This window comes from Ammospiza caudacuta, chromosome 4, assembly GCF_027887145.1.
Source record: "Ammospiza caudacuta isolate bAmmCau1 chromosome 4, bAmmCau1.pri, whole genome shotgun sequence".
NCBI lineage: Eukaryota > Metazoa > Chordata > Aves > Passeriformes > Passerellidae > Ammospiza > Ammospiza caudacuta.
The window spans coordinates 33,297,489-33,441,667 of NC_080596.1; positions in this window are offsets into that span (position 1 = coordinate 33,297,489).

The window sequence follows — 144,179 nt, forward strand, 5'->3', positions numbered from 1 at the left end:
AAGTAGTAATCTTCTAGAGAAATCTCTTAGTTTGCATTCTTAGTTAAAGAAAATTAAACACCAATATTTAAGGGTTAGACTTGAATTAAAGTTTCATTTCTTCATGTCTTTAAAAATGATAATAAATGGCTAATGACTAACAATTCTCATAAGTACAGTACTAACTAATGATGCAACTATAAGCATAAAAATTTTAGGTGAGTCTTATAAGTAAATTCAGCATCTATCATTTCCCCTTTTTAACTGAGTTCTTTAAAAGAAAATGTTGCATATTTGAAATATTGAAATTGAAATTTTTCATACAGTGAAAAATTTTATCAGTTGCATTTTAAAATAATGAAAAACATTTTTTACTGGAATAGGAACATCAGGCATGGTTTAGAAAGCAGTGAGATTTGTATTAAGGGATAGGCTAGAGTTCAGTTATGTTTTCGGACTTTGTAAATAATAGCTACAATTCTTTATGTTGGTTGTTTAAGTGTTCACATTGATTTCTATATTTCACATATTTTAAAAAAAACTTTTTTAATCCTTTTTTTTTTTTCCTTTTCATTATTTCCTTAGTGAGATACTGAAATACTTCTTGAAGAGTTGAAAATCACTTTTGTTTTTCTGGTTATATCTTCCTCTAGAAAAGATAGTAATTTAAATCCAAGTATGAAGAATTCTGCTATAAATTTTAGGGACTTTTTTTCTCCTTACTCTGTTAGACTGTTTGCTACAGAATAGGACTTCATTCTTCCTAAATAAGTCTCTCATGTCTAGATCCACTTGGATCTAAGGGAGATATAGCTGAATGGTTGAGTATAGATTTCAGGGACCAGCTCCAGGTCTTTGGACTTCATCTGCCCTGGTTTAGTTACCCAAAAATTTCATGAGCCCACCTGTTTCTGTACCTCTTGTTTGGGAAAGAGAAATATCAGCGTTTCCATGGATGAGGTATGAAACTGCTATCAAACTCTTTTAGATATAATTCAGCTCCTGAGAATGCCATGTTAAGTTTTCCTTAATGTTATTTCAATACACATATAGCTTATATTAATTTTGATTCTTCTTTTCCTAACTGAATATAAGAAAATCATTCTAACAATATTGTACAGTTTCAGCTCTCAAAAGGGTGAAACAATCCACTTGCATTAGGAAAATATGTTCAGCAGTGAAATAGATGACAAGATGTAAAACCTTCAAAGAAAAAAAAAATCCATATAATGCCTTAAAATAAGCTTTAATGCAAGGTTCCTTTTTTCCTAGTTCCCAAAAAAGGAGAAAATTGCAATAGAATTCTTCAACACACTTTTCACCTTAATGGATCGAGTTGAATAGGTCTCTTTTTACCTGGATTATCACTGCATGGGTGTTGAAAAAATGTTCCTTGTGAGCTGAAATTTCATCCTCAGTAATAAAGGGCTTTTTAGAAGTTAGCAGCGTTATTATGAAGCCTCTCCTTATCTTAACATTAAACTATTAGAGCCAGTTATGCCATGTCATTGTTTTTGAAAATTAATGCTTCAAACAGAAATGTTAAAATAATTGTAAGTCAAGAATATGGTAGCTATTAATTTGTAGTTTATCACTCCTTTTAGTCATACCCTAAAATAGAATCCATAAGGACATAATGAGGTGCTTATTTGGTATTACTTTTATTGTATCAAAAAAGTTCCTGCCCCTACTCCATAAAATGGAGCAGCTTTTTATAAATTCCAAATGTCTAGTTCCAGCTATTGCCAGCTCCTGTGTCACCAGACTGGAGCTTCCTACAAATACTAAGTAAGAGTGGCCAAAAATGTGCAGGAGTCACAGATGTATGCACATAGCTCTAAATTACAAGGAAACAATTCCCACACTGAATAGGAGTGGAAAAGGCCATGACAAAAATTAGCAAAAGGCCATGTCCAAAAGTTGAAAACTAACAGGGGAAATTGAAGTTGAGTTTCTTGACTGATTCAGATGACTTTACCATAGGTACTGTTGGTGTACTGGGCAAAGGAACATTTGTGAGCTGTATCCTTTATTGTAACATCATCAGCTATAACAATGAAACAGTTGTTATTATTAAATGTGTTTTCTGTTTAGATTTGTATTAGACCAATGTTGTGTATCCTCTAAAATTTCCAGTTTATTTTCTATTTCCTGATTCCAATGCTTTATTCATTTGATGCTAGATCAGGCTTGTAAGATAGGAGGATGAGGAAGGAGAAAATTCAGTCAAAGCCAAACACCTGAGGTATTAAGGCATGTACAGAATTTTGCACATGGAAAATATGATTTTTTCAGCAAGTGGGAGAATACCAGGAGGAAATAGGACATGCCAGGCTGCTCCTGGGGACACAGCACGTTCCTTTTTCAGTATTTGATCTGTAAGTTTTCACAGTTCAAATTGCAGTGATAAGCATGAAATGAAAATGAGAAGTGACAGAATATGGCTGCAGCCTTTGAGAAGGTTTGCTCATTTGCGAGCATTTGGTGAACACGAGGTCAGCGCAGTGTCCCAGAAAATGGCATTATATCCCATAAAATACAGTCACACATTGCTTAACTACCTGGAAAGTTCTCTGACAGAATCAAAGATTAAAGATCAAACTTGCTTAATCTGCATGTGGCAGCTAGTAGAGCTAAAGTGCTAAACACATGAGTCCATCTCTTCATCAGTGAGGCTACACACAGGTTCTACAGAACTGATTGAAAATCTTCAGCTAGGATCACGGAAAATATGAAGTGGGACATTGATTAAATAGTTGTATTTTAAGTAAGTTACTCGAATATCCTCATTTTTTCGCTCTCCAGCCTTCTTTCCAGTGAAGTTCAGCACTTTTGCCTTCTGACTATTGAAACTCTTCAGAGAAAGCCACCCTTCTTTGGCAGTAATCAGAGCCCTGAACTGCATGGGATTGTTTCCCTGGTTTGGTAGGTTCTCAGATTAAAAGGTACTTGATTTTTTTTTTTTTTTTTTCTGGCTTGTCTTCAATTAAAATATGTCTGAAACATAGTTTAGAATAAAGTCTTCAAACAGAGGTCCAGGCTGCAGTCAGCAAAATTATTTGAAGGGTAACAATGTGACTTGAAGGACAGGCACATACAGAGGAGATTTCAAAAGACTGAAAAAGGTCACAGTAAGGGAGAAGGGGCTTATAGGTAAAAAAGACAGAATAGAAGGATGAACTGAGGAGGTGAAAAGGACAATAGGTCTGCAGAATATAATACATAGTGAAAATTGAATCCATAAAAGATGGAAAGCAACACAGGAATAATAAAGATATACTACCTGTGCGCTACAAAGTCTGATGAAAAATTAAAGGGGAGATTCTTTCAAACAAGGCTATTTTGAAGACAAAGTGAGGCTATAGAAAAAAATTTTTGCAGCTCATGATCAGAAAGCTTAGAAAATACGGGAGGAAAAATAAAAGGGAAGTCTCTGAAATAATATAATTGACAAGGTTGACAGCCTCTTAGCCAAACTGATGAAGATAATGAGCATGTGGAGTTACATATTTTTAAATCTGTTGAAAAAATATAATACTTGAGAATGCAAAATGCATTAATGAGCTTATTTGCAATGCCACTGACCATAGCGAATTTCAGAAAGGATACTAAGCTTTTCTGAGGAACATTGCAGGAAAACTAAACCAAAAGATTTTTGTTTTGTAAGAGCATAACTCTTACAAAGAAATTAGGTGGCTGATTTTTTCAATATATCAATGTTGATTAAGTAGATTAAAATGCTACATGAAACACAGATATTGAAAAACAGCCATTCCAAGTACTTGCCTTGAATTTCTGCATGCAAATGTGGAATTAGGCACATAGCAATATATACACTAAAAAAAATATAGTGACGATTATAAGTTACATTTTATAGTAAAGCCTTTTTAATCATCACTTTTTTTAAGCTGAAAAACATTACCAGTAAAAATTTTGTTGGTTTTTTTTTTTCTGTACTTTGCCTCTGGTCTTGAGAAATATAAAGGTTGAGATGTTAGTTGTTGAAGACAGTAGACATCAGTGCATGTCATGTCACAGAAAATTATGCAAGGCATTTCCTCTTTTGTTATGAATCTGAAGCTGCTTAAAAAGCTAACTTTGATGTGCCTGATAAGGGTGTGGAGCCAGGCTCTTTTTAGTGGGACTCAGTGGCAGGCAATGGGGACAAGCTGAAACTCAGCTTGTGAGGAGTCTGTGTTATCCCCTCCCAGGTACTGGGGTGTGTAATTACTGTGTGCATATTTTTCTTTCTAGCATTATCTTATCAAAATGGATCAGCAAAGACTTTTGTTCTTAGGACAGTTAACCTTTGAAACTGTCTCCAATGGATGGAGATGGAATTGAATATTCGGAACGTGGTTTTGAATACCAACAGCAGGTGGTTAATCTTAAATGATCTTGAATGTGTTTGGTATTAAATGAAATTGATATATAATTGTTATGATGACACCAATTTTCAGCACTTTTAATTTGACCTGTGGCCTTTTTTTTTCCTCATAACCTTTGAAATCACATTGGAATCTAAGTATTTGTGTAAGGGTTTTTCAAACAAAGGTCAGTTTTCTTGATAGTAAAGGACTGTCACTTGTGACTCTTTTACTTGATTTTTTTTCTTCTTTACAAGGTGCCTAAGCCTTTAGCTACTCTTAAAAATTGCTTGCTACATTCACCTTCTTATAAGTAGTATCAGGTCACAAAGTGAAATTATTCTCTCAGTCTTCCTAATCATCATTTTTTATTTCCTTTCCCTGCTTAGTTCTTTTTTTTTTTTCTATATCCCTAGAGTACCTAATTTTGATAGAAAATGTTCTTAATTTCTACACTCTGAATTCCATGAATTCAATCATATTGCTCTTGATAGTTCAGCTTTCTTAGTGATTATAAATATTTAACAGTAGGTGTAATTAGTGGTAAATGCTCCAATCATTTCACATGTGGACTCTTACAAAATTTTCCTGTGTAATAATTGACATATTAAATCTGTTAAAAAAAGAAACTAAACACTAAAAATCTATTCTACAAAAAACTTCTAATGTACCATCTCTCAGCTGGGCCATCCACCAGTACAACCTCAAGATTTGAAAGATGCATCTTCACATGTAGAATCCAGCTTTTTCTTTTCCTTTTTTTTTTTTTCCAGTAGACAGCTGAAAGCATAAATGTTAAAGCACAGAAATATGCAAGGTGGGAGATGAGGAATCTGACTCCATGTTCTCAGAAGGCTGATATGTATTATATTATATTACATTACATTGTATTATATTATATTATATTATATTATATTATATTATATTATATTATGCTATATTATGCTATATTATGCTATATTACATTACATTACATTACATTATATTACATTATATTACATTACATTACATTATGACTGCTATACAAAAACTATACTGAAAAATAGAGAAAGGATACAGACAGAAGGCTTAATAAGAATAATAACGAAAAACTCGTGACGCCTCAGAGTCCAACACAGCTGGCTGTGATTGGTCATTAAGTAAAAACAATTCACATGAAAGCAATCAAACGTGCACCTGTTGGTAAACAATTTCCAGACCACATTCCAAAGCAGCAAAACACAGGAGAAGCAAATGAGATAATTACTGTTTTTATTATTTTCTGAGGTTTCTCAGCTTCCCAGGAGAAGAAATCCTGGCAAAGGGATTTTTCAGAAAATATGACAGTGATAATGGTAGAATGAAGCAGCTGTTGGCATGAAAATTTTGACACAAAACTAGCACAGTTACCTGTAAGTAGAAAGATCTAATGCCACATAGACTTACTTTGAGAAGGTTTTCTCTGTGCCTATGTATTTTCCATGTGTTTCACAGTGTTTCCACTTGTGGGAGCTAGTGGGAATTTGTCTCTAACTAGTGAGATTAGTGTGCAGGCATCATGGCAGGATGGTTATCTCCTCTTCCCCACCACCCATCAGGATCTTGTCTGAAAACATTTGCTTTATTTAAACTACTGAGTGCTTTTATTTTTTCATGGAAATAAGATGAGCTTGTTCTAGATCTGCCTTTTGTGCTGTATGCAGTACCTGCCTGACACTCAAAAATGCCAATCAGAAAGAAGTCAGCTGTTCGTTCCTCCATGCTTGCTTTTCAAAATCACTGCTGACCTTTTCTCACTGAATTCAAGTGGTTCTTTGCATAGCCAGGTTTTCTGAGCCTCAGCCCCTTGCCTCTGTTTGGTGAGGTAAAGCAAGCAAACACAATTTTCCCTGTTGGGAGTTGGTGAAAGCCAGCTGGAGCTCTCAGAGGAACCATGTGGAAGGGGTGGGAGATCTGCAGAGTCTGTGGGCAGAAGTGATGGTAATGTATCACATCATGTGCATTTTGGAAGGATCCAGGGTACCTCTTGAATTTCATGATTGTTTGAAGCAGAAGTTTTCCTGCTGGTTTAGCTGAGATTTCAGTCTTTTAAGAATCCCTGTGCTGCTTAAGATCACAAATTTTTGATCACTTTCTTATCTTCATTCCCTAATAATGCACTTTGCTAAGACAAAAAGACCTTATGAAATCAGTGCTGCAAATATCATTTCAGTGTGGCTTTTTCAGCTGGAAATTTCAGTTATCTATAAATATTTGTGAGATAGTGATTAATACAAAGTTACATGTTTCAGTTACCCTAAAACTTTTTGTCAAATGGATGAAGACCTCGTGTTCAAGACAGAGTGACCATTTAGGGAGGGACTGATATTAGATTGAATTTCCACATAAAATAGGGACAGCTGTAGACGTTCCTTGGTCATTTCAATCTTACCTTATTTCAATATGTTCAATGAAATAAAAAGGAAATTAACAATACCCTGCTAAAACCCTTTTCAAACTAGCAAGCTTATTTCAGGCTTCTTTATGAATGTAAATTTGACAACAACAAAAAACTGAGAAAAATTAAACCTTGGGAATAAGTATTTTAAAAGGAATTTAGAAATTCCACCCTTTCTTTTTCCTGTGGACTTCTTCATGAAGCCGTTCCATCGATAATTCAAAAGCATTCTGTGTCTGTTTTGCTTGTGTAACTCTGAACCCCATAACTGTTCAGCAAGTAGTATCAGAGTGCTTGAGTGATAATATAGAAAAAATATACATAAACACACACAAAAAAAAAAAAAAAGAAAAAAGAAGAGTGAATATACCACCAAGTAAATAAAAGTGAATTCCAAGTTGTCTTTTATTACCAGGACTGATGAGGCTTGAAAAAGAAAGAACCCATTGGGAGATACAGATCTCATGCTTTAGTTTCCAGCGCTGACAAAATAAAAACCTTTTACAGATAGCAAACAAAAGCATATAAGGGGGGTGCTTTGAAGCACTTAACACACTGAATAAGTTTCTAATCACCCTCAACTCTAAAATAATGAAGTAAGTTTAATACCTGTTTTGTATCATTTTAATCAAGTGTTTTACAAAATACACCAACATCAAAATTGTCACAAGATCACATAAGAGAAAACCAGAAAAGTTCTATAGATATGGTAAAGATTTTTTTTAAAATTCTGCTTCTACAATATCAGTAGAATTTACACATTTCAATATCAATAAGTATCATTAATTGCCTTTTGAATGGATTTTATATTATATTTATTTACCACATTAATTCATGAATGTTTCCTTTAATTTAGATCTTTTACTCAGTGTGTAGGAAAACAAAATATAAGTACCATACAAAAAAAGTATATTTTTTCTAACATGGAAGATACATTTTCATACTGTTTAACATAGGCTGCTTTAACACATAGAATTAAAAACAGTCAATACAAGTTTTGAAGTAAAAATCTCTAAATTTTAAAACTTTAAAAAAAATAGTAAATTTAATTAGGCTAATTTTAATAAAAATTAGTCACACTGTATAAGCTAGAAAAATAAGTTTATATTACACCAGGAAAAAAAAACCAACTTTTTTCACTCTAAGTTAGAATGATTCCTTTTTTCCATATGGCTTTCACCAGGTTTTTATCTACAGAAACAAAACTAGGAGTATTGAAGGTTTTATGATGTTTAAATCTGGAATTAATGCTACAACATGTATATTTTATTGTGAAAAATAATGCTAGTGATGAGAGGCTCAAGAATCCTCAAAAACTTTAGGGGAAACAAAAAAAAAAGAAAATTTAAGTAGAATGTCCTATTACAACACAGGCAATTTGTAAATACTTTTTATCAGGTGATTCTCTAAGATACATTTTTTCAATCTATAATAAATATAGGAGTTAAGAAAATGTTCTGTTTGTATTTTTAATGCATTCTAAATATGTTGGGATATTTTGTCTTTATGCCACTTCCAGTTTCCATGCTCACTGGGATTTAATGTCTGAGAAATCACACCAGTGAACGAAAGGAATTGACTTGTGGTATCTTTTTCTTTCTATTTATAGATTGGATCCTTGAATAATGATAGAAATTCTATGCCAGAAAGGCAAGTAATAATCAAATACTCAGGATAAAACTCTTAAAGCATCCATTTTCTTGTGTGAGAAAAAAATAAAAAGAGTATGGGAGTAGGGTTTGTGTATTTTTAAACTGTCACTATCAGCCAGGGGAGCAAAAATGGAGCTTTGGATTCCATTTACCATCTGGCTGCCCCAGATTGGTCAGACTGACATGTGGTTGGTGTTCTGTGTGGGAAATAGTAAAGGTAAGAAGAAGAAGCCTCAAAAAATATATTATAGTAGAGTAACACATTAAGGTAGTTAATGAGCGACCGAATTAAGAGAGTTTCTTTGTAGTTGTAACAAGTGGGGGAATTGTGGGAAATAGCAAAGGTAAGAAGACTTTCAGAAAGCTGGGGAAGTTGGCTTTAGAAACAGAAAGAGCAGAGAATTAGAACTAGCTGCAGCTGCAAACTCTGGAAGCAGAAAAAGTTGCAATAGTGCAGCAAGCAAGGACACGAAACTATAGCTTGAGTTTTTGGCTTGGCTGCTTAAGACTGCACTAGAGAGTGCTCTCATATCAGCTCCAGCTTTGCGACTTCCAGATGTAGGTAAGCCATTCTTTCTATTTTTCCCTGCAATATGGAATATAGTAGAAGATTTTAAGTTTAATAATGAAGCGTTGTGTATTGTTAATAGAAGGCATGCAAGCCAGCACTGTGTGAAGCAGGTGTACATGTACTTTTAGTGATTGGCTAGAACAATAGTTGGTAAACTTTAGCAATATGCTATTGGCTAGAAGGTTTTTAAAATGCTCTGTAACACAGAAATCTTTGGCTGCCGCTGGCTGTACGTGAGCTTTGTCATCTTTCAATTGTCTCAACCATGTAATGAGGCTGATGCCACAAAAAAGCTCAAGGAATGTATCCCAGCAGTCCAGTCATGTTTGTGAAAATCCACCAAGGCATTCTGCATCAGCTGGGCTCCAAATTCCTGCCCAGCCACAGCTGGGGTTTTCACACAGATTTAGAACTCAGCCTCACCCATGAAAATAAAATTATTTTTACATATCTAATTCTCACATTTACTTATAGAAGGGTTTGAAAGTCAAGGTGTGTGACCATGTTCACAGGGGTCTTAGGTTGAGGGAAGACAGGAGGATCTGACTCCATGTTTCACAAGGCTTGATTTATTATTTTATGATAAATCTTACAATAAAACTATACTAAAAGAATAGAAGAAAGGATTTCCTCAGCAGGCTGGCTAAGAATAGAATAACAAAGAATGATAACAAAGGTTTGTGGCTCGGCTCTCTGTCCAAGCCAGCTGGGCTGTGATTGGCCATTAATTACAAACATCCAACATGGGCCAATCACAGATGCACCTGTTGCATTCCACAGCAGCAGATAATCAATGTTTGCATTTTGTTCCTGAGGCCTCCCAGCTTCTCAGGAGGAAAAATCCTAAGGAAAGGATTTTTCATAAAAGATGTCTACGACAAAGGCGTATCTTTAAATTTCCATTTGGATTCAACTAGGGGCGAATTGCAGAAGCAGCTTTCTGAGGGGTGTCTCCCAAACTGCTGGTTGGGGTGGCGCAGCATCAACCACAGAGCCCTTGCAGGCACCATCCCTGCCCGACCCAATCCTTTGCATCAGCCACAATTAAATTAATTGTGTTTTCTCTAGAAAAGCAAGGGCTTTAAACACAGAACACTTAACAAGTTCCAGCATCGATATGACAAGGGAGCTGGGATGAGCCCCTGTGTGTTCCAGTGTGTACTAAAATTATTGTCTGGATGGCAATAATTGATGTGCTGTCGCGGCTGTCAGCTATCTCTCAGCCAAGCATACGGCTCCTGACTGAGCTCAGAGCCCAGCAATGTGTCACTGTCAGTGCCAGGGTGTGTCTGCCCCCAGTGCAGGGGGTACCTGATGGGACACCCACAGCACATCATCCTAGGCCTGGGAGCTGCTTCTCCTCATGATTAATGACACTAATTGAAGTTAGAGTCTGTGCACACTTCAAGGGTGGAACGGAACTTTCCCAAATTGTCTCTTTTTAAACAGCTGAAACCCTCTCTTCATGGAGAAGTTCCAGCCAGTGTAGGCTTATAAATGTGGGAATCCACAAAATCAGATGGTTTTAGGAAAGCTGCAAAAGGCAGGCCTCAGGGACAGCAGAACTGTGATCAGAGATAAGCAGCAGCCATGAGATTGGTCAGCAGAAAAATTATTTCAAAAGCAGAAAAGCAAGGACAAATAGAACAATGGTCTGTGTATTAATGCTTGTCTAGAATAATTCTCTAAGCTACAGAAAAGTTTATCTAGTGAGATATTAGGAAGGGTAAAGCTTAAAAATGGAGCTCTGGAGCTCTGTGCATTGTGTTTTAAGGCTTACAAGCAGGTATTGTATTCGAAATAAGCAAGCATTGTTTTAATCAAACATGCTTATAGTGGTTGGATGGAACTACTGTCATTGTGGTTTTGTTTTGTGTGATTGGTCAAAAAACTTATAAAATGAGTTGTAAGATTAAGTTCTTTGTCTGCTGTCTGGGATGTGAGCTGGTGACATCTTCCCATTGTCATAACCATGTAATGAGAGTGATGCTGGAAAATGAAACAGCTCAAGGCAGTTCCACAGCAGCCCAGTCCCATTTGTGATTTGTACACAGACCCCGACCGGCGTCACCTTGGGCTTGTAGCTCTCTGTTTTTGCCTTTAAAACAGATGGAAATCTGCACCCTGCATTTTCCACAGAGATGAGATGTTTATGTGGCCATGGGAGTAAGGAGTGTCTCAGTGCCACCGCTTCCTAGTGGGAAGCAGAAGGCAGTGGATAGGTTGCAGGGGGACTGTATCCATCAAATTCCTTCTTTGGCATCAGCACATACCCAGACAGGCCACGTGTTGCTGCTTTTAATTACTGCTCTACGCAGAGGTTATATTCCCCTATGCATATATTATTATACAAAGAGGTTGGTTTCTATGGTAGCTATAAATCAGTTTTTTCACATTGTAAGCTGGTAAGGATTGTCTGCTCCAGGAAGTTATGCTGTGATAGAGCACAGGGTGAAATAATTGTACTGGTTGTTCCGATCCTGTTATTAAAATTGTTAGAGAGATGACTCTAACAGACTTAAGCTCCAAATGAGACCATATGCCTAAGTTAATAGTATGGATTTTATTTAATGGTAAAAGGAAGAGAGAGAGAAATAGAAAGAGGAAAAAAAAAAAAAAGGGGGAAGAAAAAAGAGTGAGAAAGATTAAGTAGAAAATATAGAAAATATCATCACTACGTAGACCCTGACTGTGATGGTGTTCACAGCGGTTCTTGGATGAGGGAAGAGACAAGGATCTGACTCCATGTTTCACAAGGTTTGATTTATTATTTTATGATATATATTACATTGAAACTGTACTAAAAGAATAGAAGAAAGGATTTCAGAAGGCTGGCTAAGAATAGAATAGCAAAGAATGATAACAAAGGTTTGTGGCTCGGCTCTCTGTCTGAGCCAGCTGACTGTGATTGGCCATTAATTACAAACATCCAACATGGGCCAATCACAGATGCACCTGTTGCATTCCACAGCAGCAGATAATCAATGTTTGCATTTTGTTCCTGAGGCCTCCCAGCTTCTCAGGAGGAAAAGTCCTAAGGAAAGGATTTTTCATCAAAGATGTCTCTGTCACCTGACAAAATGCCAATGATCTGCTTCTTCTGATCTTCATGGTGGTGAGGGTCCCATGAAATAAAGAGTTCAGTGTAATGCCCTGGGGGATAAGTTTGGCCCAGTGTCTGGCAGCAGCCTCTGGATGTGTTGCATCCCTTTGCATCAGGAGCAGAGCTCTGTGCAAGCCTCATCAACGAGTCTGGGCAGGCTCTGGGGGTGTTGGATGGATCATGGCACCTCCTCAGCTGCCATCACGGGAATGTCAATGACTCTCCCTAACTGCTGAGAGCATGGGCTACCTGTTACATCGATTCCTTATTGTATTTGTTTCCCCCCCATCACAATGTTCAATAGAGTTATCATAATAAAAACCTCTGAGTTAGCTAGAGATTTGAGATCTCCCCAACGTAACAGGCGGATCCTCGGCTGGACTGGACCAAAGGACTTTGTCTCTACATTTGGCAGCTATATCCCTCTCTCTCTATCTTTTTCTCTCCCCTAATCCCTCTATTGCATTTTGCTGTGGTCATTCAATAAAGGTGCATTTGTTTTGATTATTACTGCATATTCCCTGTGCCGTGTCGCATTTTTGCATCCTGAGATCAAATCCACGAACCATCACGAACCCCGTTTGTAAGGATGGATCATGACACAAGGTTCCAGTCAGGAGTGGACGGGCTTATGTGGTCACAGCTTCTTTATACACTATTGCCATAATTCCCAGAAAATTCATCAAAACTCTGTTTAAGCCATTAACTATAAGATTTCATTATCTTAGACTGGTCAATTAAAAACACAGCACAAGACCACAGAGCTGCAGGTTTCCCTGTGAATACTGACTGGTTTCCCCATCTGCACTGACAGCTACAGAAGGTTTTCAGGCTTAAGGTCTGCAGGCTCTTCAAGTCTGCCACACCAATGCCACCTCTCTCTGGATTCACAGTTCCAGAGATGAGCCAATACTTGGTACACTGAAAAAAAAATCTATGCAAATCGTGGGCACATGGTTTCTAAGCCTGGATGCTCCTATATTCAGGAATAAATGTACTCAGAAGGACTCTACTAACCAGTTTTGTGTCCTGTTCTGGTCCTTTTGTGTGAACTATCAGTGAGAAATAGTGTACTATGAATTGAAATCCGGTTTACCAAACATTAACTTTTCCCACGCAAAGCAGAATTTTGTTAGTTTTGGTTGCTTCTTTTCTAACTGGCTTTTATATCCTCTTCAGCATCCCTGTGTGGATGAGGCAGATGCTAGAAAGTCAAAACCCCTTATAGTTAAGTGACAATATTTAGAGAATTAGGGAGCAAAGTGTTCCACATATCTTGTCTCAAAAAAATCTAGTGAGAAGTACAACAGAAAAACATAGAAACTAAGAGTTCAAATTGAAAAAGGTAACAGAAAAATAAGTGAAAACTTGAGGAGTAATCAGCTAATATAAAAAAAACAGCCAACCAGCCAACTTTGATAAGTATATCCAAACAAGGAAGCCTTTTGTTTCTGTTGCAGAGTAATGGAAGTAATTATAGATGATGAAAACATTACAGAAATGTTTTATTTTTTTTACTCAATTGAAAACAAGTATCCTCCTTCTTTTCAAGAGCAGCAACAACAACAACAACAACAAAAGGCAGTGAAGAACTACTTATAACCAAACACAGAGCTTTTATTTTTTTATTTTCTTCACTCTAGGCTCTGAAGGAATGCAGAGGTAAAACAGCTTTTGGTGCCTGGATCATCTAGATCACAGTGACATGCTACCAAAAATGAAGTTACCATCGTGACATTCACAGAGGTCTGGTATTAAATTTGCACAATAGGAACAAACAGCAATAAAGGAGAAATACAGAAAGAGGCTTCAACTCTTGAAAGTGTATAAAATGACAGATGGAAAATGTCTTCTTCAAGATGCAGACGCTAAAAACTCAGTGTACTTAAGAAGAGGAGGGAAAATAGGTTTAATGTGAGGGCAAAAGCAATTCCTGTCAGTTAAATATGAGGGATAATCTCCCAGAGGAAAATGATGTTGCTCCTATCATTTAACACTTTTGTAACTGGGTTGTGTAAAATGTTCCAAAACATACAATATTAAAGGGAACAATTCTGTACTGTCAGGCCATTAATTTTTTACTCTTAATAAACCTCTTCTGTATTACGGTTCTAAAATGTAAAATGTGCAGATACATTTCCTTCTTGACAGCTTGAGCACTTCTGTTGTGTATGGCACATGTATGCAGAGATCTGCATCCATGATTTATTTATCCATGTAGAAAAATGAGGCACAAATGTTCTCAGTCAGAAAATTAATCATTAATTCTCTAAATATCAGTCTCCAAATCACTGTGAAAAGGACTTTAAAGCTGTCCAGGACTTCATCAGCTTGATTCCTTCAAAGATACTATCTGAAGAACAGACTCACCTAGATAATTTACTGCATATAATTTGAATTTGCCTAAATGGTCTTGACACCAGCGATCAGGTAAAGATGTACTTACCTTGTTCCAGATGGTTTTAGTATATCATTGATTATATATTTCTTTTGCAGCTCAAAATCTAGTCTGAATTTATTGTTTTATGCCAAACATGATAATGCCAAATTCACAATCCCAAAGACCAAAGATTTCCAAAAAACTCTCATGTTCTATTTTTGTCGAATTAACCTCATTTAATCTTTTTTCACCTGTCTAGCACAGAAGAATAAGATTCCAGGACTGACTGCTATCAGACAAATCCTTTGCTTTCTCAAAAAATAGGAGTTTCTTTTTTATACTAGTTTGAGTAAGAACTCAAAGACATAAGGAAGGTGCCAGCCCCCTGCAGTTTTAATGAGGGTGAGAGGGGTGGGATAGGGAAAGTAAGCAAGTGTGAAGAGCTGAGAACTAGACAAAGATTTCAGAACATTTTTTGGGTTTTAGAGCTAACTGAATGGACTTTTAAAAAACATTTAAAAATATTTTTATACATTTAATTTTTATACATTTAATATTTTAAATGCACTTTAAAAATATATTTTAAAAAATTTACACCTATAGCATCCTGATCTAGTACTTGAACTCACCAGCTGACTCACTGTTAGATACAGAAAGGTGCATAGCTTTGATTTTTGCTATCTGGGGCTGTTCCATTTATTTTAGTTTGGATTTTTTAAAAGCTTGTTCTTAATTTTATGAGTATCTTTTTTAGAATTAGTAACTGAAGTTGTACTAACTTTTCATCTTCTTCCTCTTTCCTAAGAAAAAGCCTCCTGTACAAAAGGAATGCAAACTCTTTTTTTTTTTTTGCGGATGCTTTTTCTCATGAGCAAAAATAAATAGTAACTTATTATACCAACAGGCAGGAAAGAGGAGGAGAATGGGGAAGGAAGATCCAGAGATTTTTAACATTGGCTTCTTTCTAGTCATTATTATATTGTCAGTTATTGTGTTGTTTATTAAGCATATTAAGCAGTAGAAGCCTAAAAATAACATTGCAGAAAGGAAGAACCTCCCTGTCTTGTCCCAGTAGGATATATGTAGAAAAGGATCTTGAAATCATCTCTGTTCTTACTGTATTTCAATGCACAGATGAAGGATTACTCAAATTGCTTATTGATCATGACTAAAGGCTTTCACAGCTAATGACATAATATATTAAATGCATGTATTTCTGCTTAATTAGTCATGTACCAGCAAGATGAGATGTTTGTGTACATTATATTGATAGAATACATAACAAAATAGGAATCTAGCTTCCATCAAAGCACAGACTTTAATAATAATCTAGACAGTAATTAAGTCATTCATGTAGAAAGCAAGCCAATTTGATCTCTTTGTCAATGGCAAATGTAAAATATACCTCCCATCTATTAAAAAAGAAATCACAGAGAATAATTTCATGAAATGAAAAATTTAAAGGACTCTCTTACTTCACCAGTGATTACATTATTCCTTCTATTATTATACTGATGATTATATTATTCCTCTGCTCACCTTTGTCTTTGCTTGATTAAAATGTATTTTCTGAAGACCCACACAGAATACCTTAGAACCCTGTGTAAGGATCTGTGATACTACATTTTATAATAGTGTAACTGCTCTGCTTTGGAGGGAAGGGAGGGTGGGACAGAAAGACAGATGACTTCCCTTCTATCCAGGGGAACAGCACGGGTTTGTGAAGGATAAAATAGATTTTTTTGCAGTGTTGATTTTTATGCAGTGTGGAGATTTTCCTACAGGAGGCTGCCAGATTGTCTGGAGCAGGCAATGTAAGGAAGCTTGACATTTAGGATTGCTTCTTTAAGGCAAAAAAGGGTTTAAATGGTAGCAATGGAAAAGCCTGCTGTGCCTATGTACGGCAAAAGGAGAGAGTGTTTAACACTTGGTACATGGAGCAGGATGAGTAAGGAGCATTTTTCCAGGCATCTAAACAACTGTAATCTTAAAGGAAAATACCATATATTCATGTCTGAGAATACCCATGCAATTTGCTCATTTGTTTTTTCTTTTTTTCCTAGTCTCACGTCTGATTTTGATCAAAACTTGCTTTCAAGCAAAGGTGTTTTGCCTAGCAAAGGACAAAAATGGGGCTGGGTTGGAATGCTATAGTCTCTTCTACTCTCTCATGTAAATCAGAGACCATCAAAAAATTTCATCAAGTCACAAGTGTCCACTCTCTCATTTATGGCCTCAAAAGAGGCCATAAATGACAGCATGAAACAGCATCCCCAGCCTGCTGACCCAAGCCCAGTTACTATTACACTACATGTTGAGAGCTCTGAAGGGTATTTCCTGATGGCTTGTGAACACTTAGGTGTCTGTAAAATTGCACCTGAGAATAGCTTCAAAATCTGAAGCTACGATCTGAAGCTATCTGAAGCTGTGATCTAGTTTGGAGTGACTCAATATGGCTTAAACTCTGGCCTTTTAAATAAGCAAGTTCCATTTTTAAAATGCTATTGATATTTGAAGGCTAAAAATTTTTCTTGAATTTGAGTGAGATGAAATTTAGCAATGAAACCCCTCAGCCAGTTCCATTTTGCTGCCAAACACTTTTACTTTTTTGGAAGACATGTCCATGCCAATAAGTCATAGATTTGGTTCTTCAGCCACAGAAAATTATAAACAATTCAGGAGAGAAAAGAGATAGTTGCAATGTTTATCACATAACGTAATGACAGGGAAAAAAAACTGATTCTAGAAGACTCACTACAAACAATCACCTTTTTCTTAGGACTGATGCATTAATTATGATGGTTAATTGTGAAATATGACAATGTAAGTTACACAAGGACTCAGTTTTACTTGTAGTGGTCTAATTCTCTAAGTTCTTTAACTTTAGGAACTTTAACTTAGGAACTTTAAGAACTTTAAATGGAATCTATCCTGTATCTCTTCAGATATTTAGAAAAACTATAGGGCAGGATGCTTCCTACTATGTCACAGACATGTTCTATGAAAAATCCTTTCCTTAGGATTTTTCCTCCTGACAAGCTGAGAGGCCTCAGGAACAAAATGCAAACATTGATTATCTGCTGCTGTGGAATGCAACAGGTGCATCTGTGATTGGCCCATGTTTGTTGTTTCTAATTAATGGTCAATCACAGTCCAGCTGTCTCAGACTCTTGGTCAGACACAAGATTTTGTTATCATTCTTCTTCTTTCTTGCTAGCCTTCTGATGAAATCCTTTCTTCTATTCTTTTAGTATAGTTTTAATATAAAATATATATAATAAAATAATAAATCAAGCCTTGTGAAACATGGAGCCAGAGTCTCATCTCTTCCCTCATCCTGGGACCCCTTTGAACACCGTCACACTACTACACTGAGAAAATGCAGAACAGATTTCTGTATTGATAGTCTGTGCCTTCAGCTAAATAGATTTCAGGCCAGGACTCACTAGGGTCTAGAAGAGGATCAGAAAATCATCAGGAAGAGTGACAGCTGCCATGGTTTAAACTCAGCCAGCACCTCAGCCCTACACAGACAAGTGCTTGCTCCATCTCAGTGAGATGGGGGAGAGAATCAGAGCGCAGAAGTGAGAAAACTCACAGGCTGAGATCAAAGTTAACAGGTAAAGCCAATGTCTGCAGGCAAAATAAAGCAAGGGATTCATCCAGTGCTTCCCATGGACGGACAGATGTTCGGCCATCTCCAGAAAAGCAGACTCACAGCTGGGATCGATTGTCCAAGATGTGTCTCCTCACAGCTTCTTGTGCAGCCCAGCCCATTTGTTGTGAGGATTGTGTGACAACCAGAAAAGGCCTCAGCTGTGTGTGAGCTCTGCTCAGCAGTAAGGAAAACATCCTTGTGTTACCAACACTGCTTCCAGCTCAAAGGCAAAAATATAAAACACAGCCCCACACCAGCCACTGTGAAAATTCATTCTGCCCTACCCCAAATCAGTAATAATGAAAAATTTGTAGTCTGAGCCCTTTTACAGAGGTAAAATAGGGTTGGGGTTTTTTTTTTTTGCTATGTGGAGGAGCTACCTTCTCCTTTGAAAGCACAGTAGATGTTGTTTGTCTGCTAAAAATTCCAGTTGGATTATGGATCTGAGGGAGAGCAGCCCCTCTGTGCCTCCTTGGGGAGAGCTTGGTTTGCAAGCTAAATGCCTGAAAATGGGATTCCTGTAAGTATGTCAAGAAGTGGTTTCTAACAGCCTTGACAGTTTGCTATTAAAAACACTGGGGAGGCTTAAAGGCTGTGATTTAGTTTTTCATATCAATTTTGTAATCAATAATAATTTTAAGAACTTCGTCTTTTAGGTTTGAAATGTATAGGTCCTCGTGATCTATGGATCTGGATCCTATCAGTTTTTTGAAATATCAAGTTAATCTCCTCTGTGTCAGTGATCTGAATATAATGTGTTAAAAAATACCCAAAAAAACCCATAGATGTTTCTTAAGAAAAATCTAGACAATAGAAACATTGGCATGGTCATTTGGCATTGAATATAGTCACATAAACTGAAGTGGGATTTGTTGAGGTCATACCGTAAAGTAGATAATAATCAAATATTTCATGCTTCTTTTTCTACTCTGCATTTTTCAGATACTTTGTTTCAATCATACTGTTTAAAAATAGAAATTAAATTTTATATTTTATGTCTGAAAATGGTCAGGACCAACAGAGCAAGCAGGAATTCCAGTGTGTTGGACATAATAAAGGAAAAGGGTGACAATGAAAGGCAAATAACACCAAGCAGTTTTAATACAATTGTCTGGAATATAAATCTGTTTCTCCTAATTGAAAACAAACAAACAACATAAACTTAGTTTTCTAATGAATACAGCATTATTTTAGGTTATCACTGTCCTTTTAATAAGGCAGATCTTGGTGCTCTTGGGTATCATTTAAATTGACCTTGTTGAGACTAAAGTTAATGAGAGCATTTATCAGTGTGATCTAAGAGGAGAGTGTTGTGCTCAGAACTGCTTTCTAGTTTGCTACAATAACTTTAATAAACCCTTTTCCCCCCCATTTGGGTGGAAATTTCTGAATGGAAATGCAATATATATCGTGCATTGTGTGCTTATGAAAATTTTGAATGTCTTTAATTATCAAAATTAGATCAAAGCATGTATCTGTGGCAAAGTACTTTTTCTTTGGCTTACATTCACGCTGACTCAAAGAGGGTTTCATAGTGTGTAATTTAAGGCGGCACTTGGGCTCATTTAATTTACACTTGGATATGTATTATTTTTACCCTCTGTTCACATTTTCATCAGTGGTCTGAATAAGTTATACCTTCTTCATTCCTACAGAGTGTATGAAGTTATATTTGAACTCATGTTTAAAATGCAAACTAAGTGCTCTTTTATACCCTTGAGGAAGAGCAGTACTGCTATCAGGACTAATTAGGTTTTAATTGTCATTGACAAGTTGCTATTTATGTGACTTCCTCAGACCTTGTTTACTTATTCTTCATGCTTTCTTTCTTTTGTGTATTCAACATCCCAGATACTTCCTTCTGAATATGTCAATTTTGATTTCTTGGATAAATTAAATGAAAAAAATCCCTTACTACTTACTAGCAAACCCCCTTAACCTTTTCTGAGTCCTCCAGTATATTTGAGTTGCACAGTGTTTTAATTCTATTAACCAGAGTAAAGAACACAGAGGGTCAACAGATGCCATATAGAAATTCTGTAAGAGTGTTAAAGACTTTATCCCTTGGCATTGCTAACAAATCAGTACCTGGCCAGATTATACATTCTTTTGGGGGGAATACAGTGATGAAAAAAAGCTTATTCCTTCTATAAGTAATTATTTGCTTAAAAGATTCTTTCGCCCTTCTAAGCCCGATTGCTTTTTCAGCGTCATGCACGATGCACACTTGTCTTTTTGTCTGATCAATACGTATTAGATGTTCATCCAAATCTACTAGCTGTGTCAGCTTTTAGGTCCCTGTCCTTGGCTGAAATATTCCACTGTTTTACCATTTGGGGTGGACTCTTCTGAATGCTCTGGAGCTTTCCTTTTGATTTGATGCAACCGCAAGAAGATGTTTGCTCCTTGGTGTAAGAAAAAACTTTGCGAAGTCCAAGAGCCTTCCATCATGCCACTCTCCTTCAGTGTGCCGAGATCCTTAGCTGTAAATCCCAACAAGCTTTGTGGCCCATGAGCTAAATTCTGTATACAGCCCCTTTTTTTTCTCCTTGCTTCAGTTCCCAGCACCAGAAAGGAGAGACCAAAAAGATTTAAGGAATAGCTGAGGGATCAGAGCTTCATGCAGCTTTTCACAAGGCAGCAGTGTTGACCTGGTGGCTCATAAAAGAGAAATATCTACAGACAGAGCCCTGTAAGGACGCCTCCACTTTGTCATTCTTTTCTGATACCTTCTGTAATTCTGAGCTACCCTGAGGGAATGTTTCAGAGCTCATTTCTGTTAGATCATTTGTAAAAGGTGAAAAAACCAGAGGTGTAAGTTACAGTAGATGGGCAATGGGAATCCAAAGTGATCACTGGCTGACCATAACCCTTGATTAATGTCTCTATGTCTGTGCGTGCTCTTGGGTTTCTACATATGTTCCCTTGTGAAATCTCTGCTTTTATTAAAATACTTCCTTTCTTAATCAGAGAAAAAAGTTAATGCAAGTAAAGTCATTCTAGAGGACATCCTCAGAAACACAAGGATAAAACAGGGGGTAAATGCCAGAGAAGAAGAATGTATTTTGCTGCATTTACTCAGTTCCATTTTAAAATGCCACTGGTGTTTGGCATTTAGCCATTTGTTAGAGAAAACAGATTCTGAGTCTCAGAGTCCTAATGATGTACTAGAGATTAGAAGGGAAAATTATAATTAATTTTGTGTAAAGTCCAAAGGCAAAATGCACTTGAGTTAGGAAAAAAAAAAAAATTGTCCTGTTTCAAGTGCTGGCATTCTTCAGAGTGATGATGGGGACATATACAGGAAGAGGAGCTAATGAGCTGCTGTTTTCTAATCAAAACAAAAAAAAAAAATCTAGTAATAAATGACAATCTTCCCATTTCCATGTCATTTAGAAAATGACAAAAATAGCCCACTGATTACTCAATGAAGAAAGAATGACAAAGTTTAGTGGATATGAATAATTTTGTTCTCACTTTTCATAGTAGATCAAATATATTGCTTAGTTTGGTGATTTTTATTACAAAAAAAAAAAAAAAAAGACACACCTATCGTATTTCTTACAGTTCCTTGATTAGTCAAAGAAGGTGGGTTTTGATAGATGCTGGTTTGGATTTTTTCACACACCTTTCCAGTTGAGAACTGCTTCCAGTTCCACATATATATATGTCCATCTCTGCCTATCTGTCTTGATTAATAATAGATACGTGACATAATTAAGAGGAAATAATTTTGTGCAGCACTCAAGATGACAGTTTCTTGGAGAAATTGAAGAGAAAATAATGGGAAATATTTATTTGCTCCCTCATAGAGAAATGGTCCACCAAGATGACACATTTGAAAGCTACCAACACCACTTTCAAAAATTTGAGTGGTAAGAAAGAAAAATGGACATGAATGACATTAAAACAGAAAATCCCAGAAGGAAAGGCCTGTTCACCTAGAAAGATATTGTTATACAGAGGAGCTATGAAAATAAGAAATATATTGAAGAGTTTTGAAAAATTACAAAGTAGCCTTAAGTCCCTAGATGTACCTCAGGTTTAAGTAATTCTCCTAAATCCTCTGAATTTCTTTTTTTTAATGTCATTTGCTTTTTTTTTTTTTTTTTTTTTAATGAGCTGAGTATTTAGGTAAGAGTGATGCGTAAATCAAATAGGAAATCTTGGGAAAAAGCATTTCTTAAGGATTCTTGAATATTTAATCAGATGGAATTCCCTTCACTTATAAATATTTTATAAGTAAAATATTAACTTTGTGTTCTAATTTTTCTGAGCCTTTTACCAAACTCAGTGATAGTGATAATGCTCACCATAAGTCATGCTGTGGTAACATTCTCAAACAAAGGCTCATCCCTTGAAGTCTTGGCATCAGACTTGTGTATTTTTCAAAGAAGAGTAGCCAAAGCTAGCTTTTCAACATGAAATACTCTTAAAAATTATTTGGGGTATATTCTTCACCTATACAAAAATAGCATGTTCTCTGTCTCCCATGAGTCAGGTTTCATGAAACACCCTCTCCCCTTAACGTCTTCCTAATGTCAAGGGAATAATATATCATATAATTTTTTTTTTTTTTTTTTTTTTGTGAGGGGTTTGGTTTTATGGTGGAGTTTGCCAGACCCAGCCTAATTGAGAGAGGGGCCAGAACAACTTTGGTATTTATTTTTAGGTTGGAAGAAAAAGAGGAAGTTTTTTGGGTTTTTTTGTTTTGGTTTTTAATGTGTTTTTCACAGAGGTGCATATAGTTTTTATAATGGTTAAAAGTTTTGTATTATTTTTTAAAATGTTTTTAATGCAAAACTATGACATTCTACTTCTTGCCTCTGCAAAATACACATGCCAAAATTATTATTAAAATTATATTCTATATATAGCTTTTATGTAGAAGAATAAAACTATTAAATTAAATAGAAGGGGGGCAAAAATGTTATGTTATATCATGGTATATACACAGCATGTGAAAGTATCATTACTCACTTTTTACTTCTGTGCGTGCTGACTGCAGCAATAGCCATTTCCCTCTGTGAATGAGGCAAAAAAGCTGCTCAGAACACCTGGTGTGATGTCCATAAACCAAAGCACAAGCAGTTCCACTTCAGCATGAAGTGTGAGAATGCTGAGGATGTCAGAGCACTGGAACAGGCTGCCTTGGAATACCTGGAAGGTGTGTATTCTCCCTCTCTGGAGATATTCCAAACACACCTGGGTGTTCTCCTGTGTCACCTGCTCCAGATGACCCTGCCTGGACAGGGAGTGTGTGACAGTGTTCACAGGGGTCCCAGGATGAGGGAAGAGATGAGGATCTAACTCCATGTTTCAGAAAGCTTGATTTATTATTTTATTATATATATTACATTAAAACTGTACTTAAAAAATAGAAGAAAGGATTTCATCAGAAGGCTGGCTAAGAATAGAATAGCAAAGAATGATAACAAAAGTTTGTGGCTCGGCTCTCTGTCCGAGCCAGCTGACTGTGATTGGCCATTAATTACAAACATCCAACATGGGCCAATCACAGATGCACCTGTTGCATTCCACAGCAGCAGATAATCAATGTTTGCATTTTGTTCCTGAGGCCTCCCATCTTCTCAAGAGGAAAAACCCTAAGGAAAGGATTTTCCATAAAAGATGTCTGCCACAGGCAGTGTTCTGGTTTGAAAGGAAAACCAGTGAGAGACTCCAAGTCAGAAATACAATTTATTAGGAAAAAGGAAAGGAAAACCAAAATACATGCAATAATACAAAAGAAAAACCACTGACAGTCAGAATACAACCTGACACCCTGTAGGTCAGGGTGTTGGTAGCAGCCCAGTTGAATTAGTGGCTGCACTCCTCCTGGAGTGGCAGATGTGGTTCACTACAGTAGCAGTGATCCTGTAGAAAGGGTGCAGCCTTCCTCTGAAGATCCAGTGGAAAAGACGGCCATTTCCTCTGGGAATCCAGTGGAAAGACTGAATGTTCTGTCCCAAACCCAAGGTTATATCCGGGTGGGGATGCTTAGCTCCTCCCCCTGGGCGGAGCCTCTCACAATGGGCTGCTATCATTCTGTGAGTCATGGGGTGGGTCCATTAAACAGAAATGGCTCCCTGGAGTGAGTTATCTCTGAGTCATATGGAAAAGCATTGGTCATCTCCCATTAACAGGAGGAGATAAGGAAGAAACAATGTCCCTCCTGGTTTCAGCAGGGCTTGAGGATGGGAATAGAATATATTTTAAGATTGTAAACTAGGATGGACGGGGGAATGGACTGGATTATCTCCAAAGGTCCCTTACAACTGTGACAGTTCTGTCATTCTGTGAAGATGAAGCATCTTCTCACAGATTTGATTGGTTCAACTAAAGTCTTAGGATTTATCAATGAATTAAATTAGATGAAGAATGAGATATAACTTACAGGAGATTTCACAGTTTTGTTTATAACCCTTGTTCATGCCCCAGCTTCTGCAGATGAAACATCCAGGAAAAAAATGTAAGTTTGTGATATATTGCCATGTATTTCAAGCCTAATTTTTCTTTCTTCTCAATTTTGTTTTCTGAAATGAACCTTCATTTTGCTGCCTGATTTTTTTTGTGATGTCTCTGCTAAACTAAATGGAAATATTTTAGTTTTACTGCTATGTTGTAATATTTTTCTCCAATGTTCAGCTGCCTAAGCAGGCACTTCAAGTCTAGTCAATTTTTAGTCTCAGAAAAAATAAGTGTCTGTATAATTTTTGGAATTACAATTTAGCTTCAAAGAATACAAAAGGCACTGGGTGGGATGAAAACATCTGTCTGCACTGTATTGACATTTATTGTGAATTTAGTGTTTTCTTTGTTGGGTAGCAGAATTCATATCTCCTATTTGGAAAACATTATTCTTTCTTTCAAAGGTACATTTACTTTTTGCTCATATAAAAATGTCTCAATTAAAGTATTGAGTAGAAGTATAAATGTGCATAGGCTGAAGAACATGTACACGGTATGGCTCCTTTTTTTTCGACAGAATTAAATGGCTTTTTACTCTTATATTTGCCTGGACAGCTTTATTAAAGAGATCAGAGAGTTCTTTCAAAAATGTTCTCATGTCTGTATAGTTTCATGTTTAAGAAACAAGAAAAATTGAATCAGGGAATGTTTAGCTGTATCAGTGTGAAGTGTGTATACTTGCACAAGCACCTATGGTTAAAATGTAAGCATAAAAACCAGGACATGAAAAATCCAATATTTCCTTGTCAGTCTCTACAAACACTGCTTCTGACTGAAATATGTGCTCTCAGTGATACATGACTTAAAACTGAGAGAGCATATGATTATAAGTGTCATCTATAGGGAACAAGCGCGTCTGCAAATCTGCCAAAGGGACTTAGAAGTGTTGGGAAGAAAAATAGGAGGAGGATGAGTAGGACCAAGAGTTACCTGCATAGAGGCACAAATCACTCACAGGAAATACCCAAACTGAACAAGTCTGTCATAGCCATAGGCATGTTGGAGGTGCTGGAGCTCGACCAGAGAAGGGTAACAAGGCTGGTGAAGGGTCTGGAATATGAGTTTGGAGCTGGGGGTGTGTATTCTGGAGAAAAGGAGGTCAAGGGAGACCTTATAACTCTACAGCTCCCTGAAATTATGTTGTAGCCATCTGGCTTCTTCTCCCATCAACCAGAGACAGAACAAGAGGAAACAGCCTCAAGGTGTTCCTAGGGAGGTTTAATTGCATGTTGAGAAAAATTTCTTCACTGAAAGGGTTGTTGAGCATTGGAACAGGCTGCCTGGGGAAGTGGGGTAATCACCATCCTGGAAGTGTTCAGAGGATGTTTAGATGTGGCACTTGTGGACGTGACAGGGTAATGATTGACCCTGATGATCTTAAGAGTTTCTTTTGCCAACCTAATGCCTTTTCCAAACCACAATTTCCCATTCTTCCAGTTACAACCCAAATGCTGGTGTTGAGGAAGCTGCTCTGGAAGGAACTGGTGACTTTTTGGGGCCAGATTACTTCTTGCTTGATGATCCCAGGAGGTTCATAATGCACAGAAACAGACACTCATGAGGGTATAGCACTATTAATAAGTGTGTGCCTTTATTTTATTTTATTTTTTTTTTTCATCAGAGACATATCAAATGGCCTTTTCAGACCTCAGGCTGATATTCAGAGGATTCACACTGAGGGGTGTTGCAATGTGCAGCACTGACAGCCATGCAATACCTGTTGTGTGGCACAGGATTTATGTGCCCTGGGTATGGATCTAATTCATACACACACATGAATATATGAGGTGAAAGAGACCAGTTATTTGTAACACTAAAATAAAGTTTCCATGTAAAGTTCCACCTTTATTTTTTATTGCTCTTGTAGATTTTGTGGCAGCCAGATATAGTGAACTGTAAAAACTGAAATAAAGTTAAAAAGTTGACCAGATTCTCTCAGCTGACATCTGAAAAGAATGACAGCTACAGAGCAAAAAAGCTAAAGCATAGATATTTACAGAGTGTGATATAATAAATCATTTCTTCATGGTTTTTTTTTTGCTTTTCCTGTAGAAAAAAAAAATTATATAAAATGAAGATATCAATTAAAATTGGTAATACTGAGCCAGCTGCTACAACTGTTCTTCCTACCAAAAGGCAGCAGGTGCAGCAATACAGAAATCCAGTCTAGGACACTGCAAACTGGTCGTAAATTAGAATGGCACATACTCTAATGGTAAATTCAGGATGACAATATTAATTAGGAAAACTTATTTAAAATACATTTTCCTGTCAATCAGTTCCTTGCTGCCAGTGTGCATTTTCAGATTTACTGGATTAGGGGAAAAAAAATAAAAAGTTAAATAGTTTTGTTTAAAAGTCAAATTAGGAAAGAAATAGACTTCTCAGGGTATGTGTAATCCTGCCCACAAAAGCACATGCTAATCTATTTTATACCAATAATACTTAATGTATATTAACCTGTCTTTAGCCATGCAGATCCCTGAGATGTGTCTAGATCTGCCTTGTGTGTAGTTACTTGATTTCTGCTGTGGGCTGAACAAATGCCACCCTAAATTCCCACATGTCTTGGTAATTTGACCTCAAATTCATCTCAGGCACTGAGTGGGGACTCTGGAGTAATATCCTTCCAGCTTTGTGTAAACAAAGGGAGAAAACTGTCCTTCACAAAATATCAGGGCTGAGAAATAGGGTTTTCAACAGCTCAGATTGACATGAAAGTTTGGATAAACCCTATTAAAACTGAACAAATATTACCTGGATAAGTATGAGTGGCTTTACAGTTAACTGAGAAAGTCATGTAATTACAGGCAATAGCTGTAAAATTGGAACCCTGTGAAATCATTTGTTTTGTCACCGTGCTTGAGGAGCTGCACAAGTGATTGAAGGGAAATATTGGATAAGACTTGGCAAAGATCTCACTTTTTTTTGTCAAAAAAATGGAGGAGCTACATCCATCTCTTTCACAAAATATAGGACAAATATGCCAAATCCACTTTATATGGCTGCTGTTACATTTTTCATTGAAATGGTCAATATCAAGCATGTCTAAAACAAATAGAGATTTCTCCATGTCTCACTTTCTATAAAACAGACAGGTCTAAATTTAGATTCCCTTATACAATTTTTTGGTGCTCAGGTGTATCAAAGTACCAAAAACTGTATTGGCCTTTAACCTTTACTCTATGTCTATTTACTCAGAAATAAATATACCCTCACTTACACTAGTAAACTTTTCAAGCTGAGTGCAGCATTTGTTTTCTTTCCTATCTATTTAAAATTCTGCTACTTTGGCCTTTTTTTTTTTTTAATAAGTGTAATTTTTCATTCAGTTTCAACAAGGAAACAGGAAAATATACAGGAAAATATGTATAAAAAACCAGTTCCTGCTTATTTGGGTTGTCCTTGAAAAATTCAATCTTGATGTTCCAAATAGTAGTAACTAAAAGAAAGCTTTCAAGGTTTGAAACAGATAAAATTTTAGAATAAAATTAAGTTGCATTTATTTCATTTATATTATATCTGCTTTATAGAAATTAGGTGTAGTTTTTTCAACTTGTTAGTTTAGTATTTTACAAAAACTTCAAATGTCTGTGTTACACTTAAGGGAAGGTGTAAGTATAATGATATACTACAAAAAAAGTAGCAATCCTTTTCCTGAATTGAAAAGTTTTCATGTTTTTTTGGGTGTATCTTCAGCCCATTTTTCCTGTGCAATTTATTCTCCATAATAATCTCACAAAGGGACCTATAGATGCAACCAAGATTCTTTGCTTTACCTAAATATATTGATCTCCATTTGCCTCCCCTGCTAAGACTCTTTTCCAGCCCTATATTCATCTGTGGCTTTCTCCTGAGCTTGCCCTGGTGCAGCATCATCTTTCTGAATCAGAGCTGAAAGGATTTGGACACAGATTTCTGGGAGGACTTTCAGAAAAGGACTCGCATTTTTTCCCTCCAACCTCAGTCTTGTAGCATGCTGCTTTTATTTTTTGGTTCTTTTTGGTTTTTTTGTTTTTTTTTTTGAAGCTCATAAGCTTGTAATTACGTGCCTCATCCTGTTTGTTTGTTTATATGCATGTTATCAACACATTAGTTTTCTATCAGTTGCCTAGTTCTTCCTCAGCATTGCAAGACTTAATGGAAAAGAACATTAGTGGTTGAAAGTGGTTCCTGGAGAACCCTCAGATGAAAGTTTTCTAGACTTACAGACATGAAATGGCTCAACTGTGTGATTAATCCATCTTGCAAAATGAAAAGTAGTTTGTCATCACCTAAAATTCATTTCTTTGTCAAAATGCAGAACAAATTTGTTGTCTAATAATGGCTGTCAGTACCCAGTTATCTGCTTGGTATCTATTTGTGGACAGCTTTTTGGTTTTGGTGGTGTTTGCTGCTGTCCCATGCCATACAAATATTTTTTTACTGTTCTGTTTTGCAATCTCCTTTGCTTGCAGAGATGACCACATACTAACTAATTTATATTCCAAGCTTTGATTACTAAAAAGGAGCAATTAAGTACTCTAAGTCTTGAAACCTCAGCAGTGAGTTTCTTATTTCAATGTGTTTTTTCAAGGCATGGTTACCAAGTGCTTTCTTTCATGGCATTTCACATCATGTCTTTCAAATGGACAGTCAGGAGTCAGAGTCTGCTGTTTATGATGAGAAGCACAGTCACAAAGCCAAATGACCAAAAAAAAAGAATTTTCCCTCTTTTACGACTGAGCCAAGGCTGGTATCAGCCATCCAAAAGCGAGGTGGTGCACGGAGATCTGACTTGACAAAACAGCAATGTCAGTCAAAACTGAGTATCATGCAGAATTTGAATGAATTCAGCAATATATGATGGCTATATGAGGATCACATAAAATTCCTGAATTTTTTTAAGTTTGAGAAATCATAGCATCTGAAATTTTATCTGAACTTCATGGTTTATCACCTTCTGGAGTGGGTTATATCCCTACCCTGGTTCAAAACATACTCAGATTAATGGCTGAGCTAAATTTGTTTCTCTGTCTTAATGCAATTTATATTTATGCAGGGAGTTTTATATAGAGAGAGGAAAGAGTAAAGATTTCTCCATTTATGAAAATATTCTCTGTATGCTAACAGACGTGAACATTTCAGAAGCAGTGGAGTAGAAACAACTCCAATATTTCTCTGATTGACTTCAGTATCAGGCTAGATTTACTAGCTATAAAGTTTATAACAAGTTTTTAAACTGTTTGGTTGCTTTTGGCTGGTTTTTGTTTTGGTAGAGATTCAGGGCTGTAATTTCCCATTTTAAAAAAGTTTGATTTCAGTTCTTGTAATGTATCAGGAGGATTTTCTTTTGTGGTTTATGCTTCTGTTGTAAAGCAATGGACCAAAAGGATTGGCTTAATTTAATTTTAATGAAATTTGAATTAATTTTGGCCAGATTTTTAAATTTAATCAAACATTTTAAAATTCCTCATGTCAATCCTACCTTTAGGCTCTTGACTAGCCTTTACAATGCTGGCCTAGAAGCTTAAGTAATTTAAACAAAAATAACAGTTTTATTATAAACAACTTGATAAATTGTATTGGTTACTGACAGCCGTGTCTGCTAGCAGCTCACCTTGAGCTCTTTCAAGTTTCCAGTTTACATGATGCCAGTAACCAGTAAAAAGAGGCAACAATGTGGAATTCCTCTCAGCATTTTCTCATAGAGCCATACAGCTCTATTGAACCATGAGTTCAATGGCCTTGCACACGTAGGCAAGGCAAGAAACCCTCTGGATGACACACCAGAATGGGAGATTATGTGACTGCAAATAAGATAATGTTTTGTTATAATAATCAGATCATTAGGATTTCAATAATTCATCCTTGTAGCCAGCTTTCAGGTGACTGACTAAGAAGGGCAACAATGATGTTACTTTTCGTGTCTTGTGCTCTCAATTAGTTGGTACTGCACAGAAGCATAAAAATATATGCAATATGTGCTTGTTTTCATTTGAATGGAGACCTGCACCATAACAATTTGTTAAGGGTTTGTTTTATGGAGAGTGGTCTTTACTAGCAGCTACCGTGTAATGGTGATGTTCCAGAAAAGAGCGTGTCTTTAAATCAGGTTCCTACCAATTTTAAATATCTTTTTTTTCAGTAGAATAATACATGAGTGAAGATAAATCATGTGCATTGTACATGAAATGAGTATAGTATTTAATTTGATCAATGAAGTAATTCATAACTGAATAGCATCCTATTCATTGTGGGCACTGCACAATGAATAGCAAAAAAGAATATGGCACTTTTTAGCCATATTTGGCCATATTCTTTTTAGTACTGCAAAAAAAGAATATGGCCAAAACACCAAGGAGCAGAAGCTTAACACCCCTCTGACATATTAGTTTAATGAAGAATAATGCTAAACACCTTTTCAGAACTGAGTTGTGGAAGTGTAAATCATAGAATGGCGCCAAAAACTTGCAGAATACTGCAAAACCCCCAACATTTCTATTATTTGAAGGGAAAGATTTAAATAATTCCTTTCTGTTTCTTCATTTTGACTTTGCAGAATGTTCTATAGTATCTCTCTGACTGCTATACCTTGTCAGAGCCCTGCCTGATAAGATAATGTGCCCATTGACACACTCTTCCTTAGTAGATTTAATCTACTTTTGTTTCTTTTATTTCTTTCTTCTACTCTAGAGAATCTGGAAAAAAAATTGGATTAGGTTCTATTCCTTCACCCATGCTTGTTCTGGGGGGCAGGTGAACAGATTTTTACAATTTTCAGTATAAACTGCAGCTACAAAAAAAGTCAGGACAGCTAACTGCCTGCAAGAATGGAAAGCAGCGGAGCTGCAACTGCAAATTTGAGACAGAATATTTAATTTCCACCTTTATACAGAAGCTCTGGTAGCAGTTACATCTCTAAAGTCTGTGAAAGGTGATGATGTATAATGTAGGTGAACTGTAGGTGAACTTCAAACAGAGCACAGATTGCACAGGTGTCGCTAAGTGTTCAGTCTGACCATGCAATCTGGTTTTCCTCTAGTAAGAGGAGATGTTTGTTTACTCATACATGTTATAACTCAGAAAAATTTGCCCATGAATATTGAGTTTTTCTGCTTTAGTGTATTTCAAAGTATTTGGTGCTTTTTAAAAAAAATTTTTAAAGTATTTTTTATTGTTTCCTCTTTTGTCATTCCTTTCTGTTCCTCGTCTGAATGGTTAACTGAGTAGAAAAAAATGTTGATGTGCAAATGCTGCCTTTGTAACCATTCATAAGATGTAATGGTGTTTTCCATGTACATCCATTTGGGTTCACATGAACAAATTTGGCAATTTGTTGGTTTGTGCATTCAGTTTTGCTACACAGAAACTCAGATTTTCCCTAGAGTGAATATTGCTTTATAAAATGCATTTGGAAATCAAAGTCTCTTTTTCTTTCTCTCAATTTAAGAAAGATGAGATTGATTTCCTGAGCTATTCTTTCTGTCCATCTCTATCTACCCACACATACATGTATATATTCATATGTGTTTATGTGTATGTACATCTCTGTAAATAACACAACTGCCCTTGAGTTTTTTATACAATTTGAGTAAACCCTTTCTAAAACTATCCCTGTTGCATTTTTTTTTTAAGATTTCACAAATGGGCTGCAGGGATTTGTCCTCTACCTGACTGAGTCACCATGTGAAGTGAGTTTCTCCTTCCTACACTTGACTTGCAGCTATACCTTTCCTGGTCTGAGATAGCTAATAGTTTCTTATTTGCCTTGTACATAGTGGTTTCATTTCCTTTTATCATAATCCCTTCCTGAATCCCTATGAATATTTATTCAATATTCCATTATCTTGTATATAATCAAAGTGACAGTGCATTTGGACGCTGAACACCGAGGCGCGTAAAGATGCAGTCCCTGTGTAAACAGTGAGAAACCTAATTTCCTCTGAAATGTTTATTCCAAATGCTTTCCGAAAGAGGAGAAGAGAATAAAAGTATTTTAATTCCATGGTGATACAGCACACATAGCTGAGAGTGGTTACAAAAGGTCAGAAGCTGCTTCTTTTTCACTGTATCACAGATGAGTCTCCAGCCCCACTGGGGTTTTCTGCTTCTGTCACTGTGCAAAGAAGCCCTACTGCTGTTTAAACAGGGAGTCTTTTGGGTTTGTTTTTCCTTTTTCAAAAACCCTTTTGCTGTGAGCTTGTCCCCAGTAAGAATATAAGAATATAAATTGGTGCTATATTTTTTTTTAGAAAAGTGGTCGTTGTTATGGATTGTTTAATAATCAATGCTAAGTTGAAAACAAATAAAAGTAATAGAGAATTTGATTTGTGTCACGCATGACATGGAAGCATTAGTCTAATAATTGTGTGAATTCATTGAAAATTTCATAAATTATCCTTTACTACTTCACATAAGCATGAAATCTACACATGGATAAAAAGACAACATTGGCTTGCAGTGTTCCAAACTGCAAGGTGTTAATAGTTCATCTTCCTTTATGAGGAAAAATTGGAATAATTAAATAGTTAAGTGGATTTACTCAAATTCTGATTGAAGAGATGTATTTGAGTTTCAAATTAGGTCCCAAGGTACACAGCAATCCAAACCATAAAGTATGAAAAACAGGTTTTTGATCAAAAGCAAGCCCTTGTTCCCTTCCCCCCCCTTTGCCCCCCTTAAAATATGACATTGCACCATATAATTGCACAGGAAATTAAAACTCTTTTCACAGGTTTAATAATAGATGAGATATAGGCCTTGAAATAATAGTTTTTATTGAGCTCTGCCATTCTCCAGCACAGCATGCAATCTGTGGCTTACAACTTGCACCTCTGTCAGGTCAGAGACGGATTAGCAAAAACAGCACAGGGTTCCATTTGGAGACCACAGGAAGCAAACAGGTGCCAAAAGCACGAGTCACTCTCTTTGACTCGTTCCCCTTTTATATTCTTTTTTTTTCTTTCTGGTTTTGATTCACTAAAAATCATCAAGGAAAAAGTTCCTTGTGGAGTTCTACTTCATGGTCAGCGAGCTCTTTAGGAAGCTGCTCCTGCAGGTCAGTATTGTCTGGATGCTCCTGCCTGTTTTCATACCACTTTCATCAGACCGACAAACACTACTCAACCCAACACAGACACTGTAACCCAAGCTCATGGCTGAACCTGGGGGTTTTGTCACCTCTGCAGTGTTAGGGTGTGCTTTTGCCTCAGTGTGGATGAAGAATTCTTCTGAGCAGTGAGCCTTCCTGTCTGCGTTAATTGATAGGAAAACAGAAAATCTGCCTGTGGAGAGCAGTGTTCAATAGGCAGCAGTGGTTTCAGTTGCTTATCCAGGCCAATTCCCCATCAAGAAATATCTTAGGAAAGGCTAGCAGGCAGAGGAAAGAGAAAAGTTAAACTTTTAGGCCTGTGCATTCAAGTACATTGTTTTGGAAGTGGGAAAGTAGAAACAATTTGAAATTGTCAGTTTGGAACCTGTCATGTGGTCACAGCAATTACAAATCACACTGTGAGCAACAAGCAGTAAAAAGCCTCAGTAGTTTAACCCATTTCTGGGATCAGAGTTACTCTCCTTGCAGAACTAACTGCTGGGGACTGTTGGCACCTAGTAATACATAAACACATACATGTATATGTGTGTATATATATATATGTGTGTGTGTGTGTGTGTGTGTGTATACATGTATGTATATATATATGTATATATATACACATACATATATATATATATACATATATATGTATATATATATATGTTTTATATTCTCAGATAAAACAGGTCAATTATTAGAGAACTTAGGCAGCAGATCTGGCAATTTTTTAAGCATTTGGAACTTTTCAAGTGTGAAATAAATCTTCAAGAAAAGCTACTGAAAAACCATGGGTTTTTTTTTTAGTATTTTAAACTGCTTTTCTTTCAATACTGTTGGCCACTTTAAGAAAGCTGTTGCTTTTCTAATCATTGTTTCCAGAAGGATAGAAAGTTGTAACTCTTCATTTATGCTCAGTATTAGTACTGTAATCCTGCACACTAGAGGCAAGTAGGCAAAAGAGAATTTTGTGAATCTCATGTAAGGTTATTACTGCATGCATATCTGGAACTATTTGAGAAAATCTACAGGGAGCCTTGCTTATTTCAACATTTCAATTCAGTGCGGCAGACCCTGAGTTAAATCATCTACACTAATGTAAAATGCTGATTTTTAGTGCTTGATATTACCATGCTTTAGCTGGCCAACAGTTATTTCCTATTGAAAGATAACATGTCTCAAAAACCCTATTTTTTTTTTTAATCTTACTAAAGTGGGACATGGTATAATTTTATTTTAGTGAGGTCTTATCTGCATTCTGACAGAGCTGCGAGAATTTCTTCATGCTGTGTTAGGGTGTTTCAATTCATTTAATAACATCTTAATAAATGTACACCCCAGAATGACTTTTCAAGAACCATAACATTAGGAATTTGCAAGCCTAAATCAGAAAAAAGGGGTATGTGAAGTAGGGTGTGTTTGATTTCTCAGCAGACCTCTGAAAGCATGCTGGTTTCTGGAGTCACCAGGACACTAGGGCCAACAAGCACAGGAATTTCTTTACTTCCACAGAGTCACAAAACAACTGATGGGGTTTCCTGAGCTGCTCACTCTTGAGTGTGTTGTAGGGATGTGTGTGCAGTCAGGACTGACCCAGCTGAATGAGTACTGAGCATCAGATCAGCAACGTGCCTGAGCCTTGGGAGGTGCAGATGTCTGTCGCAGACATCTTTTATGAAAAATGCTTTCCTTAGGATTTTTCCTACTGAGAATCTGGGAGGCCTCAGGAACAAAATGCAAACATTGATTATCTGCTGCTGTGGAATGCAACAGGTGCATCTGTGATTGGCCCATGTTGGATGTTTGTAATTAATGGCCAATCACAGCCCAGCTGGCTCAGACTCTGTCCAAGACAGAGGCCTTTGTTATCATTCTTTGCTATTCTATTCTTATCTTAGCTAGCCTTCTGATGAAACCTTTTCTTTTATTATTTTAGTATAGTTTTAATGTAATATATATAATAAAATAATAAATCAAGCCTTCTGAAACATGGAGTCAGATCCTTCATCTCTTCCCTCATCCAAGAACCCCTGTGAATACTGTCACAGATGTCAGCCCAGATGTTGGTAGTTTGTGAGGAGGTTGAGGTCAGGTGCAATTATTTGTGTCCAGGACAGCTGATGCCAGGGGCAGCTACTTCCTTGGCAGGTTTCTGCTGTGAAAATTTAAGGCCCGGTCTTGCATCTTTTTTCCACACTTCTTACTGGATGTCTTTTGGAGAGTGCTGTTTATTCCCAGCTCTGTGAACTATCCATGGCTTAAGGAGTTATGACTGAAATTTGTGGGAATCAGTAAATGAATTAACTTTCATGTATAAATGGCCCTCTCCTTCACTGTGAAACCAGTTCAGGGATCACAGCACTAAATTAGTGTTTGGACATGGTCTCTTGTTTCTTAAGCAAATAGATTTAATGATGTAGACTCTTGTTCTGCATCTGTAACTCTGGGGTAACACCCGTCGCAGACATCTTTTATGGAAAATCCTTTCCTTAGGGTTTTTCCTCCTGAGAAGCTGGGAGGCCTCAGGAACAAAATGCAAACATTGATTATCTGCTGCTGTGCAATGCAACAGGTGCATCTGGGATTGGCCCATGTTGGATGTTTGTAATTAATGGCCAATCGCAGTCAGCTGGCTCGGACAGAGAGCCGAGACACAAACCTTTGTTATCATTCTTTGCTATTCTATTCTTAGCCAGCCTGCTGATGAAATCCTTTCTTCTATTCTTTTAGTATAGTTTTAATGTAATATATATCATAAAATAATAAATCAAGCCTTCGGAAACATGGAGTCAGATCCTCATCTCTTCCCTCATCCTGAGACCCCTGTGAACACTGTCACAAACACCCTTGGTTGAAAAGCTGCATTTCTGTAGCTTTGCCATTTTTAACTGTAAGGAGAATTTTCTCAGCAGATGCAGAGGAACATTATAATTTTTCTCTCTCTTTCTTTTTTCAAAATAAATAAAATTGGGCAAATTTAAATAAAAACTCCTAACAACGTAGACTGACATGAAATATGTATAAGTGCAGCTTTAAAGCATGGGTTGAACAAGGAATTTAGTAAAAGATGCATATAAGAGAAAGATAGTTTATTTCATTAGCTGGAAACAACAAATTCCAGTTTGGATAAATTCAGATTGTAAATAAAGTTGAGATTTTCTCACAGCAAAAGGTATTAAAATTTGACCCAAACTCTTTGGCATGTTTTAGGGCTCCTTTTTGGCTGATGGGTTTAAATGTCTTAAAGGCTAGAGTTTATTCTTACCAGTGGTGCTGGAAGTAATTTAAAACTGTGGTTTTAATGTAAGAATCAGTTGACAAATCTGTAGTGTTTGTTCACAGAAAGAGAAATCTGTGTGTGTGTGTGTGTGTGTTAGTGTTTTCTTGGGGTGGGATGTTATGTGCTGATGAAATCAGTTTTGTAGGCAACATTCTGCTTACAGAGGAAATAGATTTTCTCACGGAAGGCATTCAGTTTTGGGTTTGGCATGCTGCCACAGACATTTTGATCCACCAGGTACCCAAAATGACACCTCCTGGGAGGTTTTTGTCCAAAGTTCATCAGGCTGAGTAGCTGTAGGAAAGAGTATTTTATAGCATTTTACAACAAGCTGTTCTTTTTCCAACCAAAGATTTGAAAATTTGGCTTTATTATAGGCTTTATATACACTTATTACCAGCATATTTATACAAAGAAGAGTTATTTATGTATCAATATTTATTTTAAAATGAAAATCAGAAAGAACATCTTGACTCTTGATCCATACCTTTGACTTAAGTTGATTAGTTGTTGCCTCAGTTTAGAGTTAGCTGGATATCCAGAGGAGGCTATGTCTGCTTCTTTTCTGTGCCTTATTAGCAAAGCTGTGTCTTAAGCACTGGGAAGGTGACTTACCCTGTGCTGATTTTGTTTTATGGCCATATACCCCTTTCCCTTTTTCTTTTGTTTTGGGAGATGATGCTTTGATAGTGAGAAAATTACTCTTCTAAGACCATAAGATATTGGCATGGCATTGTTGGCAGCTGCCCAATGCTGGTTTCAATTCTATTTTCAAAAGTGTAGGTGGATGGAGGCAAAGGGCAAACTGCCTGTTTCATGCTTAGGCAGGTGCTGTGATTAGGATATGAGAAAATACCCCAGGTATTTTAATGCAGCTCTACAAGGAATGAAGTTGGTCCTGATTTTATTTAGTTGCAGTTTCCCTGGAGACAATCTTTGTGAGCTGGTTAAATTCTCAAGAAGAAATGCTAGTAAATAAATAAATAATTTCATAATTAATGGGGCTGACTGACATTGGCCTGGCTGCCACATGCACCCTTCCTCTGAAATGATGATTTACATTTCTTGCAGATGGCAAGTATTTGTTTTGGGGGCTCTTCAAGCAACACTATATACTGTAAATGATTTATGATGCTCTGGCTGAGACTATTTACTGAGTATCCTAATGCACTGAGTAGAGATTACAAAATGGTTGGTATTACACAGACAAAAATAAATTTTAAAATCGGGGATTGTTTTTAGAATAAATATCACAAAGTTTGTTATTCATAAGTGCCTGTAGCTGATGCTACTACAGGATCATTAGAATTACTGTGTTGGAATAAAAATAGCAGAATGGTTTATAATCTAGTTCTCTTGTAGTCCATAGCATGTGCTGATTTATACTGAAAAATGCCAGGAGATGATATGGCTCTGATTCTTTTTCCATCTGTACTTTGTAAATCAGGGATCCACAGAGGAGAGCACAGCTGTTAGTCCTTGCTTGTTTCCATCTTTTGCATTAAATAATTTGGGGACTAAATAAACAGAAGAGTATTTCAACCTGTATCTTAGGCAATCTGCCACTTTCCTTCTCTGTCCTTTAGGATTGAACACCCTCAGCCTCCACTGCCAGGGTTTAGACTGAAAGCATCTCCGCGCTGAGGAAGCCTGTGCCTTTACATGCGGTACTAACACACAGAAAATATTATCATGAGAGGTTTCTGTTTCTACTAGGGAATAACTATGCACACATTGCACGTGGCTCAGCTCCATGTGGAGGATTTGCAGTGAGTGGTATTTTCAGTGATTAAGGCCCAGCTTTAGTCACATCAGCCTAATACCCCTGGGTGTGTTTGGAATCAGCTGCAGGGGGGCAGAGAGGGCACCACAGCCGTTCAAGTCTGAACTGAAACCTCAAGCATTTTAAATCACTATTAGGAAAAAAGAATCTTTTGTCACTGACTCTGAAGAGTAAAAAGGGGATGCCATCTTCATCAGTAACACTCCCATGTGCCACTGTTCTGCGTTTGCAGGGTGAAGGTACTGAATCCATGTCACAAATTAAATGAAAACACACTTAATGACTGTTCTGTGTTTTGCTTGGATTAAATGAATGAACAACAAGTGATATCCATCATATAAATTTAAACTATAGAGTGATGAAAGCAAGGAAGACTTGTTTTTTTGATGATTTTGTTTGTGCTGAAGAGTGTGCCCTAGGACACTGTCACAGATTTCCATTCCACTCTGGTTTTATGAATTCAACAAAGCAAAGCAGAAACAAAACAAACAGAAAGCCTTGATAGAATGATAAAGCAAATGCGTGGAGCTGTAAATCACTGAGGACAGGATTGAAACTCTTTAAATTTGCTGCGCACAATCCATTATATTTATATTTAAGTGATTTCTTTAGCTCTCCACTTCTTTTCTATAATGCACATTTAGCACAGCGTAGAAGAAAAAACAATCAAGCTTTTATTTTTTAGTGTGGGTTAGAAACATATTAATTTATACTGAAAGTAGAGATTCTATTCCATCTAGGATGGGTGCTTGGTTAAATTTAGTTAAATACTATGACTAAAAATATATGAGAGAATAGTAGGGTTCTACAAGTCCCTAGAAACCTGTGAGAAGGGTGTGATGGGACATTGTTTGTGTAGGTAAGCACACAATGTTGCTAAAATCTATTTCTACTATCAAAAACTAATTTGCAATGTTCAACCTCAAATAGCCTTTAAAAGTTATTCCACACATTTTCAAAGAACTAAGGGGAAAGGCGATGAGTTTGAGGAAAGCTGGAGAGAGACTTTTACAAGGACATATAGTGATGGGAAAAGGGGGAATGGATTTGAATCTAAAGAGGGCAGATTTAGATTAGATATTAGGAAGAAATATTCTTCCCTGTGAGGGTGGTGAGACACTGGCACAGGGTGCCCAGAGAAGCTGTGGATGCTCCATCCCTGGAAGTGTTCAGGGCCAGGCTGGATGGAGCTTTGGCCAACCCGGCCTGGTGGAAGGTGTCTCTGCCCTTAGAGCTGGATGATCTTTAGGGCCTCTTCCCATCCAAAGCGTTCTGTAACTATGATTTCATGTAAATATGTGTTATAAGAAAAAAAAAAAAAAAGTGGTAGAAAATGATCAGTTATAAAGACAGGGAGTGGTGACTGCTAGAAAACACATTGACATGGCCTGAGAGCTGAGCTGCACAATGCATGTGGAGAGGGAGTTGCCAGCAAAGACGCAGATAAAGCTCTGCAGATTCTAAACACAATTGAGATTCCAAACACAAGATGTTGTTTTGTTGAGAAGAGTCCCGTTACTGAGAGATGGGGCGGCAAAATAGCAGATGAAATTCAAAACTGATAAACGCAAAACAATATTCTGGTGAAAAAGTAGTTTTAGGTTTATAAAGAGTGGTGAGCTCTAAATTATCTATTCCTGTCAAAGAGGAGTGGCAGTATGTTTGACAGCTCTGTGAAACCAGCATCTCAGAAGCAAAAAGAACTTTAAGAACCTTATCTGCTTCTGAGGAAGAGATAGAGAAACAAAACCATCAGTTCCCCTGTATTTGCACATAAAATAATACTCCTTGAATACTGGGCATCTCTCTGGAGCCTACCTTTTGGAAAGGGAAAGCTAAAAGCCTACAGAAAGAATTATAAGTGTTATCAAAGTGTGGAGTTGCTTCCCCACAAGGGGAGTTTACTTACACTCACACTCTTCAGCATGGCAAAAAGAAAGTCAGTCATGGTAGGGAAAGCTGCATGTTTCTAAAACATGAGTGTTAAAAAAAGAGTGACAGTAAGGTGCTCACAATGCATGTACAAAGCACATCAAATGAAGCAATAGATTTAAAGCAAACAACCTGCTTATCAAACAGAAAACCCCCAAAAAATTAGCTTACAGCAAATTATATACTTCTTCACACCAGAGTGGCATTAAATTGCATATGCTTTGAATGCCAAAACTTTACATGGGTTCAAAAATCCCCTGAAAAAAAGCACAAAAGATAGCATTACCACCATCTGTGACATGCAAAAAAATAACCACAGATTTTTGAAAGTTGGGCAGATTTTCTGAAATAAATATCATTGTTTTTCTTTTTGCTTTGCACCTTGTGTAGACATCAATTTTAGCCAGTCAGAGGTAGGACAGACACAAGGCCACATGGACCTTTGCTATAACACTGTTTTATTGCTTGCACCTCATGAAATGCAAATAAATATTTTTTGCCATTGTACTTTGAAAGCCTCTCTCAAAAAGTAAAGATAAATGGTGATTCTGGACATCAAGTATGAGTAATGGCTAAGAAAATACTTGGAGCTATTTGGCAATTTCCTGATAAATGCAGGATGTGAATCCTAATGTTTCTCAGTTTTTTAACTTTTTCAAAGTGCTTCTCAGTGTTCTGTCCCCCTCCCTTTTTTTTTGATATAAAGTATTTTATAGCATGTTTCTGAATATTTTGCTATTATTGCTGTCTGAAGCAGAACATGTTTCAAAGGAATATATAATATATAGATAATCAGAACAGAGAACACTGTGACCCTTGATGTGTCTGATTTAGCATGTGTATTTTGTTCCATCTTTCCAGCACAATTGTTCATAATACGATTTCAGAAGGGACACAAGCCTGAAATCCATTTGCTGCTGATAGATATGAGCAATGTTGCTTTCAGGATGGGAAATCAGCTAACTGGAAAACAGATCTGAAATAGTTTCATTGACCATTACTTATCCAATATTGGCAGATGACTGATTTTTTTTTCTTTTTCTATTTCATTTTCTGAAATAGACTTTTATTTTTTTTCTTAAAGTTTACTGACTTCTGTCTCAATACTCCATTATGCTGTTGTCTCAGGAGTCAAAGAAGTCAATGACTGCAAGAGGTATCCAGAGCTGCTTAAGAGTCACTAAAAAATGGCAGGATTAAATCTGCAGGGAGAAATAAAAATAATTTTTGCCATAAGATATTTTCTGAGCTTTCCCTACTTCAGTACGTAATTCATTTGATTATCTCACATGCTGAGATTTGTGAACTATGAATTTTTGAATCTTGCATGACAAAATAAGTTCTTGTTCACAACTCAAATCTTGCTCAGGCACGTTTCTTTGAACTGAGTGTCTGAATTAGAGCTTGAACATCTTTTTCATTAGGTGAAAATGTCACTTCAATAGGAAGCACATTTGGTAGCAAATGTTAATAGGCATGAAGTAGGTATTGGATTTTGTAGTTACACTGCATTTCTTCATATCAAAAGGTTATGGAGCATACACAGATATAAACTGCCTGCCAAAACTCCTGGAGTTAGAATTCTTCATTTGTACTCTACTTTGATTGACATATGTTGGCAACTCTATACATAAATAATTGAGGTTCTTTGCAAGGTTCATTTGCTGTTAAGACCAATCTATGCCTTATCAGAGTGTTTGAGTGGGAGGCTGCTCTCCTTTTGAGTTACTCTGAGCTATTTAAATGTCTTGATAAGGACTTTCTCTGCACTGCTGTCCTCAAGCACAGCACTTCTGATCAGCAACTCAAAGAACAAAAAACGGTAGAAAAGGTGGTTTTTGTGCAAAACTACTCTTGGATTATTTATATAGGCTATTCTTTCTAAATCAAAATATTGAAGCATTTAGTGGTGCACTTCAAAATCTATATCAACTGTTACCTTTGCTTATTGTTTTTAGCTTAAGACTGTTATGAACACAGAGATTGCTGATGAGGCAGATTTTGAGGTATTTATTCTGTGAGATGCATTAGTTGCTTAAAAACCGTGTTTTTGATTGTGCTGTTAAGGGTCATCCTTAGAAAGCTGTAAATGTGATTGCCACAAAAATGAGCAGTCGTGTTAACTCACTCATTTCAAACTTGTTCTGCAAATGACAGTTTTCAGCAGGAAGATGAAACAGGAAAATTGTAAACCATGAGGTTAGTTGCCATCAGCTTCTTAACCCTTTCAGCTTAATCCCTCATGGAAGTGTGCTCTCAGTTTTAATGAATTTTGTTAGCCAGGTTTTCCAGTAGGAGGAATTAATAAAGAAGATCAATCTTTTTGGTTGGAAGAGCTGGAACCTGTTCCTTTGTCTCCCATGATTACTGGTTTGTGTGTCCCCTTTGCCATTGGGTATCTGTCACAAATTTTTTTACACTGTAGAAGCCTTCATACCATTTACTAGAACTACAGAGCCAGGAGGAATACATAAATACTCATATAAAAATACATATTTATATATGTATGTATATAAAGTGTATTTTTTTTAGTTTTGATTTCATTATTTTATCTTTACTCTTTTGAGGACACAGTAAGCTGTGCCATACAGGCACAAGCTACACGTATAAAACAATTCCCATTTTCTCTTAAAATTTTTGATGGAAGTCACATATTTTACATTTGTTCTTAAAATAATTGTCATTGGTATACCATTGAAGTAAAAGCTGAAGTAAGTTTGGGATTAAGGATTTACTCTTTTAGGGTTATCCAGGATAGATATTTGATTAGGTACTTAAATAAGCCTTTTATTTCCTGCCTTGTACAACTTCTTCATAGGTACAATTCTTACTGTCTTCTTTTTTTATTGTAAAATTTGCACTTTAATTAAGACTGCTATGAGAAATGCCACACTATCTTGTGGATGAAAAAAGGGTTATTCATAGAAAAAAATTCATTTCTTAGCTCCTAAAGCTGAATAGACCCTGTGTGTTCTGTCACTGTTTAAATATTACTCCTTTCTGATTAATTCCTTGATTGCAAGTGATTTAGAATGTGCCAAAGTTGTTAAAAGACATTTTCACTTGAGAATGAGCCTTCCAGGAATAATCGCTTCTTCAGAAAGAAAACATGAGAAATGGAATCTACAAAAGAGTGAAAAATGATAGTGAATCTATCTGTCATTTCTTCATTTATGCCTTCACTTAGGTTCATTTTATGGTGGAAAAGGATTTGTTGTCACCTAATCTTGTCATTATAACCTTAGCTGAGCAGACATCCAAACAGAGCAGGAAACAGGGTGATCCTTAGGCAGCCCCATTCCAGCATGTTCCATGTAGGTGTTCCTGCTGCTGGATCACACTCACAACCAGAAAAGTGCTCTGTGAGTTTGTGCGCTCCTCCAGCTTTTTGTTCTTCTGGGGATTCTGATGTCTTTTATATCTACCAGTCATTTACTCTTTTTTTTTTTTTTCCTGTTTCTGTTCTACTTCTTAGAAAACTTTGATTTTTTTCACTTACATTTATTCATACTCATTTCTTACTGGTGGAAAGAGATTGGTTGAATCTATAATGGGAGTCAGCTCATTCCAGTGTTCTTCTCTGAATTGTCTCAAACCAAGCCACTGCTCCTCTATACATGCACACTGCTGTCCTGTCGCTTCATGTGTTGAGTAAGTGTTTTCTTATATATCAAGAGTTCTATGCAAAGGTTCCATATCTCCAGAGTTTCGTACCTCCTTCACGTTTCTTATAGGGATCTCCTCTAGGCACTGACTGTTCCTGGTCCTTGCAGTAGTCACCTGACTCCAGATCCCACCAACCCACTCTTTTATACCACTGCTCTTATTGGCTACAGGGGTGGCCTGTTAACATCAGGCCTGCTCCTGATCTTTAGTAATTGGTTCAGCCCCAACTCTTTAGGAGATAAGGTTACATTCTATACCACCTTCATTTAGCCATACTCTAACCCCCTACAATTCCCCCTTCTTCTTTTAATTACAGAGTTGCAGCATTTCTAGAAGGACATATTCAAATAAATTAACATTATGACACATTTGTACATTTAATTTAGAACTAAGAGTTATACAAATTTTCTAACAGCATAACATAGTACAGATATATATATTTCTAAGTGTTAATTCAGTTTTATAGCTTTTCTTAGTTTACAAAGTACTTATCTTCAAAGTCTTTTATACTCATATTTTAGCAAACACTAATAGCTGTAATTGATATACTTTGCCAATAGTTTAGCATTCAAATCCTGTTTGCCCGAATCCATGGGGTTATATGGTCAAATCCTGTTTCCCCAAATCCACAGGTCAATATAGTTTAGCCCAGCATCATGTCGGGATCACCACTTGTTATTTTATATGTCAGGAGTTCTATGCAAAGGTTCCATATCACCAGAGTTTCATACCTCCTTGATGTTTCTCATAGGCATCTCCGCCAAGCACTGACTATTCCTGGTCCTTGCAGCAGCCCACTGACTTCAGTTCCCACCAATCCACTCTTTTATGCCACTGTTCTTATTGGCTACAGGTGTGGCCTGTTAACATCAGGCCTGCTCCTGATCTTTAGTAATTGCTCCAGCTGCAACTCATTGGGCGATAAGATTACATCCTATACCACCTTCATTTACCTATACTGTATCCCCCTAGAAGTGAGTTTATCACTAAACTCTGAACCATCGTTGTTAGCATTCTCCATGAATAAAAGAGCAGCATTGATGAGTCTCTTTGTGCTCCTCTGAATTTGCACACTGACTTTCTTCAAACTGAAAATTCATTTTACTAGGCTGTGTGTTCCTGATAAACAGAGCAAAGTCTAACAATGTGATATTTCATGAGCAAATATTCTGGAAGCAAGCAAATCATCAAGCAAAACTCATTTAAGCAACTTTCCACACTACCTCCCCTCCTTCACCTAAAGGCTTCCTACAGCAGGATCAAATACTTGGAAAATGGTGAATAAATAAGCCCTTCAACTTTTTCCCCAGAAGTAAGAAATAACTACAAAATGATAGGTCTGTATGTTTAGTGGTGGTCTAAAGATTATTTTATTTTTGTATTAATACCAAGGTTAGTGTAAAAGGGAGATTTTTGTTTTACTATTAGCATTATTACTTCGGTGTACTGCTGTGGAGGTGACTGTTCCTGCAGACACATCTAAACACGGCGGAGTAAAGAGCACCATGTGCTCACCAGGAAAGGACAGTGAAACACAGGATTCCCTTTCATCCTTCATACACTCAGCCTGATGACCTGGGAAGTCTCTAATTAATAACACAAGCGACTCTTCCTTCCCCTCAGAGCAGATATATTGTCTCATGGGACTTCCTATTTTCTGTAATTCTGTACTGCTCTCTCTTTGAGTCTAAATCTTACATTCAGCATCAAGAATCCCTTAAATTTTGGCATAAATTTTGGCTCATTAGTGACATAAACAAGAAATCATATAATTTAGTACCTACTCTATCACTTTATTATCTGCTCAAAGTATGGAGTTACATTTGCTGCTGTTGTTAGAGCTTAGCGTGATAAAGCAAGACAAAAAGAATAAAACGTGGGCTAGTGTGTGCTCTAGTAAATAAATAAACTGGATGTTGATATTTTGGAAATACTAGAACACTTTAAGTAATTGCTCTCCTTCCATTAGAAAATACATCAATTTAGATTTATATTGCATAAGGTCTTCAATATAAAGAAGAAAAGAACACAAATCTACTTAACATTTTTTGGTGGGTTTTTTTTTCCTACTATAGATGTGACTAATTATGAAAACAAAGTAATTTATAAAAGCCTATTTATTATAAGGTTTATAAAAAGCTCTGAACTAAAGCACTCTACAGCTGTTTTGATCAATATATTTAGGTGGGCTGTTACGAAATGAAAGTGAATGAATATTCAGTTTGATTTATCCCTGTGCATTCAAGAAATACTGTAACCAAAACATGTTCATTGTAAGAAGAAAGGACAAAAAGCTAATTTATGTCTTTCAGATTTGATCTACAGGGGAAAAACCCCCATGTTGAACATACAGTAGATTATAATTTTTTTATACCAAAAAAATTTAGTGCAGAAGGCTATAAATAAGTCAATAAATACACTATTTTGTCACTGATTTAAAGTGAAAAATGTCAGGGACACCTGTAAACATTATTCCGTGTAAGTCACTCCAATGGAACACAGTCAAATTGTTTCATATGCATACTTCCTATGAAAATCAGAGCAGAAATTAATAAAAAAAAAAAGATTTTATGACACGGTATGAAAGTTTTCCTTGTTCCACAATCCTGAGCAGAGGAGAAAACTTCCTTAAAAAGCCCAGAAAAGTTCTAATGCATTAGAAATGTTAATTTCTCAGTTCAGTTTTTCTGATAATTTAATGCCTTTGGAAATCACATGGAATTTTTGACTGATGATGTGGCATTAAACTGCATTTTAAGTATCAAGAGAAGATGCAGCAACATCATTACCTTGAACTAAAGAGCAAGAAGAGCATCCTACAGGGAACATTATGGTACCTATAGGAAGGAAATAATTCATGAGTGCTCTTCATCAAATTAGCTTTTTACCTCAGTTCTGGAATAAATGATAAAATTGTCTACAGAATCTCTCTTAAATCAGTAGAAAGCTGCACCTCCTAAATCTCAATAACTGTCTGGGGTAATTTTCAAGAGCTTGGTGCTGTTAGAGTTTTTACTAATGGTTATAATGCAAAATCCTCTAACCCAGAGCTTATTGCTACTTATCTAGCATGTGCTTGAAATGAGGTGACACAGTAATGAGTTGATACAAATTACCTTTATAACTTTCAAACTGCTTCTGCAATCTAAGGAAAGCTATTGTCTGCTTTTTTCTGAGATAGTCTGGATGTGTTCCATTTGATTGAATAGGGCTGTTTGTTAAAATATTAGAAAATATATCAGTGATTTCTATTCTCTACCTCTCCTCACCTGCTCTGGTTACACATCATTACTCACTTGGCTTTACCAAAATAATGACTTTTATTTTTTGCTGATAACAACAAACCAGATTTTTGGATGTTATATGAGCACTTGCTATTATAACGCAGCCTAAGCATTAGAATAATTAGCTGTTCTGTGTGTTAGCTAATGCCAATAGGAGTGACTTTGCTTATGGCACATCAAAATTCATAATTAAAGAGCATGCCTGCAGACACTTGATACTTCCTAACACAGCAAAGCACTCTCATAAGCACAGGGATGTTGTGTGCCTGGTGTCTCCCTCATTTAAATCATTTGGAAAGAAGGTTGGAACGGTGGAGAGAGCATTATCTGCAAGCAGATGCTGTACATGACAAGCACTTTAGACTGTCATTTTTGCAGAAAGAATTTGACAGACAAGCAGGTTTTACATATGTAAAGAGTCAATGAGAAAAATAACTCAGTTTTATGGACTTGAAAAATTCACTGTTTGTGCTAGGCTTTAGTGAATAATTTTCACAGGATTACTTATTTAATGTATTCACTTCCTCTTCTAATACAACAGACTAATTTGCCACTAAATTGTTATTATTTAATATTTCTTTTACCCTGATTTTTTTTTAACCTGTATGAGTTGATCTTAAGATAAGATTCTTCTGCTATGTGGTACTTTTCAGACTGTGTGAAGTAATGGATCAGAAAAATATGAGAAGAGACTTTTGAAGATGGGACTGATGGCAATGCAAGAACTTCCAGTGGGAATTTTCTGACATCAGGTAATAATTTCACATCTGTGAAGAAGAATCATTCTCGTGTAGATGATCATTCTCATGATCATGCAATGTGGCTTTCATGCAGGGCCATAGAGGATCCTGTGAGCAGTAGCAACACTCTATGCAAAAATGTAACACTGATAGGTAATTAGAACCTTAAATGCTTGAACACTTCTAAAAAATGATCCAGGAGCAATTTTTTTGTTAAGCTGGAAGAGGCAATACACATGTAAAAGCAGGTGCAGTTTGTAATTACGTTTGATCAATGTTCAAAGAATTAGTTCCGTCAAGTTTTATCCAGACGCTATTTGGCCTTTCATTTGACTCTGAATAATACTGGATCACTTTAGTGATTGTTCACTTCTGTTTAATTTCCCAGTTCCATGTGATTTTATCTGGCATTTAATCAGCTAGCTTCAGGATAAGCATGTACAGGACAGCAGGGTGTTGGGCCCCTCTGCAGAGCACGTGGGGTAACACAGAGGCACCTGCAGCCCTCCTCCTGTCACTCTTTCCGGACACATTATCAAAGTGAATGGGCAGTTTCTAAGCATACCTGAAGCTGGAAAATGTGTTTGGAAGACAGAACTTTATGGCATGGTTGGACAGCAGGTTTGACAGTAAGCTCTGCCAAGATGAAGAAAAGTTAACAATGAAAATACGACCCTGAGTGCCTGAGATAAATTTACTCAGTAGTTTCAGAGTTGTGGATCAACACATGCAAATTCCAAATCCTTATTACCAAGGATTAACATACTGCAGCCTTGAATTCATTTCTCAGCATTTCTGGGTATTCATTCAACAGTGCTGTCTTAGCACATTTATTAAACCATGTGGTTTAATAGATCTAAGTCAACCCTGGGCAGTCTGTTCTAATGCTTGATAACCCTTACAGTGAAGATATCTTTCCTAATATCCAATCTGAACTTCCCCTGGGATAATTTGAGGTAATTTCTTACTGACCTATCACTTATTACCTGGGAGAAGGGTCTGACCACCACCTGGCTACACCCTCTTTTCATGGAGCTGTAGAGAGGGACAAGGTTCTCCCTGGGCCTCCTTTTGTCCAGGCTAAACACCCCCAGTGTGGGAATCCACAGAATCAGAGGGTTTTGGGAAAGCTGCAAAAGGCAGGCCCCAGAGGCAGCAGAACTGTGATCAGAGCTAAGCAGCAGCCATGAGATTGGTCAGCAGAAAAAGTATTTAAAAAGTAGAAAAGCAAGGACAAATAGAACAATGGTCTGTGTATTAATGCTTGTCTAGAATAACTCTCTAAGCTGCAGAAAAGTTTATCTAGCAAGATATTAGGAAGTTTGAAGCTTAATAATGGAGCTCTGTGCATTGTGTTTAAGGCTCACAAGCAGGTATTGTATTTGAAATAAGCAAGCATTGTTTTAACCACAGGTACCTGTGCTTATAGTGGTTGGATAGAACTACTGTCAATGTGCTTTTGCTTTGTGTGATTGGTCAAAAAACTTGTAAAGTGAGTTGTGGCATTGAGTTCTTGGTCTGCTGCCTGGGATGTGAGCTGGTGGCATCTTCCCATTGTCATAACCATGTAATGAGAGTGATGCTGAAAAATGAAACAGCTCAAGGCAGGTCCACAGCAGCCCCATCCTGTTTGTGATTTGTACACAGACCCCTGCTGGTGTCACCCCAGCTCCCTCAGCTGCTCCTCACAGGACTTGTGCTCCAGACCCTTCCCCAGCTCTTGTTTGGAAGGGTGAATCCTGCCCAGATGCACCCACACATAGACAGAGCCTTGCCCCCCTCTGTGTGACTTTGGGTTGCTAAATAATGCAGTAGGATCTAGAAAAGCAAAGGAGTCACAGGTAAATTAATTTATAATTGCCTGTAGCCCTCTCTGAGCTGCTGGTTTGCAGGAGTGCCTTGTTCCCTGTGAGTGGTGCCATGGCCTTGATAGGTGAGTGTCAAGTGTCCAGGCGTCCTAGAACAGGTCTGGGAGGAGATGCTGCCTTCCACACATTGTACCCACCCAGCTTCAGAAAGTGACCTCTGAGTTTTAAACAATTGATGAGAGCAGGAAAAGCCTGTATCTAGACAGCTTTACACTAACTTATGCCAGCTTTACATTTACAGCTCATCTGAAGAACTAATAAGTGACACTGGGTTTACAGTGACTCTTTCCTTTGATGGTACAAAAGAATGCAACTTAATAATAATAGCTTGAAATACCATAGCCAATTTTAGTTCAAAGACTTTCGTTTTTGTGTTTTTTAAATGTGGTAGTTGATAGTCTTTTTCCTCTTCAAAGCAGGAGAAAATAAGCAACACTTTCTGTGAGAATAAAATAATGAAACAAGAACATGGCTTACAGGAAGAATTTTTAAGGCACTTTTATCTGAACCGATACTGACTCTCAAAAATCTTTTGGCAAAATTGCCTTTCAGAAAACAAAGCAAAAATAAACCTCAAACAAAATAAAAAAGAAATCTCAAAACATTTTTCACTCTGTATGCCTTTAATAGTTTGCAGGGAGATACAAAAGTATTTTCCTTGGTTCTTTTTTTTTTTTCTCTCTAAGTGGCATATGTGCCTTTTAGCTCTTTAATTTTCTTCCACAGAATCTTTTTCCATCTCTGCAATTTAATGACTCCCAATTTCCTTTGTCATTCCATCTGGTTCACTCCAAGTCTGTGAAACATTATTCCTTTCAGACACATGGTAAGCAACAACACTACATCTAACTTTTTTATGTGTAGGTAGCATTTTACAAAATCAATTGTTCAACAGTTTTTTCAGTGGAAAATAGGGTGAGTCTCCCTCAAAAAGGACAGTATTTAATGAATTAGAGAAAAAGTGTAACTCAGCTATTGAAATATTTTCCAAAGCTTGGTCCTTTGTGTGTTTTGTGTTAATAGCAAAACATTTAGGCTCAGGTATAACTGAAGCAATTCTTATAGATTTTTTTGTGTAAAATACTTTCCAGATCTTAAATTCCTGACTTGGAGAATATTTCTTGGTTTTGACCTCCTTTGGCCATCATTCAGCTAAGAAATGAGAACTTTCTTTTAAAGTTTTTGTGGAGAAATGCTGCTATACCTGTTCAGACAGCTTAGTGCTTGTTAACTATGTTTCATATTTCCGTTTTGTCCTCTAAAATAATTTAATACTTCCATTCAAATGGTATTTAAGCCATTCACATCCTTGGGCCTGGTCAGCTCCCAAAATTGTGGCGTTAGGGGATGGGGAAAGATGATATCTTTTCTCAGAGTTGTTCAATTGTTCTTCCTTCAGCTACATAGTTACATAAAACAGCTTTTAAGGGTTCTTTGCATCTATTCTAAATGACAAGTGACTCTCAACACCCACTGCTGTCAGCAATTCATAACAATTTCCATACCTCTCCATAGCATTACATATTTAATAAGGACTATAAGAAACAAGTTATGCACAAAAGTCAAAGTGCAGTCCTCCACACCTACACTGAGAAAGAAAGAGAAAAAGTAGACTTTTAGAGTAATTAATGCTAAAGAGATAACTAGTAACATTAGGAGTTCAAAAGCAACCAAGAAGACCTGAAATGCAGTCATAATGACTCATAGTAAGAGACTTCTTAATTAAAAATTATGGGTTTTTTTCCCATATTTTCATTACAAGTAAAAATTGCATTTCTTTTAGACCAGTATGTTTCTGCTTCAGTCACCAGGCATTAGACAATGCCAAATTACACTTTCCCAACAGCATATTAATCATGGCTTGGGACCATTTGTTCATGCTCATCATATCATACCTACATTGCTTTTATCCACTCCTGTTTTCTGTTGCTAAATCTGAGAAATAGATTTCGTTCTTTCCAGCCTGCAGACTTACAGAGTTTCAAAATGAGTATGACACTCTCAGAAATGCATTCAGAAGGGGTCTGTTTGTGTCAGCTTGTGCCTGAAATGAGTGCAGTGATACGAATACAGAATCGTGTCCATGGTTATAAAATGCACAGATTTTGAACTGGACTTTCAGCCCAAAGTCAGTTTGTCTCCATGGTGCAAAACAAGAATATTTGGATTTATCAGCCTGCCTTGCTTGCAAAAGTACCTCCTGTGTTTAATCTTAGGTTTCCTTAGCAGTGCCTAAAGATGATTGGTGGAGAAGAGCTGAGGATAATAGAGGTGGCTTCAAATAGGGTGACATTTATTTATAGTCAGTCTAGTCAATATGGTATTCCAGGCCTTCCTTGCCACCTGCAGTGGACACTACTCATTATTTCCATGGCGTGTCTCATCTCTCAACTAATCTGACAAATCATTTTTATTGATTATGCACCAAATGTACCTGAACACGAGTTCATTGCAGCATGTAACTTGTTTAACTCTTGCCTGTGTAATGTATAGGTACTGTGATGGCTGTCTAAGCATAAGTTAATCTTTGAGACTATAAAATATATCCATATAACCTTAAAAGATATGGTGTCCCACTAGTCCTCCTTTCAGTGATTTCAGAATGGGATAATTCATACAGCAGCTGTGCAAGATGAGGGGATGAGAAGATTTCCAGACTCTGGCTTTCACTGAGCAAACCCAATCAGAAAACATTAAAAGTTTCTGGATTTCGTGCCTGACTTACGTGGGGCATAGATAACACTCCTGTAATCAGGGCCCACGTGCACTACTGTTCCTTGGAAATGTCTAGAACATTCACCTGCTGAGTTCACTGTTCACATTCAATATTCTGCAAATATTATTTCTTCTAACTTACCCTAGTTACTGAAAAAATGAAATTTCAATATGCTATATATTTACCAAACCTCCTTAACTTAGTGCTCAGTTAGTAATTATGTGTAGATAGATGCTTATTCCTGAAGTCTGGAGATTTGCATAACAAATAATGTTGCAATTAGTTTATTGAAAATATTGATCACTACTTCTTTTTTTCAATAACCTGTTTTTAAGGGCATTGTAAAAAAAAGAAAAATCACAATTGATCTTCTACTAATGCTTTTTTCTTGGAGGCAACAGACAACATTGCCTTCTATAAGCAGGAGAGAGGGTTTTGCCAAGTGTGAATGCTACAGTTACTCAGCAAGAGAAGAAATAGAGATGTTGATCCCATTTTCAAGCCAGAATCTCAAGGTATGCTTGAAAAATGAAGTTGTGATCAATATTTTCAATAAACCATAATTGCAACATTATTTGTTATGTAAACATCCAGATTCAGGAATAAACATCCATCTACACATAAATACTAACTTAGCACTAAGTTAAGGAGGTTTGGTAAATACATAGCATACTGAAATTTCATTTTTTCAGTAACTAGGGTAAGTTAGAAGAAATAATATTTGCAGAATATTGAATGTGAACAGTGAACTCAGCAGGTGAATGTTCTAGACAATTCCAAGGAACAGTAGGGCACGTGGGCCCTGATTACAGGAATGTTATCTATGCCCCACGTAAGTCAGGCACGAAATCCAGAAACTTTTAATGTTTTCTGATTGGGTTTGCTCAGTGAAAGCCAGAGTCTGGAAATCTTCTCATCCCTTCATCTTGCACAGCTGCTGTATGAATTATCCCATGCCAAAATCGCTGAAAAATATCCTAAAGGAAGACTAGTGGGACACCATATCTTTTAAGGTTTTATGGATATTTTTACTCTTGATCAGCCCTGAATTGATCAGGCTGTTGGATTTGATCGTCGTTGTAAGTCCATTCCAACTTGGATGCTCTACTCTACTCTACTCTACTCTACTCAACTCTACTCTACTCTACTCTACTCTGGTTTCCTCTATTCCAAAGCTGAAATGAAAGAAATTATTAAAATAAATTGTTTATTTAATAGTTTACAAAGAAAGATGCCTAAATAAGTACAAAACTTCTGTCATCAAAACTCATAATTGGAAATTATATTCTTCCTTGCTTGGAATGTATATTTAAGAGGAACATTAAAGGCCATTATCAGGACAGTATCAATTTTAAATTCTTTTTAATATTCCATCAATAAATGCCTTTTTTCAGCTTCCTGATCTTTGAATAAATTTTTAAAGTAAGCTTTATTTTTAAAGTTTTGTTGGACTCTTTTCTAAGAGACCTAAAGAAAGACCTGTTTTGACCTTATTTTACAAGAGCTCAAAGTCTCTTCCTCCAAGGACTTGCTTTTTTGTCATTAGGTACAAAGAGATGATCTAAATCTCCCACAAACTAATGTCACAGCTTTGCTCTCAGTCAGATTTCTACCATCAACAGCATTTGCAGATCCTTAGAGATGTGGGTTAAATTAGCCAGGATGAATGAAAACATGAATCTCTGTGGGGTCATGGATTATTAGATTATCTCTTCAATATTGACAGCTAGACTGACTCCTAGAAGGGTTTTTCCTTAAGCAACTCTCCTAACTCCTGTTACCCTGCAGCCTCTGGGTTTGAGAACCACAGATGAATTGGAGCTGATGAATCCTGGTAATGAAAGGATACCAGGGGCTGGGAGTTTTTGATTAGATAGAAGATTTTTCTTAGCTCAACTGCTTTAGTTTTCTTAGCTCAAAGGCTTTAGGTTGTCCACATTCTAAGTAGGAAAAAGAGAGGAGAAAAAAACATGCATATGTTTTAACTTGGATGGGTAGCTTTAGTCATCGCAAATGCCTGGTGTTTGCAAATGAATAAAAGCAAGGACAGACAAGAATAAAAGAATAAAGGAATAAATGTAAAGATGGAAAAAAAATGAGGCAAAACCAGAAGAAATAAAAAAAGTCAGTTTTCACGATCAAATAAAACTTCTTGCTCCATAATGAGAAGAAGCAGTTTCTGGGGTTTCTGTACAATTGTATTTGTTGAATTTCTTCCTTCTCTTTATCACAGAAAACAACTAACAAGCAAACAAAAAAAAAAAAACATTTTGAAAGGACAAATTTGTCTTCCATGCAAGATAAGAGAGCCAAGATATTTTGCTTTACATAATTGGGATTATTTCATCCTTCTGTTGTGAAGATTATATCCAATAGAAAGGAAGCTTAGAAACTCTATGTGGCTTGATGGGCCTATAAACTTGTTCCATCTACTGTCAATTAGCATGTCCCTACACACTCAAAAATGTGTACAGATGTTTTTTGGTTGTCACATTGCTGATGTTTATAATAAAGCTCTGGCTTCCATTAATTGCTTATAGAAATACTTTTTTGACAGAATTTCTACCTAATTCTTTTATATTGTCTTAATCTTCTGAAAAAAAAATAAAAAGCTCTGATGTGTGAGTTAAAACTTGTTTATATTTGTATTTTGTCAAAGGATTAGAGATACTTTAGGAACAATTAGGGCTTCAAAAGCGAAAATAATTGTGCTGTTGGTATATGATTAATATTTGTATTTATGCTAATAAAAGTCAACAGAATAGAAAAAATTAGTCTTCATGAAAAAGAGCAAGATATTTGTCAACTTTAAACATATTGAAGCAACTCTGAAGCCATTTAAATGTCATAGCTGCATATATGATGGCCTGCTTTCAGAGTGAGAATTTTTATTAACCAGGGTTTTTGTGTGACTCTTTTAGCAAGATTCCAAAAGGTATGTTTGTTATGGATTCATGCTTTTCACAGAAGTGACATTACTTCATGAATTTCTTTTGTTCATTGTAGAAAAAGGACCCATTAATCTTACATGAAAATATTTTGAACAGGTATTTTCTTTTATAGACTACTCAAAAGGAAGAAAATCAAATACTACGGTCTCCCTGTTATTATTTGTCAATCATTACAAATTTTATTTCAGTTTTACAGACATTAATGAACAGGAAACAAAGATTTACCCAGAGCTAGCTATATTTCTGTTACCTAAGTTCCAGGTAGAAAAATCTTGTCCCCACCTATCAAATATATATGCTTAAAATATGAATAGGCATTTATAGGTGATTGAAACTTGATGTAAAGAACTAGCAACCTTTATTTAAACTTTTCCAGTGTTGAAATAATTGTGATTTTTTTTTCATTCATCTCTTTGCTCTAGTAAGTGAAATAACTCTTTTTTAATACAAATCAATGCCTTGTCTGTGAACCTACGTTAAATATGACTACAACAATTACCTTGAAAAGTTACAATTTCATGTTAGAAATTTAAAAACAAATGCAGCTCCTTGTGTCAGTGTTTTACTGAATTGCAAGTGAAATATTTAGGGTAAAATAGTAACAAATGTCATTCTTTAATTCCCATATACTCTGTGTATTCTGAGGCAGCTGCAGGCAACTGGCACTATGCTCCTGTTCTTTGCTTGAATTCATAATCTTGTCCTATCCTGGATATTATATTTAGCATATATCAAGGTAGGGAGAAAACAGCAAGTATTCCACTTTGATATGCTTTCTTCTGTATGTTAAAGATGCTGCGAAGTTGAAAAAAAAAAAAAACAAGCAAAATTTAAGAAACATTAAAAGTGAGATCTTTTTACTGTTTCACCAAAACTCTTTGCAAATTCTTTGTTGCCTGAGGGAGATACTTAAAGGAGTTCTTTAAAAATAGGGCTAAAATGAATCAGACTTTGTTTTCTGGGACTTAATGGAGAGAATATTGTTTTTTCTGGGGGAAATTTACTTTGAAAATTGGATTATTGCAATGCACAGCACTGCTAATATAGATTATTTTTCAGAGGCCTCCTGCTACGATGACTACTCATGTTTAAGGTAAGCTGTTAGTAATGTTCCTGTTGAAATCACTAAGTATTATGAGAGAACTTAAAAATATGTACAGTAAAACTTTTTAAGATAAAAAATATGTAAGATACAACTTTGAAGAGCTCTGTTCAACCTCTGACCACTGCCATTTTTCTTAGTAAAATTACCTTTAGACATGGGAAATTGAGTGAACATCAGTATTGAATGATTAGAAAAAGAACAGTATCTTCTGGGGACTGAAATATGATTTATATCACAGAGGTTCTAAAACAGATTCAAATTTACATGGAATAGGGCACATTCTGCCTCTGCTGACAAGAAAGAGAAGGCGGCATTTTTAAGGATAATACTGTTTAACCTCAAATAGTTTAATGTTAGAATCTAAGACCTGATGGCCCATAAGAACTTTTGAAGTTGCAAGGAAGACAAACTGACCCTAAACCAGGTCTGCTCATGTCTGTTCTCTGTTTGTACACAGATGTTTCAGTGTGCGTGCATTTAGCTTTTAATACCCTGGAATTAATTCACTGGCATCCTGTGCTTGAGACCAAATTTACTTTGATGTCTGAAAAACAAAATCTGAGGCTCCGTGTTTATTACATTGATCTATCTAGCTGACATGAAAGTGTTTTGTGTTTATAGAGTGGAATCAGTGGGAAAAGTAAAAATTAAAAAAAAAAAATCAAAAATAAAAACACCACTAAAAACATAAAATAAATGAAATAAACTCAATGGGATAGAAGAATGAAAGTGACAAGGAGTTAGTCACTCATTATGAGGGCATTTAAAGGAACAACTTCTCTCATTGGGTCTGTCTAGGTTACAGTTTCACGATGTTCATGCTGAAATTTGTGATTGATGCATCACCTAAAGAGAACAGAACATTGCAGTGTCTAGAAAGGCTTACTACCAGCTGCCCTGCTGGTTTTAAGCGTGTCTCGGCACATGAATAGACCCTAAAGGCCTCTAACTGGATGCATAAATCAAGTGCTGGCTTTGGCATGGGCTCAGCAATGCCTGTGAGGTGTTGCAGGGCAGGATTCCTTGTTTCTTTCCATTCTGAACTACATTCATTCACTGGGGAGAATTTATAGTCTGGGGAGAAAGTTATTCAAAACTCACCAGCTGTAGTCCTGTTGCACTCTCTAGTGTCAGGGCTAGTAAATAAGAGGGTGTTTTCCCCCTTTTTTTTTTTTTTTTTTTTTTGTGTGTGTGTGTGTGTGTGTGTGAGGACATGAAGATATTTTGCTGGTGTTGGTTCTGATTGGTTTTTTGTTTGTTTCCATGACGCATGGTTTGCATTGCTGTTTTTAGAGCCTTTCCTGAAGCTAGTGAATCCTTTTTATCATTTTTATCCATAGAGCTTTGCCCACAGAGCTGGTGGCTGTGGTCTTTGTGCTGTTTTGCTGCTGCACTGCATTACATTTATCAGTAAGGAGGCTGCATGAGGCCAGGTATCTAATTAACGATATTAGGAGGGCACAAGTGGAGGGAGAAAGGAAATGCAGTTTCTGATGAGGTCAGGTTGGTAATTACATCTAGTGTTCTTCAGGCAGCCTTGTACTAATCCATGCGAGCAAGTCCCATTTACCTATAGGAGAAAGGCAAGTAGAGTCTTGTAAGGGTACATATTCCATGATGTTCTCTAAAACAACACATTTTTTTATACTGTCTAGAAGAACATGTCTGCCTACTAAACAAGCAGCGAACTGTGGGTTTTTTCATGTGGCATTATGGATAGTAAACCTTCTTTCTTTCAAAATCCAGTTGGTGTTGTCAGCAGTGGGTTCAGACACCATTGTGTCATGCTGTGTTGTTCATTTCAGGCTTTTAAGGGAAAAAGAGTAATAGTTCCAGTCATTTGCATTTGTGGCTGGCTGCCTGTTTATGCTTTGGAAATTGGCATTATATACCTTGGTATAAATGAGAAATGATGTTGATAAGAGCCTTACCAGAGAAACAAAATTCCCCACCTCTAAAAGTTATGCTTTCATTAAGAAAAGCATTTCAAGTATATCGCAGACATCTTTTATGGAAAATCCTTTCCTTAGGATTTTTCCTCCTGAGAAGCTGGGAGACCTCAGGAACAAAATGCAAACATTGATTATCTGCTGCTGTGCAATGCAGCAGATGCATCTGTGACTGGCCCATGTTGGATGTTTGTAATTAATGGCCAATCACAGTCAGCTGGCTCAGACAGAGAGCTGAGCCACAAACCTTTGTTATCATTCTTTGCTATTCTATTCTTAGCCAGCCTTCTGATGAAATCCTTTCTTCTATTCTTTTAGTATAGTTTTAATATAATATATATTATAAAATAATAAATCAAGCCTTGTGAAACATGGAGTCAAATCCTCATCTCTTCCCTCAACCTGAGACCCCTGTGAACACTGTCACACAAGTATATGTACTGGTCATAAATAAATTTTAAAAAAATAAACCCTCACTAAACAGGGATATATTTTTTTGGTTTATTTTGGTGTTACAAAAGAATTTAGCAGATTTTTACCTCTACAAAATTGAAGATGCTTTAGCAATGCCATTGTGCACACCTGAAGTGTTTGTGATTTTTTTCTTAATTCTCTTCCTTATCTTCATTTTGCTTGCCACTTCATCTTTATAATATCACCGAATTCTCAAAACCTACAATGCTTTGTGTTTCTTTTTGTGTGTATGTGTGTACTGTTTGTAAGGAGGAGGGGATGTGGCCAGGCAGACAATGAAGGCAGCACTGAGGGAAGCAAAAGTGACCTCACTTTCCCCTGTGAGCAATCAGAGATTCCTGCATTTCCTATGAAAAGTGCGTGTATGAGGTGATGGTGGCAAAGGTGGGGAGATGCAGGGGGCTTCGTGTTAACCAGAAAAATGGAAGAGTGAAGAAGACATCTATATTCAGGGCACCGGTTACAGTTTTGAGCAACAACTGGTAAGAGACTAACAAGCAGCTTGTGGAAATTGAAGTCAGAATAGAGTGGAGGTCATTATACCCAGCCCCTGTGAGACAGGCAGAGCTGGTCTGTAACTGCACATGTGTGACTGGACTTGCAGCATGAAAGCAAGGGAGCAATTATTCAGCATTCTGTGCCCTTGTGGCACTGGGAAACTTCCTGCTCTCCAGCAGTCAGGGGAGATGGAAGAGGGCTAAAGGAGTCTGAATGATTTATGTACTGCCTGAACAGATTTCAAGCAAACAAAAAAGTTTCTCATGCCAGGTCTGTGCTTCAAAAAGAATCCTTAGTCTCAGTATTGGTATTTTTATCACTGTTGCCATGTTGACATGAAATGAAGCTGTGTTCTGTCATCCTGTCTGGTTCTTTGTAGCTTGTGAGCTAAAGTCTGGTTAGATGTGTTTCTTCTGTCTTAAAAGTATGGTCCTCCTCCTTTCACTCCTACTTCCAATTCCTTTATCCCAATTGCAGCTTTACAGCACTTGCATTTTGGCCCAGCTCAGGCAGTGCCATATGTTCTTTTCTGTGCCTTATCTTACAAAGTTTGTAAACCTTTTTGTTTTTCTTTTTTATTTTTTTTCCCTCTAGACCAAGAATGTCTGAGCTGAGTCTGTGTTTTGGAAGCAGTGGCACATGCAGGAGGAAAGGAAGGGAAGGATGCCCTCTTCCCTTCAGGTAAGACATTCAAGGTACCATGAAATGATGTAGGTCATTGCAGGGAGAAGCAGAGCAGACAAAAAAACCCAAGGGATAATGCTCAGCAGTATCTGGGAAGTAGAGAATATGAAAGTGAATTGTTGAAATAGGATGAGGAGCTGTGACGGTGTTCACAGGGGTCTCAGGTTGAGAGAAGAGATGAGGATCTGACTCCATGCTTCAGAAGGCTTGATTTATTATTTTATGATATGTATTACATTAAAACTATACTAAAAGAATAGAAGAAAAGTTTTCATCAGAAGGCTGGCTAAGAATAGAATAGCAAAGAAGAAAAAGCTTGTGTCTCGGACAGAGAGTCTGAGCCAGCTGACTGTGATTGGCCATTAATTACAAACATCCAACATGGGCCAATGCACCTGTTGCATTCCACAGCAGCAGATATTCAATGTTTACATTTTTGTTCCTGAGGCCTCCCAGCTTCAATCCTAAGGAAAGGATTTTTCATAAAAGATGTCTGCGACATGGAGCTGTAAAAATTATTAGAGAGAATACCAAAGGATTTCAGCGTAGAAAGATAGGCACAAGAACAGAGATGTAGTTTCATATTTTCAAATGCAAAATGATTTATAGGTAAGAGAGGAATAAAAGACCTGGATTTTGCCCCATTAACCTGGTTGTGTTCACACAGATATGTTTATATTTATACGACTCATTTTCTCCAGATTTAATTGTATATGTAGACAGTCTTTGATGATTAGTTAGTTGGGACTGTGAACAGCCTGTTCTAGCGGAAGGTGTCCATTGGGAGGGGGTTGGAACCACTTTATCTTTACCATTCTATGATTCACATAGCACTGCACTCAGTCTTTGCCAAAATATGATTTGGAAAAAGATGCAAGTACCAGTGACAGACTCAAGTGCATGAACAGGCAGCTTGGGTGGTTGAAATCAAAGGCCATTCTGCATGGGAGGATTGCTTGTGTTACATCTAAAGCTGCAGCCTGCAGGACCTGGGAGTTTGCTTCTTCCTCCAGTGTACCCCTGCTGCATTACAGGCACAGAAACTCCAAATGAAGGGCAAAAAGTCCTACCAAAACTATGGAGTAGCAATAAAATAGATGAAGGGCATCACTGATGTCAGAGATTGATGGAGCAGCAAGAGGAATTTGTTAGACAAAGCTGTCAGGAGAACTGTGTGAAGTGCACAACTAACCTTTAAAACTAAGATAGAAAGCAAAAAAAAAAAAAAAGTATTTTTAAATTCCTGCAGCTCAGCCTGGGAGTAAATTCTTTTGTAGTTCTAACCTGGAGAACCCTGAATGCATGAAAAATCTTGAACAGGCTCAGCTCTGCTTCCTATCTTACACTCTTTGTGTCCGCCACAACTGTGTTTAAATAGGAACAAACAGACAGAAAAATCCAAACTTCTATTTTTCCATAAACAAAGGAAAGGCTACTTCTAGCTCATTCTGTTGAGCAACTATATGACAGGAAAATTAGATATTTAGGTGTCCTGTTGCCTTCTATTAATTTAATAGATATTCTATGTATAAAATAATATTTTGCAGTATTTCTGTAAGGGAAAGAATCTAACAGACACTCATGAAAAATACATATTTTTAGCTCTTTTTTTATCAATTCGTGTCTACTATTCCCAGTTACAGAATGCAGAATCAAACTGAACTCCAAATATTAGCACAATCAGCGATACTGTTTAAACTTTCACATATTAAAAATATTTGAGCTGAAAACTTTGAGGATCTTTCCTGAGATTTTTGTGTTGTTTAGATTATGACAAGGCAAGAGGCAATTTAATTTAATACAGAAGGTGAGAGGTACTGATAAGGTGATTAGCTAAGCAAAATGACAAGGCTTGAACAATGGACAAGGAAAAAATACTGGCTGTTTATTTGCAGTTTAACTGAGAAAAATATGGAGAAAAGGGAGAGGAAAAGTCTGCAGACACTACCTATGAATAAAAGTTGCTCTTTTCTAGGAGCAGAGGTGTAGAAAGCTAGACTAGAAAATAGGGAAGGTCAGAGTATTTCTTTTTAATGATTTCTCTTTGACAAGCTTTACGAGTCCAAGCTAGGACAATTTAAGGGGTTGTCACCTCCAGCTGTCCATCACATCCATTGAGTGGCACTTGCAAGTCCCAAAACTGGCTAAAGATCAGTGGGTCTGCTCCTAAAGTGCTGCTATCCAAAACTTAGCATAATAATGCAAACCAGCATTGATTTTAGTCTGTGTTAATATATTGAACTACCGTGTCTAAGAGCTCTGATTCATGATGATTTTGGGATTTAGCAACCTTTAGGGGCAGAAGTCAATTCAGCGATCCTCGCTGAGAGCAAGGAGGGGCTAAGGAATGCCTCTAAGATGCAAAATTGCTTGATCTGTGCCGGCAGAGTAACAAGGGTGGTCCCTGTGGGCAGATAGAGGTGCTTTTGCTGGGAGCATGAACACAGTGTCACATTTCAGCTCTTTGTTAGTCCTGCATACATTGATCCACTGAGCACCTCCTTTTCCTTCCCCATTCCATCCAACTGCTTTGAATTGTTCTCTGGATGTGTTGGTGGCACCATCATGAGTGTTGCAGTGGATAGTTAATGTTTTACTGTGAGCATATGTGACCGTGTTCACAGGGGTTCTTGGGTGAGGGAGGAGACGAGGATCTGACTCCATGTTTCAGAAGGCTTGATTTATTATTTTATGATAGATATTACATTAAAACTGTACTAAAAGAACAGAAGAAAAGGTTTCATCATAAGGTTGGCTAAGGATAGAATAGCAAAGAATGATAACAAAGGTTTGTGGCTCAGCTCTGTCCGAGCCAGCTCACTGTGATTAGCCATTAATTACAAACATCCAACATGGGCCAATCCCAGATGCACCTGTTGCATTGCACAGCAGCAGATAATCAATGTTTGCATTTTGTTCCTGAGGCCTCCCAGCTTCTCAGGAGGAAAAATCCTAAGGAAAGGATTTTCCTGAAAAGATGTCTGCGACGAGCATACAATCTAAAAATCTCTGTTTGGTTAATTAAACAGTGTTCCTCTCATTACCAGTTGATAAACAGCTGGTTTCAGGCTCAGGCTGGCACAGCATTCCTGGGCATAAACAACACTATATGACAGGCAGGGCAGGGTCTCAAAATCATAACTTATCTACTCTGGTCCAGACAGAGCTGCCCTGATCATGTTTCATACAGTATATACAGCTGGCATTTCTGTATTTACAGGTTTTGGGGTTTGTGTGGGCTTTAATAAAACCCAGTGTTATGAAAGGTAATACATTAGAATAGTCACAAACAAGAAATTCAAAAGTTTACCTTTCAACCATAATGATAAAGTACTGACTCTAGCATATAATAAATTTAAATGGTTGGCATATGTATTTTTGTAAGGAATAATTTTGAGTAAAAAAGACACTTAGATGTGTGCTGTTGAAATCTCAGCAAAACATGTCATATTTTACTTTTCTGTTTGTTTTTGAAGACTAAAATTAAGTAGACAACTGTGAATTGGAAAAAGCGATAGTTTACTTTTTGTACTACTGATACTGGAAGGATTTTTTCTTATTTTGATACAAAGCTGCATCATGAGTGACATTGCAGTGAGGAGAGCAGTATCACTTTTTAAATTTTATAATTTTTAAGATGGACTAAAAATACCGTCAGTGTATTACCTCCTGTTTACAACACAAACCTAAACACATTTGTCTCACCCACCTGAAGTATTCCAGAGAATATGAAGGGTTTTATTGCTGATAAATTCAGAAATATTGTGGAAGTGAACATCAGAACAGACAAAACCTCAGGGTGAAGTAGGTGAATAATTAGGGGAGAATGTTCTCATTACTCTCTATAGGCCACGAGGCTCCTTCTTGAGGCTTGAACTCCCCTTGTGTACCAACATCATGAAGCTTCCATAAACTTCAAAGGGAAACCAGAAGAAATCCACATCAAATCTAACAGTGACCTGTGGCACTAGGAAAGGGGGAAGATTGCTCAGAATTATAATTGCAGCTTACAGGATGTAGCACTCTATTAATTGAACAGCATAACTTTTTTTTCTTTTTTTTTTTTTTAATCCAAAGGTCAAGGGGAATTTTTCTTGGTTTTTGGTTTTTTTTTGGTTTTGTTTTTTTATTTTTTTTTTTTTTGTTTATTCACTCTTAATTTTATAGAGAAGATATTCTTTGGAAAGACTTGCCTTTGATTTTCTGATCAGCTTTTGGTATATCATTGTTCTTTAAGTTTTGGTTTTTTTTTCATCTTAGTCACCAAACTGTAGTGACAAAGAACAAGCTCCTTCACACCTTTGCTCCTATTGATTTTTCCAAATGCACTTTTCTGTTGCTATCTATCACAGCAACTATGCCTTTGCAATAATAAAAAGAAAGAATTCTACTTAGAACATGCTAGATAGTTTCTAATGTGGAAAAACTAAAGAAACACTGGACTAATAGGATCATATTCAGTGAAAAAAGCACTCCCTGGTCACTGAGATTACTTCTTGAAGATGTTCCTTGCATTGAAACATTCACAGTTTTCCCCCTGCATGGTCTGGGACTTTTAATCAGAAGTATCACCACAGCTGCAATTAAAATGGAGCTATATGAGCCCATGTTTAATTCAGAATTCATATAGAGAAAATCTCTTCTCTTTCTTGCTTATGAAAGGTGATCATGAAAAGCCCTGCAAGGCTCAGAGCTCTGAGGCAAATAATAAAAAGAAAATTTAAAACATTAGCTTAAAATTTTTGGTAATGCAGTGCTAGGGAAGAGTGAGTTTTTTAAAAGGATTGTTTTTTCCTAATGAGAAATTTCTCCTACTGATTTTGAAATTAATATTCTGTACTTTTTTTCTTTTTAATGTAAGAAAGAAAATATCAATATTCTCGTAAGTAGGGCACCATCATTTGTTGCATAATATTTCACATTTATGTTTTCCAAATCAGTTACCTCAGAGAGTGAGCATAAATATGTAGGCTTTGAACAGAATGGCCAAAAAAGAATAAAATTACCTTTCAATAATTCATTTGTATAATTGCACCCTTAGGCTTCTTAAATTATGGCAGAGACTCATTCAGGAGCTGTTATTAGCTTAAAGAGAAGTGCAGTTTCTTACTCCTCTGAGAAACTCTGATTTTCAGTCCAGAGAAAAGGATAAAGAAGTTTCTTTTGGAATTTGTCAGAGCAAGATGGAATTCACTAAATCTAAGAAATGTGATGTGTGTTGGGTATTTGTTCTTATAAGAATCCTTGAGATTCTGGTAAGGAAGGTGACTCCAATGCACTAAAAAATACACATCTTCCATCCTCAGGTGTAAAATTTGCTGTTGCTACTTCTGTTTTAATTCAACTGGAGTACTTGTATGCTAAATGAAAGTTTGCATACCATTTCTGAACATGAATATGGGATGTAGAAAAAGAAGACAGGGATTTCAAGAGAAAGTAGAGATTTCTGCAGATGTCCTCTGGAACATGCTGAAGCATAAATACAATGTTTTCTGTTGTCAGCAGCCACTGTAAATTAATTCATTATAAGAGCTGTATGCTTAGCTTCTGTTAGCATTTGCAGTGCAGATGTTCTCTTTTTGCTCTTATTTGTTGCTTTGCTTTTTAATTTTTGTGATGATCACTTAGTATGCAACTCAATTTATGTTAGGAGAACTCAGGAGAGCTCTGAAAGATTTTCAAAAGTTAATGAGAAATACTGCATTTTATCAGGTCAGGTGTTTGGTTTAGATTTTTCTTTATTGTAAATCCTTGTAATTCAGTTTTTGACTGTTTTTCTGCATCAAAACTTGGGCTTTTTTGGTGTTGTTGTTTAAATATAGATAATATAATGATAAAATACATTACCCTGGCTCCAGTGTGCAGTGCTTCAGAGAGCCTCTGCTGGTCTGTGAAAGAGTTGAACATTTATGCATCTATTCATATCCTTCTCTAGCAATAACAGTTTTGCACCCCACCTATGAAGGGAAAAGGCTATTTAGCTATTCTCTTTCCTTCCTAATTCATCCAGCAGAACAGTTTACTTTATTAATTATTCATTACAAGGAAATCAACCATGATTTTGAAACTTATAGAGTAGGAAAAATGTGATGTCAAGTAACTTGTGAGCAGAAGGTTCAGGGCCTATCAAATGAAACATTATATAGTAAATTAACTCTCAAAAGGTAAAAGTTCTTCAGATGGAAAGAGCAATGATTAATTGTTTTAAGCAAGAACATAATACCAGGGTCTTCTAATAAAAAGTTCTGACCCATGAATGTTCAACAATCTGCTGATCTCAATTGAGTGGAAAGATTGCCAAATTTAAAATGCTCTGGCCAGGTGATTGAGTCTGATTTCCAGCACATACACATGGTGGAAATAACTCTATTAGCTTCCATCAAAATTTCTGTGCTTTACAAGACTCTTCTTCAAGGATCTGGAGCAAAACTGTCACCATAATATGCTTTTAAGAAGCACATTAGCACAATTGCAAAATAGCCGCAGCAGAAATATTGAAGTTCAAAACAGAGGAAAAGATACATTTAATTGTGGTACAAAAAATGCCTACTAAAGCATTTTGGCTGTAAAGGTGATGTTTAGTTCACTTGTTTTGTTAAGATGCAATAACTCAATTGCAATTTTGGGGTTTTTTTGAGGGGACTTCAAATAGAATCATTTAGGTTGGACAAGATCTCTAAGATCATGGAGTCCTACCATAAACCAAACATTGCAGAGTCACCACTAAACCACATCCCTGAGTACCACATTTGCACTCCTTTACAATACCTCCAGAGGTGGTGACTTTAGCACTTCCCAGGGCAGCCTGTTCCAATACCTGAAAACTCTTTTGGTGAATAAACTTTTCTTAACATCCAATCTAAACTTCCCTGTTGCAGACAACTTTTATGGAAAATCCTTTCCTTAGGATTTTTCCTCCTGAGAAGCTGGGAGGCCTCAGGAACAAAATGCAAACATTGATTATCTGCTGCTGTGGAATGAAACAGGTGCATCTGGGATTGGCCCATGTTGGATGTTTGTAATTAATGGCCAATCACAGTCAGCTGGCTCGGACAGAGAGCCGAGCCACAAACCTTTGTTATCATTCTTTGCTGTTCTATTCTTAGCCAGCCTTCTGAGGAAATCCTTTCTTCTGTTCTTTTAGTATAGTTTTAATGTAATATCTATCATAAAATAATAAATCAAGCCTTCTGAAACATGGAGTCAGATCCTCATCTCTTCCCTCAACCTGAGACCCCTGTGAACACCGTCACGCCTCCCCTGTGTTAACTTCAAGTAGTTTCCTTCCATTCTCTCACCTGTTGCTTGGGAGAAGAGCCCTACCCCACCAGGCTGCGCCCTCCTTTCAGGGAGTTTAGAGAGTTTTCCTGAGCCCTCTTTTTCCAGGCTAAGCAGCCCCAGCTCCTCCAGCCTCTCCTCATCAGCCTTGTGCTCCACACCCTTCACCAGCTCCATTGCTCTTCTCTGAACATCCTTTTCCACTGGGCAGATCTCCAGTGGATCTTCCCCAAGACTCTAGTGCTACACAGATTGGCAAGCAAGGGAAATAACACAGGATTCAGCTGACAGTTGATAAAATGAATTTATTTTTTTTTTAAATGTGAACATTAAATTTATATTTTTAGTTGCTTTGAGTGAAGTGTGATGAAATGAAATGAAATGAAATTAAATTAAATTAAATGAAGTGAAATGTAATGAAATGAGCCCAGACTCAGTGGGCTTTTTTCTAGCCTGAAGGTATTCTTAGCATTTATGTTGACATTTGGAACAGCTTTAGACTTTTGCAAGCCATGTAACAATAACCTGTAAAGATGCTGTACTAGCATATTTTCAGTTAACTGTGAAGTTATGCACCAAACTGTTTATGAAGAACATTCTTCCAAAATCAAGCTCTGCTGAACCTTTAGTTGTCTTTTCTCTTCTTTTTTTTTTTATTTTTTTTTTAATAGTACCTGTCCATGTTCATTTATACACATGGGCAAAATGGAGTGGCATACACATCCTGCCTCCTCAAAGGTGCATTAAAGCTTATTTTACTTCTGCTTTCTTAACAATAACAGAACCAATATAGTATTACATATAAAACTGACTGTTGTTGAACTAGAACAGTGCCAATTGTCCATGGAGAAAGAAAGCTGCAGTCATATCTGGGTTATTCAATGTAAAATAACATGTTTAGAAGAATAAACCTGAGACAACATGAAGGGTATTCTCCACATTTTTCTGTTTTCAATATTCTCTGTATTCTGCTGAAATTCACAGTGAAATCCACTAAAGAATTCCTCATTGGATAGAGAAAGCAAAACAGAAAATAAATGCTGAGTGCTGCTTAAACATCTATGAAGGATCAACAGCATACCAGCAGCATGTAATATAATTGTTTTCCCTAGTGATCCAGAAAATCTATGAATATTTTAATTTCAAATATGGGGGTATGCGCATTATCTAAATGAAAACCTCCAACACAATTTCTTAAATGGAATTAGAGTAGAAACAAAAATATTTTTCTGAAATCCTGAAAATTATGACAGCAGCAGAGCACAAAATTTGATATTTTCATTAAGATTGTGGCTTTTATAATGGTATCTCCTACCATTCATTGGATAGGGTGTAATCTTCTTATTTTTGATGGAAGGAGTAATGCCTGTAGCAAGTGGTTTGTTCTCATGGTGCAAAGAATTGAAGGACTGCACAGTGAACTTTTGTGTCGCAGCTCCTAACTTCACAATTTCTTCAATGACCTTTTTTGGCATAAGTCTGTGTGCACTCACCTGGGTCAGAAAACCTACTGGTGGTGAATTATAACTGTGTCCATCGCAACATTCTTAGGTGCCTAAAGAATAGGAACTTCTGCCTTGAGCAGAAAAACAGGAGAATTCTATCGCCGGCCGGGGTCTGTGTACAAATCACAGATGGGACAGGGCTGCTGTGGAACTGCCTTGAGCTGTTTCATTTTCCAGCATCACTCTCATTACATGGTTATGACAATGGGAAGATGCCATCAGCTCACATTCCAGGTAGCACACAAGGAACTTAATGTTACAGCTTACTTTGAAAGTTTTTTGACCAATCACACAAAGCAAAAGCACACTGACAGTAGTTCTATCCAACCACTATAAGCACAGGTACCTTTGGTTAAAACAATGCTTGCTTATTTCGAATACAATACCTGCTTGTGAGCCTTAAACACAATGCACAGAGCTCCATTATTAAGCTTCAAACTTCCTAATATCTTACTAGATAAACTTTTCTGTAGCTTAGAGAGTTATTATATCCAATCATGAATACACAGACCATTGTTCTATTTGTCCTTGCTTTTCTACAGTTTAAATACTTTTTCTGCTGACCAATCTCATGGCTGCTGCTTAGCTCTGATCACAGTTCTGCTGCCTCTGGGGCCTGCCTTTTGCAGCTTTCCCAAAACCCTCTGATTCTGTGGATTCTCACAACTTCTTGAATGTAACAGAATTAAACAGTACTGATGAGAGGGGTTTGTTAATTTGATACCAGACAGGAGTGATTCCATATCAGTGTAGGGTTACCAATGCAGCCAACCTGCGACACCTCTGAGCCTCTGTGATCCTCGGCTCTTTCCACAACCTTGAAGAGGAATTACCTGGCTAGATCCTGGGACACAATAAAATGCATTTCATCTTTCAGTTGACCCATTAACCTACCACTTTGTTTTCTGCAGCCTGATTCTGCTGATCTGCATGACCAACAGGACACTCTGCAAAACTAATTTGATATTTTTTTATGTTTTTCAGCTTTGGAGGATTAGTGGGATTAAGTCCTAAAGTTTGTCCTAGGTTTGAGAGGGGTTTTACAAAACCTCTTCTGAATCTGAGATGAGTAAATGACTTTTCAGTCAAATATTTGTACCGTTCAGCAAATTTAATGTTTTGATTTTATCTAATTCAAACAGCCACTGTATTTGATCATTCTGAAGAAGCTAATACTGTGTTTGTATTGGAAACTGAATTAGGAGGTAACAATGTCTCTATAAAAGCCTGAATAAACCAACCATGATACCTGAAACCACATTTTACCAAAAGCATAAAGCTCACACCTTCAGAACAGGCTGACCAATCAAACGGAAAACACAGTATGAGCATGGGCAAGGAAAAGCTGTGTGCTGCATTGTTTCCATGTCCAAAACGGATAAGCAAATGTTCATGTAGGTCCATGGGTTACCATTTAACACTAATCCTGAAATATGATCTGCATGGGAGATTTTAAGGGAATGGTGTAACTAAGAGGAAAATAACCAAATTAAATAAAAGTTGGTTTCTTTCCCCCTACCCCCAAAATAAGTGTTCTTCCAGAAAAAAAAAAACAATCACATTGGAAAAAGCTGAAGGACGTTTTCCTTGACAGCTGTAACTTTTTCATTTCCAATTATGCAACTTTTATTTTGGTAAAACAAGTGTGTTTCACTGATAAGAATGTCTTCTAAAATATAATTGAATATTTTAACTTTTAGTATATGTAAAAGTTGGTTTATTATTTCTTCTCAGCCATAATATATGATATTTCATATCAGAATTACCTTTTTTTCAGATGAGGTCTTTTATAATCAAACCTGTTTCACAGTTTAATCTTATCATTATATTACAGTCCAATACTCTTAACATTTTTATTGTTAATCGGAAGCTGGCAAGATTCCATACCATGTAGCTCTACCTTGCTTCAAAAATACAATATCCTAAACCTAAAAATGAAGAAAAAATCTCTCTAAGATTAACAATAATTGCAAGAGAAAAATGAGATCAGGTGAAAAGTGGTGCTCTGGTAATCTGACTCAAAGTTATGAAAGTTGATGATTTTGAGAAATGTTATTTGTAGTTTGTTATTGGATAACTAAGGTGATATATTCAACTGGCCTGAAATGATATTAATTTTTCTGTCATAGATGCATTTTGCTGCATTTGATGTTATGAGTCACCACTGAAAGTGGTAATATTGAAAACTAAACTAACAAACACTTTTGAAAAAAATATTCCCATTTTGTGAATTTTCTTTTGATATCCTTCTTGCTTATCTTCTCTGTTACGGTTTTTACAGTGGCATTTTACTGATTTTAGTGTTTATAGACACATTTGGAGGCAGATATTATTAATGGGCTTCCAGGCTGACTTCTGTTAAATCAGTTCTTTTCCATATATTACTTTTTTAGTTCTGGTGGCTAAGAGATTTTAAAATATATTTGAACCTCTTTACTACAGTTAAGTAGTTTTGTTAATACCTGAGAATAATTATGGATTGGAATTAATAGCTTTTTTCTTAGTTTGTCCCAGATTTCTCTAAAAAGGTAAAAATAAAATCAATAGGATGACAATACCTTTTTGGCCCTTAAATGGTTGTGACATTTGCAGTTACACATGGATGATATAGTGTTGAACTTCTTATATGAAAAATTAAAACTGTCAGTTCAGAATTAAAGCTGTGCTGCAAATGAAAGGACAGCAGTGCCTAAGACACACAAAGAATTATTGTGCTAAATAAAAATCAGATCACTGCTTTAACCATTCTGAGACTGTTAACTCTGTACACCTCCTATGGGTAGCACCTCCTTGATATGTAGGGTTTAAAATCAATAGTAAAGACACACCAATTTGCTCTTATTTTCTACCTAAAGGCTACAAAACAAAGTCTCTGATGCAGCCTTGATAACATGATTGTTTTAATGCTATCAGGTATTCCAAAGGTTAGTGGGTCATAATGATACTCTTAATTAACTGTTAGAGAAGTCACTACATGCTTTATTATTTACCTGCTTTATGTTTGAGTGAAAATGCAGATATATTTATTATAATTATAATATTATTATAATATATAAATATTATAATATAAATAAAATATTATTATAATGCTGCAGCTGTTACAGGTTGTCCAGTTTATATCTAGTACAAGATCAAGCATTAGTAGCAACCTTCTGGTGCCTTATATTCTGAATTATTTATAATAGACTAAAATGTCATTTCTCACTTATCTATGACATTTTACAGGCAAAAGTAGTTATAAGCTATAATTATTAATGTAAATTCTCTTCCTTGGAAAAGCAGTGTGTCACCTGCCTTGGAATGTTTCTGTACCATAAGATTCAGTGTAAGATTTTGAAAACTTCAAAGTGACAGAAACCAGTTATTTTTTGATTGACTAAGAGGATGATTTGGATAAAAAAGGGTAACTTTAGACAACACTGTCTGCCCAGCCTAAATATTTTAAAAGTTTTATAGACTACTAAAAAACATATTCTGCTGCAAGAAACCTCACATCTGAAATATGATACTCACAATCTGCATATTCATTGCATCTTTCTGTATGAGAACATTTTACAAGTGTAAAATGAATTTATTTTTTTTTCACAAGTGTAAAATTGAAAGCTGTAAGTTAAAAGAGACTTTAATATGCCATGCTACAACTGTGCCATCTAATTTCCTTCATTGTTTCCTTTGTCCATAGATGCAGTGTTTGTGAAACAGCCTGGCTTGCCATGTGTCAAAGTTTTGTGCAGAAAATAAGAACACACACGCACACACACAAACACATATGAAAAATATAATTTATCAATAGCAAACAGATCAGATTTTTTTTTTCTGTGTCAGTGGTGGTTTGAAGATGCTCTCAATATCAATGATTGGACGCTTCAAGCTAGAGGTCTGCTGCAGCCTGAAAGTTGGAGGAGCTTTCTTCCTATCCAAACTCCTCAAATTAAAGTAGCACTCAAAATAAAGCAGCACTGCTTTTCATATATAAAACATGCTTGGTACATTTATTAGTTACCAGAGAATAACCACCAAAACTATCACCCAGAGATTATATTGGCATAGAGGTAACTGGCTTCAGACTTTGAAACCTGAATTACCTGAAGCCTTTATTTCCCATTCAGGATTCAGAACCATGGACACCCTTACTTAGTCTGACTGGGATGAAAAGAGTGAGGCATTTCTCCATTCTCATAACAGGTTAGAGGTTTTCTGCATCTGTTTATATATTACTGTAATTAGTATATGCAAAAATATAGTATAGTATTAATAGTTGTGAATATAAATTAGTCAAACGCAGAAAGAATATTGTATTAATTTTAAAATGAGCAATAAATATACATTAATAAAATTATGCATTTTGATATGGGAACTATTTATATATATTATGACCATAACATTATAAGTGAATTGGTAAAATAAGATGGATTTATACCACTAAAAACTAATAGTGTGACATGTCAAACAAATACTTTTACTTACTACAATTAATTGTTACTACTAAGTGATCTCATTATTTTCAGATATAATTAGGATCAATTTTCTTACATTTAGCAACTCAGAATCCAAAATATATATTATGTTGAATAAATGTGGAGCTTGCACGTATTTTATCAGTTACAAGAATGTACCAGCGGACCCCATTATTCACAGAATATCAATAAACCAAACATTTATGCAGTTCATCAAACCATAAGGAAAACTGAAATGTGAATTTAAATTATATGAAAAGAAAAGGATATTGAATGATGTGTAAGTAACTGCACATAACCGAGAAGAATATTCTCAGCTTTATTCCTTTAAATATAAGATTACTTAATATTATATCGAATTCCCATTGATTTAAATATTACTCAAGTATATAAAGTTAACCACACTCCAGGTTCAGCAGGGGTTCTTAACTCCTATTTATATTCCTAACCTCCTGCTGAAACCATGTGATTAGACATTTGCAGTATCAGACTTTTCCACATGGTTTTTTATACACATCATTTATTTACCCTTTTGATTTTAGAAGTAAAATTGGCTTATTATCAACTCCAGGTTTTCAGAAATGATGAACCACAAGTCCTCTGCTGCAAGTTATAAAATACTGTTTCTTCTTATTTTTGCAGATCCTTTTTGTTACAATCACACAACCTCATGTAGAGGAAAAGGACCCTTAACAAACAAATTTGTCTCAAAGGAAATGAAATAATTCTGTATCTCCTTTCTGACCAACCACTATGCAGTTTAAAATTTACTATATACAAATTTGCATAAAAAGGCTGAAAAATATTAACTTTAAAAGGAGTTGAGAAGATTTACCCTCAAATAGCTAATTTCCTACTCAGTATTGCAATACTCATTGGCAAAGACCCCAGTATGTTCACATATGCTTTGAAAATTATTTACACAGAACACTGGTGCCTATCAATTTCTTCTTCCATCCTCTTGATTTGTGTGTTCAATACTGCAAAAGGGAGGAACATTGTACCCATACTAAAGAAAGGAAGAAAGAAGGACCAACCCTGGGAACTACTGACCTGTACTGCAAGAATTGTGAGGTGCTTGCCCATGGAAAATGTGGTGCCCCATCCTTGAAAGTGTTTAAAGCCAGGTTGGATGGAGCTCTGAGCAAACTGTTCTAGTGGAAGGCGTCCCTGTCCATGGCAGGGAATCTGTAACTAAATGGGGTTTTTATGAGTTCACTTCCAACCCAAATCCTTCCATGAACTGCAAGGTTTGTGCCTGATGGCTTAGTCTGGTGTAACTTTCAATCTTCCCTTCTCTCAGTGATCCAGCCCTGTCTGCATTTCAGTGGAAGGCAATAATGCTTTTATTTCCCATAACTGCTGCTTATGTGCTCTTCACCATCTCCACCCAAGTCCTGTTCTCTTAATAATGAAAGTAATAAACCTCTCCATATTTGATGCCTGATGCTGTAGATAATACAAGTCCGAAAACACAATCTCCAAATGCATTTCCATGTGATGAGAAGTGACTTGCCTGCTGGTTTCAAAAAATGAAAGGTCCTTTAACTGAAAAAAGGAGAGAAATGGAAAACTATTAGGACAGATATTTCTTTTGCAACCTGTAAAGAGGCCTCAATCAGATTTTGGTCTTGTTTTTTGCCAATATTGCAAAACCCCATATATTTTACATTTTAGATACTTCTAAAACATTAATGTTTCCATCTAGGTATAACAAGGCTTTTTTTTTTTTTTTTTTTTTTGTTACTATTTTACAATTTTAGTATGACCTAGAATCACTGTAGCTTAGGAAAATAAGAGCTCTAATATCCTTAAGATTATTATTTTTTAAAATTTTCTTTATACTTATGCTGTGGATTGAGTCTCTTCTGTGTACTTAAGCTGTGTCCTCATCTATTCACGCATAATTCAGTCCTGTGGCTCTGGTCAGAAATTTCTATACAGTGATCCTTTAATGTATTAAGGATATGAATCATCATATTTTAGAAAACCCAGTAGAAGAAATAATTTAATAATAAAACAACAATAACCTCAGCAAAATAACATAAAATGACTTTGTAATGCTTGAGCAGCCCCATCTCTCTACTATCAATATAATAAGATAAAGGGAAATTTGAGTCGTGAATTATTTTCTTTTTTCAAATCTATACTATGAAAAACTAACCCTGGAACCTGATTATAATTTAAAAAGAATATAAATTAGATTGTAACACATTAATGTGTATTCCATTTTGCAGTTGGAGTAAGAGCAAGAAGGAGAAAACTGACATTTTTTGATATATCATACAACTTTCATTTTTTGATATATCATACATTCCTCTTAGACTTTTTGCTGTATGCTTACTTGATAAATCTGTTCGTCCACAGTTCTGCAGATAACTGCAGATCTGGAAAACAGGGAATATATGAAAAAAATAAATGCATTTTGTTTTTTTTAACTTACATTTAGATGAATGAGCACATAGAAAATATAACATCTGTAACCTCCATTTAAATAAGAAAAATAAAGTCATACAGAAACTGCAGATCCCAAAAGACACCAGCATTAACAGCAAGCACCCTCTATTGCTATTAGAAGAAATTAAAAGAAAAATGTTAGTCTGGTAGTTGATAAAATTATTAGAATGCAATGCTAAAGGAAGCTGATTATCTACTTTTCAGTTCCCACTAAAAATGGACCTTGATAGTGGTCCTGTCAAGCATCTATGATTTTACTGTGCTCCCCTTTGGAGAACTGGAATGATCCAAATTAACCAAACAGACCCTGCAGAATAGTGGAAGGGAAAGAAATTATTAAAAGAAAGAGTCTAAAAGGTAATATTGCATAAATTAAGGATGCAAGGTCTAGCAAAACTTGCCGGCCGGGGTCTGTGTACAAATCACAGACAGGACGGGGCTGCTGTGGAACTGCCTTGAGCTGTTTGATTTTCCAGCATCACTCTCATTACATGGTTATGACAATGGGAAGATGCCACCAGCTCACATCCCAGGCAGCAGACCAAGAAATTAATGTCACAACTCACTTTATAAGTTTTCTGACCAATCACACAAAGCAAAAGCACATTGACAGTAGTTCCATCCAACCACTATAAGCACAGGTACCTTTGGTTAAAACAATGCTTGCTTATTTCAAATACAATACCTGCTTGTGAGCATTAAACACAATGCACAGAGCTCCATTATTAAGCTTCAAACTTCCTAATATCTTACTAGATAAACTTTTCTGCAGCTTAGAGAGTTATTCTAGACAAGCATTAATACACAGACCATTGTTCTATTTGTCCTTGCTTTTTCTACTTTTTAAATACTTTTTCTGCTGACCAATCTCATGGCTGCTGCTTATCTCTGATCACAGTTCTGCTGTCTCTGGGGCCTGCCTTTTGCAGCTTTCCCAAAACCCTCTGATTTTGTGGATTCCCAGAGCCTACAGAATAGTGGAAGGGAAAGAAATTATTAAAAGAAAGAGTCTAAAAAGTAAGATTGTGTAAATTAAGGATGCAAGGTCCAGGAAAAAGGGCACTCAACACTTGTTGCTTCTGACGGTATGGAGACACTAAAATTTGCAAACAATTGACACTTTATACAGAAAGAAAATAGGAGAATTCATCCTCTTCTTCATATCCAGAAAGGTATTTCATGAAAAGAAAACCCCAAAAACCAACAAAGCCAAAAACCCCAACAACACAAAAAATCCCCAAAACCTCTTTCTCATATAAATTATTATTCCATGTGTGTTCTTGAAGGAATTAGGAAGGAGTAATTGTGCTTGGAATGAAATGTACCTCTTGTTTATCCACACAACTCCTTTTAATTTCTTTTATATGATGTTAAAGGTCTGTTTGGGTTTTGAGGAGCAAGGCAAGAAGTTCTTGTTGAGGAAAGTGAAGTGATTCCAAGAGCAGTGCCTTATGGCCATAAAGGTTTCTGACAGACAGTTCCACAGCCAGCCTGTGGGAATAAAAGCCAGTGATGGATTTGGAGAACAAATGGAAAGGAACAGGGAAAGATGCAACAAATAGGAAGCAGCATGTTTGCGTATACTGGAGATCATTGCTTTCCTTTCTTTCACCGTCAGGCGATCACACAACCTTAAAAATGTCGAGACATTTTTATATTAAGTTAAGCTAAAGACATTGAGGAAAATATATTTTTGTTATATATCAAACTAAGGAATATCTCATCCTGGGAGGTGTTCAAGGCCAGGTTGGCTGGGGCTTTGATCAAGCTGGTCTAGTGAAATGTGTCCCCGCCCACAGCAGTGGGGTTGGAATTGAATGTTCTTTAAGGTCCCTTCTTACTCAACATATTCTGTGATTCTGTAATGATCAGCAATCATTTCTAGCTGTGCTGTGGCCTGTGAGAGAGTCTGTGGAGCTCTGACCATTTCATTGTCCTAAAAAAAGGGCACTGAGAGAGTCACTCAAGTTCTGTTCACAAGTTAAAACTGAAATATTTTTGGCCATACTCAAATTATTTGCCTTCATAACATAATCTTCTTGAACACAAGATATGTGAGTATCTATTTGCTTCTGAAGCCAGTAAAAATAATAATTCTCTTAGAAATGCTGTGTACTATCATTTTGATGTGGAATTAGTTTGTTTTTTTTTTACTGAGCCTGTAAAATTATGCTGCTGGTAAGTAATCAGAAATGTTTCTGATTGAAAGCTGGAATTCAAAAGTGACAGGAACATAGCTGCAGAGGTGCTAGCATGACAAAATTAAAGTGATGTTTGACATCTTGAGTTTGCCAGTACCTAAGAAAATTACTAAGACAAGGAGGAGCTAAAACAGCTGAAAAAATGGGGTGACAAGAAGAACAGGTACTCCTTCTGTGATCAACAAATTGTGTTCAGTAGGTTTTTTCCTTTTTTTTTTTTTTTTTTCCCATAGGTGTCTAGCATATGCTTAATAAGTTACAGAAAATAGTGCAGGGGGATTTTATATTCTCCCCATACAATGATGGTCTGGACTCTGGCCAACTCTCAGTGGAAGGCAAAAATTAAGTTAAATTTTTTCAAACCTCCTAGGATTTGACCAAGACCCCTTAATATGCTCAGTTCCTGTTAGAATTAATTGCTGGAAACCTTGAATCTCTTATGTACTGATTAGTCTTTTCTTCTATACTGTCAGCTTTACTGCAGCCTCCAAGTTGGACTTTACACTCTGCTTTCTGTTTTTTTACTTTTAGTGTGTTCTTGTGTTAAATAAAAGCCAGTGACTCCTGTGACGGTGTTCACAGGGGTCTCAGGTTGAGGGAAGAGTTGAGGATCTGACTCCATGTTTCACAAGGCTTGATTTATTATTTTATCATATATATTACATTAAAACTATACTAAAAGAATAGAAGAAAGGATTTCATCAGCAGGCTGGCTAAGAATAGAATAAGAAATAATGATAGCAAAGGCTCTGTCTTGGACTCTCTGTCCAAGCCAGCTCACTGTGATTGGCCATTAATTACAAACATCCAACATGGGCCAGTCACAGATGCACCTGTTGCATTCCACAGCAGCAGATAATCAGTGTTTGCATTTTGTTCCTGAGTCTTCCCAGCTTCTCAGGAGGAAAAATCCTAAGGAAAGAATTTTTTATAAAAGATGTTTGCGACAGACTGCTGTCTGTGTAAATCGCTGCCTCCACGTTGGAAAAACAGTCCCTTAAAATGGGCAATGTTAGTCAATGTTACCCCATTAAAGGTTCACTACTTCAAGAGGACAATTAGACTATATGCAAATTACCACTTTAAAAAGTGGGATTCAGTGTCTGGCTCTTAAGAAATAAGAGAATCACAGGGCTGGTGTGGTGAAAGGCACTCGCTCTGCCAACTTACAGCATCACATATGTGAGTGCTCATGAATAAGGGATGTCTCTGTGCCCCACTTTAATCTTCACTTACAGTTCTCATCTTGTTCTGAGTCTCCACAGAGAGAGGCATTTAAATTCCAGAGGTTGGAAAGCCACCCTCAAGGTTGCTTCTGTGCTGAGGCTGGGTTTGTGGGTGTACATATTCCTGAACATCAGCAATAATCAGTCACAATAAAAGGCAAATTTAGATATTTCTGAGAAATATATGCTGAGGATTTTTTGGTTCTGATTGAATACAAGAAAAATGCTGAGAGATCAAATGGTTTATACAAACAAATTCCTTGAAAACAGTTTATTTTTGTTTATAAGAGGTTTATAAATGTTTATATATCATTTACACACATGATTTTTGCACATATTTATATGAGATTGATTATCTTCTGTTGATTATGGCAAAAATGATGCATGATTGTATTCAGCTATATAAACTGATTATTGCTTTAGATCACTGCAGCATTATGTGTCAGTGGGTATAAATGTAAATGTGGTTTTTGGGGTTTTTTTTAATAGGCTTGCCCTGCTCCTTGAGAATTGTGGCTGAATGCAGTACATTATACACAATTTTAACAATACAGTAATATGTTTTATATTGTTTAATGCTGAACCCTCTCAAAGAAGAAAATCTGAGCAGTCATCTGTTATCAGATTCACATTGTATTTTGAAAAGACAGTGAATAGGCTATTGTATGTGACACCAGAGGAACTCTATGCAGAGCAAGAAGCAAGAATACCACATTAATACTCAGAGATTAAAAAGGATTTGGATAAAAATATAAAATTATTGGAGAAGATGATGTAGATATCACAGAATCATAGAATGGTTTGGGTTGAAGGGACCTTAAAGATCATCTCGTTCCAAGTTCCCTGCTGTGAGTTGGGACTTTCCATCAGACCAGGCTGCTCAGAGCCCCAGCCAGGCTGGCCTTGGACACATCTGTCTTTGTTATTTCTAATTTTTTTGGCAGTAAGTTTCAAATACTGTTTTTGCAAAAATGGAGAGGAAACTTCAGGAGCTGGCCTCTGTTTCTTCATAATTCCCCTAATCTTTATACACATTTTACAGTCCTTTACACTTTTTGTTTATTTTCTCTGTTTGCATTAAGATGGATAGTTTTGGATTTACTAAGGGGGAATGAAAATCATATAAAGACCACATAAAAGAAATTACCTATAAACCTAGAAAAAAAGAATTTTTTTTTTCCAAAACATTATCAACCAGAACAAAGATATGGAATTGAAAGATGGAAAATTTTGGTGAATGTCAAAAAGTCTTCAACAACATTAGAAGACCCAGTGTCTAATAATTGCTTTTGACAGGTGTGCTGCAAGGATCACATAGGCAAGAGATTCCAAACTGTTTGTCATTTTCTCTTGCAATTTTTGTACAAAAAGGAAGAAAAATACTAAAGTGGGAAATTTATACGTGTTTTAAGGTTATGCAGGAAGTTACCAGAGCCCCAAATTTAAAGATTTCAGAGCTGTGAAATGAAATGTTACAAAATTTATGAAGGGTTGGAGTTCAGTGAATGTGCATTTTAAGAAATGACTTGCATTTTAATGAAGTGTGTTACACTTGAGAGGCAATAGCTTGGTTATCCTTTCTGAACAGTGACTTTGACTGTGTGTGACTGTCAAAGAGAGCCTGTTATATCAAAGAAGTTATAATTCAACTCTGTAGATTGATATGATGGCCTCCAATATATGCTGTGCTTCTAAAGGCAAGAGGACCAGCAATGAGTGGAATCCAAAATGGTAATTACTTGTGGGAAAGAGATTCATGGTTTCAACTTGCAGTTCAAAGGGCTTTTTTTTTTTTCAAGAAAAGAATTTTTCATTGAGATCCTATCCTTGAACTCAGGGCTACCCTACCTACAAAAAATTTTGTTTCTCTCCTATTGTGTAGGTTGTGAGAAAGCATTTAACATACATGGGAGCAGCCATTAGTAATTTCCATTATCTTTGTAAATATTTGGAGTTTATTTCTTTACATGTTTTTCCTGGCTTGTGAAATTCCTGACTACTTTTTTTTGCCTGCTTGTTTCAGGGATTAATGCTGATTTGCTAAACTTAGTATTAAAATCAAGTTAAGACCTTTTTTTATTAAAAAAAAATAGGAATTCCGTTAAAAAAAAAAATCACTCTGTTGATGCTGTTATCATCCGGACAACTTAAATTCTGATTGAACACCAACCATTTCAGCTTTCTGATAAGACACCTTCAGCTGGTTGGGTATGGAAATATGAACATGGGTAAGAAGATCTTCCCATTGACACCTCTATTTGCAAAAAGCTGTTCTCCAAGCCGTAGACGAGCACACAAATCTGTCACAGTGAAATCCCCTGTAAAATAACAGAGTAGCAAAATGGTACATACAAGATTAAACAAAACACTGCTTGAAATTCTAATATGTCTTCATAGTTCTGAGGTTTTGTTTATTCATTCAGACTTACTCTTTGTATAGCAAACTCCCGCTGGGGTTTTTTTACCTTCTGCATCAAGGAGTTGAAGGAAAATCCTACAACTGAAGAACAAAACCAGGCTTAGTTCATATGTTAATGAGTCAGGATAATTGCAGCTTTCCCTGGGTAATCTTGGTGTCAATTATTCATGAATGGTTGACAGCAGACATGACATTTCCAACTGTCAGCTTTTAGTCGTTTTGTTTACAAGTACGAAATCCTTAAGGATGAAACTTTAGATAGGAGTTAAAAATTAGGATTTTTTTTTTTTTTTCAGGAAAGATGGAAACATAAGAAAAGAAAAAAAAAAATGGAGATACAGTGAATTTTTCTCATCAAGTGCAGAAATAGAGCCTGTTCCTGTCAATAATGTTCACAATATTGTTGGAATGAATCTGTTGCCTAGGTATTGGAATCCACTGAGCCCCAAAATCTGTGCTGAGCCCAAACAACAATACCATTTACCTTTATGGCACATAGATGGTGCTGCACCATTATAAGGGGGAAGAACTATGGTCTTCTTCCCATCCTTTCAGTGCTTTTTTCCCAGCTAATGCAGTAGCTCCTATCACCTGTAGCAAATTCAGCTTTCCCCTTGGCTTCATATCCCTTTAAACTTTCTAGACAAAAGCAATGGTAAGGCTATTATTGACTTCCCCTGTGGTGTTTTCAGGGTTCCCCGTGGGAGGAAGGAAATGCTGAATCTGACTCCATGTTTTTAGAAGGCTAATTCATTATGATATGATATGATATGATATGATATGATATATGATATGATATGATATGATACTAGAATTATACTAAAGAATAGAGAAAGGATACTTACAGAAGGCTTAACAAGATACTAATGAAAAAACCCGTGATTCTCTCCAGAGTCCTGACACACCTGGATGGTGATTGATCATTAAGTAAAAACAATTCACATATTGGATAAACAATCTCCAACCACATTCCAAAGCAGCAAAACACAGGATAATCAAATGAGATAGCACTGTTCTCCCCCTTCTCTGAGGCTTCTCATCTTCCCAGGAGAGAAATCCTGGCAAAGGGATTTTTCCAGAAAATATGACAGTGACATCCCCTTTTGTGAAATTGGGCCCCCCTAGTTTAAAAAGCTGCATAGAAGTGAAAGCACAACCTTTGCAACCTGCATCAGGTTCTCTCACTAAAAGTCAGATTTCACCCACTAAATTCCTGTGTATCTTCAAGTGCATTTGAAACAATCTCTTCATAGAAACATTGGATTGTAAGGAGCTCTCAAAAGTCACCTGGTTCCGACTTTCTTGTCAAAAGCAGAGTCTGGACAAGATGGGCCAGGACCCTGTCCAGCAGAGTCCTCTGTGTGCAGCATCCCTGGCAGTGCCCACCCAGGTACAGGTAGTCTGTTCTTATATCTGTGAAGAAATCACAATATTTCTGAATTCCAGCACCCTAATTGAAATCAATTGACGAGAGCAGAGTAGGGAAAGACACTTAAGTGCCTAAAGATGCAGAGAGTTACTTAGTGAGGTTTTTCAAAAGATTCTATGCACCTGACTCACATTATGTAAAGTTTAAGGAGTCTCAGTCCATTAATAAGCTATTTTAGTTTTTTAGTCTTTATATTAATTTTGAGATAATGACTAAGAGAATGCTTACCCAGGCTGAACATTTACATTTTTTTTCTAATTTTTTTTTGCATAACAAGTCAGATATTGTAATTCTTTTTTTTTCCTAAAAAAAAGGAAAAGGCATAACAGAAGAACTAGGGCTTAATAATTATTAGTTTCCTTGAGTAATTAAAGTAATTGATTTTTATAGTGCATCAAAATTCAATGTGTAGCATGGTTTTTCCAGAAATCTGGTCTCAAATAAAATGCAGCACCTTAGACGTGGACCGAATTCTGCATATTCTTGTCAGCCATCTCCTCATATTAGCCATAATTTTGCAATTTGCACTCCTGGTTCTCTCAGCTAACCATGGTTCACAAACTCTGGTATGTTGTATTAACTCTGGTCCCTCTGGACTCATGCTCCTTTTACAGTTTCAAGACATATTAATTTTCCATTTCATTATTTAATTGAGAATTTTCAGTTCTTAGATTGAACACAGATATGTGGAATTTAAAAAAAAAATGCTATTTTCATACTTTTTATTAAAAACTTGTTCATATTCATACAGTCTTTTATGGCATGATTTTCATCAGCCTTTCAGAAATAGGTTGGTTTTGACTTGTTTTGGTTTTGTTTTTTTTTTCTTTAATTCAAAGATGCAAGAGATTTGGGGATCTGATTTATAAGGGAGTTTTCAGTATAAAAACTTACATAGAAAAACACGGTTTATGGGATTTTTTTACCAGACAATGGGTTGCAGATAGGAGCAAATGTTTTAGGTCTTTTAAATTAAAATAATTCAGATGGACTGTACAATAAAATAATCTGAAAATATCTGTTCCAAAGCCTCTAAAACTCAGACAGACTTCTTTCTTTTAATCACCTCTGGTTTTATGCAAAACCATTTGTTTATAGGAAATGTGCCTGCAGTGTGTATCCACATCCAACTTTAACGTTCTTCTTGTGTCAATAGAACAAACAGCATGAAAATTAAAACTGATTTATGGTATATATGGGTTATATTTATATCTCTCAGCGCACCCTTACTGTTTTCACATGTATATGGAGGTGTTTATAGTCTCAGCTTTCATGATGATTTGCCTTTTGAAGACAGAAGGGGAAAGAGGATGAGAAAGAGCCTCATATGGGTCTTTCAGATTTTTAAAACATTTGTGTCTCAGGTGGATACTGTGGTGTAGTGCAGCTTAAACACCCTTGCCAGTTACACTAAAACAGGGATTTTATGAAATCTCAATTAAAATGCAGAAGGAAACACCATTCCATCTCAGAAAACTCAAAATATCTTCATGTTGATAAAACAAACTGCTTTCCTTGACTTCTGGTATTGATTGAGTGACTTCAAAACCACTTGATAGTCTAAAAGTATTTCAAATAAAGGGCAAACATGACCTTTTGCCATGATTATGTTCCCTAGGTAGTTATTTCTGTTTGCATGCACAGACAACCACATACTGTACTGACTTTTAAAAATATTCCATAGATGCTGAAAAAAGAGTGAAGTTTCCTATTCTAAATTAGACAATAATATTAAAAGCATCCCAAAAGACAATTGAGAAACAAAAGTTATACTTGGCAAACTTTCATGTTTCAAATATATAGCAAAGATAAATAGTGTTAAAAATTATCCAAGGAAAACTATTTATTTAATTTTGTATTCTGCACAAAACATCTGTGATTAATCCTGCCGTATAAACACCTACCATCACCTTGCTCAAACTAGGAAAAAAAGTTGATTTTCTTTCACAAAGTTCCCTATTTTTTAAATAAGCTGCACAGTGAAATTATCCAAAAGCAAATGATGTAAGCTGTTCAATTACCACTTGTTTATAAGATTTTACTATTTATCTTTAAAAATTATGAAGCACTAGTGCACAACAACTCCCTTTTGTTAGATGACTGCACTGTCATGCATCTATTTGATATTTCTGATATATAAATATGAGAAATTCCAAAATTTTTTACAGAATTTCAATTCAAGGATATGGTACCACAGAAAATTTAAAGTTGATTTCTGTTTCAGTCTTTACCTTTTATCATATAGAGTGTCTTTAAGACAAAAGTGTGTTTCAATAAGAGCCTTTGATGACCCTCTTGAATAAAACACTTCTGGTACAAACACAGTACTTCAAATGTGTTCCCAGTTCAAACAAAAGTCTTTAAATAAATATATGTGGCTTCTGACAGTTTCTTTATTAACACATATTTTCTCATCATGTCCAAAACAATGGTCAGGTTATTATTTATGACCAAGTAAATTATTGTACAGGAGGTGAATGGTCTCAGTTGTTCCAGTGTCCAGAAGAAAGGGTCAACTTTCTATTCCAGGCTCTTAAATTAAAAGATAAAAATAATTAAATATATCATTATTTTAAAAGCAAAAGTACATTGTGCAAATCAACATTAAAAATCCATGGAATAATGGATTTCTTGTCAGTTTCCTGGATTTGTTTACTTTCTGCATTCAGACTCCCTTATTCTGACAAATTAGAGTATTTTTCCAGAAAATGTCAAATTAATCATTTGTTTTAACCACAGCTAAGGGATGATATGGAGAATTGTGGGCTTAACAAGGCAGATTGCAATCTGAAATGTATGTATTGCAAAAATACATAAAAATAATATAATATATCATCTATATGTTATAATTTATATAACCCAATATCATTAATATAATATCATTAATATATTAATTGTAGAGAGAAAAAGGCAAATGACAGAATCTGGCAGTCTTTGACTCTGGGTATAAAAAGTCTGACTGTGAACAAGTCTGTGTAGAAAAATTCTTCACTTTGGAAGTTGAGGCTACAGGGACAGTCCCTATTTATCTTACACAGGGGTCAAGCAGAACCCACCCTGAGGCTGTCAGTGAGCTTAAATTCATCGTTCAGTCAGATTTTTATCTGTCTTTTCTGTCAAAGCTCCTGTTTCAGTAAAACACCTAACCACTCTGGTGTCACTTGTTCCAATCCATTCCTATTCTCCACTGTTTCTTCACATTGCAATGAATACTTTTTGAGTGCTGTAAGAAATTTGCCTTTATTTATCTGTTAAGGCTTTTTTTTCTGAAATGGCAATGAGGTAAATGAGGCAGTGAACAAGTTTGTTACTCCATACCAATCCCATTCGTGATCTTTGAAGTGTGTAACAGCCCTTTCTGAGTAAACCTTGCTGCTGTGTCCCTGTTCTGCCACACTGCCAGCTCACCCTGCAGATCACCTTTCATACTCTCTAGTAGGGAGACATCCCTTTGCCATGGCTCTGCAAAGAACATCTAATCACTACTTCAGATTTGAAATCAATTCTCCAAGAATAGCATTTATGTTATAGTATGCAGCAGTTTTGTATTTTATTGTGTATTAATCACGTTATGTTATGCTATTATAGATAAAATCTGTCAGAATCATAAAAAATTAAAAGTTAACAACAAGATAGCTATTAAACTACAAAGGGGACTATAATTTCAGTGGTTTAGTGCAAGCATATTCTTACCTGCTATTTCTTTTTTTTTTTTTCAATTTCAGGGGGCTGTAGGATGTCAGAGAAGTGAGATCTAATAAAATTATACTTTTCACCAATATAGAGTTATAAATTATAATGAACTCATTTACCAAAACTAACCAATTTCTTTTTATGATTCCTAAAATATCAGATTCCTACTTACTAAAATATGGCTCAAAGTTATTTAGTGTGTGTTGCTTGTGTATACCAATACTAGGATATATTGGAAGTGGATGCCATCACATTTTTTGGCTGTTTGAAGTGACTGAGGTGCTTTGATTCCTTGCTTGGAAGTGGAATCTAGCTTTCTGCTAGTACCCATTCCATAGAAGAATTTGATAATTTGATGTTCTATAATTTTCTTTCTTTCACTGAATTCACCCAGTTTGTTTGAGGCAAAAGGTGTAGATAAACTTAGGACACGTATCACACTGTGTTCCCAGTGCTTCTGGGGTCAGAAATCCATGTAAATGTTGGATTTACTGTCCCACAGCTAGATTTCCAATAAGGTTGAGGCTTCTGTTCATACAGTGTGCTTTCCAGAAGAGCTATTAAAAATGAAAAAGCAAAATGTCTTTACCAGTTCTGTTAAATCAATGACACAACTCCCATTCATTTCAGGAATAAATTGCTAACCCTCAGTGACCCCACAATAGCTGGAATGGTCTGCAAGCTGAAAGATTTTCTAATAGGCTACTTAAGGCCTACCACATCAGGTCCTAATGTGCTACTATACATAAAAACCCCATTTTAAAGCCCATAATGATATGTTTATTCAAATTTCAGCAGTAGGTCAAGGAAATTTATCAGCATTCCATAAAGCCTCTGCATTATGTGCACTTTTAAATGTCAGAAAATTTAAGAAGCTCTTAGTTATTATCTCTATTGGTTGCTTTAGATATACATGATAAGCATTTAAATAATATTTAAATGCTAATGATTAAATAATATTTAAATGCTAATTTAAAAGTCCCAAATAATTTTTTTTCAAAACCAACAAAGAAGTGAAAAAAAGTACAAAAGAAACTTGGTTCCACAGCAACATTTAATAAAAAACTAGGCCTAAGCAATCATTTCAATCAATCTCAATTAAAAAGTACATTTATGCATTGGTTTTAATTGCAGGCTTCAAAGATTCCTTCTTCTTTCCATCTTTATTTCATTACAGAGTTGCAACCCATCACTTCTTTTCCCCCTGCTTCTCACTTTGCCATTTCACTTCCTGCAACTTCCTTTATTCTTTATTTTTGACTTCCTCCCACATTCTCACGTGTTCCTCCTTTTCCTTATCCTTCTCTCAGTGTTGTTTTCTCTATTTTCTGTAGCATGTGAGCATTTCACACCTGCAAAGAAGCTCTCCTGTAGTGAGTCTCAGCCACAGTACAGAGTTGTAAGCTCCTTCCAGTAGTTTTCCATGTTATGCTTGTTCTCTTTTATGTCTAGGCTTCTTTGCAGCTCCACTTCATGATCACTTAAGCCCACACTATATATTTTGCAGGGAAATCAATAAGGCCAGGGAGAACTTTGTATGTTAGTTCTCCTGTGCTTTTGCTGTCAGGAGTTCACATTAAAGAAACGTTTTTTTTTTTTTTAAACTGGTAATTACTGAGTGGTGAGGACAGAACAACTAAACAATTGCTGTTGTGAATTTCTTTGTGAATTATACTTTGAAATGGAATTTTAAGCTTATTGAACTCTAAAAGTTATATTTCTTTTCCAGTGAAAAGTAGATAATCTTAGAGATAGTAGCTGTAGTAGCTCCACCTTTGGTGTCCTGGGCTGCAGTGGGATGATCATGGAAACTCTGACTGATGCAAAACAGGGCTGGTTTTACTCCTTACACTGACTTTTTCTTGCTTCTCTGTACCCAGAGCTGTGCTAGTGGAATTATGTGGGGATGTGGATCCTGGGTCTGATTTTCAAGTCTCCATGGAAATAATAAATCAGCGTGAGCACACTCCTGATTAAGTCTAAGATGAAGTAACTTGGCTGCTGGTTTTGGCAAATATTAGGTATGGACCAGTGTACCTGAGGACAGGGGAGAGAAGAAGATACCTTTCTAAGCAGATACTCACCTTTATTTCTGTTTAAGATGAGCATTAAACCTCAGCATGTTTAAACATGCTACAGAGCCACAAAATTGCAGTATTGCCATGGCATCATTTATATTCACATATGAAATGTCCTAATTAACTTAATTAATCTGCTTAATATAGCCAGCCGTGCTGAGAAAGTGACAGAACTGAGCAACCAAAGCAAAATTTTTGTTGTGCAGCTGTGTACACATCCCCTGCTGCTGCAGGGCAGTGAAGGAATTAACCAACCTCACACAGCTTAGCTGAGGAACACCACTTCCTAAAAAACCTGCCATTGCCTGTGGTTGACTTAGGAATTACTCCTGCTTTGTTCCTCTGAGTGGTCAAATGGATTCTTTGAAGTTGATGCTGATGTGTAAGCAAGCAGCTCCTTGCACCTGGCTTCATGAAGTTTGGACTATAAACAGTTTTTAGTACCAAGCTTAGTAAAATATATTGTTTAGAAATTCCTCCAAAAAGTGGAAAGTATTATTTAACCATAACATGTAATATTTTAAAAATATTTGTAAGGCTTTCACTTAAATTGAGTAAGTGTTTGTCCTCACTTGGTATTTGGTTAAATATCCAGCATAAGCAGCACAGACAATTGGGGATACAAGCATCATAAAGCCACCACAGGACAACTTCCTACATTATAAATCATCTGGAGTAGATGTTTTATTTGACTTTTGTGGTTACTATGTGACTTTGCACTCCATCAGTAAAATAGATGTTGTGCTCCCAAGTTTCCTGGCTCTGGAATAATGGTATGTGCTTACTAGAACCATGCCCATGCATTACCAAAGGAAGCTTACTAGAAAATTTTTCACTGCCCTGCAACACAAGTCCCTCTGCTCTGACGCCAGCTCTATGAGGAGGTAAGACGAATCAAGGCAAAATTATTGCCCAGAGAGTAGAGATCAAAAATGCTGAAATGTCAGCAGTACTATTGTTGGAACTCAGGACATTCCTCTGGCTGCCCTGGATGGGTCAAGACCCTGGCAGGGGGCTCAGAGACCTTGACACGGAGTCAAAGACACCTGTGCCTTTGATTTTAAGCCATGGAAACAATTACCAACTTTGTGTGAGGAGTTACAAGCCACAAGCATTTGAGTAGAATGATAGTGAATTTGTCACAGGGTGAAAAAGCAGAATTTTGGGGTTTTAGAATGGGGAGTCAAGAGGTGAGATGGAGGAATCTGGTCATGTTCTGTCCTCCTCCTCCTCCTCCTCCTTCTTCTCCTTCTTCTTCTCCTTCTTCTCCTCCTTCTCCTTCTCCTTCTCCTTCTCCTTCTCCTTCTCCTTCTCCTTCTCCTTCTCCTTCTCCTTCTCCTTCTCCTTCTCCTTCTCCTTCTCCTTCTCCTCCTTCTCCTTCTTCTTCTTCTTCTGTGATGGTGGCACTTCTAGATTGGTTTAGAGTAGAGACAGACTGTTTAACATAGGTGATAGGTATTGGAAAATTATTGTAAATAAAGTATTTAAATAAATAAACTATATTTAAGTATTTAAGTAAATAAACTATACATAGTTTTTAGTATAAAAAACTAACAGCGCCAAAAGGGCGGTCAGTGTATCACAAACCAACCTGCCAGACAGACCTCAGCAGGTCAGAAAAAGAATGTAACAGATATGAGAAAATAAACAACCTTGAGAACCAGAGCCGAGGAATCTTGACTTCTTCTTTGGTCACGGGGCCAGGAAAAAAGACTCTTTAATACCTCAGGAGCCATTTCAGCAACACAAAACCCAAGATACTATAATCTAAATTGAAGTAATTGTTGATTCCTAAATTTTTCCTTTACTGTTGCATAGAGCATAATCATGATTTATTCACCTGATGCCTCATAATGCAAGAAGCTTGAGTGGCTGGAGCACATCTGAAGCAGCCCTTGGTATGTGCAGCAGACCTGAAAGGTCTCTGCTATCATCACTCACTCTCCTCTGCCATTACCTGACAGGTGTTTTGATGGACAAGCACAATAGCTCATAAGACATTTGACCAGACTAAATCATCTGTCTTATGTCTGTGTGGATTGCAGTGCCCACAGAAAGCCTGAAGGGCCACTGTTCCACTCCACGTTGTAACACTTGCTTTTCAGAGGTAGAAATGGCAGCATAACATACAGAAGCTGTTCAGTTTGCATCTTGTGAAATGATTTTAAAATTCTTCTTGGATCAGATATCAAGTATGCTAAACGAATTTAGGAATTTCTGCATTAAAAAATAGAATTGCTTGTTTAAAAAATAGAATGTCTGTTAAGATGCTAACAATATAATGCTATTATCATATTTATTGAGTCTATGTGACAAATAGGCATAGTTCCAGAAAAGAGGATTGAGAATTAATTTGGGATTTTAATTTTGCCCACCTAAAATCTCACCCTCTATTATTATAAAACTTTAAATTTGTCTGCAGTGAATTTTATTTTATACAAGCTACTTGTCTGTACAAATCTGAAAAGGAAAGGGGTCTGTGTATATGAGAGAGTGAGGGATAATTCTGAATTGTGAAGTGAACACTCAGCAAGATCAATTCTGCCAATTATGAAGACAAGCATATTATCCAAACTTGCAAATATTTACCGTCTCAGAGTGTTTCTGGCTGGATTATTCTATTCTATTAAGAGACTTGCACATAATAAAATATTTTGTTTTCTAACTTTGCATTTCTCCATCAGTAATGGATCAGGTTGTAACATTAAGTAAATTAGCACTAGAATTTTTTTTACGGTGACTGACACAAGAACAGCTCCAATGCAATGTTTGCTTCCTCTTATTGTCACATTGAGGTGTCTGTGCAGAGCCAAGGTTTCACAGACAACTGGACATGAGTTTTAATTCTCCATTGCTGATGTTACAAGGTGATCTGAAAACATCAATGCTTTAAAGGATTTCTTTGGTGATTAGAACTCTTTTCCCTATCCTTCATCATAGTTTAAAGGAAGCTTAACATCTAGAGAGAGGAAGACAACTCCACATCTTCAAAGGGTGGTTTTGCAAGCCTGCATACCAAACAGAAAACCTATCCCTGGAATGGATAACCTTGGAGGAACAAAGCTGTACCTGATTTACCTGTCAAGTAGGTCAAGACAACAGCTAGGATGCCACAGTCCTTTCATGGTACTGGAAATTCTTTTTCAAATTAATCTCAAGTCAAGCATGAGTCACAGTTTCATTCATATTAAAATAAATTGCTGCAGTATTCAGCTTGAAAATATGAGATTCAATATGTCTGTGTGTGTGTGTGCTTGTATGTGTATATATTATTTTAATATGTGTGTATCTTAACTCATGATGAAAATAAGAATGCTTTTATTCAGGAGGTGCTGGTGCAGACAGAGAGGCACAAACATTAACTTCTAGAGTTTCTTTTCCTCCATGTTCCAGATAAGAATTTGTCTTTGAGGTTATAGAGTTTTTTTGTAAGCTTTCTGAACATGTTGTTTGATATACATAAAAAGCTGTTTCTTTATCAGAATAAACAGACTACTTGTATACTGGGCAGAAAGTACCTGAGTTACTGGCCCTCTGTAAATAATTCAAGGTGTTGATCTCTTTTACTTGTTCTTTTGCTCAAGAAAAGTTTCACTTTTTTCTATCTCTTTCTAGTTCTTTTATTTAATATGTCCTTTGTGTTCTTTTTCTGTTTAGTGCTACCTCTGTTCTGTCTCTATTATGAGGACAAGAAAGGACTTACTCTGAGGATAGCAGTAAATTAACATTTTTATTAGCTAAACTGGCATGGACAAGACTAAGGAGAAATACCAGACCTGCAAACACCAGGATCAGGTATAGACAATTTTTTTTTCTATATGTAGTTGCGTGGAACAGTGACTGCAAACATGTTTATAGAATCTGCACAAAGTAATATTTAAACATAATTTCAAGGTAAAATTGCAGCTACTAAATTGGTTCTTAAACTGCAATGTGAACTTTCATGTAGAATTTCAACGTGCCAAAGGTGCTCAGACGTGAGCCACCCTTTGTTCTCTGGCTCTCTAAACCCACCCAGTACAGCAGAGGCAGAAGCAGGTGGCCACACAGGGGTTCTCTGTGGTGATCAGGCACAGGACTCCAGAGAACAACATTGTCGCAGACATCTTTTATGGAAAATCCTTTCCTTGGGATTTTTCCTCCTGAGAAGCTGGGAGGCCTCAGGAGCAAAATGTAAACATTGATTATCTGCTGCTGTGCAATGCAACAGGTGCATCTGTGACTGGCCCATGTTGGATGTTTGTAATTAATGGTCAATCACAGCCCAGCCGGCTCAGACACAGAGTTCACACCACAAACATTTTTTATCATTCCTTCTTACTCTATTCTTAGCTAGCCTTCTGATGAAACCTTTTCTTCTATTCTTTTAGTACAGTTTTAATGTAATATATATCATAAAATAATAAATCAAGCCTTGTGAAACATGGAGTCAGATCCTCGTCTCTTCCCTCATCCAAGAAACCCTGTGAACACTGTCACAAAAAACACCACAAGCAGGGGAAAATAAACAAGCACAAAATAGACACAGTGCAGCTGGGGAAGAAGGGCCTTGTTTGTCAATCATGAGCAGGAATTTTTACCCTCTATTTGTGAGACAGACTCAATAGCTGTGAGGTCAGTGGCTGGGAGCAGCATCCCTCCTTTCCTTCCTGCCTCCCTCAGCCCAGCCCAGGACTGACAGGGATGAGCAGAGCACATCTGAAATCCCAAAATCCCCTGTGTGATGCCGAGGGTCCCGCTCCCTCACTGTGGCAGGACAACTCTGAACTGGTTTTTCAATGTGCCTGACAACTCTTTCCAGCAGAACAAGTGAATACATTCTGTAACATTTTTTTTTTCACCCCTTAGGATATCCTTTCTTATTTGTTAACATTCGGTATGTATTTGATCTTCTTGCCTTCACAAGACAATCAAACATGGCTTGTCAGCCGTTTATTAGCAAGAGAGAAAGAGGAAGGGCAGAAAGGGGTTATATGCATGAGGAAAATGTCAGGTTTAGATAAAAAAATTATGAGGTTTGATCCTTTGACAGAGTTAAACTCAATGTTTTAAAATCAAAGCTTTTTGTAATCAAACCATGAAGCTGAACTGATAATCATGCAAACCATTGTTTTGCTTGAACCAGAAGTAAATTGTCATTTCAATGCTTTTCTGAATGCTGAAAGAATTGAACCAAAACAGATTTTTGGTTGCAAGCTAAACGCTAGAAATAAAAATATCCAACTCCCTAGCAGGGACTTATTTAGCATGAGCCTTATTTGCACTTGATAGGAGCTTCAAAGCAAAGTCATGTCACAGCCTATTCCCCTGCCTCCCTTCGCTCCCACTCGGCTGGCAGGCACAAACAGCACAAACTCTCTCTCAGCCACATGGTATTGCCCTTCTTTACTCCGTGCTGGGCCAGCAGGGAGGGGAGGGAGGCAGAGTCCCTGTCCTTGGAGATGTTCTAAAGCCACCTGGACATGGTGATCATGCATCAGTGGGGAGAGGAGCAGGCTAGGTGGTGTCCAGATGTCCCTCCCAGCCTGAGCCAGTCTGGGGTTCTCTCTCAAAGGGCTTGCTGCTCCTGGAGATGAGTTAAAAATTCCACCTTGTCCTAGGGTGACGTTATGATGCTTGTATCCCCATTCATGTGTTCTATTTATGCTGGATATCGTGTTCTGTGCCTTCAAGAGTGGCTCTGAAGAGCAAATGTTTTGTTTTGGGTTTCTTATCAGCTTCTCCCCCACGGCTGGCGGGACACACAAACAGGGCAGTACATGGTGCTGCTTTTGCTTTTTGCTTTGTTTTTTGCTTTGCTCTTGCTTCTGCTCGGTAGCTAGTTTAGCTAAACAGTCCAAATTTCTTCCTGGACTGTTTCTCCTTTCCTTTTTTTGGACCTACCCAAACCTGCTCCAGCCTGGGCCCTGGGAACACTGAGAGTTTGCACCCTGTGGCCTAGCGGGGCCTACTCTGGGCAGCAGCTGCCCCAGCGCCGGAGGGACTGAGAACAGAGCCACCACCCCCAAGAGAGACTTTCTGAATTTGTCATCTTTTTCAGAGTGGTGAAAGAGTGGTGTCATCTGGTATTGTTCATTCCGTGTGCTGGGGGTGCTTGTCAGGATCCATCCTAGTGAACAGATGACCTGATGGTTCGTAGGAATGATCTCAGAGTGCAAAAACCAACATGGTACAAGGGGGTTTGCAGTGATAATCGAATCAAATGCAGTTTTATTGAAATAACCACAGCAAAAATGTGATAGAGGGATTAAGGGAGAGAAAAAGATAAAGAGAGAGAAGAGAGAGGGAGAGGGGATATAGCTACCAACGCAAAGTCCCTTGGTCCACTCCAGTCAAGGATCCGCCTGTTATGCTGGGGAGATCTCAAAAGCTCTAGCTAACTCAGAGGTTTTTATTACTGAAAATTGTGAGGGGGGGAAACAGATACAATAAGGAATAGATGTAACAGGTAGTCCATGCTCTCAGCAGTAAGTGAGAGCCATTGTTTTCGTGGTCCAGTGGTCACAAGCTGCAGGCAAACATCTTGCTTTGGTCAGCTTGCCTCCCCCACACAACTCCACAGGCTGGGGGTTTCAGTTCCAGTCCTTGGAAGGAGCAGAGGGGCCTTTCCACATGGGGGTTTCAGTTCCAGTCCTTGGAAGGAGCAGGGGGGCCTTTCCACTTGGAGGTTCCATGTCTCAGTCCTTGATGGAGCAGAGGGGCCTTTCCACATGAGGGTTCCATGTCTCAGTCCTTGATGGACAGGCTTCTTACATCCCAGTCTGTCTGTCACGATGGTTGTAAAACAGGTGAGGGTCTTCTGTGGGAGACCACCCAAAACTCAGGACAAGTCCAGCCAGGCCGAGAGGTGGGACAGCTACCAGAGCTGCTATTGTTGCAAACGAGGCACGGTGCCCCCTTCTTAGCATACAGCAAACACACCTGTGAAAACAATAGCTTAACACTGAGCTTTCAGGTCTCTGGGCCTTTGGCATGTGACTTTTCTCCTTCAGAGCCAGATATTCTAGACGGAGTGGGTCTTCTCTTCAGTGGTCTCCCAAGGACGATCATGAGGCAGATGAGGGAAAATTCGGACAGACTCTCACAGTGCTTTGCCTGTAAATAAACAGGTTCTTTTCACTTGTCTCTGAGGAATCCTTCCCGACCCGGTTGGAGGGAGGGCCCATGTGGGTTTGCTTTCTGAAGGAGCCCCCTTTGGAGATTTTCTACCAAATTTGCCCTAAACCAGACACAGCTGTACAGGAAGATTAGCCTGCAAAGAGAGCTCCGAATCTCAGAAGCACAGACTCTGCTTTCCAGCTGCAGAATTGATAACAGCCTCTCACACCTATTTCAATGTATGCAAGAGAAAGGGCTTACCTGTCATTGCAACAGGAGTTTTGATTGTAGAATGATTTAAAAGTCTGATCTTGATATATCACTCTAATAAAATCAGTGGAGATATACAGCTCTGACAGTAATGAGTAAAAAGTGGCTGACTGTCTCATTTTAAAATACTGATTTGTATTAGTTTTACTTCATTGGTTTCAAAGAGCTTTTCTAGATTTATATCGATGCAAGCAAGATTAGAAACAAACTCAACATCTGAAACTTTTTATTTATTATTAAGAAATCTCTGATTCTCAGACTGATCCACTACTGCTCCAAGCAACCCAGTTCTTTTCTATTCCCAGTCCAGTAGCAGAAAATACACATTTTTTTGTAAATTGCAGTGAATATATTTTTAAACCTTTTAATGCTATGTAGCACTTAATAGAAAACTGACCCTCTTAGCCTTATACATTGTCTTATCCCTGCAGCATAAGCATGCCATCACCCCTAATTTCTGTAACTCCAGATCCCAGCAGTCCCCGTATAAGGATGAGCAGAAATCTTGTGCTTGGCAGCTGGAAAGCATGCTAAGGTTCAGTGCTCTGAAGGCAAAATAATTCTTCTTACTTATTTTGAGTGGTATGAGTAACTTCTTCACTTGCACAAATGATATAGGAGTAAATCTAGAAGCATTAATCTTCCCAGTCTCTGCCTCCAGTGCAGCCACAGTCCTCCTTCACCTCTGCACTGAGCTCCTTGCAGCTGCCCAGAAGCACAAGGGGACTGCTCTTCCTGTTAGGCTACCAAGTGTTTCAACAAAAGAAGCAAAATCTTCTCTCTGTGTTGCTAAGATTAATTTTATCTTTAAGGAAATTACCGAATAATTTCTAAATACAAAAATTTTCTGGCTATTTTCTTCCTTTTAAAAAAACGACTAGAAGAGTAAACGTTAATAATGTATGAAATACATCATGTATTAATCCTCAGATCCTTGAGTTTCTGTTGTATTTCTCTTCATGGCAAAAACTAGATCAGGAGTGGGAAAATAGCATTTTAGAATAAAAAAATCAGTTTAAAATAATGACTCATAAAACACTAAAGCCTGTGCAATTTCTTATCAATTTCTTATTTTTCTTTCTTTTATTTTTTTTTTTAGAAATTGAAACAGACTGAAGTTATTGAAAAAAAAGTTTTTTATATTACCATATATTCCCTGTTTTCCTGCTAAATCTGTTGTACAGGGAAATTAGGGAGGGGAAGGAAGTGGCGGAAGGAAGGAAGTGGCGGAAGGAAGGAAGTGGCGGAAGGAAGGAAGTGGCGGAAGGAAGGAAGTGGCGGAAGGAAGGAAGTGGCGGAAGGAAGGAAGGAAGGAAGGAAGGAAGGAAGGAAGGAAGGAAGGAAGGAAGGAAGGAAGGAAGGAAGGAAGGAAGGAAGGAAGGAAGGGGCGGAAGGAAGGAAGTGGCGGAAGGAAGTGGCGGAAGGAAGGAAGTGGCGGAAGGAAGTGGCAGAAGGAAGTGGCGGAAGGAAGGAAGGAAGGAAGGAAGGAAGGAAGGAAGTGGCGGAAGGAAGGAAGTGGCGGAAGGAAGTGGCGGAAGGAAGGAAGTGGCGGAAGGAAGTGGCGGAAGGAAGGAAGTGGCGGAAGGAAGTGGCGGAAGGAAGGAAGGAAGGGGCGGAAGGAAGGAAGTGGCGGAAGGAAGGAAGTGGCGGAAGGAAGGAAGTGGCGGAAGGAAGGAAGTGGCGGAAGGAAGTGGCGGAAGGAAGTGGCAGAAGGAAGGAAGTGGCAGAAGGAAGGAAGTGGCAGAAGGAAGGAAGGAAGGAAGTGGCGGAAGGAAGGAAGGAAGTGGCGGAAGGAAGGAAGTGGCGGAAGGAAGGAAGTGGCGGAAGGAAGGAAGTGGCGGAAGGAAGGAAGTGGCGGAAGGAAGTGGCGGAAGGAAGTGGCGGAAGGAAGTGGCGGAAGGAAGGAAGGAAGGAAGGAAGGAAGGAAGTGTCAGAAGGAAGTGGCAGAAGGAAGTGGCGGAAGGAAGTGGTGGAAGGAAGGAAGTGGCGGAAGGAAGGAAGTGGCCGAAGGAAGTGGCGGAAGGAAGTAAGTGGCGGAAGGAAGGAAGTGGCCGAAGGAAGTGGTGGAAGGAAGGAAGGAAGTGGCGGAAGGAAGGAAGTGGCGGAAGGAAGTGGCGGAAGGAAGGAAGTGGCGGAAGGAAGGAAGTGGCGGAAGGAAGTGGCGGAAGGAAGGAAGTGGCGGAAGGAAGTGGCGGAAGGAAGGAAGGAAGGAAGGAAGTGGCGGAAGGAAGTGGCGGAAGGAAGTGGCGGAAGGAAGGAAGGAAGGAAGGAAGGAAGGAAGGAAGGAAGGAAGGAAGGAAGGAAGGAAGGAAGGAAGTGGCGGAAGGAAGGAAGGAAGGAAGGAAGGAAGGAAGGAAGGAAGGAAGGAAGGAAGGAAGGAAGGAAGGAAGTGGCGGAAGGAAGGAAGTGGCGGAAGGAAGTGGCGGAAGGAAGTGGCGGAAGGAAGTGGCGGAAGGAAGTGGCGGAAGGAAGGAAGGAAGTGGCGGAAGGAAGGAAGTGGCGGAAGGAAGGAAGTGGCGGAAGGAAGGAAGTGGCGGAAGGAAGGAAGTGGCGGAAGGAAGTGGCGGAAGGAAGTGGCGGAAGGAAGTGGCGGAAGGAAGGAAGGAAGGAAGGAAGTGGCGGAAGGAAGTGGCGGAAGGAAGTGGCGGAAGGAAGTGGCGGAAGGAAGGAAGGAAGGAAGGAAGGAAGTGGCGGAAGGAAGGAAGGAAGTGGCGGAAGGAAGGAAGGAAGTGGCGGAAGGAAGGAAGGAAGGAAGGAAGGAAGGAAGGAAGGAAGGAAGGAAGGAAGGAAGGAAGGAAGGAAGGAAGTGGCGGAAGGAAGGAAGGAAGTGGCGGAAGGAAGGAAGTGGCGGAAGGAAGGAAGTGGCGGAAGGAAGTGGCAGAAGGAAGTGGCGGAAGGAAGTGGCGGGCGGAAGGAAGGAAGGAAGGAAGGAAGGAAGGAAGGAAGTGGCGGAAGGAAGTGGCGGAAGGAAGTGGCGGAAGGAAGTGGCGGAAGGAAGGAAGGAAGGAAGTGGCGGAAGGAAGGAAGGAAGGAAGTGGCGGAAGGAAGGAAGGAAGGAAGGAAGGAAGGAAGGAAGGAAGGAAGGAAGGAAGGAAGGAAGGAAGGAAGGAAGGAAGGAAGGAAGTGGCGGAAGGAAGTGGCGGAAGGAAGTGGCGGAAGGAAAGAAGGAAGGAAGGAAGGAAGGAAGGAAGGAAGGAAGGAAGGAAGGAAGGAAGGAAGGAAGGAAGGAAGGAAGGAAGGAAGGAAGTGGCGGAAGGAAGGAAGTGGCGGAAGGAAGGAAGGAAGTGGCAGAAAGAAGGAAGTGGCGGAAGGAAGGAAGGAAGTGGCGGAAGGAAGGAAGTGGCGGAAGGAAGGAAGGAAGTGGCGGAAGGAAGTGGCGGAAGGAAGTGGCGGAAGGAAGTGGCGGAAGGAAGTGGCGGAAGGAAGGAAGGAAGGAAGGAAGGAAGGAAGGAAGTGGCGGAAGGAAGTGGCGGAAGGAAGGAAGTGGCGGAAGGAAGTGGCGGAAGGAAGGAAGGAAGGAAGGGGCGGAAGGAAGTGGCGGAAGGAAGGAAGTGGCGGAAGGAAGGAAGTGGCGGAAGGAAGGAAGTGGCGGAAGGAAGTGGCGGAAGGAAGGAAGTGGCAGAAGGAAGGAAGTGGCAGAAGGAAGGAAGTGGCAGAAGGAAGGAAGTGGCGGAAGGAAGGAAGTGGCGGAAGGAAGGAAGTGGCGGAAGGAAGGAAGGAAGGAAGGAAGGAAGGAAGGAAGGAAGGAAGGAAGGAAGGAAGGAAGGGGCGGAAGGAAGGAAGGAAGTGGCGGAAGGAAGGAAGGAAGTGGCGGAAGGAAGGAAGTGGCGGAAGGAAGGAAGTGGCGGAAGGAAGTGGCGGAAGGAAGTGGCGGAAGGAAGTGGCGGAAGGAAGGAAGGAAGGAAGGAAGGAAGGAAGGAAGGAAGGAAGGAAGTGGCAGAAGGAAGTGGCAGAAGGAAGTGGCGGAAGGAAGTGGTGGAAGGAAGGAAGCGGCGGAAGGAAGGAAGTGGCCGAAGGAAGTGGCGGAACGAAAGTAAGTGGCGGAAGGAAGGAAGTGGCCGAAGGAAGTGGTGGAAGGAAGGAAGTGGCAGAAGGAAGGAAGTGGCGGAAGGAAGGAAGTGGCGGAAGGAAGGAAGTGGCGGAAGGAAGTGGCAGAAGGAAGTGGCGGAAGGAAGGAAGTGGCGGAAGGAAGGAAGTGGCGGAAGGAAGTGGCGGAAGGAAGTGGCGGAAGGAAGGAAGGAAGGAAGGAAGTGGCGGAAGGAAGGAAGGAAGGAAGGAAGGAAGGAAGGAAGTGGTGGAAGGAAGGAAGTGGCGGAAGGAAGGAAGGAAGTGGCGGAAGGAAGGAAGTGGCGGAAGGAAGTGGCGGAAGGAAGTGGCGGAAGGAAGTGGCGGAAGGAAGTGGCGGAAGGAAGGAAGTGGCGGAAGGAAGGAAGTGGCGGAAGGAAGGAAGTGGCGGAAGGAAGTGGCGGAAGGAAGGAAGGAAGTGGCAGAAGGAAGGAAGTGGCGGAAGGAAGGAAGTGGCGGAAGGAAGGAAGTGGCGGAAGGAAGGAAGGAAGGAAGTGGCGGGCGGAAGGAAGGAAGGAAGTGGCGGAAGGAAGGAAGTGGCGGAAGGAAGTGGCGGAAGGAAGTGGCGGAAGGAAGTGGCGGAAGGAAGTGGCGGAAGGAAGGAAGGAAGTGGCGGAAGGAAGTGGCGGAAGGAAGTGGCGGAAGGAAGTGGCGGAAGGAAGTGGCGGAAGGAAGTGGCGGAAAGAAGTGGCGGAAGGAAGTGGCGGAAGGAAGTGGCGGAAGGAAGTGGCGGAAGGAAGTGGCGGAAGGAAGTGGCGGAAGGAAGGAAGGAAGGAAGGAAGGAAGGAAGGAAGGAAGGAAGGAAGGAAGTGGCGGAAGGAAGTGGCGGAAGGAAGTGGCGGAAGGAAGTGGCGGAAGGAAGTGGCGGAAAGAAGGAAGGAAGTGGCGGAAGGAAGGAAGTGGCGGAAGGAAGGAAGGAAGGAAGGAAGGAAGGAAGGAAGGAAGGAAGGAAGGAAGTGGCGGAAGGAAGTGTCGGAAGGAAGTGTCGGAAGGAAGTGTCGGAAGGAAGTGTCGGAAAGAAGGAAGGAAGGGAGGAAGGAAGGAAGGGAGGGAGGGAGGAAGGAAGGAAGGAAGGAAGGAAGGAAGGAAGGAAGGAAGGAAGGAAGGAAGGAAGGAAGGAAGGAAGGAAGGAAGGAAGGAAGGAAGGAAGGAAGGAAGTGGCGGAAGGAAGTGGCGGAAGGAAGGAAGGAAGGAAGGAAGGAAGGAAGGAAGGAAGGAAGGAAGGAAGTGGCGGAAGGAAGGAAGTGGCGGAAGGAAGGAAGGAAGGAAAGAAGGAAGGAAGGAAGGAAGGAAGGAAGGAAGGAAGTGTCGGAAGGAAGTGTCGGAAGGAAGTGTCGGAAGGAAGTGTCGGAAGGGAGGAAGGAAGGAAGGAAGGAAGGAAGGAAGGAAGGAAGGAAGGAAGGAAGGAAGGAAGGAAGGAAGGAAGGAAGGAAGGAAGGAAGGAAGGAAGGAAGGAAGGAAGGAAGGAAGGAAGTGGCGGAAGGAAGGAAGTGGCGGAAGGAAGGAAGGAAGGAAGGAAGGAAGGAAGGAAGGAAGGAAGGAAGGAAGGAAGGAAGGAAGTGGCGGAAGGAAGTGGCGGAAGGAAGGAAGTGGCGGAAGGAAGTGGCGGAAGGAAGGAAGGAAGGAAGGAAGGAAGGAAGGAAGGAAGGAAGGAAGGAAGGAAGTGGCGGAAGGAAGGAAGTGGCGGAAGGAAGTGGCGGAAGGAAGGAAGTGGCAGAAGGAAGGAAGTGGCAGAAGGAAGGAAGTGGCAGAAGGAAGGAAGTGGCGGAAGGAAGGAAGTGGCGGAAGGAAGGAAGTGGCGGAAGGAAGGAAGGAAGGAAGGAAGGAAGGAAGGAAGGAAGGAAGGAAGGGGCGGAAGGAAGGAAGGAAGTGGCGGAAGGAAGGAAGGAAGTGGCGGAAGGAAGGAAGTGGCGGAAGGAAGGAAGTGGCGGAAGGAAGTGGCGGAAGGAAGTGGCGGAAGGAAGTGGCGGAAGGAAGGAAGGAAGGAAGGAAGGAAGGAAGGAAGGAAGGAAGGAAGGAAGGAAGGAAGGAAGGAAGTGGCAGAAGGAAGTGGCAGAAGGAAGTGGCGGAAGGAAGTGGTGGAAGGAAGGAAGCGGCGGAAGGAAGGAAGTGGCCGAAGGAAGTGGCGGAACGAAAGTAAGTGGCGGAAGGAAGGAAGTGGCCGAAGGAAGTGGTGGAAGGAAGGAAGTGGCAGAAGGAAGGAAGTGGCGGAAGGAAGTGGCGGAAGGAAGTGGCGGAAGGAAGGAAGGAAGGAAGTGGCGGAAGGAAGGAAGGAAGGAAGGAAGGAAGGAAGGAAGGAAGGAAGGAAGGAAGGAAGGAAGGAAGGAAGTGGCGGAAGGAAGTGGCGGAAGGAAGTGGCGGAAGGAAAGAAGGAAGGAAGGAAGGAAGGAAGGAAGGAAGGAAGGAAGGAAGGAAGGAAGGAAGGAAGGAAGGAAGGAAGGAAGGAAGTGGCGGAAGGAAGGAAGTGGCGGAAGGAAGGAAGGAAGTGGCAGAAAGAAGGAAGTGGCGGAAGGAAGGAAGGAAGTGGCGGAAGGAAGGAAGTGGCGGAAGGAAGGAAGGAAGTGGCGGAAGGAAGTGGCGGAAGGAAGTGGCGGAAGGAAGTGGCGGAAGGAAGTGGCGGAAGGAAGGAAGGAAGGAAGGAAGGAAGGAAGGAAGGAAGGAAGTGGCGGAAGGAAGTGGCGGAAGGAAGGAAGTGGCGGAAGGAAGTGGCGGAAGGAAGGAAGGAAGGAAGGGGCGGAAGGAAGTGGCGGAAGGAAGGAAGTGGCGGAAGGAAGGAAGTGGCGGAAGGAAGGAAGTGGCGGAAGGAAGTGGCGGAAGGAAGGAAGTGGCAGAAGGAAGGAAGTGGCAGAAGGAAGGAAGTGGCAGAAGGAAGGAAGTGGCGGAAGGAAGGAAGTGGCGGAAGGAAGGAAGTGGCGGAAGGAAGGAAGGAAGGAAGGAAGGAAGGAAGGAAGGAAGGAAGGAAGGAAGGAAGGAAGGGGCGGAAGGAAGGAAGGAAGTGGCGGAAGGAAGGAAGGAAGTGGCGGAAGGAAGGAAGTGGCGGAAGGAAGGAAGTGGCGGAAGGAAGTGGCGGAAGGAAGTGGCGGAAGGAAGTGGCGGAAGGAAGGAAGGAAGGAAGGAAGGAAGGAAGGAAGGAAGGAAGGAAGGAAGGAAGGAAGGAAGGAAGTGGCAGAAGGAAGTGGCAGAAGGAAGTGGCGGAAGGAAGTGGTGGAAGGAAGGAAGCGGCGGAAGGAAGGAAGTGGCCGAAGGAAGTGGCGGAACGAAAGTAAGTGGCGGAAGGAAGGAAGTGGCCGAAGGAAGTGGTGGAAGGAAGGAAGTGGCAGAAGGAAGGAAGTGGCGGAAGGAAGGAAGTGGCGGAAGGAAGGAAGTGGCGGAAGGAAGTGGCAGAAGGAAGTGGCGGAAGGAAGGAAGTGGCGGAAGGAAGGAAGTGGCGGAAGGAAGTGGCGGAAGGAAGTGGCGGAAGGAAGGAAGGAAGGAAGGAAGTGGCGGAAGGAAGGAAGGAAGGAAGGAAGGAAGGAAGGAAGGAAGTGGTGGAAGGAAGGAAGTGGCGGAAGGAAGGAAGGAAGTGGCGGAAGGAAGGAAGTGGCGGAAGGAAGTGGCGGAAGGAAGTGGCGGAAGGAAGTGGCGGAAGGAAGTGGCGGAAGGAAGGAAGTGGCGGAAGGAAGGAAGTGGCGGAAGGAAGGAAGTGGCGGAAGGAAGTGGCGGAAGGAAGGAAGGAAGTGGCAGAAGGAAGGAAGTGGCGGAAGGAAGGAAGTGGCGGAAGGAAGGAAGTGGCGGAAGGAAGGAAGGAAGGAAGTGGCGGGCGGAAGGAAGGAAGGAAGTGGCGGAAGGAAGGAAGTGGCGGAAGGAAGTGGCGGAAGGAAGTGGCGGAAGGAAGTGGCGGAAGGAAGTGGCGGAAGGAAGGAAGGAAGTGGCGGAAGGAAGTGGCGGAAGGAAGTGGCGGAAGGAAGTGGCGGAAGGAAGTGGCGGAAGGAAGTGGCGGAAAGAAGTGGCGGAAGGAAGTGGCGGAAGGAAGTGGCGGAAGGAAGTGGCGGAAGGAAGTGGCGGAAGGAAGTGGCGGAAGGAAGGAAGGAAGGAAGGAAGGAAGGAAGGAAGGAAGGAAGGAAGTGGCGGAAGGAAGTGGCGGAAGGAAGTGGCGGAAGGAAGTGGCGGAAAGAAGGAAGGAAGTGGCGGAAGGAAGGAAGTGGCGGAAGGAAGGAAGGAAGGAAGGAAGGAAGGAAGGAAGGAAGTGGCGGAAGGAAGTGTCGGAAGGAAGTGTCGGAAGGAAGTGTCGGAAGGAAGTGTCGGAAAGAAGGAAGGAAGGGAGGAAGGAAGGAAGGGAGGGAGGGAGGAAGGAAGGAAGGAAGGAAGGAAGGAAGGAAGGAAGGAAGGAAGGAAGGAAGGAAGGAAGGAAGGAAGGAAGGAAGGAAGGAAGGAAGGAAGGAAGGAAGTGGCGGAAGGAAGTGGCGGAAGGAAGGAAGGAAGGAAGGAAGGAAGGAAGGAAGGAAGGAAGTGGCGGAAGGAAGGAAGTGGCGGAAGGAAGGAAGGAAGGAAGGAAGGAAGGAAGGAAGGAAGGAAGGAAGGAAGGAAGTGTCGGAAGGAAGTGTCGGAAGGAAGTGTCGGAAGGAAGTGTCGGAAGGGAGGAAGGAAGGAAGGAAGGAAGGAAGGAAGGAAGGAAGGAAGGAAGGAAGGAAGGAAGGAAGGAAGGAAGGAAGGAAGGAAGGAAGGAAGGAAGGAAGTGGCGGAAGGAAGGAAGTGGCGGAAGGAAGGAAGGAAGGAAGGAAGGAAGGAAGGAAGGAAGGAAGGAAGGAAGGAAGGAAGGAAGGAAGGAAGGAAGGAAGGAAGGAAGGAAGGAAGGAAGTGGCGGAAGGAAGTGGCGGAAGGAAGTGGCGGAAGGAAGGAAGGAAGGAAGGAAGGAAGGAAGGAAGGAAGGAAGGAAGTGTCAGAAGGAAGTGGCAGAAGGAAGTGGCGGAAGGAAGTGGTGGAAGGAAGGAAGTGGCGGAAGGAAGGAAGTGGCCGAAGGAAGTGGCGGAAGGAAGTAAGTGGCGGAAGGAAGGAAGTGGCCGAAGGAAGTGGTGGAAGGAAGGAAGGAAGTGGCGGAAGGAAGGAAGTGGCGGAAGGAAGTGGCGGAAGGAAGGAAGTGGCGGAAGGAAGGAAGTGGCGGAAGGAAGTGGCGGAAGGAAGGAAGTGGCGGAAGGAAGTGGCGGAAGGAAGTGGCGGAAGGAAGGAAGGAAGGAAGGAAGTGGCGGAAGGAAGTGGCGGAAGTGGCGGAAGGAAGTGGCGGAAGGAAGTGGCGGAAGGAAGTGGCGGAAGGAAGTGGCGGAAGGAAGGAAGGAAGGAAGGAAGGAAGGAAGGAAGGAAGGAAGGAAGTGGCGGAAGGAAGGAAGGAAGGAAGGAAGGAAGGAAGGAAGGAAGGAAGGAAGGAAGTGGCGGAAGGAAGGAAGTGGCGGAAGGAAGTGGCGGAAGGAAGTGGCGGAAGGAAGTGGCGGAAGGAAGTGGCGGAAGGAAGGAAGGAAGTGGCGGAAGGAAGGAAGTGGCGGAAGGAAGGAAGTGGCGGAAGGAAGGAAGTGGCGGAAGGAAGTGGCGGAAGGAAGTGGCGGAAGGAAGTGGCGGAAGGAAGGAAGGAAGGAAGGAAGTGGCGGAAGGAAGTGGCGGAAGGAAGGAAGGAAGGAAGGAAGGAAGGAAGCAAGGAAGGAAGTGGCGGAAGGAAGGAAGGAAGTGGCGGAAGGAAGGAAGGAAGGAAGGAAGGAAGGAAGGAAGTGGCGGAAGGAAGGAAGGAAGTGGCGGAAGGAAGGAAGTGGCGGAAGGAAGGAAGGAAGGAAGTGGCAGAAGGAAGGAAGTGGCGGAAGGAAGGAAGTGGCGGAAGGAAGGAAGTGGCGGAAGGAAGTGGCAGAAGGAAGTGGCGGAAGGAAGTGGCGGAAGGAAGGAAGGAAGGAAGGAAGGAAGGAAGGAAGGAAGGAAGGAAGTGGCGGAAGGAAGTGGCGGAAGGAAGTGGCGGAAGGAAGTGGCGGAAGGAAGGAAGGAAGGAAGTGGCGGAAGGAAGTGGCGGAAGGAAGGAAGGAAGGAAGGAAGGAAGGAAGGAAGGAAGGAAGGAAGGAAGGAAGTGGCGGAAGGAAGTGGCGGAAGGAAGTGGCGGAAGAAAAGAAGGAAGGAAGGAAGGAAGGAAGGAAGGAAGGAAGGAAGGAAGGAAGGAAGGAAGGAAGGAAGGAAGGAAGGAAGGAAGGAAGTGGCGGAAGGAAGTGGCGGAAGGAAGTGGCGGAAGGAAGTGGCGGAAGAAAAGAAGGAAGGAAGGAAGGAAGGAAGGAAGGAAGGAAGGAAGGAAGGAAGGAAGGAAGGAAGGAAGGAAGGAAGGAAGGAAGGAAGGAAGGAAGGAAGTGGCAGAAAGAAGGAAGTGGCGGAAGGAAGGAAGGAAGTGGCGGAAGGAAGGAAGTGGCGGAAGGAAGGAAGGAAGTGGCGGAAGGAAGTGGCGGAAGGAAGTGGCGGAAGGAAGTGGCGGAAGGAAGTGGCGGAAGGAAGTGGCGGAAGGAAGGAAGGAAGGAAGGAAGGAAGGAAGGAAGGAAGGAAGGAAGTGGCGGAAGGAAGTGGCGGAAGGAAGGAAGTGGCGGAAGGAAGTGGCGGAAGGAAGGAAGGAAGGAAGGGGCGGAAGGAAGTGGCGGAAGGAAGGAAGTGGCGGAAGGAAGGAAGTGGCGGAAGGAAGGAAGTGGCGGAAGGAAGTGGCGGAAGGAAGGAAGTGGCAGAAGGAAGGAAGTGGCAGAAGGAAGGAAGTGGCAGAAGGAAGGAAGTGGCGGAAGGAAGGAAGTGGCGGAAGGAAGGAAGTGGCGGAAGGAAGGAAGGAAGGAAGGAAGGAAGGAAGGAAGGAAGGAAGGAAGGAAGTGGCGGAAGGAAGGAAGGAAGTGGCGGAAGGAAGGAAGTGGCGGAAGGAAGTGGCGGAAGGAAGTGGCGGAAGGAAGTGGCGGAAGGAAGGAAGGAAGGAAGGAAGGAAGGAAGGAAGGAAGGAAGGAAGGAAGGAAGTGTCAGAAGGAAGTGGCAGAAGGAAGTGGCGGAAGGAAGTGGTGGAAGGAAGGAAGCGGCGGAAGGAAGGAAGTGGCCGAAGGAAGTGGCGGAACGAAAGTAAGTGGCGGAAGGAAGGAAGTGGCCGAAGGAAGTGGTGGAAGGAAGGAAGTGGCGGAAGGAAGGAAGTGGCGGAAGGAAGGAAGTGGCGGAAGGAAGGAAGTGGCGGAAGGAAGGAAGTGGCGGAAGGAAGTGGCGGAAGGAAGTGGCGGAAGGAAGGAAGTGGCGGAAGGAAGGAAGTGGCGGAAGGAAGTGGCGGAAGGAAGTGGCGGAAGGAAGGAAGGAAGGAAGGAAGGAAGGAAGGAAGGAAGGAAGTGGTGGAAGGAAGGAAGTGGTGGAAGTGGCGGAAGGAAGTGGCGGAAGGAAGGAAGTGGCGGAAGGAAGTGGCGGAAGGAAGTGGCGGAAGGAAGTGGCGGAAGGAAGTGGCGGAAGGAAGTGGCGGAAGGAAGGAAGTGGCGGAAGGAAGGAAGTGGCGGAAGGAAGGAAGTGGCGGAAGGAAGTGGCGGAAGGAAGGAAGGAAGTGGCAGAAGGAAGGAAGTGGCGGAAGGAAGGAAGTGGCGGAAGGAAGGAAGTGGCGGAAGGAAGGAAGGAAGGAAGTGGCGGGCGGAAGGAAGGAAGGAAGTGGCGGAAGGAAGGAAGTGGCGGAAGGAAGTGGCGGAAGGAAGTGGCGGAAGGAAGTGGCGGAAGGAAGTGGCGGAAGGAAGGAAGGAAGTGGCGGAAGGAAGTGGCGGAAGGAAGTGGCGGAAGGAAGTGGCGGAAGGAAGTGGCGGAAAGAAGTGGCGGAAGGAAGTGGCGGAAGGAAGGAAGGAAGGAAGGAAGGAAGGAAGGAAGGAAGGAAGGAAGTGGCGGAAGGAAGGAAGTGGCGGAAGGAAGGAAGGAAGTGGCGGAAGGAAGGAAGTGGCGGAAGGAAGGAAGTGGCGGAAGGAAGTGGCGGAAGGAAGTGGCGGAAGGAAGTGGCGGAAGGAAGGAAGGAAGGAAGGAAGGAAGGAAGGAAGGAAGGAAGGAAGGAAGGAAGTGGCGGAAGGAAGGAAGTGGCGGAAGGAAGGAAGGAAGGAAGGAAGTGGCGGAAGGAAGGAAGGAAGGAAGGAAGGAAGGAAGGAAGGAAGGAAGGAAGTGGCGGAAGGAAGTGGCGGAAGGAAGTGGCGGAAGGAAGTGGCGGAAGGAAGTGGCGGAAGGAAGTGGTGGAAGGAAGTGGCGGAAGGAAGGAAGGAAGTGGCGGAAGGAAGGAAGTGGCGGAAGGAAGGAAGGAAGGAAGGAAGGAAGGAAGGAAGGAAGGAAGGAAGGAAGTGGCGGAAGGAAGGAAGTGGCGGAAGGAAGGAAGTGGCGGAAGGAAGGAAGGAAGGAAGGAAGTGGCGGAAGGAAGTGGCGGAAGGAAGTGTCGGAAGGAAGTGTCGGAAGGAAGTGTCGGAAGGAAGGAAGGAAGGGAGGAAGGAAGGAAGGGAGGGAGGGAGGGAGGAAGGAAGGAAGGAAGGAAGGAAGGAAGGAAGGAAGGAAGGAAGGAAGGAAGGAAGGAAGGAAGGAAGGAAGGAAGGAAGGAAGGAAGGAAGGAAGGAAGGAAGGAAGGAAGGAAGGAAGGAAGGAAGGAAGTGGCGGAAGGAAGGAAGGAAGGAAGGAAGGAAGGAAGGAAGGAAGGAAGGAAGGAAGGAAGGAAGGAAGGAAGGAAGGAAGTGGCGGAAGGAAGTGGCGGAAGGAAGGAAGGAAGGAAGGAAGGAAGGAAGGAAGGAAGGAAGGAAGGAAGGAAGGAAGGAAGTGTCGGAAGGAAGTGTCGGAAGGAAGGAAGGAAGGAAGTGGCGGAAGGAATGGAGGAAGGAAGGAAGGAAGGAAGGAAGGAAGGAAGGAAGGAAGGAAGGAAGGAAGGAAGGAAGGAAGGAAGGAAGGAAGGAAGGAAGGAAGGAAGGAAGGAAGGAAGGAAGGAAGGAAGGAAGTGGCGGAAGGAAGGAAGGAAGTGGCGGAAGGAAGGAAGGAAGGAAGGAAGGAAGGAAGGAAGGAAGGAAGGAAGGAAGGAAGGAAGGAAGGAAGGAAGGAAGGAAGGAAGTGAGAGAGAAAAAAGGAAAAGGAGAACTAACAAAATTTTCATTATTATAATTTGGAAACTAACTAATGTGCAGGCATGGGGATGTATTTTTGGCATATGTGTTGAGCCAATTGTATGGGTTCAGCACAGTGTAAGCAGCTCAAAAGAATCACTGTGACTGTGAAATATTCCCTCTGTCTTTGTGTAAAGAAAAGTGATATTCCCCTACCTATGGATAACTTACAAGTGACTGAAATAAGCAGTGTATGAAACCCAACAAAGTAATATATTGTATAAAGACAATTGCATTTGGTTTTCAGTATAAATTAATAACAAATCAAAATCTTCAGGATGACTAAACATTAAAATCAACAAATAAAACGTGTAATTTCTGTGAGACAATGTTCGGATCAAAATGACAATCTAGTAAACATAGATAATTCACTGAATTATTTGATTCCTTGGGTGTGATTGGATATAATAAGAGGCCAGACTATACCCACAGATCTGAATTACTGATAACTAGCAGGAGCAGCTTTGGCTCACGCACGGACTGTCAATGTGTCTCTCAACTCATTTCACACTTGACCTCCTGGAGGGCAGCGGAGCTGTGCACAAACCTACGCTGTGCTTTCTTCTCCTCAACTTTGTTAAAAAGAAAAAACTGCACCAGAAAATCCATATTGAAGCAGTAACCAAACAGAAAAACCTCAGGTCTGAAAGTCTTAAAAAAAACAGAAAGGAAGGAAATAAATTCATGATTTGAAAGCTCTGCCCACATAAAGAGTTATAGAGCCTCTTAAGTGTAGCACTCTGATGCATTAATAGTCGGGGCAGGAGTTCAGTTTAACTATTGCTGCAGCTTAAGGTACACAATTACATTCTTCAGCGTTGACATTTTCACCTTGATAAGCATAATAATGCCGTGCAGATGCAGACTAAAACCCATAATTTCAGCACTCTGCTTCTACTCACGTTGATTATAATAAGGCACGGCACTGAAGCATGCACAATCCTACATTTAATTGTCAGCATAGCCCTTCATTTAAACAAGAAGTTAGTTAACAGGATGCCTGCTCCAAGGAGTGTGGGAGGCATTGCAAATAGCTGGGGCTAAACAGAGGAAGTTAAATGTGCCAGCAAAATGTGCAAAAAGCTGGTGAGGGCCTAAATTCACCTCCAGTTTTTCTGTGGGTTTTGATGCAAATTAAAAATAAAATATGATATGTTTATAATTGCAAGAAAAAAAAAACAGGTTTGTTTTTTTTTTTTTTTTCCTTCTTTCTTTTGTTTTAAACGAGGGAAAGTTTCCCTTCAGGTAACTATGCATCATTAGGAAGCAGCAAGCTATATGATGACATTGAAAGATGGATTTTTGTACAGATTTTTGTACATATAGAAATACCCAAATATAATAAACATGTCTAAGTTTGAAAAGAGAATATATGATATTATAAGAAAGCCTATGTAGATGAAGCAAGGCAAGAATACTATGCATTGCATTTTGTTTACTAAGTCCCTTCTGTGAGGAAGAGAAAAGCAACATATAGAAGATTATTTAAATTGGGACACGTGTTTATGTATATGAATCTACTGTTTGAAAAATATCTACCTTATAAAAATGTGTATCAACAATAAAAAAATCTTATGCCTGATAGAATTTCTTGTATTTTTAACTTGTGCTCTATTGTTGCTTGATGCTTGAAGCAGCACTAGTTAAAAACAAAGAAACAAACAAACAAACCACACCCAAAACTTGAAACAGCCAGAATAGCCTTGTTCACATCCGCCACATAATTCTCTTTTATGATGCCACAATTCCTTGGTAATGTATTTTAATTCCTTCTGATTGTATGAAAAGGAGAGAAGACTCTCAAAAATGCTTCATTTTGAAAGGGAAGGGAGTCTTTGTCCTGGCTCATTAAAAATGCTGTGTGGTGCTTTCTAGGCATAATGAACCATCAGGCACTACATGCACTCCGTGAGGTGACATATCCAAAGAGCTGTGCAAGTTCAGTGGCTCGTGGCTTTCTCACTCCAAAGTGAGGAGTTACCTTGTGATTGCCAGTGGGAAGGCAGCATATGTCACACGCTGAGCTGAGGAGCTGGTGGGAGGGCTGGTGACACATCGGGCAGGCTCCAGGGCTGGCTCACAGTCAGACCACGTCTGCTCTTCACTGAAGGTAGTGACAGCCCCAAACTCTGCTCATGAGCATCTGGCACTAGACCTGCTGGTTGGTTTTGTGAGAAATTTTGTGATGTTGCTGTACTGTTCTCTAGAGTGAAGAAAAAGTTGCCTCTCTGGTGTACCCAGCTAGCCTGACAAGATGCCTCTGCACTGGTTTAGCAGAAAAGTTATAAATTACTGCGCTGGCTTACATATCATATAAACCAATGCAAAATTATGATAATGTAATTAGCCCATGAGCTTGTAGTAAATACAGACTTCAAAGAAACTACTGTAGCAGATTTATGCACATTTTCTGCCAATTTATTTCCAACTTTGCCTCAAACCTAACTGGGTGCAATACTTCAAGGTCGAATCTCTGCCTTGCATTATGCCAAATGCAATTCATAAATTTGCAATCAGTTGAGGTTCTGTTAAAATTAATTTTTTTTTAATCCTTCTGTATAAATGAAATGGGAACTCACCAACTTCAATTTTTCAGACCAGAAAACCAATAGGTAGATGTGGGAGGAAAGCCTTTGTAACAGATCGTGGGATTCATGAGTAGCGCCGAGAGCCACTCTTGAGCTACAAGCCCTACTCCTGTTTTGGGAATGCTGTGTCACTGGCCCTGGGGAAAGCAGCAAATTTTGGGAGCTTTTCTGGAAGTGCTACACTGTGTAGCACTAGATGTTATCAACAGAGGACATTTGCCATGGAAACTGGGTTGCAATGTGTTTCCTCTGACAAGTTGGCTTTTGGTAAGCCAGAATGCTGAGGTGGTACAAAGAACAAAGCAGCTGGATATTGAAGAACTCCTTGTGGAGAATAATATGATGTTGGTGGTAGGACTTGCAATTAATATTAGAAGTGCACTATAAATTAAGTGCTTTTAGTTTTGAAGCGATGTGTAGTGCAATTCAAATGTTGGGTAAACTTTAAACTTACTGAGATTTAATTAACAAATGCATTCATTAAAAAAAAAAGGATAAAAAAGAAAAGGAAAACGGTATTTATTTCATGGGAGAAAATAGTTGAATGTGTTTATATGAATCATTTAATATCTGTCAACAAACTATTACCAGATCTCAGAAGCAAAAATCATCTAATTGGCCCTTAGCACTTAGAAGCAGTTGAGTGATTGGGAGGATTCTCTTATATAAATACTGTCACATAGTATCTTAATAACTAAATTATATAGCATTTATATGACAAATCATATTGAAGGCAACATGCATAAACATTTATTATTCAGAACATGAAGTGAGATGAGACAACAACTAATTCCCACCATAAGCGGTGCTTTTTATACAGTAACACTGATAAACTGAAGCAGTCAGGCTAAATTGCCTCTGCAAGCCAACTGACACCTCTGGAGTTGTCCTGATGTACCAAAAGAGAGAGTTTCTTCAGTGATTTCATTACATCTAAATTAATTTTACACCACATTTTGTATTCTATTATGCTCAGAATTATGCAAAGACGGTGTTTACTACTTCATTTGAGGTTAACTTTCCATACCAATGATAAAATTTTTGTTGGAGGGCCAACACATATTATAGCTTTCTCCTAAAAATCTTGCTATGATTCCTTTGCAGGATGCTGTAAAATCAATCAAACACCATTATCATAATGCAACAATTTTCTGTGCATTCTTCCTGTGGCTGGTCCTCTCACTTTCCTGTTAAGATTGCATCCTCCTCCTCTGCTTCATTGCTGCTCTGACCACATTTTTCTGTGCTTTAATATGGGCAAGATGAAACCCTGTCACTAAGTACAAATCTTCCTCTGTCATCTGTAATGGAGCCTAAATAATTTGTCTGGGTTATGCCATCATCTTGGTTAACTCCAAGGTAACTTGAGTATATATAGGGGAAGGTCATCTAGCATTTGATATGATTGTCTCAGAGTTTTCTCACGACTGCCAGAGAGTTTTATTCAAGATACTAAGGTTGCCTTAAGTACAGATTTTTTTTTCCTTTATATCATTCTTTGTTTGGCTTCCTTTCTTCCTTTTCTACATGCAGATGTAGATACTCATCTATAAAAATACAAGCCCCATACAGAAAACTTATTTTCCTTCAATATTTGGGGAGGTGGGACAGAGGTGTCCTCATTGGCACTGGCCTAATGCTGACATAAATCAGGTTTAGGTGATGGGAAGTTTTTCATGAGCTCAGCTGATTGTGAGAGACTATGCCTCAAAAGGAACAGAAATACTAGAAGTGCTAAAATGAGAGTAATGGATATTGCAGTGTGTTTCACTTCTCCACTGCTGGACAGTTTGTGCCAATGTCAGTGCAGACCTTCAAAAGTTCTGGATTTTCTACTATAGCTTACATAGATGCAGCAAAATGAAAAAATTAGAAACATGCTGCTGCTTTCAAAATAAAGATTTTACTAAATATGCATCATAAAAGTAAAATCCCACAATATTATGTTCCTGAAAAAGAATCGATAACATTTCCTTCTCAAAACATTGTAAACCAAATCAAAAATGCTCTCTAATGAAAAACAAAACCAGGTCAGATGCAATGCTGTTGCAATATGCAGGAAATTCATTGAGGTAGGTATCTTCATCCCGTTTTCACTCAGTCAGTGCTTCCTGAATCCAAAAGAAATGTCCTGAAATGAATGTTCATCATTGCCTCCCAAAGCCCACCGGACACTTGATATGCAGTTTGTAACTTTCTAGAGCAGAAGGGATAAAATCAAAACTGAAGTGAGTCATGAATCTTAATTGAATTTTTTTAGTAGCATAATTTTCAACAGTGATTATTTCATGCTTTCAAATTAATTTTAATATAGCCGAGCTTATGTTTCTACTTTAACCCTCTTTATATTTTGAGTGTATTTGTGATTTGACAGAGATGTGGGCATGGGGGGTTAGATGTTTTTTTCCTTATTGGCTTTTTAATTGTTGGACTTCTGCATCAATCCATAAATGTGTCAAAGTTCCTATTAAGCTAATTTAGAACACTGGGGTTTTTGTTTTTTTTAATCTGGGTTATTTTCATAATAAGGAAAATGTTATTCCATTGTCATTGGAGGAGGAGAAAAACTAAAACAAAAAAAGGTTTGAAATTCATATGAAGTATTTTTTCTACTGACTGAATTTTGAGCATTGTTTAACTGAGTCATAGTTATTGTATGTACTTTCAGATGAGAGCATGATATGGAATATTGCTGAGAGAATGAACTCCTACTGCAACTGCCATAGAGAGGTCACAGCTTCTTTACAATCTTTATGACAGCATCTTTAGGAATAGTATTATATAATTCTTTCTGAATATATACCATATACTTTCAGAAGTGTTACCTTGAAATCTTTTCATATCAGCAGGCAGTACAGGGACAGAGAGCAATATTCCTGTGATGGCTCTGGCTGCATTTCAACTTGTCTGCTTAATTTGCCACATGAGAATATGAAATAATTTTCAAAAGTGGGTATTTAAGATAAGATTCAGCACTTCATAAAGTAGAAAAGATGGCAGGGGAGATCTGTGGTGGCTTTCACAGGGGTTCCAGGACGAGGGAAGAGATGAGGATTTGACTCCATGTTTCAGAAGACTGATGTATTACTTTATGATATATATTATATTAAGAGAAGATGATATAATAAAATTATACTAAAAGAATAGAAGAAAGGATTTCATCAGAAGGCTAGCACAGAATAGAAAAGAATGGAATGATAATAAAATCTCATGACTAACTGAGACAATCTGACCCATCTGACTGTGATTGGCCATTAATTAAAAACAACCACATGAGACCAATCACAGATGCACCTGTTGCATTGCACAGCAGCAGATAATCATTGTTTACATATTGTTTCTGAGGCCTCTCAGCTTCTTAAAATCCTAAGGAAAGGATTTTCCATAAAAGATGTCTGTGGCAGGGGTTGGAATGAGATGTATGAGGTCGCTTCCAACCCAAGCCATTCTATGATATATTATTCTGCTCCCCACAGGCCAACAGCCTCCTTCCCAGGAACCTACTAGCTCTAACCCTCCCCTCCCTTCTTCTGTGTCTTTTTCCTCCTGACTTGGATGATTTCATGTCCTTGTTTTAATCTGCACCTATAATCAAATCAGAAACTTGCCTCTGTGTTCTTTCTCTCCAATGTACTTTCATTAAAACTTCAGCACATGGAGCTCACTCTGGGGCAGAATAAGAAAGGACCTGTAAAGTGTCCTTATTTTAAGATTTGTTTTACCTTGGGAAATGCATTTTGTCTAATCTGTTGCTCTATAACCACCTCAGGATTCAGTTTTCCCCATTGTCTTCTAACATTTCCAAACATTGCTGCTGTCTCAGTCTTAGCAGATCTCCATAGGAATGAAAGAGTGACTGCTCAGTTATTCCCCACATGTCATTAATTGTAGATATTCTAAACCTTGGCCTATTGTAATATACCTGAGCTCTTTCACCTGTTTTCCTGTTTATTGCAGCCTAATTATTACAGTGTTCAAAATCAGACAATTATCACAATTTTGTTTCATTTTTTAGATATTAGGAAAGTTTGCAACAGAATTAAGCTAAAATTAGATTGTAGTAACTCAATTTTTGCTTCTAGTCATTTGGGACGCTTCTTTTTCTTTCTTTTTTTTTTTTTGCTAATTCATTAAGAATTAAATTATGCTTATTTGTTCACAACATCCCTCTGGCCTTTAATATCTTGAAATATATTAATTGTACTCTCACCTCCAGAGAATGAGCCCTTGTTTTATGTGAGTTTCTCCTACTATTCTCCCTGGATAGATAATGATCACTTTTTTCTGCCCATTTTTCTCTCAGTACCAGTCAAGGACGCTGAATTTCGTTTTTGGAGAAGGGACTTGGGCTAAATTATTATCTCAGAAACAGAATGTGCACAGCAGAAACTGACAAATTATGGATGGATTTAGATGAAACAGGCATTCAAGCTTTGGCTCAATGGTTTTCATTTTAATGAAACCAGTTCTTGATATTTTAAACCTGTATGTCAAAGGCTTTTGGCCTTTGCTTCAGTTTATTAGCTATTTAGGTAATTTGCATAAAGGCATATGGTCAGACTTTAAAACAGGTTAATGTTAAAGCTGTTTGATATAAGTCCTTATGATTCAATTGTTTAGTTTTGCAGGGGGTTTTGGTTCTCTTTTTCTTTTTAACAAACTGCACAATTTATCAGATGTTGCTCAGAGATTTAGAAAGATGGTCAGGAACAAAAAATACATGGATGCACTCCTTCCTATTTTTGTAGAATTATTTCATTAAATACTTTCCATCTTGTTATACTCAAAGCTATGCTTATATCTTGTTCCACACAATAGTTATTCCTGATTTTGCTTTCTTTTGGCTTTGTTTCGTTTCATTCTCCTGACTTTGCACCCTGAATGCTTTGCCTTGCCCTCTATCTTCTTGATTGCATTTTCTTTAAATCAGCTTAATTTCTCTCTAAGTTATTTTCTGAGAGTTATTTCCTAAAGAGTGCTGTGGAAAGCACTCTTTTTCCTATGCTAGCACAGGCTTTTTAGCCTCTCAGTGTAAGCTCTCATATTAATTTGCACAGAGGTGCTGCCACTCTTTCCATACTCACCAGTTGTGAAATGGTCATCATCCAGTCACAGAGATGCTCTAACCCTTGTGACCATCCTCACATATTCCCTGGGAGAAAAAAATATTTCCTTGTTGTCCTTTCAGAGAATGGAAAAGGGTTGCTAAACAACCCTGAGACAAAGGTACCAACTAGAGCTCCCCTGTGCTCAGTTTCTTGTGGGATGCTTAGGGCAGAAATGCCAGATCTTGCATTGGCATCTTGCTCCTTCTGGAGTTGGCCAGGGAGCCCGTCCATCCCAGCTGGTTCTGTTTCAGCACCAAGTCAGCCAGGCAGTTTAATGTGACACATGCTGCTGCTAGCAGGTTTTCTCTCAGGAAACTGGCAGTATATCATCTAGGAATTTGTTCCTCCAGTTGTGCTGGAAGATCAATATATTACAGTAGAGGCAGACGACAGTCAGTCATATCTTAGACTGGCCTGGCTGTTTCTTCTTTGGTGTAATGAAACTTTGATGAGGATGAATACCAGTTGTAAATTTACCGTGGCCTGTTCAGGAAAAAGAAGAAAAACAAAGCTTTTTAAAATATACATCTGTTCAAAAGGTAGGCATGTTTTAGTTTGGTAAGAACTGAAACAGAGCTGGCACCTTCTTCTTAACTTTTTGCATTATTATGCCTATACTTGAAATAATTGATTGCTTGTTTACCTGCTATTCCTGACCTCTGAGGTAAACTACAAAAAGGCTGCTGAGATGAAAAAGTTCTACTGCATCAGACACATTTAAAACACAAGAAAATTCTTAGATATACCCAGTTTCTGATGTAGATTTTCAGGCTTAAAACAATTATTCAGCAAAGGAGAAGTATTCCTATGTACTACAGAGAGAAATTTTATAAAGAGTTTGAGTTAGCAAAGCTGACGTAGTGCACAGCATGACGTTTATGTGATCAAAATTTGTTGTACAAGACATAAGGCAGCAGCAAAAATAAACATAGGGCTGTCTGAAAATGCTTTATTTTCATATATATTGTCCAATATTTTTTGCCAGGACCAACCAGCAATCTTCCACCACTGACCCCTGCATCCTGCTTCTTTTCCCTAATGCTTCCCTTCCACCCTGTGAAATATGCCAATCACTTGTTTTTAAAATTTTATAAGTTTAATAGTAATAAAATGGTTATAAAAAATAGTAATACATTTAGAGTAATAAGTATTTGGACAAATTGAATTAGGACAATATGAGACAATAAATGCAAAGAGTTACAGACATCCAGGTACCTTTTCTGGGCAGCTCAAGCCCGGAAAAGGACCCACGTTAACAGAGGATTAACCCTTAAAAACAACAGCCTGTTGCATGTTCATACACTTCATACATGATGCATAAATTCCACTCAAACACAGGATTCAGTCTGGTCATTGTCAACTTCTTCCTCCTAATCCTGACAGTGCCTTTGAGGCGGGAAGAAGTTCGTTTTTTCTGATAATGGGGCAATAAATTCTTTTTCTCTGAAAGATTCAGGTGTCCTGTGGCTGCTATCTTGTTGTGAGTCCTTTCTTTAAAAAAAAGTATCCTACATAGCATAGTTCCTATTTTACATTTTTTTATAACCTAAAACTATGTTTAACACAGTACTTAAGAGAATTTATATTGCATTACTTTCTAATACAACACATATAATATCCATTTGAATATTTGTGAAAAGCCAATCATAAATTACATGCATTTTTGACACATCACATACCCCCATCTCACTTTCCTCCTGTGTTAACTCCCACAAGCAATTCTCCCTTCAGCTTTGGTGAAAAACACTCACCAGATCTGTCTTGAAAGGAGAAGCTGCGCAGTGCTGGGAAGGAGAACTGCGCGTAGTTTAAGAGCACAGACCTGAGATATCAATTCATAGAACAAGTTATAATTGAAGCCAACTGCTAATTGGCTTCTACAGAAGGTAAGGGTCAGTTTGCTTGCTGCAGGTGAAAAAAAGAAAAAAAAATCCCTACGAAGAAAATGAATTAATTAATTGCGTCTGTAAGGTTGTTTCAGGATTCCAAACTCTAAGATTTGAAATTTCTCCTGTGGGCACGTATGGAAACAATGCTGTCAGAGCACTGGCGGTGGCACTGGTTGCCATTGGTAACAGATGGAGCCCAGTAATCAGGCTGGACTGCTAATGGCTGCAAGTAACCAGCACTGGCAGGAGGCTTTCCTTACAGTGATAAATGTACAAGCTGTGACTTGCATTTCATTTCCAACCCTGGCAAGCTAAAGGAGCCTGTTAATGAATGAAGACATCTTTAAGCGTGTGGTTGTATGCCAACAGCAGTTGGTAATCCTCCATATCCATCTTATTTCATTCCATTTACGGTTCCACTTGTAATCAAGCAATAAATAAACTACTGATGCTTGGCCAGCAATACCCACATGACCTTAAAAAATGTTTGAAATCTGAAAAAAAGCAAAATATGCTTGTCACTAATATTGCCTTCATTTTCAGTTCAACATGCAGATAAACAGAGTGCTTGAAAGTCATTCTGAAAATAAACTGCAGCAAACTCAATCAAAACTTTTATTAATTATTAAACACGATGAACTGAAAAAAAAACCAAAAAAAGCCATTTGGAAATGGCTATTAAGACTAACATTCAGCATGAGGTATTTCTGATACAGCATATAACAGAGTATATAAAACTCAATAATAAAATTTCAGTAAACCCCTGAGGTTTATTTATCATAATATTGATATTAAAAGGCTAAATTTACAGAAAGCTGGAAACCTTTGGTTGGTTGTATAATTCTGAGTATTAAAGGTAGAACTGCTTCTCTTTTTGTTTGTTAAGGAAAACCTAAGCAGATTAAATAAAGATATACTAAATTTCAGTACTCACCCTGTAAGTCTCCCTGTGTTTGATACATTTTGTCTTTTCCCTTCAGCATGTATAGTCCCTAAGGGCAAAAATAAAAGTATTTTCCTTTTCCTATTTTTCCCTTGAATGAACTGGGTTTCTGCCATTCATTTAAAACTTGTCTGGTTTTTGACTAAGGAAAATAATTCAGCAATTAATACTGCTGCTTTTCATCTTACAGCACAGTTTGATTTCACAACCCTTCTTATAACTACATTATTACTTCTCCCCATTTTATAATTCAATTAAATAATGAACAGTCAAGAATTATTGCTTTTCTAGCTCTTTACTTTGAAACTACAAACTCATTGTGGTCAAATAACTGTCTTAAGAGATGGTGCAAAATTCACCTCACATTTGCATTGCAGTCCACAGTTAAATTCAAATATTTGAAGTACCTAAAAGTGTTACAGAAGACCTTATGGAACACGAAGGTATCTCTTTCAACACATAGCTAATAACTAGAAATGAGAAAACTTCCCCACATCCTCAAACTTCAGTGAAAGAGAAGATTTATGGCAAGTCAACACTCAGCCCTTAAAAGTCACAAATGCAGGGAGGGAACATTCAGGCTTACGTGTTTGTGTTTTGGAAGCAGATTTTAATAATTTTGATAAAAATACAACCTATGCTAAGAATTTTAAAAAAACATTTTTACCATAGCAGACCACAAAGAGGTCATCTAAATCATGAATATTGTGCACAATGTCCACAACAGATAGGAGGCTGATGTATATTCTTCAAGCTGTTTGAAGAAAATCACCAGAAGCGTGGGCACTTGCGCTAAAAATAAAAGTTAAGGATATAAAACCCAAAATATAGTTTATGCAAACCCCAAATGAACTATTTTTAGGCAGAGTCAGCTCAGAAAAGACCTGCTAACTCCTACATATTTTTTCATTTGATGAGTTTCAGCAAATTGGAATAGATTTCTTACCTGCTAGGTGTTAGTTTCTCCTCTCTGCAGGCACATAGCAAGAATTAGTTTCTTCCTGATTATTTTTTAGACAGAAAGAATCAGTTAAAAGGTTTATTTCCCTCACTTACCATCAAAATCTGTAAATTTTTTACAGAATTATATAAAAATATTTAATTTTTACAGAAAATTAATTATTTTCTGTGGATGAATTGATGTATAAGCTACTACTTCATGTACCAGACAGCTAATAGAATGAGGACTTCAAACCTTATTCTGCCCTGGAAAAGACATCTGATCAATTCTCACAATGGAAAATTTTTCTTTAATTGGAAGTTTTGGCTTGATAAGGCAGTGTTTTTGTACCCAGCTGAAGAATAATGTTCACTGCTGAAGTGAAACACTCTTATAACAGTATCCCCCAATATAGGCACTGACATTGATCTTGGTTTGCTCAGAATTGTTGAGGGGGCTTTTTGTAAACATGCAAGGAAATTTTAGATTTTTTTTTTTTAATTTTGTTTTTTGTGTGGGGTAATTTTTTTTTTAATTATATCCAGATTCTTTAAGGTGTATGACACTTAGTGAATCTCTTGATGAATTGCAGTGCTGAGAAGACAGATTCTGCTGCATTCAGCGACCCTTAAAGTTTTGATCCAGATTTCTAGGGATACCGAAGAGATTCTGATGGAGACAGACAGACAGACAAAGGGAGAGGGAGAACTTAGTAGGAGGCAAAATATTAACTAATTTAAACCAATAGGAATAAAAATAATCACATTTTTGAAAATGTATCAGTTTAAATTTGGTTCTAAGGAAATATGTATACCTCTCAATCTATTAGTGTACAATTCTGCCTGTGGCAGTATAAATACATTTTTGTTCTACAAAAGAGAAAGTTTGGAATTTGTTGCTATATAGCTTCTGCAACTTACTGATAAAAAGCTGTCCATCAAAAGGGTTGGTGACGTGGACATATCATCTCACTGGTGAGCCATTAACAACACAGATTGATTACATGAAGAGTGTAGAAAGATAGCTTATCTTTGAGCTGTAGAATTTTATGGGACTCAAAAAGAGAGGGGAATTTAAAAAAGGCTTTTGCCAGGTTTGAAATGGATCACTCACCCCAGGGATTTTTTTGTGAACTTTCAATGTTGCCCTCAGTTGAATCAGTTCATCTTTCTGAACCTTCATCTGAATAAAAGGAAGAGAATAATAAGATCTATTTAATGTAAAATTTAAGAACTTTATTTCTGAGATTTATAATTTTGTATGTGGCCTTTATTCTAGCAGTGCCATGAGGTATTTGTGACCTTCTGGATAGAAAGTATATTATGAAGTCAAAATTCCTCAACATACACATTTCCTTTTAGAATTAACTCTTTCCCATGATCAGTAGCAGCCTTGAATGTTGCTCTTGAAATGTACAGTGAGTCATGAAACCTCAACTAATCTGTCAGTTAAGAATGAGCTTTTCACATTGAATTATTCTATTGATTTCCCTTTCTGGAAATTTACTAGCTCCTTTAGTATATGCTGTACGTGCACACTCCAAAATCAAATTTGGCAGGTTTCATCAAGCAACTATAAGTGAAAGAAGCAAAGTGAAATCAACTTCATCTCTTCCATTTTTCCTTCTCACCCACATATGCCTTTGTAGTAGAAATATTCTGTAGGTGCCTTTTAAAATGCAAAAAGCTTTGACAAAAGAAAAGCTTTGTATAATGGCTTAAATTTAGATTGAAAAGCAAGAAAACCTACAAATTGTACAGGGTATTTATTCACTAGGAAAAACAGTTTTAGTGGGAGTGAAGAAATTCTCAGTTATCTTAAAGAAATCATTCAGCATCAATTTACAAAAATATTTTTTCACATTTTTCACATTAACAACTGCTGTTATTGGGAGCTGCCAGAATGTTTTCTCAGATGCATCTTCCTTTCAGAGATCTGACTATAAATGGGACCCCAAAATCTATTTGCTGACTGAGTGATAAAAGTGTGTTTAGTAGCAACACAGTCACAATGTGAGAATTTACCTCAAAGTGAAATCATTTTTATTTAGCAAAATTCTTGCCATTATTTCCTTTTTTCCTTTTGCTTGGTACATGAACACAAAAAGAAGAAACCAACTCTGTGTTCAAATATTTAAAAAAGCAAAGTGATAGAATACCCAAGCTATCTATAAAGATCTGATGATTTTTCAAAAGCAAAAAGTAATATTGAGGTTAGAACACAGAGCAAAGTTATTGAGCAACACATTGTGATTTCTATTTTCTGTGAATCTCAGCTGTGAAAGCATTTTGGACCTTTTTCTAATTAACCTTTTTTTTTTTTTTTTAATCTTAGCTGCTAAACAATTTCCAATAATGATAATTCAGCCCCCCCAAAAAAAGAGAAAATAATGAACTCATATTGGAGTTAGACCTAATACAAAGTCTAATCTTTAATTCCTCACAGTGTTTATGTGCAGTCAAGCAGACTTTGCTAGCAGAATTCAGTCATTTCCTGAACTTCTCTTTCAGTGTACCTATCAGGAGAGGATGCTGCTATCCTGGCATGTGAGGTGTTCACTTTGCTTTATCCCAGGACCATGGTGTATGTAGATTTTGGCTCCAGTAAGGGCTCACACATGCTAAAAATTTAGACAAAACAATGACTTTCTGTTGTGTAGCTACCAAACCAAATGCCCATCCTTGCTTTGGCATGGAGGCTTCATACACAAGGCAGGAGAACAATTTGATTTCTAACAGCGGGATTATAGCAGGATTCACAAAAACTCAGTGCATATGTTAAAGGAGTGGAAAAAATGTGCTTCAAATATGCATCATGTCAGAGGCAAACCCCTCTCCCTGGAGCAGGGAAGCAGGAGCTTCACAGGAGCAGAAGCAAGGTGACTTAACTTACCTGGACTATTTTTACTCACACACAGGCTGACCCATTTACAACTAGACAGCTTTCTAGTTAATTTAATTCCAAGCCTGTGCCCCAAGCTTGAGTGCAAGAGACCTGGGTTCACTCTCTTCTCTGCTTGAGAAGATCTGAATTCTTACCTTCCAGGAGAATATCCCATAAGATATTCATGAGGGAGGAAAATATTTTCCCCCTCCTCTTTCAGCCTGAAAGCTGTTCCACTTTGCAATAACTCATTAAATATTCAGTGCACCAAAAAACCACTAAAGTTGAGAGCAATTCCTTAGCCAAGGGCTATGGGTACCTCCCTTAAGATGAAGAGGCACAAATCCAGTTCTTGCTCCACTGAAAACCTTGACATGGTAATCAAGGAAACAAGAGCTACAATATTTCTTCTCAAGAGGGTGAACCTGCTCTACACAAAGCAAAGGAAATAGGACACATCCTCTTTCTTTAGGCACAGGAGTATTTATTTTAGAGATGCACGTGAAATGGTTTTTTGAGCCTCTTCACGCAAAGCTAAAAATTTACATTGGGACTCCAACAAATCAACTCCAAACCAATAAAACTAGCACAGAGCAGTGCCACCATGGGCTTCCTGTCAATGTGCTCTGAGCTGGAAAAGCCTGTGGGAACAGCATATTTATCCACTCAATGGAAGAATGGGCTTGCAGAGTAAAAATGGTTATATCATTTAGAAAATTAATTGTTTCGCTATTTAAATAAATGACTGATGGGGTTGGAGGTTACAAAGCTTAAGGGTTATTGTTTGCTTAGAGCAAAGTAGCATTAAAATGTTTAATTCTTTTATTCTATAGTATTCATAAATGAGTGGTGATAATTAAGATAGAAATATGCCTTTCCTTAAAAGCCTGAAAGAATAAAATTCTTTGTTAATTAGTCAACTATAGTAATGATTAATAATAAATAAAGGCAATCATATTTCTTCTCTAGGGTTATCATATGTGTCCTTTTAGCAATTTGTAATGAACCTCTGGGTTACTTGTTCTAATTAGTGGGTTGGGACATTCTTGTTAAACATGTACTAAATAAAACCAATCTGGCAATGTGTATTTTGCATTACATGTGCCACAAGAACATTTCCACCAGTAGAACACACAGAAAAGGCTGTTCCATCAGTGCTACATCAAAATCTAACTGAATGGGAAAACCACACAATTTTAAAGCATTGTAGCCATTTGTACTCAGAAGCTGTTTTTCCTTGCTCCTGTGGTTACTATTATATATTTTAAATTAATACAGCTTAACAAATGATGGATGACCAGGGAAGCTGTACAGCACTACATGTATAGTACGGGACATTTATTGCTGTAAGTTAAAACCTTAGAAGACAGGGTTTTTGGGTTTTTTTGACACCCAAAAGAGGTCATAGGAGCAAACCAGAATTCCCTGGGTCCTATTGGATGTCCTAATAAAGAAATACATTTTTGCTGGCATGTTTTGGTACAAAGAAACTATGGGCATGGGTCATGCCTAACCTTCTTGTGTATTACAGAGCAATTCTCTGGAGACCTCTACAATGCTAACATAGAAATGTTACAACACTTAGAGTCTGATATTAGGATGAATAGGTCACTACTGTTCATATTGGAATATGTAAAATTATGCCCAAATTGATTTACATGTGTGTCATCCTGACTGCAGCCACCGACAGTGAAATGAAGGGGCTGTAAATGAGGAAGAGGAGAGAAGAAAGGGAAGAACAAAGGGAAAGAAAAGAGAACCCTTTACTTGGGAGTTAGTTTTTATATTAAATATATGTTAAATGTCTATATATATTTATTATATATAAAAATATTTATATATAAATATATAATATAAATATAAATATAAATAATATTTACTTTTATATTATATATTTATATCTATATTAAATATATAAAGAAATATAAATAAATAATATTTATGTATTTATATATTTGTATATAAATATATAAATATATATTGAACTCATTTAATATAAAAATGATGACAAATGCAAAAGAGCTGGGGGAAGAAGAAATCAAACATAAGTTCAAAGACAAGAGCTTGGTCTTATTTATGATTTTTGGGATTTATCTAACAGAAAATACATCAGTGGTTATGTAGCTGGAGTTTAAGTGACTGACAACCCAACAACTGTATGTTTTGTGGAGTTTGGATAAAAATTTTTGGAGCTTATCCAGGAGAAGAGGCAAAAGACCAACTACATCATCAGCTGCTCTACAATTGTAGCAGAAGAAGGGATTTCAAAGTGTTCTCATGCTCAGATGTGATAGATTGTTCAGTTTTGCCAATTGGTTTAACAAATATGTTTTGCTTTAATCCCTGATTTTTTTTTTCTTTTATAAAGGTTTCTAATGAGGGGGAAAGTTCTCTTATTGTGTGCTCCACTGGAACATGTTTCCCTGGTCTGGGGACAAGAGAGCATTTTAAATGATTGCACTCTTCTCTACAGAATTAAAGAAAATCTATCATAGTAAGAACCTTGCTATTTCAATTTTTAGAGACTGTCATCTTCAATATTAGTTTATATAAACAAGGGTTTATTAAATTCATATTTCTGCATAAATATGAATTGTAAATTCTATTTTTTTTCTTTCTAATAGAAATCAATTTTAATTTTCACCCCAGAATTACTTTTGCCACACGTTTGATTAACTGATTTATTGTTCACTGTTATTGCTGTAATGTGACACATGTCATTTTTTTAATGTGGCGTGATCATTTCGGACATATTTGTGAAGGTGCTGGGCACACTCCCAATTTAACAAAAACATTGGACCATGACAACAAAACCTCTATTACTAATGAAGAAAGCTACCTCTGCAGTTAGCATTTTGAAGTCTCTTCAAAGCCAACAAACGGCAGCAATACTTCTTCATTTTAATATGCACCTAAAACATAAATCTTAATCTGAAATCAACACAGGAATTTCAGGAGTTCAACCCTGCTCTTTTTTTTTTTCCTTCATATGGTACCATATTTCATTCTTTCTTTCCCCAAGAATCTGTTACCTGGAAGTAGCAATGTTGAAGCCAACACTGGAGCAGTACAGATCAAAATATAAATCTTGTGGAGATTTGAGGAAGACAGAAGCCTTTCATTTTATAAAACAGCTTTCTGAATTTTCTTTAAAGGTTTTAAATACAAAAGGACTTTTTCAGCCCCCTTACCCCTCATCTTTCTCACAGGATTGACTAATGTGTTATGAGTGAATTAGTTGACTTGATAAGAAATCACCCTTAAAAGAGACAGAATAGGTTGTTCCTTAATAAGAGCTGTAGCTAATTAAATATACATAATTTCATTCTTTCATTTTCTTTGGCAAAGCTTCGCAAGACTTAATATTACTTTAATCAATAAATTTAAAAAGAAGCAATAAAAATTGAAATTAGTTTTGAAAAATGGAAATTAAGCAAACACTTGCAAAGAATTCTGTTCTTTTGTCAGAATGCCAAAGCAGAAATATGAGTCAACTTTATGAAATTTATTAGAGAATTAGTACAGTTACATGAAAGGGAAAATATGAAATTTTTCTGTTTTAATTATATGCCCAATTTGCTGCTATTACAGTAGTTTTTCTTGATTAAAACATTAAATGGGAACACTGCATAGAAATATCTGGCATATTGACAGTTGGAATTGTTGAATGAGCCAGCTATTGAGGCCACTAAAGAGCACTCTCATCTTAATACTGAGCACTTTGTTCTTTCTAATGGAAATGCATGTGAAAGAGCTACCAGTAACAGAGAACCATTGAAGGTAATTTCATCATTCACTGAATCATGCAACAATCATGTACAGCACAGATTCATTTAGGATGTTCATGTAACAATGCAAGGATTATTGAAGAAAACCTTTAATTTTGTGGGTATTTTTCTTCAACGATTTTTAAATCTATTGGCAGCAAAAGGGTTTTTATTCATTAATTTTAGCACTATTTTTCTTTAATCTTAGCACCATAGATTTTCATAACTGAGTAAAATTAGCAATATTACAATGCAAAGTGGGAGTTAAAATGCACATAATTTGCTTATTTAATTATAAAACTTAGTAGCCTGAAAGTTTTTGCAAATCTAAATGTGAAAAAAAAGCATGTCAAAATTCCTAGTTAGGCTTTTATGCAAGCAATATTTTCCTTACGTCCTCAACAAAAAATTTATCTTTTGTCTAAATACATGTGTTAAGCAGAAGTCTGCAAACCCTTCAGCAATTGCCCTCCATAGCCTAAGTGCACCCAAAAAACCTTTGGATGTGTTCTCTGAGGGTATTAAATTTTGAGGCAGCTCCCACTGGAGCATTATTCCATGCCTGACAGCAAAACACTGCACCTGGAAGTGTTGTTTTCCTTATTAAGCAGGTCAGTTTGTAGGCAAGCCAACAAGGAACCCTAGCCCTATTCCAGGTGTTTAAAGATCTTAAAAAATGTGATGGAACAAATCCACAAAAGTATTTCGGGTTCCCTTGGGCAAAGGCTGGATAAGAGCAGCTCACCTTGCTGCTACTACCCCAACACAGGAAGTATTGAGGGGAATATTCACATGTGCCATAAGACAAGTTGGACTGGTAAGGAGCTGGGGTTCATGAGTTGAGATGAGATGATAAAAGGGCTCACCTTACTTTGGTGGAAATGTTACAGCTTAATACAAAGACTGATTTCTTTTTTCCCCCTTCCTATTTCTTGCCCTTCAAATCTAAAGCTAACCCAGCCTTTCTATCCTTTCTATCCTGCAGCTGCTATGGAGATCTGTAAGAAATCACAGAATCACAGAATGGTTTGGGTCAGAAGGAATCTTAAAAATTGAGTTCCAACCCCGCTACCATGGGCAGGGACACTTTCCACCAGATGAGGTTGATCAGAGCCCCATCCAACCTGGCCTTGAACACTTCCAGGGTTGGGGCATCCACAACTTCTCTGGGCAACCTGTGCCATGGCCTCACCACACTCACAGAGAACAACTTCTTTCTAATCTCTAATCTAAATCTTCCTCCTGTCTTTCCTGTCATTACATGCCCTTATAAAAAGTTTCTATCATTCATGCACTAATTCATGCACAATTGTTGTGTTATCACTCGGAATCTCATTAAGAAATGGTTAGACAAAGATATTGACTTCAGATTAAATCCAGAAACCCAAAACCTAGCAGAGGTTCAGAGAAGCAGAACTTCTACCCTATTCTTCATAGATTAAAACAATACATAAAATAACATTTGCCAAACACTCCTGGATGCAGCTCCTCCAATGAATTGTGAGAGGCGAGCAGTAAATCCAACTCATATTCAGGTACTGAAACAAAACTGAAGACAGTAAAGGAAAGGAAAACATTCAGGACAGACAAGAGATTCCTTGCTGGGGCATAAAGCACAATGATTTTTCAGACTTAAATTTCAGGCACCTACTTCTGAGGACCAAATCCAGAACAAAGGCCTTCTCTGCATCTAAGAGACGTCCTCTCTGTGACTCCCTGCTGAGCTACAAGGAAATTTATCAGATTCATCAAGTGTACTTGGAGGGTGTATGCACACTGTGTTCTCTCTCACAATCATTTCTTTCTTTCACAGTTCATTAATTCTGTATATATAAACCCAAACTGATTTTTGTCTATTACTATGACATCTAATCATCACTTCTCTTGCGCTTCTGAAGTCTGTATCATTATCACTTTTCCCCACATTGTCCTTGTTTCAGATAATTTTCAAAGCAGCAGTTTTTATCTTTTCTTCCCAAATGCACTTCAGTCTTCTCTTTTTTTTTCTTTTTTTTTCTCTTTTTCTTTTTTATCTCTATGGGTATTTTTAACATTTCCCAGCTACTTATCCACTCCAAAATAGTAATATGCAGCTCCAGCTCTTCCACAGATGTTAAGGACAACTGGACTAAGAGGGGATTCCTACATCTCTCTGCTGGCTACAGTACTTTTGATTAACACCTTCTATCTGCTATTGCCTAATGGCAGAGTTTCAGTCAAGGTAACTTTCTGAATTATATTTTCAGTTCAGAAATGCTGCACCGAGTGGCTTGTTAAAGAGCATGTGTATTGCATGCAGCTCATATACTTTGCAAACTCATATTTAATTCTGTTTGAAAAGATCTGTCCTCACCACACACACCTGCAAGGCATATTTATCCCACCTGCACCCCGACCCAGATGGAGTTTTGCTGCTCTGGGATCAGGGAGCTGGCACTGGTTGCTGATGCTAAAATGTGGAGCACCAGTGAAGTAGAACAAAGCTGATGCAAAAAAAAAAAAAAAAAAAAAAAGAAAAAAAAAAGAAAAAAAAGAAAAATAAAAGCAAACAAAAAAGAATGGAAAGGAAAAGAAATAAAAAAGATAAAAAAGAAAGCCCCCAGCTGTTCAGATACTTTAGGCCTACTCCAGTGCTTTGACCCAAATAACCTGATCTGCAAATAGCAAATAACTTCTGTGTTCTAAATCAAAGGGGAAAAATAAGCTATTTGGGTCAGAGTACGCAAAAAAAAAAAGGTCTACCCAAATGATTAGTCTCCCTTAGACACTGGTGTGTGCTTATCTTGTGGATCTTTTTAATTTGCAATTTTCCCATGGCTCCAGACAGATGTGTCAAATAGATCTGAACACTAAAAACATTACCTAAAGCCATGGTGATTTTTAATATCTCAAATAAGATATTTATTTTAAATATAACATTCTTTAAAACTAGCACGGTCTTCCTAAAGCATGTGGAAGATGGAATAAAAATAACCCCCTTGGCTTTATCTTGCAATTTCCACCCCATAGCTCACTTTGGTGTTCACTTAGTATAATGACATTGTCTCTTTCCAAAATGATCAGAAACATCTTGACTTCTCTCCAAATCCAGCCTCTGTTCACTCTGGTGCATTACTCATCACTCCCAAAGGATTTTTTGAGGCAGTGCACAAGGGATGGGATTCAGAACAAAGAGCTTACAAGCAGATTGCTTCAGTAGAATACAATCGTTTATAAATTTCCTATTCATTAAGTTTTACATTCCCAAGAAACGCTAATACTAAATTTACACTCAATTCCAAGGACTCAGCTGGATCTCTATCATAATTTATAATGACACAGTGAGGAACTACCCCATTATTATACAGAATGAATTAAAGGTGCAAAACTTTCTCAGAAACAACCAAATCTGAAAGCACTCTCCAATTATGTTCCTTAAAGGATACATTTGTAATTTTGGTCAACCTGGGAGCCATTTGCAGGAGAAAAATAATAGGTCTGGTTATATCCAGTGATGGAAATAATCTTTGAAAAGTTCCTCTTTTACACTAATTCCACTTTGTACACTTCATTTGGGACTATCATAAAGGTCGTGTAATTTCATCATATGCAAATGTAATAGACCAAAACCCCCATAATTTAAAACATTTGTTTGAATCTTATTTGCTTGACTATTATAATTCAGGGTGTTCATAGAGATAAATGGCAGCAAGAAGGATCCTATTATTCTGTTCAGGAGGAGAGACTGGGAGAGATATGAGTCATTTGGAAGACTGAAGAGAGTATGAAAATTTATCTGTAAGTAAGCAGCTTTTTCAGGGAAAGGCAATACTGAGAGAGACAAATAGAGAATTCACCCAGGGTGGGAAATACAAGTGGTGGTTTCAAGGAAGTCACTTTGTGATGGTGTTCACAGGGGTCTTAGGATGAGGGAAGAGATGAGGATTTGACTTCATGTTTCAGAAGGCTTGATTTATTATTTTATGATATATATTACATTAAAACTATACTAAAAGAATAGAAGAGAGGATTTCATCAGCAGGCTGGCTAAGAATAGAATAGCAAAGAATGATAACAAAGGTTTGTGGCTCGGCTCTCTGTCCGAGCCAGCTGGGCTGTGATTGGCCATTAATTACAAACATCCAACATGGGCCAATCACAGATGCACCTGTTGCATTCCACAGCAGCAGATAATCAATGTTTGCATTTTGTCCCTGAGGCCTCCCAGCTTCTCAGGAGGAAAAATCCTAAGGAAGGGATTTTCATAACAAGATGTCTGCGACAGCATTTCACAAGGATTATCATTTTGACCTGGGACAAACACAGCCATCCCAGTCCTATCAACTAAACCCACTGGGAGGGCTCCTGCCCCCATCACACACCTGCCGAAAATCAGATTTTTCTGACCTGCGCTTGAACAGGTCTCACAGTGATCCCCCTGAACCAGATGCGATTTATTACAAGACCAAAGAAGTCAGCCTAGAAACCAGTGTAAGATATGCCTGCAAAGGTTGCTATAAAAAGCCAGTTTCAATGGTACCCTGTGATGTGACAGTCTTCACACATCCCTACCCAGGACCCAAGCTTCACAGTGACCAGGAGCTGGACCGCAGCCCCCTCTCCCCAGATCTGTCTCCTGAAGGACCAAAGATGCCTTTGAGTCCCTTTGCAAATCCATTGGATGTCCGGAGAAATGCAGGACCAGCAGTGCCTCCTGGGGCGCCTTTTTCCAGTGCCCACAGCACACAGAACTGTGTCAGGAACACTTTCTGTCCGTGGTGTCCCTTCTTCCCCTGAACCCAGTTGCTTGATGCAGAAGGAAAAGCATGTCATGCATTTTAAATAAGAGAATTCTACATATTAAATCAGTGGTTTTTTAAACATGAAAGACTAAGACTCTTACCTTAAGCCAAATGGAAAATAACACCATGAGAAACATCACTGCTGGTTGCATTAATTGGATGAGAAAATTATGTTGCTTGCACACATATATCTGAATAGTTATTTTAATCATCTTAATATTATTAACTGTTTGGAGCATAATTTTTGAGGTAAATGTAGGAAATTGTTTATGTATTATTTTGAATTTTCATAATTATCTCTTAGAATTACATTTCCCACCCCCCCATATTGTTGTCTGAATTCACTGACAATGGTCCCAGAGGAATTTCAATCACTGAAACTATTCAAATTCAGAATCCACTCAGTTAACACTTGGACACTGTTGCCCCCCCCCCCATATGTTTGAAAATGCCTGGAAATCCCTGAATAAAGAATTTAATAATGCATATGCAGCAGCACAAACCTATTTCAGACGACAAGCATATGGAACAGCAAGATCTAATACCTGTGGACTTACAGTATAATTTCCATTAATTACCAGGCAAAATCAGGACTAATCAGAATTCGTTTTAAATTCCTGGTATGAAGATAAAAAATAAATCAATAATTCTTATTTCATGTTATCTTTTATTACTAGAAATGTAATTTTCTGTACTCATACTCTGCAGTATACAATATGTAAATAACAGAACAATCTCATATGGGTTTTATTTTTCATTTATAATACTGAATTTTGTCAGCAATGTGAATATTAAAATATTTTTTCACATGGGTATACATGCAGAAATTGATCTGGCTATGACTGCTGAAGTTACAACTGTGCAACATTTCACAGATAAAAAACTGCTTTCAGATATCCACAAGTTACTGAAAGATTGACTTTGGGAGATAAAGAATTTTATAGATAAATTATCCTTTAATTCATATTTAATTTTTAATGCCAGATTAATTTCTAGTGAAAAGCTGAAATGCAATTATGGCCTATGATGGGACTTAAGCATGTTTTCAAATGTTTTCCTAATTGGAACTTTAAGCTCATCATTTAAATCAAGTCCATAATTAATGCAGTCCCTTATATTTATTTAATTGGCTGAGTTCCAGTTATCAGCAGAAGTACTCAGCTGACTATTCCTCCTGTGACATTTGGTGCCCTTGAGCAATTTACCATTTGTGCCCTGTTCCTGCAGAATTTGAAATGGGCAGCATAGGAAGTATAAATTTGTCCACAGTATCACCATCACTATTCAGCAGATTGCCATTCAGCTCCCAGCTTCATTGTGCTAAGCAAACACAATAAAACACCAAAGTAACAAATTAGAAGAAATAGAGGAAGCATTATCATCTCTGTTTTTACAGAGTAATTTTGTTGGAATTTTACATGCTCCTCATCCTTGGGAGTTACCCGATAGACCTTGAAATGACGCTGTGAGGAAAAAAATGTGGATTTTGTTTTCCAAAAAGCAAACGAGTTATACTTGGAGAGTCTTGAGGTGCTTTTGAAAGATCTGTCCCTAAGCAGCTTGACCATTCAAGACATGCACAGCTGTGTTAGAAACTAAACCCACGTACCCTAAGTTTTGCTCCATTGCTTTTCTGACACGACCTTCCCCTCCCAGTTCTTTCCCTCATGGATAAATGCAGATGAATAAAAGGAAAGCATAAAAGGAATATGAATTACAGAAAACTGCAGTAATCCTCAGGGATACAATTCAGTGTCTACCCATTAGCAACTGGAAAAAAGAAAATTACTTCTGAAATGTTGAAGATCAGATTAAACAAAAAGACAAAAAACCCAAGCAAACAAAAAACGGAACTGCTCAGAAGCAATACTTTTGCAATTAAAAGAGTGGTTTGTTTATTCCCTGTTCCCTCATTGACAAATAGCACAAACGCTTTTGCCCAAACCTGCCAGTGAAATTCAGCCCCAGGGAGAGAACCAAAAAACGTCTCAGCCGGAATGGTGAACGTTTCCAAGAGCAAGGAACAAGGAAGGAAAGCTGCTGTGCAACATAAACAGCAGCAGGTCATGACCAGAACACTTGTACTATAATCAATACTACTGCTGAAATGCATTGGCATGGAGAGGGTGAAAATACGCAGGAAATTCTGAGTTTTATCTCTGACTTACTACTTAAAAACTTTTTAGATTGAAATGGAGAGGTTTCTTTGCTCTTCTCCAAACTTCCAGGGTTTTGAGGGGCATCCTGTGAACCAATACACATCTGGGTTGGAGCATACTTAAAAAAAAACAAATTGAAAAATAAACAAACACTTTATTAAAACAGTAATTCTAATATTTAAAATTAATCAGTAGAGATTAATTTTAAATTAACGGAAATTTAATTTAGACGGAAAATTAAATAAAAATTAAAAAAAATGAGGGGAGTAATTTTTTCCCCTTTTTTTAAAATTTATTTTATTTTGTGAAGGTAATGAAAACACAGCAGTGGTTCACAGACTTTTTGGTTTAGGTTCATACTGCCTGTAATGTTTGATCATTAATTTGCACCATCACTTGCATCATATCTGCAACATACTTGTTTCTGTGCATTAGAATGTAAGCACATTATATTAATGGCTTGCAAGAGTAGCCAACTGCACAAAATTTAGTTTTCTTGCCTTTTCTTTGTGCACAGGAATAATCTTGGCCAGAGACACAACCCCCCAAATCTGGCAGTGGAGTCACTGCACTCTCTCATGGTAGAGAGCAGAAGATGTTTTTTAGACAGGCAACTGGGCAGAATCAGTAAGTTTCACCCTGAAAATATATGCAAAAAAACTACAAGCACAGGTTTGGTTTGGTATTATTTACATATATTTACAAGCATATACATATTTTGCTCATTTTCCTATGTATATACGTTAAAACCTGTGTCTGTGTGTGTGTGTGCTTATAGGAAAAAAATGAAAAAAAGAGATGTATATATATATATATATATATATATATATATATATATATATATATATATATATATTTACAGGAAAATACTTAAAGGTGAAAGTAATTCTCAGTGTCTTTTTACCAGAATGAAATACCCAGGAAATAATTTAGGAACATTCTGGTATTATAACATTCCTAAAAATTTCAAGTAAACTTTTTCTTATTGCAATGTGTGACCTAAGAAATGCATTCATTTTTAATTTTGAAAATAATGGATGCTCTCAAGACTTTTTCCAGACTCACATTATTTCATACTATTAAGTATTTCGCCAAACTAAAAAAAACACTGATATTGCAATATTTAGATCCTGTACAGAACAGTTTTTCTCAGAGAAGGACTTTTTTGGGGTGTTTTTGAGATGCAGATAGCAATATTCTCTCATCCAATGCTCACTGAAATTAATGAACAATATATGGAATGGGGAATTACAGAATTTAAATGAAAGCCATTTATTAACTGTGCAAAGCTTTAAATTTGGGAAAAGATAAATGATTACCAAAACAAAATAACAATTAAACATGCTTGTACTAGATTTGTTTGCATGGTAATTGCTATATTTGCCATTATTAATTAGAATTCTCATTGAGCTAAAGAAAACCCTAAATCTGTTCCCTCTTTTGATGGAGTTGAGGAAAAAATACTGCAGACAGAGAAGAGGAATTTGCCCTTTGATGTTTTTATCAACAAATTTTCATGATAAGTTATCTAAATTTCACCTTTGGATGGCAAAAGAAATTTTCCTTTCTTCTTAAAATGTGATGGATTCTATGACACATTTTTTAAGTAATTTGAAATTGCATTAGCAGATTATTGGATTAAAAATAATTTTATAGGAGTACTGTTGGGTGAAAAATATACCTAGAACTTGCTCAAAGTGTTCCAGCTTGAATTTTCATAAAAAAGAATTATCTATCAGTGAAGAAATTGTACTTTTAAACATATAATTTCCACTAACTGGGAAAAAAATGACATCCTGTGGAATCACTGACGTAGATCAAACTTGTAATATTTTGAAACAATGGCATTCTGCCTTGATGCCTTATGGGTGCTGCAGAGCTGGTACCTCATTTTTCTGGTCTGTCACCTTGGCTGGACTCCCAGCTGGTTGGCATAAGCCCTTAGGCACAAGGATGCCTCTTCTCCATCAAACAGTTGAATTTTCATCATCTAATGTCCTGCAATCAGCAGCTGGATTTGTAATGATCCAAAGATAATTTTCTGTATAAATTTAAGATGGTTTTGCCAGATATTTCTCCACAAAGTTGCCTTTCTTAAAGCTCACAGTGCTTGCCCTTGCCAGGGTTATACATTGATTTTTTTCTGTCCATACTCTCTTGCCCTTTCTAGCACTCACATTCATGCACCATATTCACCAGGAAAGATAACCCTTGTCTCTGAGGCATCCAGAAAATTTGGAGGAATATCTTTCCTTGAATTTGGAAATGTGAATGAAGTAAGACCCAATCTACTTGATTGCAATAGTTCTGAGTCCAAATTTAATGTGCAGATTACACATGAAAATCTGGTGCTAAGAAATTTTCTATGAACTTTATGACACAGCTGAGAACATACCAAACAATGGTAACTATTTCCTTTGATTTATTATATCTGTTTATGGAAGACATTCACCTTGGTATTTCTGAATTGCCTTTGAGATGTACTACTGTTTCCAGACCTGAACCACCCCTCTCAGTAATTTTGGAGTAAATCAGAAATAAAAGTAATAAAATAAATGTGAGTAGACCAATGTGTGGTAAAGAATTAAGACCAACATTTCACACAGAGATAGCTACATTGGCATGTATCAAACATAAATAATGGCTAAAATATTTAGGACTTACTTTGAGAAACATTTGTACTGATATTTAATCACCTAACAGTAAATTATATACAAATGTTGGATGTATTTATTACCTACATTGCTTTACATGTTTGCAAGCATATCTCATTGCTGTGATTTGTGCTGCTTTTCACCTGATCTGAAGGCACTCCTTTAGAATTTGTGGAGGTAATGCAAAGCTCTCTGAGATGCATGTTTTATTCCAAAGTAATTTTTAAGTGTACAGTTACTGTAGGCCAACACACATAAGTAAAAAGTTGCAGATTAACCATTGTTGTGCAAATGGCAAGATTGCATTTTTGTGTAAGCTTTGTCACCGATTTCTTTGCTAAAGCTACTGCACACTAGGTCTATATTAAGAGATGGGGCTGCAGCAACCTCCTTCTGCTGACAAGTCCATCCTGGTGTTTATATCACAAGTGTCCCAATGGGTGAAAAAAAAAAAAAAAGATTTTTTAAATAAAGGAACCGTTCCAACCCTCCTAACCTGGGACTATATCAGAGTGGAAGGCAGATGAGAAGGAAGCCCCTGTCTCTAAGGGCATGGCTATATATCAAGGGAAGATGAAAATTAATTCCCAGCCTTGAAATTACCTGAACTGGTGAGTGCTAGGAAGGATGAAAGTTCGACAAGAAAGTCTCACAGATATGTGTGCTTAGCAGAAAGATTTTTAAATGTGGAGTCTGATGAAGGAATAGAGTTGGAAGCAAGTTTTGATATAGAAGAAAAGAATTGCTGAGCCAGCCTTACTGGATAACCAAGGAGGCAAAGGGTGTGTTAGTTAGAAGGGGTTTTTATGGCTTAGAGCAAAGGATAAACCCACCCCAAACATGAAGATGTTTTTACCAAGCAGAAAGAGAGCACAGGCAAACAAGCCTGCCAATGTGGCAAGTAGAGAAAAGGTCTCAGAATTTTCCACTGCAAGAAAACTGAAAAACAACTTCTAGCTTGGACTGTAATGTACTAACTTTTAGTGATGGGAGAATAGTAACATGAATATATGGTAATTACAGGAGTTATGACAGGCTATAGATAAAAGTTAAGGTATGGATTGGTTCTACTGTATGAAGATGCTCAGCAAAGTATAGAATGCATTGCAACCAAAAGAAAAGTCTATAATGCACTGTAACCAAAACCAAAGGGTCTCCAGGCCTGCCTGCAGCTGGAGCTGACAGCTGTAGGCACAGCTCTGTCACCCACGACCCTGGACTGCTGTGACACCTTGGATGGAATAAACTGCATTTTGGAGAGCCCCTGGAGTCCTGCATCCATCATTTTGGCTCTTACAGGTGAGTCTAAATGGTTTAATAAAAAAAAAAAAAAAAAAAAAAAAAAAAAAAAGGGACTTGCCAGCTATTAGGAAGAAGAGTGGAGTGGCACAGCCAGATTTAGTGTAGAGTCACATTGCATTGTCGCAGACATCTTTTATGGAAAATCCCTTCCTTAGGAACAAAATGCAAACACTGATTATCTGCTGCTGTGGAATGCAACAGGTGCATCTGTGATTGGCCCATGTTGGATGTTTGTAATTAATGGCCAATCACAGCCCAGCTGGCTCAGACAGAGAGCCGAGCCACAAACCTTTGTTATCATTCTTTGCTATTCTATTCTTAGCCAGCCTTCTGAGGAAATCCTTTCTTCTATTCTTTTAGTGCAGTTTTAATGTAATATATATCATAAAATAATAAATCAAGCCTTCTGAAATATGGAGTGAGATCGTCATCTCTTCCCTTAAACTGAGACCCCTGTGAACACCGTCACAGCACATTTCACACAAGTAGTCTTTTTTCCTTCTACTGGCATGGGCTTCAGCTCACCAACCTGGCAGATGCACACCAGTGCCAAACCCTGTCCTTTCATCATTTGCAGATTCTCAGGGTGAGACACTTAATAAATGCTATCACAGTATTACTAACCAAGGTAGTTATCTTGGAAATGTGATATGCTTGAAAAATATTCCTTCCAACACCTGGTTTCCTAAGGGGAGCTGAAGGCAGGTTTGTCTCCAGAATTGTCACACCTGGAGGGAAGAGGCTCTGCTCTGAAGCCCATGTTTTGCAGGGAGCTCTTCCATCCCACACCACCTCATTGATCTAGTTGTGGCTAGTCTAATGCCTGCACCAGAAGCAATAGAGCTGGAAGAGCGTGGCTCAGGTCTGGAGCTGGTTAATGTAAATCTCCTGGGGAAGAGCAAACATGCCCTGAGGCTCTGTGGCTAGGTCTGGCACGTTTGGCACGAGGAGATCAATGTGCTGAACCTGACCTCTGGTTTCTGCCCCATTGTCAGGGCCCTGTGCTCAGGTGGCCACTGCTTCGCTCAGCTCAGTGGGCCCACCTCCTGCTCTTGGCCCCAGACACATGCAAACAGCTTTGCAGCCAGTTTCTTCAAGTTCTGTTATCATGTGAAGATTAAACATCTGAGTAAACAATCACAAAGCCAAAAGTGGCCATTTTCCTCAAGAACACATCTGCTAGGATGAAATCCTGATCCTTTGTGCTTTGTGTGTGCTTTGATTGCCTGGGGAACTGGCATGCTAATTTTTGCTCAGAGGTTATAATATTGAAAGTCTGGGTTTTGTTTAACAGCCAGGCTTAACTCTTGGGCTAACATTTTTCCTGGAGTTTCCAACATGATCATATAATTATGTTTCATAAGTGAAGGATTGACAAACTAACATACATCTTCTAAAAAAATGATGATGGTGGTTTGTCAATCAAGTAAAACGATTAATTTAAAGCAACTCACAACACCTACAAGGGCAGGAAGATTATTTACTTGTTAAAAGGCAGCTATGCTCAGTTAGGAGAAAATAGATAAGGGCTGGATCAAATTTTAATTATTTTGTTTGATTTTTCCCTTGCCACAATCAGAAAAAAAAATCATTTAAAGAGCAGCATTCAACAATTGAGCTTCTTGAAATGAAGCAGAACAGAAGTGCTGTTGATTTTGACTTCATCTTATCCAGCAGTTCAAAATTATATTTTTAGCCCCTGAGGGGATTTCTAGGCTGACTTGCTCAATCCTCCTGAACAACTACAAGGCAATACAATACAAAACAAAAGTGTCACAATTGCTCTATTGATAACTATTCTGATATTTAGAAGCAGTTGCCTGAATTCCTCTTTATGGTACCTACCAAAGACAATAGAGCAACATCAACATTCCTGCTTCCCCTTTCATAAGATACAGATATCCCTCTTTTTAGTTTTCCCTGCTATCACAAATAATTAAAGTGCAACTACAATCAGCATCACATTTCTCCGTGCAAATAAGCACTGAGATCTTCTGGTGATACTTCTTACTCCCTATCTCTTGTTTGGTCAGTCCTTTAACTTCAGACAAATAAAATAATCTCACTTCTGTGATGCTCCCATCTTCTTTGGGGTATAAGTTACCATGTTCTCATCCCTAGGAATAACAAAGAACCTCATATTCCTGGCTTTTCTTTTCTTTTTTTTTTTTTTCTTTTATTTTTAATAACTTTCTAAATAACCTTACTTTGACTGGGGTTTCTATTTCCATTAACTGTGGGCTGGCAAAAAGAAGTGCTCTCTCTTTGCTGCCTCTTTACTTTCTGCAAAGCTGCACAGGGATCCAGTTGCAGACCAGTGTCCCACAGGCAAGGGAAGAATGACAACTTTATCCATACAAGCTAATCACCAAAAACTTTCAAAGGACTTCATCATTTCTGTTGCTAATTAAACCTGTCTTTCTTCCTGCACGTCCAGAGACACATCTTTGGAGCCTGCCTGCTGCAGATGCGCATAATCTGAAAAAGCTGGAAGATCTTAATTGCCTTTCTGCAGCGTTTTTTTTGGAGCCTCTCTCCAAATACAGCCTCACCTGGAGAGGCTGGAGCCACATCCTCAATACCCAAACCTGCAGATATCCATAGCCACAACAAAAATTAGGTTTTATACCTGATATAAATTCATTCTTTTGTGAACAAAGTCAAACACAATCACTAAGGGAGTATCTTAGAGAGAAAATAATTTTATGTTTGAGGAAATAGGTTTTTCGTGTGCTGGTAAAATTAAATCACTTCACTGAAGAAAAAAATGGTATTTATTGTTTATTTATTTATTTATTTATTATTTGAGTTAATTTCCACACCATATTTCACAATTCAGGAAAAAAAATCAACAGTTCATTTAATATTGTTTCTGTTTGATAAAAACATAGTAACGATAAATTGTTCAGATGATTGTGAGAGATCTTTGAATGATATAAAACTACAGATTTCTCTAGAATAAAAATCTACAAAAAGCTTAATTTGGATTACTTGATAGTACCTAGATTATTATTAAATTTTTTGAGGTATTTTAAAGAATACATTCTTAGAAATTGAATAAGCTCCATATTTATTCATTTCTATGTCCAGTAAACAAGAAAATTAAAGCCTGTCACATCATTCCAAATCTGCTCTGTCAAATCAGGTGTCCCAAAGCTATCAATAGCCATTTTTTTTTTCAAACAGTTTAGACCTCAGAACATTTACTTATGATGAATTTGTCTGCCTTAAAATGGATTTTGTTAGCCCAGTTTTGTTAATCCACTACTAGAGATAACAGGAAAAAAGGTCCCATTTCAGGGAGAGGGAGATATTAAAACCACCTCAAATCAGTCCTCACTGTAACACTCTTTTCTTCACCTTTTGTAAAGCCTGTTCCAGATCATAACACAATTCTTGTTACACACTTGATCAGTTTTAGTATTATGAGAAAAACCCACTTCCATGTCACATAGAAGTGACTATTCAAATATAAATCACAGCAAAGAATAAACTTGCTGCATCTTTTCTGCCACCAAGGAAACAATGCAGACTTGGTTTGGACCACACTTTCTCTCTTTCTGGTCCTCAAGCGGTTGTCAGCAACTCGCGAATGGCACATGCAGAATGTAAAAATCCTGCACCCACTGAGCTGCTCCATATTTCAGGACGTTTATTTCCAGACAAGGAGAACAGATGATAAACACTTGATGGAAAACTTCGCTTCAGAGGAATACCGTTGGGCAGGGCAGAAAGCTAAGTTTCACAATTGTCCAGGTATGTAAAGCTTACATGTTATCAAAAGGCAACTTAGAGACAGTACGTAGAAAACAAAATAAAATAATTGCAAAATACTATACTTTCTGTAAGCATTTTGAATAGATGTGCTGTACATAATAAAAGGGGAAAAATTGTATGTGGGTATTGACTAAACAATTGGTAATGGCTCACATTTGTTTACAACTTTTAAGACATACTTCAGGCAATTTTCTTTAACTCAAAATGCAAATGCTTCATCTTGTTTATACTGGCTAGCTGAATAAAGGTTTCAAAAGAGGCAAAATAAGTATCTCCATTGAAACTATCCTAATGCAACTGTATTTGACATTAAAAAGGGAGATTTCAGTATAGTACATGGTGGGTTTTTTTCCCCATGCTTTACAGTTCTGATGCTGCTTTTCATCACTATGGAAAACTAAGATTTACCCAGCTGAAGAGTTCTGCTTTCCTCCTTTTTTTGTATTTTAAGGTGAATGTCTATATCTAGATCCACATCTTGAACTCATATGATTTTATACCTGCCTTCACATCAGCAGTGTTAATTTCAGCTTTCCTCACTGAAGATGAAAGATGAGGTTTTGAGATACCTGGCAGCTTTTCATCCCCATGACAGATGATGCCTTTGCTTCCTTCCCTGGCTGGAAACGAAAGGGCAGTACAATATGTACTTTGCAAAAGCTTGCTTAATACCCTTCTGCCTAGAAAACAAAATCACTGGCATTAAATTCCCTGTGTCCTTTTCACACCAGCTTGTTTTACAGAGATTTAGAGGGTGATTAGTATCACTACCAGACCTTATTTTGTTTTTTGGGGTTTTTTTTGTTTTTTTGGGTTTTTTTTTTCAGGGCTTTACCCATTACTGGCCAGGGTTTAATCAAATCATGCATATTAAAGCCAGGTCAAAGTGAGCTACGCACAGAGGGAGAAACAGCACAGAGAAGCTTCAGCCCAGCACTGCCACCAAGCATAAATGTCACAGGTTAATGTAAGTGTGACTGTGTTAGTTCCACACAGCACCTTCAATGGCAAAGCCAGGGAACGGAGCAGGTGATAAGACTGAAGAATGGTGAGACTTGAAAGATAACCCTCATGTCTTGACTCAGCAGAGTTAATGACAATGAGATCACAAACTCCCTAAGCCTTTGCACTGTGCAGCCTTTTCAGAAAGAAAGGAGTCATTTCCATTAAGCAGCAGCCTGCAAATATAAATAATAGGAGAATAAACCCATTGAGAACCATAACCCTTTAGTTTGCCTTGAAAAGCCACAGCTCCAAGGTGAGACCAGGGCACCAGAGCACTCATGGTTTCCTGTGCTGCTTTTATAGAGCTAAAAGCCTGGATGAAGTAAAAATGAGGCTGCCAGCATCAAAATGGGATGCAGGAAGGGACAGGGGGAAATGAAGGTCAACAGGATTGTCTGCTAATGGGACATGAACTTGCATTACTTAATGATACCCTTGTAATCTGTCAGAAGTAGAAAGCTTAAGGAGTTAGTGAGCAAAGAGAGTCAAGTGGA